The sequence below is a fragment of the Muscardinus avellanarius genome (genome assembly GCF_963383645.1).
Source record: "Muscardinus avellanarius genome assembly, chromosome: 1".
Lineage (NCBI taxonomy): Eukaryota > Metazoa > Chordata > Mammalia > Rodentia > Gliridae > Muscardinus > Muscardinus avellanarius.
Window position 1 is genome coordinate 134,973,648 of NC_137786.1, and position 121,896 is coordinate 135,095,543.

A 121,896-nucleotide genomic window follows, 5' to 3' on the forward strand; every position below is an offset into this window, starting at 1 on the left:
TTTTCATCACAATTTTCACTCACTTAGCTCTTCTTACTGTCCTTTAGGGCAAGAATTATCCATATTCTCAATTCAGCTATAAGTGGAGGCCTGGCTCACCTAACTCAGGAGTCCAGCTGAGGTCAGACTCCAGGGCTGTCTTCTTACCACTACACTGTCTTCTAACTTCTCCAACTGCCAATTTTGTATACTTGAGCAAATCATTTAAGGTTTGCTGTTGTTCCAATAATCTCATCTTTCAAATGGCAATAGTGAGAAGCTTCCTTGCTGTGTTGAGTGAGGGTCAAAAGGAAGAGTGAAGATAGTGTCTATAAAACACAGATCTCAGGCCCTGGCATAGCATGATTAATCCCTGGGACAAAGCTGCTCAAAGAGAGAGGAGCAAGAAAAGACATTGTGAAGGCTGTGTTAGGAGGACTCCTGTCCCCTCCCCTCAAAGGTCCACCAGTGGCAAACACTAGATGGTGGGAAGCCAGTGGGTAGAAGCAGGCCCCAGGGCAGCAAGCACACACCCCCACCTCATGTTGTCCCTTTTCCTAAGCATCTCTCAAGCCTGCCAGTTCAGCCAGTCCTGACATCATTCAGATTCTGAAAAGCAAAAGCCTCTGTAATTAAAGTTCTTACCTACTGGGGACCTTTGTCATCTTTGAGAATCTGATAAAAATGACAAGCCTTATTTTTTCCATAAAAAAAAATTCTCTTGTACCAGATCTCCACGCATGTTCTTAGAAGTTCAGAATAATCATCAGACCACCAAGGGGTCTGTCTGAGTCCAAGTTGATGAGCCTCTTTTCCATGTAATCAGGAAGCATCCTTATAATTTTGTAATTATTCTCACGGCTAAAATCACCACTCTTTTCCTTTCCTGTTTCTCTCCAGCTTCTCACGAGGCTCTCACACACACAGACGCACACACAGGGTCCACCCCCACCCCAACTTCCCTGGACACTGCCACTGGCCGGGGCAGCAGCTGAACCACTGGTTGCGATGGCAATGGCTGTTGCTAAGAGAGCCAGGAGACCAGGGTGGGGGAGGAGAGTGGGCAGCCCAGCAGGGCAGCACCCCCATGCATGTCTGAGCGCCTCAGGCTCTGGAAACGGTGTTCCCAGCTGGCTGCCATGGCAACGGCAGGCTTGGGAAACTATTCATCACAGCCTGGACAGGTTCCCCAGCCTGCGCGTGTGCTTTCTTTTCCCTAAGTGGCTAATTGAGGTGTGAAAGGGTCTGAGAGAGTGGGCAAAGGCGCACAAAGGGCAAAGGGTTGGCACTGAGCAGGCTCCCCCAGGAGGCTGAGAGGACAGGGATGGGGTCTGAGCCAACTCCCTAGCAGAGGGCCTGGCTACTGAAAAGCAACTCCAGGCATAGAGAAGCCCCTTCCTCAGCCAAAGACCTCTGCATGGTAGCTCCCCCTCCTTGTCCATGTGGCACTGTGAGAAGACCTATCAATTATGTTCCAGGTAAGCCTGTAGCCAGGTGGCACCTGGTCACTTCTAGCTCATTTTTCCAAAGCTGACCAGGAAAGGTCATGTGAGGGAAGACTGGAATTGTATTGTCACTGGGTCTAATGTAATGAAGGCCAAGGGGTAAAGTCAGAGGCAAAATTAAAGCCTTGCCACAGTCCCAAAGCCACCAGTTCACTTGTCTGGTAGATGCTAATCAACATTACCATGCTCTAAAAACAACCTCCTTATTGTCCTTATTGCCTTTTTTTTTTTTTTTTTGCATTGGGGATTGAACTCAGGAGCACTCTACCTCCAAGCTACACCCCCATCCCTTATTATTTTAAAATAGGGTCTTGACAAGTTTCTGAGAGTCTTGCTAAGATGCTGACACTGGTCTCATACCTGCAATCCTTCTGTCTCAGTCTCCCAAAATACTGGGCTTATGGGCATATGCCACCATATCCATCTTTCTTGTTGCCTTTTGTTAAGTGGTGGTTAAATGTTGTACCTATCTCAATGTAATCTTCAAAACAAATCCATATTTGTGTGTGCCTGTGTAAGTGTGCATGCAGGATAAAAATGGAACCCAAGGCCTCATACAAGCACATGCTATTCCGCTGAGCTATATACCACTAGTCCCTAAGCAAACTCTTAAGAGATTTTCCTCTTTTTACAGATGAGAAATTGAATCTTAGAAAGGTAAACCACTTGCCCAAGGTCATGCAGCCACAGAGTGGTCACGGTGAGATTTGCAGTGGCAACAGCTCACATATCTTTCCTCTCAGAGGTACACCCACAGGCATCAGAGAGGCCAAGGTCATGTGGGTGTGATCTCCCACATCTCACGAGAGCAAGCACCTAAGCTTTGAGATTCAGTGCCTCAGTGGTTGAGAAGCCCTCCCGAACTACATACTGAAACACTTGCTCTGAGAGAAGCAATCCCATTTTTTTTTTTTTGGTGGGGGGGCGTTACTGGGGATGGAACCCAAGGGCATTATTTTACCTCTGAACTATACCCCCAGCCCTTTTTTAAAATTTCTTATTTGGAAACAGGATCATCTTGCTCTGTTGTTGAGAGTCTCACTCTGTTACTAAGTCTTTACTTGAACCCGACATCCTCTTGTCTCAGCCTCCCGAGTACTAGGATTATGGGCATGCATCACTAAGTCCAGCTGCAGTCCAACTTCCTTTGAACCCAGGGTCTGTTGTGATGATCACTTTACAAAGTTGTTTTAAAACCACATGTTTAAGCTGAGCACAGTCTCGATGCATACCTGTAATCCCAGTCCTTGGGAAGCTAAGACAGGAGGATCACAGGTTCAAGGCCAGCTGCAACGACATAATGAGACTCACAGCAACTTGAAGAGATCCTGTTTCAAAACATAAAATAAAAATTTGGGCTGGGGATGCAGCTCAGAGGTAGAAGTCCCCAGGATTTGATCTCCAGAACAACAACAAAAAAGTTTATTCGTGGCCCAGAGGTCTAGTGGCCGAGTAATGACTCCAGAAAACTCCCCCAAGGAACAAAACTGTCTCTCAATGGGACACATTGAACTTTCCACTGCCAAGGCAGCCAGAGACCATTTCAAGGAGGCTGCTGCTCAGCTCTGCTCCCACACAGAAGCTTGGAAAGCAAAGAGAAGTAGTTGAGCCTGGCTAGAATAATTGAAAGGAAGGGAACTAGTCTTTAGTAGTTCCAGGAATCCTAGCACATCTATCTGTCCACCTTCACAGTAAAGCTTTCAGGTTGACATTATTACCACCCCATATTTGGAGTGAGAAATTCAGTCCAGAAATATCAGTTAGCTTGCATCAGGCTATGAAGGACTTACACCCAAACTTAACTAGTTCCAATCTCTATCCCATTTCTAATTCCATCCTATGACCTCCCACAGAAATTGGCTACTCCTCGTGGCCTATTAAAGCCAGAAATCACAAATTCAGCCTGATAGCTGGAGTCCAAGTAGTGCACCTTCTTCCTCGGGGCTTCCTCGCTCACACAACACATGGACATCTTTCATCCTCCAGCTATTTTTATTTCTCTTTCCCCATTCTTCTTACCCTCCTGGCTCAGTCCAAACAGGAAAGCAGGAGGAAGAGCCAGCAAGCCAGAAACCAGAACAAAGCTCTCAATCCATCTCTTTCTCTAACAACAGGCAGAAGAGAAGACAGTGGGCTCCTCACCCATTCTGAACGCCAAAGTGGCTGCACCAGGGAAGCCTGGAGATGGGGTCTCCCTCCCCAGCCTGCAGGATGTGGCCCTGTTGAACTTTCTGCCCTGGTCTGTGCTTTCTTGGGGGAGCTTTCACACCCACAACTTCTAACAAGATCATGGGGTGAGAAGGAGTCCGGAAAATGCGTGCCCGTAGTACCATTCACTCTCCCCAAATGACTTGCTCAGACTGAGTCTGTCCTTCAGGCTCCAAGTCAGAAGTAGACCTCGCTCAGCCTGACTTTAGGACCATTTCCCTTGCGGGGAGCAATGCTTAGGATCTAGTTACTAGTCATCAGAAGAGCTCAGAATTAAGAATCAGAAGGCCCATATTCCATTACCAGTTCTAACACCAACAAACTGGGTGATCTTAAGCAAGTTACTTAGCCTTTCTGAGACTCGGTTTCCTCTTTTGTAATAACTGGACCAACTAGTCCAATCCAATATTCAAATTTACTGCTTCTTCAAATCTATTCCATATTCCCCTGTCCTTAGCCAACTGCACCTCCCATCCCCAACAGTCCAATATTCCTGTCCTATCCAGACCCTGCCAAGACAGAAAGAGAACAAGGCTTCAGGTTTGTTGGTGTTATGACTTCTTTTCATTTCAGACAGGAAGTCGAATGTAAATTGCGCCCTGATCAGTACTAAAGCTCTGACGCTCAGGTCTCCTACACAATGGATTACATAAAAACAGCTCACCTCTTACTTCCCTCTCTCTTTGTTCCTGCTCTTTTCCAATCACTCAGTCAAGTAATATGTATTAAGTGGATGTGTCTGCAAGGCACAGCGCAGAAATGTAATCCAAAATGACAAGGTCCTTGTCCAAGAGGAACTTACAATTCCATGCGGATACAATACAGACAGGAGCATTAAAGGAAGCCTGCTGCCCTCATGCAGTGGGAGAGGATAAAGGATGTTTTAATGCCTTTAAAGTTTTAATGTTCCTTTTTTCCCACTTTAGTTGTTAATTTTATAGTGATATCATGTTTTTGGATCATCTTTTCTGACTTTTTATCCATGGAGAAAGCCAACCTGCTTTAAGACACTAGTACTCTGATCTGCAGACCCTCTACCCCTGCCCTCTTCTGCTGGGGCCTCCCCTTCAGACTCTGATAGATCAACCATCAGGTGATGAGAATTTTTTTTTTTTTTGTGTGTGTGTGTGTGTGTGTGTGATACTTGGGTGGAAACCAAGGGCATTCTACCTCCAAGTTACATATTCAGCCCTATTTTTTTTATTCTTTATTTTGAAACAGGATCTCACTAAGTTGCAGAGGGCCGCACTAAATAGCAATCCTCCTGTTTCAGCCTCCCAAGTACTGGGATTATAAGCATGCACCACCAGACCCAGCTGTGATAAGACATTTCTCAACCCAAGTTTCTGCATCTCTGCAGCCCAATGCAAGGGTCTAAAAGGCAGGGTCTATGTAAGTGAAGGATGGCCCTTTGAGTGAAGAGAGCTTATAGAGGTGGTGAAGATCTGCCTTCTTCCTCTCCTGATGCCCCCCAGGGCTTACTAGTCTTCTCTGTTCCTGAGTTCTTTATTTGAATTCCCTCACTAAGCCTTGGAGAGGGCAAATGCCACTTGCTGCCTCCTCTCTTCCTTTAATCCTGACACCTAAACCCTCCGCATCTTCTCCATCGATAACAACTTCTCTATAGTTCTTTATAATTTGCGAAGGGCATGCACTTATAGTTTCTCATCTAATCTCAACAATGCTGTGAGACAGGATTATTATTGCTCCTCCTTGACAGATAAGAATCTGAGGCTCAGAGATTTACTGAGTGGCCTCAGACCTCACAGTGGAGCCAGCTGTGCTGAGCTTAGACCTCACCAAGCTCTTTTGGCACTTTTTCTATTTCTAGCATAGTTCTCTATATGAAATAGGGGGAGGCATGCTACTACCGGTACATTCACCACTTCCTAAAATGTCCTGTCACCTAGTCCTTCAGAGGCTGGGACCCTGGGGAGGGGGTCCTCTGGGAGGCTCTATCTCAAGCTCTCACTCTGTCTCCTTAGGCTGCCCAAAAGCCCAAAATTTGACAAGATGAGATCTGAGTTCCATAAAAGAAGAAAAACAGAAGGTAAAAGGGAGCCACGGGACACCCAACTATCCCCTCTGAGGACCAGGTAAAGTAGCTGAGACCAACATTAGGTTCCTCTGAAGTAGAATCAAGGGTTAAATCACACAGTATGTGTGTGTGTGTGTGTGTGTGTGTGTGTGTGTGTGTGTGTAGGAGTTCATTAGGGTTGGATTCTTTTTTTCCTGGACAGAAATTTTACAAAAAGAAAAACATATAGAAAAAATTAGGACATTAGCCCAGGAGCCCCACATAAAAACTAGGAAACAGCTGGTTGTAAAAGAAAGCCAATGAGGTGACAGACGAAGGAGTCTCAGGACTGACCTGCTGTCATTGTCTAATGGAGGCTAGTAGGTAAGCAGGGGAGGGAGGTGTCAGGAGTTCTCCCTGGAGAAGAGGAGGTCTGCCAACACAGCTGCGGGGACCTCACATGAGTCTACAGTGCCAGAGAACAAACCTATCACCGATATGTGAGTTGGGGAAGGCACTGAGTCCATGAGTGCTCTTCAAGGAGAGGTGTACAGGGAGCTACTGGGGGTACTGGACAAGAGTCAGGAGCCATGGGAAAGGCAGGTGACAGCTCAACCCTCATGGACCCCACTCTTAGCTACCTCCCAGGGAAAGACAAATGCCAAAGAGTCTTCAGAGGAGACAGACAAAGAACAAAGACAGGTATAGGGTTGGAAAAAGGTGGGAGAGGCTGGGCCTCAAGGATATAGGGAAAGACTGGCAGGTGACCTGAAAGTGAGAAAAAAAGAGTACAGAAGGGTCCCTGATGCCAGATGATCAGGGGGAGGAAATGGAGAAATCATGGGGGCTGGGGAAGCAACAGGACAGTTTGGTGTTTGAGGACAGGGGACATAGCAGTCCCCCACTCATGACATTGGTGGTCCTATGCACTGGTGAAAGCAAGCACAGGGAGGGGTCAGAGCCTAAGTCTGCCACCCACGCCCAACCCTCCTTCCCTTCTGCTCTGTTCTTGCAGCCCCCTCCCCTGCTTGGCTTCTCCCCCTTCTTGCCCTCCAACTGCAGCTTTCTAGATATTTCTCAACTCTTTCTGTTCATTCACCTGCCATGACCAAGAGCTGAAAACTCCAGAAGCCAAGATTTTTATTTTACCTCTGTTCCTCAAGTGCTGGGCAGTGCCGGTAGAGTGACTTACAGTCTGCACACCACACTTTCTTCATTTATGAGCCTCCCATGAGAGTTATAAGGGGATAATCGAGCGGATGTAAAAGGATTGTAAAAGTACCAGAGGATAAGATGCTTTGGATCCAGAGTTTATCTCCTAGGATGACTCCTTAGTCACTCTATGTCCTTCACGGTACCACCTGCCCAAGGCGCAGTGGCTCCTCCGTGGGCCTCAACACACATCACTGCTCTAAAAAGACAAGGCTTTAGAGAGTGAGCCATACTTGGGTGAAAAGCAAGTGGGTTTACCTTCTAGAAAATCTGAACTATGGTCCAAGACAGGGCCCTAGAGTTAGAGACTTAAGAAGGTGTCTTCCGGAAGCAGATTTAGGTTTTATTTTTATTTTTATTTTTATTTTTTATTTATTTTATTTTATTTTATGGTACTGGAGATGGAGTCCAGGGGCATTCTACCTCTGAGCTACACCCCCAGACTATTTATTATTCTTTAATTTGAAACGGGGTCTCACTGAGTTGCAAAGGCCTCACTAAGTAGCTGAGGCTGTACGTGAATCAGGATCCTCCTGTCTCAGCCTCCCAAGTACTGGGATTGCAAGCGTGTGCCACCATGCCCGGCCAGATCTAAGTTCACATGGAAAATAATCTCAGTGAATTTCCAAGGAGCCACTGGATATGTATATGAGAGACAGACAGACAACGAGAATGAATATGGGAGAAAACAGAAAAGAAGCAAAAGGAAATCATGAAGGAAGGAAGACAAAGGACAAAAGAAGACCAAGGCATGTGGTTGTGTAGAGACAGGGAGAAGAGATGGGGAGAAATGAGGAACAGGAGAAAGATTCAGGAGAGAAGGAAGGAGGCCGAGAGGAACCGAGCCAGGCAGCCGGTGGAGCAGGCAGATGGAACAACAGAGACAGAGAACAGAGTCACAGAGTGGGCACGCAATGAGGCCTGGCAGCCAAGCCCTGTGGATTTCCATGGGAAGCAGATGCTTAGATGGGAGCAGCAGCTGATGGTCCCTGAGCACGTGTACCCTTGTTGACTCTAGGCCCAGTGCAGCCTCCTCGGCAACCAGCCTTAACCTGGAGGAACAAACTGGGTCCAGAGAGGCCCATGAATGACAGCTCTGCCCCTGTGGGGCCTCGGTTGTCTCACTATCTGTCTCCAGGCTCTGTCCCTTCTCTTTGTCTGCATCCGCAGACCTCGTGAATCCCAGGGATGCGATGAGCTGCCACCTCACTCTCAGAAGGAAGCAGGCTTAGCACTGTAGGGTAAATGTGAGCCACTGCACAGAGCGCTTAGCTCTTCCTGGGGTGGAAATATTTGTTGAATGTGCATACTCTCAGGAGGGCCTGGAAGGGGGGAGAAATGACTGACTGTGTGCCAGGAGCTAGTGCCAAAAAGCTAGAGTTGGTGGAGTGGGGATTGGTCCCCACTGCAAAGCAGGCAAGAGGAGGGGCTACACAGGCAAACAGCTGCCTTCCAGAACCCCCTTCTCCTATGGCTACCCACCATGGGCACCTGCAGCCCCTCTCTACCACCCAAGCCACCATACCACCACAGCCCCTTCTGAGCCAAAAGGAACTGAATAGACCCTGGATCAAAGAAATGCTAGGGCTTCCCTAGCCTCATTCTCTCCATCTGCTACCTACAGGCCACTGTTTCATCCCTGCTGCAGAGAGCAGCCTCTGTGGGACTCCACCCCAAGAATTTCCTTTATTAGGAAGGAAGGTCAGAAGGGCATGGAGAGAAGAGGTGCCTACCAGGACCTAGCCCTCTTCCCCAATTCAAGGCAAGGCTCTGCTTCCCCTCTCAATGCCCTCCAGAAATGGCATCCTCAGAGAACTGCAGTGAACCCCTCACCCCCAACATCAGGCAGATCCTGGTGAGGTCCCTCACTGGTCCTACTCCCAAGGTCAGAGGCTTTGACCAGTGGCCACAGAGCAGACAAGAGTTGCCAAACCCTGGGAGGGAAGGTAGCAGAAGGAGGGGGGGAAAAGGGCATGGAACACAGTATCGGAGTGCAGGCGCAATGTGAGTGAAAGACAGGTACCGCGGGAGCCAGATGGGCCAAGATGAAACAGAAGTTAAGTAGGAAGAGACGGATAAACAGCAGACACCAAGCAACCAGCCAAGCATATGCTTTGCAAGCAGGCAACACAAGCACCCAGTAGGGTTTGGGTGGGGGAGGGGACATGGGTCCACAGGGAGGGCGACAAGGGCTTCACTGGGGGCTGACTGCTGCCTGGTCAGAACTAGTGATCTAATCCTTCTCCGCGGAGCCTCAGAAAAATGGAGCTGTAGCTAGTGCTGGCAAGGAAAAGAGGCATTTGGCAGGGAGGGGAGGAGTGTTAGGCCAGTTGCCCAAGGGATTGGACTCAGTGGAAAAAATGCAGTCCCAGACTTGAAAGTCTGAATACCAGGTGCTATTTCCAAGACCCCAGAGCAGAGACCCTTAAAATGGAAGCAGATTCGGGAGAGGAGTGGAGGATTACAGCATGCAAACTCAGAAAGTCCTTGAGCCTGCAGGTGCCGGATTCCCACTAATGAAGCCCAGCTCGGCTGGAGCCCCAGTCTGGGTGATGTCATCCCTTAGAGCTCCAGGCAGGGGAGGGGTGGAACCAGGCTGCAGCTTTGCAGAGTTTGCAGGCTCCACCCCCAGACCAGTCTCTGCTTCTGGTCCCTCTTGGCCATGGCTTCCTGACAAGCCCTGCTAGGAGCCAGGTATTGCTGCAGAACTAGAAGGAGGAGGAGAAGGGTTGCCCAGAGTCACCCCTACAGAAAGCAGGCTCTGAACAGGACCGGCTTGCCTTACTTGGCTCCTTGTCAAGCCATCTATGTTCACTCCCACATTCATTTAAGGAAGCCCTGAGGTTTTGCTGGAGCCCAGTTTCCAGGTACTCCAGTTTCAGCCTCTTTCCTTCCCCCAGCATGCCCAGAAGCACTTAATTGTGCTACTGAGTACCAGGTGTACCACTGGAGTTTCTTGTTTGAATACTGCTGCAGGGAGTAATGACTGAGGAAAATAAGCAGCACCCCACTCTGTTAGTGCTGAGCTAACGAATAAAGGCTATGAGCTGATTCTGAGCCTGTTCTAAGCCCTAAAGCCAGCCCAACACTCCTGCAGAATGGTCCCTTCACCTCTCACATGTTTGTGCTGGACATACGCCAGCCCTGTGCCAGCTGCTGGTCTCTTTCCAAAGCTGCCATTGGCCCCAGCTTCCCGCCTCCCTCCCTCCTTCCCTAACCTTACTGGCCATGGTGACTTGAAGCATTACAATCTCTGGTCTGGGCAAAACTCTGTCTTCCCATGCCCATCTTAGCTGTCAAGGTGCTAGTGGGGATTGCCTTGGCAGCCCCATACTTCTGTGGAGTAGCACAGGTGTACAAACCAGCCCCAGCGCGGTCTGTGGAACACCACACCACAGGGTCTCTTGTCTGGACTCAGCTGCTTGGCACAACCCCAGTGCCCAGGAGCAAAGAGGAGCTTTCCCAGGTGCAAATCCTCAGAAGCCTGGAAGTCAGGCCCACATGTGCCCACGTACCCAGGGCAGATGCTCAGCTCAGTGCCAGGGTCCTCTTAGTCCTCACCCAGCTGTGGCTCTATCTCTGTGACATGTCTGAGGCAGACAAAAGTGAGGATGAGGAAAACACTAGCAGGGGGAAAGAAGTGCCCACCCTGGAGTGAAGTTTCTCCTTTGATTCATTAATCCTTGGACCAGGGGCCTCTTGGCAGCAGCACTAGGGTCAGTTCCTACCAGGAAAATGCTGCCCATAATCACCAGCTCACGAACTTTACACATGAAGCAAATTGCCCTAATAGTCCATTAGCGCGCATAGGACACTTTCCAGGCTGCTTTCTTGTTCATCAGATTTGGTTCCCATAACACTTCCTTGATGAAGATAAAGCAGTACTTTAATCTATTTTATGGATGAGGAAACTGAGGCACAATTTGAATATCTATTTATGGAAAGCCTCACAGAGCATGTGAAAGTAAATGAAAATCATGGCGCAAAAGAACTCATTATGAACCCAGCTCAGTCGGGCATGGTGGTGCACGCTTGTAATCCCAGCATTCGGGAAGCTGAGACTAGAGTATCGCGGTTTGCGGACAGACTCAGCTACTTAGTAAAGCCTTCCGCAACTTAGTGAGACCCTGTTTCAAAATAAAGAATAAAAAGAGCTGGGTGTGTTGGTGCAGGCTTGTAATTCCAGCATTCAGGAGGCTGAGACCGGAGGATCGCAGTTCGCAGACAGCCTCAAATACTTAGTGAGACCCTCTGCAACTCAGTGAGATCCTATTTCAAAATAAAGAATAAAAAATAGGGCTCAGAGGCTGAATGGCCCTGGATTCCATCCCTAGACCCGCAAAAAAAAAAAAAAAAAAAAAAAAAAAATGAACTCAGCTCAGCTGAGCACTCAGGCACCCAGATCCCCTAGTCTCACAAGCCCCTGGGTCACACTGTTTCAATACTAGCTCAAAATGAAGACACACACCAAAGTGAGTAGGGGCAGATGTTTCTACCCACAGATTGCTGCTTCTTCCATACAAGGAAAGAGAAAAGGAGTACAGGGCAACTGTGTGATGAAGTGGGCTGTTACCTGACCTGAGCCTGGAAGTATCTGGAGGATAGAGGAGCCTGGCCTGGATGGAGGGCACAGGGTGGTCAAGGTCTGGAGTGAAGGGGTGTGGCCATTTTGGAAGTGCAGACTGGGAAGGCTCTAGTTTCTCTATGCCCTGTGTATGAGTATAGGATGTGCATCTGTGTTTGGGTGCATAGGTACATGCACACATGCATTGTGTGTGCTTATAAGGCAAGTGTTTATGCATGAGTTTGAGATAACTGTTTATGTTAAGCTATAACATATATTGAAGGCTAACACAGAATAGAAAGTGTAAAGTAATCGGCATGACCCAAGAGACGAGAGACCCTGGAGGCTGGTCCAATTAGGGAAATTTAATTGCAGGCGAGGTTAGCTGCTGAGCTGTCTCATGCAGGAGAGCAGAAATGCTAGGAGGAAGTGAAAAATTTTTATATCAGGGAGAAAAAGGGAGGGGATAGAGCTTGGTTCCAGGAAAAGCTAGACTCAGTTGTGCACAAGTGGTAGGGGTTGGCCTTGGTGGTCAGGGTTAGAATGAGTAGTGGGGGGCTGACCTTCATGGTGAGAGTTGGAATGTTGCCCCTTGTGACTGTTTTCTTGTTTTTGGTAACTTCTCCTTAGACTGGGTCAGACTGCCCTAAGTTATCATGGCATAACCATGCTTGTGAGACCCACATAACTGTGGTTGTGAAACCCAATGGGCCCCTGCACCCTCTGGCCTAACAGAAAGGAAAATAAGGATGCGCTTGTGTAGAAATACGAGCAGGGCCTGTACACATTTTTCTGGGTAACTATAAGAGAAAACTGTGGATATACATCTAAATTTGTATGTTTGGATGAGCATGCATGATGTGCACAGAGATGGGGAAATACTTGTGGAAAGAATGGGCTTTATCAAGGCTTCCCAATAAGACTGTCCTCCTTGCAAAGGGACTCTGAAGGCCTCCTACATGGGGCAATCCAAGGAGTGTGCCCAGGTCCAGGCAGCTGTGGCAGAGCCTCGCCGCCTTGCAGCACCTCCTCTTTACTCTTCTATCCTCCCAGTTCCGCAGAGGACCCAGAGAAACCTCAGTCCTGGACAGATCAATTATGGCTAATAACATTTAAATTCTGGCCTGGAGGTGCTGAGAAGGGCCTGGGAAAGAAGAACAAAAAGATGGCATGGATTCCCTAGGAGGGGATCTGGAGTTAGCAGATCCTATGTTCTGAGCCAGAGGTGTCCAGCCCCATACCCCTAGAGGCTGAAGCCCAATCCTGGACTCAGACCCAGAGCCCATCCCATTTGTGATGAAGCCTTGGCTGGACCAGAAGGCTTCTGCTTTGAAGGCAACAGGAGCTGTCCACGTCCACACCCTCGAGAGCCCCACAGACCACCATACCATGGAGCAGGTTGATTCCCATTCTCTACCCTTCTAATAGCCTCCCAGCTGGTGCCCCAACCAGAAAACCAGTGAAGGCAGGTCTCCTTTGACTAGCGTGACTCTGGCTTTCTATAGCGCTCCTTCCCAGATGAGGGCCACGTGTCCCAGGGAAGCAGAGAGCCCTCGCACACACTCTCACAGAGCCAGCTGCATGGGGAGACCATCCACGGTGAGCAAGATAAGCCCCACTTCTCCTCCATCTCCAGGTGTTCTGGCTGTGCCGAGCCTTCCCCATGGGAACTGAGATTTATAAGGCTGTAACCTCTGCCAGAGCAAAGGCAGCGTCAGCTTTAATCACAGAATGGGGTGCTAAATCCTACGGAGACCTCCGCAGCCCTGGCCCCAGCAGTCAGCCTCAGCTGCAGAGAAAGAGTGATGAGAGGAGGGCGGGAGCTGGGGAAGGCAAGCCCAAGCAGCCAGGCCACTAGGCAGTTGGAAGTTCTCTCTGGGGCTCAGGGAGCCACACTGCAATACTGTACTGGGTTGGGCTTTCTTTCTCCCCCTTCACCCTCAGTAGAGGATGCACCTGTATGTCAACATGGCAGAGACTCAGGGCAAGGCTGTGCTGGAAGGGACCGCAGCTCTACTTCAGTGTTCCAGCCCTCCCCTTCAGCATTCACAACCAAGAAAGTTGGAACCGCAAAAGAGGGAAAGGACTTGGCCAAGGTGACAGAGCACATTTGGGGCCACATCAAAATTATAAGTTGCCAGGTACGTGCAAGGCTGAGACAGGAGGATCCCAGGTTTGAGGACAGCCTCTGCAACTTAGTGAAACCCTCAGCAATTTAACAAGGCTGTATTTCAGAGTAAAAAATAGAAAGGGTTGGGGGTATAGCTCAGAGACAGAATGCCTCTGGGTTCAATCCCCAGTATAAAAGAAAGAAAAAAAGGAGAGAAAGAAAGAAAGAAAAAAAGAAAGAAAGAAAGAAAAACTTATCAGGATTTTTGCAATTTTTTCCCACCCTTTGGTAAAACTTAAGAATTTTTCAAGCTGGGTGTGGTGGCTCATGCTTGTAATCCCAGTGCATGGGAGGCTGAGACAGGAGGATCGCAGGTTTGCAGCCAGCCTCAGCTACTTAGTAAGGCTCTCTGCAACTTAGTGAGACCTGTTTCAAAATGAAGAATAAAAAATAGGGCTGGGGGTGGAGCTTGGAGGTAGAATGCCCCTGGGTTCACTGGGTTCAATCCTCACTACCACAAAAAAAAAAAAAAGAATTTTTCAGAAGGTTTGACAATGCCCAGTCTCCCCTAATCTGCACTGGTAGAGCACTGTAATTAAAATGCAGCTGCATGGCTCCTACCAGGAAATGCAGGGTACATTCACCAGGGCTGCCATTCAACTCAAAGTCCATGCATGAGCTTCCTGGAACTCATAGTCCCTCAAATTGTGGGTGGGTTTTGAAGTGTCTGTGCTTCAGACATTTTTCTAAAGAGGGGTTTACAGCTTTAAATGATTTACAAAGAGATGTACATAGACAGTAGACAAGGTTGGGAATCACTGTTTGAAAGCAACAGAAATCTAGGCTTCAGAGAAATCAGAACTCAGCAATCAGTTTCTAGACATCTCAGCAGCATTTAGAGACCTAAAGAGATGGATTATTGTTTCCTAGATTTATAAGTATACATTTTGCAGTAGGAAAGAGCGAAGCCGTAAGATGTAAGTCCCTCAAGGGTGGAGTTCTTGTCTATCTGTTCCCTGTCTTAGAGCCTGAGCCAGTGCCTGGACATAAGAAGTACAAATACAAATTTGATTGATTTATTAATCTGCCTAGTACTTGTCATCCCATGATCACTCCTCCTTGGCCTCCAGCAATCAAAAGAATCAGTTATTAAGGATCCCCTCCTACAAGACTTGCAACAATTCACTTGTAATTCAATGTTGTACCTCAGGACCTTTTTTGTCAACTGTTAAAGAGCAACCACCTTGGGGGAAATCGAGGCAATGCAAGCAAACCCAGAGTCCAGACCTCCTGACACAGGCTATGTGGTGCTGCATGATGAGCTTGCGCATCTTTGGGTGCCCTTGCTTTAAAGACAGAGGGTGGGCCCCTGGGGAGCGGGGCAGATATGTTCAGCTTGTCTTAGGGTACCAGTGCCCTGCAAACAGAACTACATGACTGCTAAATGCATGGTCAGGGAATTTGCACCTCGGGGGTCTGCACCCTCAGATCTAAAAAGAGAAGAGTTCTAAATCAGACTAGGATCTGGCTGGACCTGGCTCCAGCTCCTCTGCCTCTGTATCGATTCCATTTGTCCCTCCCTCCCTCGCCCCACTTTGCAGCCTCTACAGCTCAACTGCTAAACCTACTGAGAATTATAAACCGGGACCCAGAGGAGGGGGGTTGTCCTGGGACAGAAAGAGCCCCTTTTTGAGAAGGCAAGAGAAGCTGGTTCTGAAGGCCCAGCCCGGCCAGCCCTCCTCCCCTTCCTCGGCCTCGCCCACGGTAGCTGGAACCTGCTGCGGAGAGATGAGCTGAGGCGGGTGGACAGCTGCTGCTTCTGTCTGGAGCTAAAAATAGCCTCCTCGCTGCCCATGTCCAGCGCTGGCTGGGCCAGAGCTCTGAAAAGGACTCAGAGGAAGAGGGGCCCAGGGGTGGGGCCAGAGGCGAGTGTCCCAAAATGGGCAAAGATCAGGTGAGACATGGGGCAGGGAAAGGACAGCTGTGGGGCCTACCTCTCAGCTGGGGTTTTCAGAAACTCCCTGAGGAAGGAGGTTGGATTCTCACCTCTGTGTTTCTGAGGGAGGCATGAGGCACAGAGAAGGTAGGCAGGCTGACCTGAGTCATGCCCAACATCCAACAGTGACGAAGGGCTCACCACGCGCCAGGAACCGTTTTAAGATGTAAAAGGACCCTGTGATGTAGGTGTCGGTGTTATTATTCCCTTTGACAGCTGAAGAAAGGAAGGCCAGAGACATTAACTCATCAAATTCACAGAGCCAGAAAGTGGGGGCTGGATTCTACTTCAAGCAGCCTGAATACAGGGCCTGGCCCCAAGCACAGCCTGGGCCATGGCCAAACCCCACCCAGACCAGGCACAGAGGGGCCAAGGACAAAGTATGTCCCTGAACCCTCACACTGGGGGCAGGACTGGATGAGAAAAGTCTCTTGGCCACAGGACCCACCTACTGAAGAGCCCATCATAGCCAACCATGATGATTCAGCCCTGCAATTTTAGTACTTGGGAGGCTGAGACAGGAGAATTGCAGGTTCGAGGACAACCTCAGCAACTTAACATTCTCAGCAACCTAGCTAGACCCTGTCTCAAAACAAAAATAAAAAGGGATAAGTAGCCATAATCCTTGCGCGTGGGAGGCTGAGACAGGAGGATCACACAGTTTCAAAGCCCGCCTCAGCTACTTAATGAGGCTCTCAGCAACTTAGTGAGACCCTGCTTCCAAATAAAATATAAAATAGGTCTGGGAGTATAGCCCAGAGATAGAAAGCCTCTGGGTTCTACCCCCAGTACCACCAAAAAAAGGGCGGTCTAAAGTAGAGGTATAATGCCCCTGGGTTTAACCCCCAGTACCAAAAGAAAAAAAAGAGCTCATTATAATTTTGGACTTGTGGCATATTCCTAGACTTGGCTCCTTAGCCCCTCGTCCACTTTTCAGGGAAATCCTCTTTAGCTGCCTGTTCACCCTTGCATGCCCTGACAAGGTGCAGGTGACATGATTCCCAGCCAGCTCCAGGGGTGCAGGGCCCACAGAGACACCAAGAAAAGGAACCTCTCCAGGCTCTTAAGAAACCAGGAGATATAAGAACTGGGCAGGAGGGCCAGCTAAGGACCTTTGTAACCTAAATTATTTAAGCGCTTAGTAAAGCGAATTTGGATTTCACAAAAATGGGATGAAGGTTGGGAGGACAGAAGGAAGGACACAAAGGGAAGGGAGAGTGGGAGAAAGAAAGCAGGTAGGGGGAAAGAGGAGAAAGAGAATGAGAGAAATAGCATCTCAACGACAGCTGCCAACCTGGCCTTTCCATCTCAACTAGCAGAGCCTCTGAGAGGAAGGCCCGTCCTGCTGAGCTGAAATGGAGACAAAGAGTTCAGGAGCAGGGACAGAGCCCTGCATCAGCAAGAGGTCGGGAAGGGAGCAAGGGATAGTGGTGGCCCCAGAACCATAGGATGCTCATACACACTGCGTTAGTCCTGTCTCCTCTAAGGAGCCTCTGTTGGGCTCGACTTGTTTAAGGGCAAAGCACAGACCATCCTCCCACAGAGCCACTAATGCAATTAACAAAACACATTCATAAATCTTGCATGGCGTCCGGAGCTGTCTCCTCTCCCTGAGCACAGGGGCCAACTCCGGAGATGCTGTGTAGGGCTGTCTGACCTCTCTAGCATCCAGGCCTTAAGAAGAAGTCTGTATAACCTTAGTAGGACAGCAAGACCATCCTCCCACTGCTCAGCCCCATTGCAAGGGGATAAGGAGACCAAGAAATACCAAGGAACTAGAAGATGCTGGGGGGTGATGAATTTGCACATGTGTTTGCAAAGGGCTGCCCAGAGGTTCATCCCTTCTTAGCTCAAAGAGGCAGCATTCTGCGAGGCCCACAGAATAACCTTTTAGAGGGTAGCTTTTCCTCAGGAGGACAGAGCAAGAGAGTGTAGGAGGTCGAGGGCACCTGAGCAGTGATGTGAGCATGACTACTTGGCGGCACGTTGGTGTTTGTGTTTGCATGTGTATGTGCATGTGTTCAGTCTGGAAAACTGGTGACTCACAAAAACAAGGAGCTTTCGATCTGAAAAGCTTCTATTCAGCTATTTTTATCTCCTCTTGTCTCTTGGCCTTTTTTTTTTTTTCCTCCTGCCTTTCTTAAACGTGAAGGGGTTTGGGGGAGGTGAATGCTGTGTGTATGCTAATTTAAAGCTGGGGCCCAGAAGTAGGCACCCCCTGAAGTGCAGAGATAAATACACATATGAGGTCTGTGGGTGAACAGTGGAGATGCACAATGTTCTACACATCCATCTGCATGCCATACACGCACACAGGCATGATGAGGCCAGAAAAGTCCCTGGAAGCGTATAGGCCACTAGCCTAAGCTCTCTGATGGGGCTGGTGTGTGGCTGTTCACTCACTATGCATGCTTCACATCTACACCTGCCTCCCTGCCTCTCCCATTGTTCATAGGAGCATGCCCTGCCCACCTCCCACCAACCCAGGTGAGCACACTTACACGAATGCGTGGCCATAGGCACCGTTCTAGGCCCTTGTCTTGGGAAAGAACCCTGATCCCCCCCATGTCCCCTCCCTTCTCTGCCCAGCCGCCTTCTTTTGCACCCAAAATTTGTAACACCTTGTCAGATAAGCCTTTCTCTGCTAATGATCAAAAGAGAACAAAAAGTTCCAGCTGCCATGCTGTGCTTCTCCAGGTTTCTCCCAGCCCACCCTGAAACTCTTCTTCCCAAACCAGCAGCCATTCAGCCATGTGGGGCCTAGAACTTCATGGAGAGACTGGGCAGGAGCCAAATGATGAGTTCCCCTCCTCTAGCTCAGAAAGAGGGAGAGGGGAGAGCAAACTCTGATGGCCACCTGCTTCAGCCACCAATGTGCTTGGGGTGACAGTCCTCTAGGCTGAGTGTAAGACTGCACTCTTCATGTTATCTGAATGCCTAACAGTACCTCGACCTGGACTCTGTGTTGTTGTGACTATACATGCATCCCAGTGTCGTTGCCCAAAAATACACGCAGCTTGTGGCCAGTACTCTCAATGACCCTGCATGCACAGGGCAGGCCTGCTCTGCTCTTTCCACAGGGGCCTGGATGCTGTGTACCATCAGCCAGTAGCAGTATATCCCTACATGTACACATTCTTAGCAGACTGAAGGAGAAGTCAGATGGGGAGCCATTATTACAGGCACCAAAGGCCCCAGCCCAAGGGAGCCCTGTGCTGCCCCTAAACCATGTCTTCTGCTGAAGGGCCAAATCAGCCAAGAGGAGGTGATGGTGTCTCATTTATCTGCTCCTGGTGTCCAGTGGGCACTGGGCATCCGGGCCTGGAGGCAGCCAGTTATCTGTCCACTCACTCCATTTTACTCCACACACATTTGGGGACTGAATGCTCTATGTGAGGCTTGTGCAGTTGTCATTGCAAAGGGCAGGCTAGAGTCCCTGCCCTACCCCAAGATAGGCTAGCAGGGAAGGAGACATCTGCACAATTAGCTGTGACAGTATGTGCCCCCTAGGCTGTGTGTGCACTTGGCTCAGGAGGAATAATTATCTCTTCTTACTGGGAACCAGGGGCTTTCACAGAGAATGGATATTTTTGCCCAAGCCTTCGGTAATGAATCAATTTCACCAGGTCTGGGAGGAACTTCTCAGATGGGGAATTGAGCTGCCTGTATGTGGGTGTTGGGAGATGTATAAGGCTCAGGAAAAAGAAATCAGAGCTTACCTGCAGACGGACCCGGACATAAGCCCTGACTTGACTAGTCTCTGGCTTTGTGGCTTTCAGCTCAAGGAGAAGTTTTGAATTATCTGCCTCTCTTCTTACCCCCCATGGAAAGCAAAAGCCTTTGACTTTCTTGAAAGATCTGTATAATCTTCTAAGTGGGTACCTTCAGAGCATCTGTAAAGTGGGGATACTAATAGGACCTGCCCTACAGGGATGTTCTGAAGATTAAATGAGAGACTTCATGAAAAGTTGGTAGCACAAAGCTAAGTCAGTATGCACTGTTAGTAGCTATTATTAGCCTATTCTATAGGCTCAGCAGTGATTCTCAAGGGATTTTGCCCCCCCAGAAGACATTTTCATCATACTTGGTAGAGGATAGAAGGGGGCTATTGCTTGCATATAGGGTATGGAGGCAAGAGGTGCTGCTAAGCATCCTACTATGCACAGGACACAGCCACAGCCACAGATAATCCACTCCAAAAAAAATAGTGCAGGGGGTCAAGAAAGCCTGGGCAAAGGAGTTTGATGTTTTCTAAAAGCCACTGAGGTGATGATGATTTTAAGGCAGGGAATGACATAGTATAAAAATCTAAGTTTTAGAAAGAATACCATCAAAGTTGTGACCTGACTGGAGAGCATGATCAGGAGGCACTGCAGACATGCAGTGAGAGAGTGGATCTGAGTGGCAGGGAGATCAGGAGGAGAGCATGGATTCTAGGGCCTTAGCAAGAGGAAAATGGAGAGGACTTGTTGAGAAGGAAGCGAGGAAGGGACAGTCACAGTGCAGTGGGGAGACTCAAGCTTGCACCGACCTGCTGGGCCCTGGGTGGGTGGTATGCTGCCTTTCAATAGCTTGTGAAGAGAAGACTCCACTTGAGAACATGTTCCCTCAGGGGCAGGGTTGGAGAAGCACCTCCTAGAATCTGGACTTGAGCCATACCCCTCCTTTCCATCAGCTCTGACTCAAGGGACCACTCTTCAAGAGACCCACTGCCACACCCACAGGGACCCAGAAGAGGGAGCATCCAGACACATCATTCTCTCTCCTTTCTCCTGCACAGTCTAATTAATAATAGTGTGTCCCGGAAGGAAGGAAGTCCTTCCAATGACCCTCAGCAGATAATTCCCAAGTCAAAGATAATGTCTCTGGGATCTTGGTGTACAAGACATGTCACATCTTTCCAGTAATGACAGTACCTGTGGCAGACCTTGGCAGAGAGGAAGAACTCGGGAAGTCCGAGGTAGACTTTACTAGCAGACTGATCCTCCTTACTAGCCCAAGTTCCCCTGAGAACCGAGCTCTAAAGGCAAGTTAGAAAAATGGAGGGAATCCCCAAGCAGTCAGAACATCAACAGATGAGCCTGTGATTATCCTGTCTTGTGCTCAGTCCTGGGGAAGATACTAGAGCAATTTAAGTTGTTGGTTCCTATTCTCATGTTTTATTTTTTTATTTTTATTTATTTTTTGTGTTGCTGGGGATGAAAATCCAGGGGCCTTCTACCTCTGGGCTATACTCCCAGACCTATTTTATATTTTATTTGGAAACAGGGTCTCACTAAGTTGCTGAGAGCCTCACTAAGTAGCTGAGGCTCGCTTCAAACCTGTGCGATCCTCCTATTTTAGCCTCCCAAGTACTGGGATCACAAGCATGTGCCACCATGTCCAGCCTCAATGTGTTTTAAATTTAGGAAAGCAAGACTAACCGACAGAGAATAATCAAAAGACAATGAAAGACAAAAGACAATTAAAGGAGACTGTGATGTAAGGAGTACTTAATAGAGATTAGACCAGCGTATGAGCCCAGTGGCTTGGCCTGAAGCAAATCTTTGCACATCCCGAGGCTCCCTCAAACTGGATGGGTATTCACAAATGACTTTCCATCCTGTTGACAATGGATGGTGGTGGCACTTCTGATTGGTGCTGAACGCCTGGCACTGTGTTAAGGACGATCCCCAGAGAGAGTGCAGGCTTAGCAGGAACACTGTGGTCTACTGGCAACTGGTGATGCCCAGAGAGTACCACAGGGATGTCCTGTCAATGTGTTTGCTGTTTATTGTTGATCTTGAGCAACTGGCTGGAGTTATTTCTAAGGACTGTTTCAGCTCTTAAATTCTGTGATTCTATGATCTAAATACTAAATTTCAGGGCACTGGCTGGAAGCACAATGAGGCAGAGATCTGTGTGGGCTGGAATATCAAGGAAGGCTTTAGGAGGGAGGCGTCACTTTAGTGAGGCCTTGTGATGGGGGAGTGTGAGTAGCTGTGCCAGAGGTGGGAGGACATTTATGTGCATGAGAATGGGGATGAGCTTGGGCTGTTCTTGGTACAGGAAGGAGGAGGTGCTAGGGCACCGTCTGTGATTGGAGCAGTTAAGATTAGATATGTGAGGCTGGTTATGGATAAAAACAAAAGCTAAGATTCATGGAGAACTTATCATGTGGTACGCCACAGAACGCAGATGATGTTCCATGCATTTTCTCCTCCAACTCACATCTCATCCCCAAGGTAAGTACTGAGCCCAATTGTACCTGCCCAAGTAAAAATAGAGCAGATCTGTGACTTGCTCAGGGCTGGTTCATGTTCTTACTGTCACAGGGATGACTTCTCTTCCCTCAGAAGTTGAGCAGTAAGGCCTTCCCACAGTGGCATCATGGTGGAGTCTGTGGGTTATGGAGTTCAGAAAGGGTAGAAACAGCTTCAGACTAAGGATGGAAGACTTTGCCCTGTTCAAGCAATCCTACCAACAGATCCAAGCCAGCCTAAGTGGCTCATTAGAGACTTTCTCCAAGTCTTAAATAATCTATCGGGAACAGTGAATTGTGTCCCAATACTCTGAGGTAATGCAGAGGGAGAGGAAGAATATGAAATCCCAGGGACTTGGGGAATGTGAGGGTGGGAATAGAGCCTATCGTGGTCTTACCATGAGCTCAGAGGCAGACAGCAGCTTAGCCCTGCCTTCACCCATGGCTGTAGCCGCTGGTTGTCTCCACGCTGTCCCTGCCTGGCACCTGGTGGTGCACTGGGGAACTTCTGTCCTTTCTCTGTCTTTTGCTAGCCCTCCCTCCTTCCTTTCTGGGTTCAGTGGCAGCTCCAGCCTCAGCATTCAGCTTGGACTCTCAGTTCAGTGCAACCCAGGAAAGTTCCTGCTTAGTGTCACTGGTACCTAAACAGCGGAAGGGACTGTGTCTTCTGCTTTGATCATTCTCTCGCCATCTTTGTCTCAGTCTACCAGTGGTACTGTGCCTGCCAACATGGCTCAGAAATCTAAGGATCAGATCAAGCCAACTGGAAATGACTCAACTGCCCCCACAACCTCTCTCTCTCCCCCTCTCCTAGCTCTCTTTCTTAGATGGTCCTACTTCTCCATCTGACCCCATGGAACTCTTGAGGAGGGACCAAGGCTGTAACACTGGACTGAAGATCCCAGAAACCACCAACTCTTCCTCTTCTACCACATTCCCCTTACTAAGTTCTCTTTTGATGTTCAGTATATGCTCATTGACAAAAGGTCTGATTTTGTAGCTTCTCCAATAGTACCTTCTCCTTTTGGGGCCACAGGGTCAGGATGGCCATCCTCACTGCCAGAAAATTCATCCTCATTTTCCAGCTTATGTTCTCAGACACATATATTCCTTTTCATTCCAGGGAGTAGCTGGACATGATGTTGCAATGACTCTACTACATAGCATCCTGCCTTCAACAAAATCAAGTGTCCATCTTAGATTTTCCAAAGCATGTGGGCACAGTGGCCCATGCCTGTAGTCACAGCTGTTCAGGAGGCTGAGGCAGGAAGATGGAAAGCTCAAGGTCAGCCTGTGCTACTTAGAGAGATCTTGCCTCAAAACAAAACACACACAAAAAAAACAACCTTAATGCTTAAAGTGTTTCTGAGTTCAATCCTTTGTACAAAAAAAATGGCCCTAAAGTATATACTTTCTAAAGTATAAGAAAGAACAAACATAGCTCCTTCTGAATGCTTCTGGCTACCTAGAAGAGGCCCTCTGGAACACTCCACAGACTTTAGTTGTGATAGACTTTGCTGCTGCTTCCCCACTGAGCCAGTAGCTGGGTCCCCTCAGCCAGGTGAGCCCACACCATCCTTGTTCCACCCAGACTGAAAACCTCTTCTCTCCTTGCTTCTTTCTCTTTGTAGGTATCTCTCTCCATTTACATGCATGGACACATATACATATCACTTCAGGTCCTATCTGGAGCTGTCACTGACAACTCTAGTTGTGATAGACAAGTTGGCTTGGTTATCAGAGACAGGAAACCCAATGATGCATTACTCTCTGCTAGGAGAGTGAGGAGATAAGAGGATAGAAGTAGGCAGCGTCTGCCAGCGTCATAGTGCAATGGAGAGGAACTGGAACCAGGGAAGTAATCACCTTTAGCTCCGGTCCATGCAGACCCAAGAGTCTTGTTGCTTCATGTCCACTCGATCATCTGACGTTTGATTAAAGGAGGGGGTGGAACACCTCCAAAGGGCATTGAGTTGGTCCCATGAGGTTCGCTACAACAAGCTAAGCCTTTTTCTAGTGCAGATAAAGCAGGCATGGCTCTTACCCCCAAGTGCTGCATCATGAGGACAAGCAATTGGGAAGGACTGGAGAGGTAAAAGCTGCTATAGAATGATTGGTAGCCATTCTGACGCCATCATGCTCCTGTTGTCTGGAGACTGAAGTCCCAGTTACATAAAGCTCCAGCTGACTTGGTATAAGGCATGACTAAGAAAACTTTCCAAACTTTCCAAGACAGTTGGTGATCCTCCACCCTCCGCCCATCAACTGGTGAGAACTACCCCCACAGAGAGGCGAGCAGAGATGAGGGCTCCTAAGCTCCCGTGGCCCTGACTCATCGAACACATAAACACTCCCCAACACTCTTTCCCAAAACAGTTCCCCTCCCACCCATCCACCCTCCTACCAGGGCTGGGTGACAAAAATGAACGCCCCAGAGATCGTGCCAAGTTCTGGGCCAGGCTTAGCCTAGGGAACATGAAATTCCCCATAGAATGAGAGGAGCAAACCTCCCACAAAAGTAAATGATGTCCATTGGAAGTAAAATTACCATTCAACCCTACCATGATTGCTAGATTCTTTTCCAAACAGCTTGGACTATTTTCCCCCCAAAAGAGCTCAAAGTTCTATAATCATAAACTATTAGAGCTTAATGGAATCTCAAAGCCCATTTCTGACCCCTCTCTCCTTTCCTATTTCCATGCACCTATCCATCCATTTATTATTTCTCTCTTCATTCGTCAAAGCTATTGCGTTTCCACTATGTGCCATCTACATCCAGGCACTGCAGACGGCAGGCAGAGTCTTTTCCTCCAGGAACTGTCATGGAGTGGGTGAGATAACAGGTGAAAAGACAGTTGTGGGAAGTGTGAGAAGCAGTATGGAAGACATGCATGGAGACTTGCTGGGAGAAATCATATTTGAGTTATGAAAAAGAAGGAATTCCTGCCAGTCATGGTGGTGCACACCTGTAATCCCAGTACTTGGGAGGTTGACATAGAAGGATCACAGGTTTTAGGACAGCCTCAGCAATTTAGTGAAACCCTCAGTGACTTAGGAAAACCATTAAAAATAACTCAGAAATAAAAAGGGCTGGGCTTGGAAATAGACCTGGGCTCAATCCCCAACACCAAAAAACTAAAAAATTAAGAAGGAATTCCTTTTTGTTCAATAGGAGGTCTGCTCAGCATGTACCATGGCTAAAGTACGTGTTAGGCACCCTCCATGAAGATGCTTGGTAATGATAAATGGAGTTTAATACATGACAAAGGACATAAAGTAAAGGTACAGATGGCAAGGCTATACTATGAAACACCAGAGAATGCTCCCATGAGTAGAATCCATGCATTCTCAAGGAGGGTTTTAAGAAAAGGGGAGGGGAAATTCCTAGGTGAGAAGGTCAGAAAAAACTTCACAGAAGTAGAATTTGAATTTGCTATGAGGATGGTAAGGTTTGATAATACAGATGGGGTGAGGAAGGTGTTCCAAGCCAAAATAAAGATACTAGCAAAGTTAAACTGGGTGCAGTAGTGCACATCTGTTTTCCTACTACTTAAAGGGCTGAGAGAGGAAGACTGTAGGTCCAAGATCAGCCTTGCAACTTAGCAAGACCCCCTTTGTTTTGTTTTGTTTGTTATTGTTGTTTGGGGACAAGCTAAGGATTAAACCCAGTGGCATTCTACCTCCAGGCTACACCGCTAGCCCTTTCTATTTTTCATTTTGTTTTTGTTTTTGTTGGGTTTTTGTTTGTTTTGTTTTGTTTGTTTGTTTGTTTGTTTGTTTTTGTGGTGGTACTGGGGGTGGAACCTAGGGGCTTTTCTACCTCCAGGCTATACTCCCAGACTTATTTTATACTTTATTTGGAAACGGTCTCACTAAATTGCTGAGAACCTCACTCAGTAGCTAAGGCTGGCTTTGAACCTGTGTGATCCTCCTGTCTCAGCCACCCAAGCGCTGGAATTACAAGCATGCGCCACCATGCCCGGCTCTATTTTTCATTTTGAAACGGGGTCTCACTAAGTTGCTGAGAGTCTAAGTTGCTGAGGTTGGCCTCGAACCTGCAGTCCTCCTTTCTCAGCCTCTCAAGTACTGGGATTACAGGCATGTGTGACTGTGCTTACCTGCAAGACATTGTTTCAAAATAAAAAATAAAAGGGTCCAGGGTGTAGCTCTGAAGTGCAGAGCCAGAATGCCCTTGCGTTTAATCCCTAATACCACCACAGTCACACAAAAAAAGTTAGCACCAGTAATATATCAGAATATATAGGCATGGTGTGGTGGCACACTCTTGTAATCCCAGTACTTGGGAGGCTGAGACAGGAGGATCTCAGGTTCAAGGACAGCCTCAGCAAGTAGTGAGACTCTCAGCAACCTATTTAGATTCTGGGTTTTTGTTTGTTTGTTTGTTTGTTTGTTTTTGTGGTACTGGGGTTCCTGGAAGCCCTTCTATCTCCGGGCTACACTCCCAGACCTATTTTTACATTTTTTTATTTGGAAACAGGGTCTCCTAAGCCAGCGCGCGCGGCTGGCTTCGAACCTGCGCGATCCTCCTGTCTCTGTCTCCCAAGCACGGGGATTACAAGCGTTTTAAAAATAAAAATAAAATAGGTCTGTGGGTGTAGCTTGGAGGTAGAATGCCACTGGGCTCAATCCCCAGTTTTTTAAAAACAAAGAATATACTATTTTGATTTTTTGCTTAAAGCACACAGCGAAAGTAGTGGCAGACACAGCTTAAACAGGTCGATGCCTTATAGACAACTCTTAAAAGTTGCTGAGCATATAGCAGTGCATACTTGGAAGGCCAAGAAGGAAGATTGCAAGTCTGAGGCCAGCATGGACAACTTAGTGAAACCCAATCTCAAAGTAATTTTTTTTTTAAAAAGGACTGAGGATGTAGCTCAAAGGTAGAGTATTTGCATAGAATATATGAGGTCCTAGAGTCACAGGGTTTAGTAGGTCTTCTGAATTCAACTCCAGCACTCTTTGGACAAGTAACACAAGAGTTTCGCCTCTCTGGAGTGCTCAAATCCTCCTCCATGTTAGAGGAGCACTGCGGGGACTCTGCCATCCCCTCAGGGTCTCTCCATGCAAAGCAGGTGGACACCTGGCTAGCAATCCATGCTGGTCTACCTTCCTGAATTTTTGAATGAATACATAAATCCTGTTAAAGAGGGTAGTAAAATCTCCCTGGCATACTGAATTAGATATCATGTTGGACCTTCTTGGTTCCGTTTAAAATATTTGAAATTCCCATACCACTCTTCCTTCTTCCTCTCCCCTACCCAGAGACTTTGACTAGTGACCTTGAGAGTTTCCCTTTTACTCTTTTATGTATGTGCCCAGCTGGGACTCTTATCCACGTGGGAACCTCTGCTTGTGACTGTGAGTTTTATTAGAATACTGGGACACTTAACACAGAATTCCCTCTGAGTAAGAACTCAACCAAACATTTCAAGGGTGCCTTTGGCATTACAGGGCTGGTTTGGGAGGGGGCTGGGGAGGAATAGGGAATTGCAGTAGTAGGGATTGACCACAAGGTGGTGCAGTGAGGCTGAGGAAATGGAGGCCCTGGGTAGAAGGGGATCCCACAGCACTCTGCAGTGAGTGCAGGCTGGCTTGACCTTTCCTAAGAAAGCTATGATAGGGGCTTGTTAGAGGGATTCTGCAACGAGGGGGACGCAGTTGCAGAACAGACGCAGCATTTACTCATTGCTCTTCTCCTTTCCTTTTTGTAAGTTGTCTTGTATCCTTGCTGTAGGAAACCATGCCTTAGATGAGAGAGTGAGCTGAGAGACTCTGCTCCTGACACAGGAAGTCTGCGTGAGCCTTGAGGTTGGAGCCATTGCTTAGCAGGGCCTAAGATGCTTTTTCCTTAGTCATTTAATGAGCTCCTTGGAAACAAAAGCAGTCCTAGAGGGAAGCCACACCCTGGACATTTTTTTCCCTGCTGCCCCAGAATTGGATATTTTAAGGGGCTATCCTGAAACAGAGTTTGGATGCTTCTCAGAAGCACAGGAAATCTTCCTTTCTGTTTTTCATCCAAAACCCATCCCACACATAGACCATGCAAATAAAAATTTTCTCCCACTTCAGTTCATATCTGTCGTTAAATACACATTCCTACAAATGTCCTTTTCCAGACACTTCTCGATAGTTTTCTGCAAAATGCTGCTGAAAACATACATCTATGCACAAATGCACACATCCCCATCACCATCTCAGCCACGCATTCCACAGGAGCCACTTCACCCTCTCCACATTGCCTCACACAAGGATTCTTCACAAAGAGTTATGGACGCATTTATCTCATACACGCATATGCCAGAAGAGACACAGTGCAATAGAGACACGCATATGCAATAAAGACACAGTGTAATGCAGAGATAAAAATAACAGTCTTGTGCAGCTTTAGGGCGGAACACCATTTGACCTTGGAGTGGGAAGTCATTTCCCTCTTGAGCATGCTGGTTCTGAGCTCAGCCTGCAAAGGAAGAGAAGGAGGAAGAAGAGAAATGGAAAAGAGGTTCTCAAAGAGTCAAAATCCTCAACCTCTCCTGCCCAGCAAGCGAACAAAATAATAAGAATGAGGGTGGCTTTGACTTGGAATTTTCTGTGAGGTCAGGAGAGTGAGAGGAAGACACACCCAGGAGAAGCTGGTCTCAGGAGAGGCTGGGAAGCCTTGCCTCAGACCTTCACACTTGGTCTTTGCAGGGTGAACAGGGGTCAGAATGTTTGTTGGTGTAAGAAAGAGAAGATGTTTGTGTGGGGGACTGAGAGAAATTTTAAAAAGTGAGGAACAGGGAAGGAAGGAGAAAAAGGCAAACATAGAAGTGGACATTCTTCTCAAGAAAGGGGTACAAAGGAAAGAGTAAGCCATGGAAGGCAGAAGCAAAGGACTGTAAAGGAGTAGTTGCTTACTTAATAGCAGCAGGGAGAGAGGATGGAAACAGAGGAAGTGAAAGAGAAGGAAAGGAGGGCAGACTCAGGGAGAAGCACTGCGCCAGGCCTGATGTGCAGCTGAGCTGGCCTGTCTGGGAGTGCAGCCGGGCCTGCAGGGAAGCCACCAGCTCATCTGTTACTTACAAGCACAAGCGCCCCCTCAATCCTGATTAACAGGAATTAAGTGGCATATGGCTAATCCTCCCTGCCAGAGGTATTAATACTTTTCATACAGTGCAGAGGGAGCCAAGCAGCCTCCTTATTCAGCCCAGAGGTTTCCCAGCTTGGCATCCGTGGGGGTGGGCTCTAGCCACGGGCACCTGCTGCAGGAGGGGCTCCCCCCTGAAGGAGGAGGAGGGGAGGCAGAAGAGATCTTTCTCTAAGTCTCTGAAGCACTCCTAATCCTCCACAAGTGTGCCCTGAATGCTTTCTTCTTGCCAAATACATCTGTGTCTGTTGTTTTATTTAAATAGTCACAGAAAATCTATGAGAGACAGGAAGTTGTATGCTATCATTTTTTTTTTGCGGGTCTGGAGATGGAATCCAGGGGCATCCAACCTCCAAGCTACACCCCCTGCCCTATTTTTTATTCTTTATTTTGAAACCAGGTCTCACTGAGTTGCAGAGGGTTTCACTAAGTACCTGAGGCTGTCCGCGAACCACGATCTTCTGATCTCAGCCTCCCAAATGCTGGGATTACAAGTGTGTGCCACCACGCCCGGCTCTACAAATTGCTTTCTTTTTTTTTTTTTTTTTTTTTTTTAAGGGGAGTAAAAGGTTTATTGGAAGCAGCAGGGAATAGGGCAAGGGTGGCTGAACACCCCCAAAGGGTCTGGAACTCGGGGTCCAGCAGCTGCCTTCAGGACAATACTTGAGAGTAGCCCAAGCCGAATTGCCTTCAGGTGCAGGCTGGACAAAATGCTTTCTTAATCTCACAAAATTTCCTTTTGTTACAAAAAAACTTTAGACCAGCACACTCTTTTTATCCATCTATTGTTCTTACATCTAAGCAAACAACAACAACAACAAAAAAAAAAACCATACCATTTTATAATGTTGTTCCTATACCAGCAATTTAAAAACCCATTTTAAAGACTTAAGCATTACTTTAAACACTATGAAGTTAAGAGCATTTTAAAGCATTGCATTTTGCATTTCCCAACTTCATAATTGAATTATAGATTACTACAGAAATCCATAGCACATAAGCATCACTAGTGTCTTAAAACATTAATTCTGCCAAAGGAAAAAAAAACTTTAAAAGCAAAGTATATTGTATTTAATCACATTTCAGAGGTCTAATTGCACAGCTTTATAGGAGCTTACATTTTAGCTAAGACTGGTTGAAATAAAAAACTTTGAGCAATAACTTTAGTGACGCCAGCAAAAAGGAAAAAAGAAGAGTTGGTTTCCTAACATTATATCTTTTTAACAGAGAAGCTGAAATCTCTAGTTTAACTGAGAATGAGAGAATTGGAGGTCATACTGGAAGCTGCAGGCTGAGTATTAGATTAAAAAAAATAGTTTTGGGCTGGCCTGACATGCCCCTCCCCTAGCTAAGCTTTTGGACCTTGGGCCGAGAAAGAAGGGCAACGCCTTAAATCTGGCCTCCATCTGACATCTCACTTTGATCACCAAATGCTTTTTGGTCTTAACTTAGGTGGTGGGAGTTGGAAGGAATCACTGGGGACCCCAGTCCCCTCCAGAACTGGGGGCACCCAATCCATTTAATGGTCCCCCTTTGCACCGTGAGCCAGGCATTGGAGGGCCCTTTTTGGCCTCCTGGTTGAGGGCATTTACACCAGAGATGCCTTTGCTTTCCACCCCTAAAACAGATTTGAGCCCAGGCTTTTGTGCTCAGCCAGAATTCTTTCATGGCTGAGGACTTCCGGGAAGATGACAACGGAGAAAAGCGGGGCTTATGAGCCTCGCTAACAACCAATCTCTATTACCACAAAATCAGTGCCTTTCATAGCCAGAAAACACCATCAGCAGAGAAACAAAAAATGTAATTACAAGGGACAGAGAAAAAGAGGGCTGGAAAAACGAGACACCAGAAAGAAACCAGACCATAGTGCTGCAGCCAGAGCCGTGTTGCGAAGCGGCGGGCGCCATTTTCCCTTGCAGCACCAGGCTCCAGAGAGGAGAGGAACTCATAACAGAGCTCAGAACCAGAGAGGAGATAAGCCGGCCTCACGCCCGAGGATGTGGCAGCAGTGCCTTACTGCCGGCAGCAGCGGCGAGCTCACCGGACAGCACCAGAACAACGCACTCAACAGCCCACCAGGCTCCAGAGAGGAGCAGCGGACAGCGAGCCGAGGTGAGCCGCTGCAGATCAACCGGGAGGAATTTGGCAGATTTCTCGGTGCAGGGAGCATCTAAAACTCCCAGAGGCTGGGCTCAGCACACCCTGCAGGGAATCAGAGTGGAGCTCAAAAACAGAAAAGAAATACGCCAGCCTCATGGCTGAGGGCGTGGCAGTGGCGCCATATTGCCATTGGCGACAGCAGCAGCGAATTCACCGAGTCCACTACAGCTCCATCTGCGCACTCAACAACAGTGAGTCAAATTGTGGCCCCTAGAGGAGAAATTCCAGTACTGTACTCCCAGGGACTTGACCCAGTGGGGGAGTGACGGTGGCAGAAATATCACACCATAGGAGAACGCCCAACCTGGCACCCTGCATGGTCTAAAGCAGCCTCGATTGACTCCCAGGGTCTGAGATTCTGCGATACAAACCAGAAAAGGAGTAGTGGGGACTGAGATACTACAGACTCGAGATCCAGAGCACCTTAAGTGAAGTCGTAGTGACCCAAGGGAAGAAACCAGAGAAGGTACAAACTTTTGAAATCATGGGAAAGAGGAATAACAATGGAGCAATGAATGCCCACAACCCCACAACATCAGAACCTGATAAAACAGAAATTCAGAGATTTCTAGAAGATCAAATCAGGAAAATAACTGGAGAAATAATAGAGGTGTTTTGAAAAGAATTCAGAGAGAGCCAAAAAGAGATAAAGGATGCAATTAATGAAGTAAAGTCCTCAATTCAAAGTACAAACAACTGATTAGACCACATGGAGAATAGAATCTCACTCTTAGAAGATGATCACTCCAAAAATGAATGCATAGTTTCTAATTTAGAAAAAAAAATCCAACAGCAGGAATCTGACATTGAAGAAATATGGGCCCATTTTAAGAGAGCTAACCTAAGAATAATTGGAATAGAGGAGGGAAAAGAAGGTGAAACCAAAGGGATTAACAATCTCTTCAAGGAAGTAATAGCAGAAAATTTTCCAGACATAGAGCAAGAGGTCGATACACAGGTCCAGGAAACTTATAGAACCCCCATTAGAGAGGATCAGAGAAGAGGATCCCCATGCCACATAATTGTCAAAATGACCAATGTGGAAGCCAAGCAGAGAATCTTAAAGGCAACAAAAACAAAGGCCAAGTGACATTCAGAGGCAAACCAATTAGAATCACTCCACACTTTCCAAACCAAGTCATGAGAGCCAGAAGGGCTTGGAGTAACATATTCCAAACTCTGAAAGAAAACAACTTCCAGCCAAAAATTTTCTACCCAGCAAAACTTTCTATCAAATTAGATGGGGAAATAAGAAGCTTCCATGACAAACAGAAACTGAAGGAATTTATGTCTTCAAAACAAGCGCTAGAGAAAATACTCAAAGAGATTAACTACAAAGAAGAAATAGGTAACACACACCAGAACCAGAGAAACAAGATTTTCCATCCAACAGACAACCAAGATTGGTTATCTGTGGAGATTCATTATTTATGTTAGTCTTTTACCTATCTCTAAATTGTATTGTTTGCTTTTATTGTTGTTAATTTTTAGGATTTCTAGTTGGAATATTAATATACCTTCAGATATAGCATTTGGAAATATTTTATCCCATTCTATCAGTAACTCTTAACTCTGTTTACATTGTCTTTGGATATACAATATTTTTTTTTATTTTTTAGGGAGTTTGTTTACCCTTTTTTTGCCTGTGCCATTGAAATCATATCCAAGAAATCACTGCCAATTTCAGTGTTGTGAGGTTTTATGACCCAGATTTTCTTCTAAAAGTTTATACTATTAAGATTTATATTTAGGTCTTTTATCTATTTTGAGTTAATATTTGTATATGGGATTAGGTAAGGGTCCAATATTATTCTTTTTCATGTAATTATTATTTTTCAACAATATTTAGTTAAAAGGTTAGTATTTCCTCCACCAAATGTTTGTGGAAACCTTGTCAAAAATACCTTGACAATATATGGAAGAATTTATCTCTAGGCTTTTATTTAACTCCAGTGGTTTATATATCTGCCTTTAGAACAGTACTACACTGTTTCAATTATTGTAGCTTTATATGGTTTGAAATCAGAAAATATACACCTTCTAGCTTTGTTCTTCTTCGAGATTGTTTTGGGTATCTAGAGTCCATATTCCATATCAGGATAGATTTTTTTCTGAAAAATAAATAAATAAATGTATGATAGTTTCACCTAAAAAAAAAGAAAAATATATTCTCTGGTAAGAAAGAAAGCAAAAAGAAATATTGAAATGTTATCCTTAAGTCATCAAAAGCTTGGTATCAGACAAATAAAACTGTTATGTGAGATTATCATCGTTAATATTGGATAAATTGCTATAAAACTAGATGTCAACCACTAAGCCAAGCATGGGAAGGAGGGATGAGGAGGGAACAGGATGGGGATCTGGTAGGGGCTAATTGGGCGATGTGTGCATCTATGTCTACAAAAGTATTTTCTTTATACCACTATGATGTATGAATACAGTGCACCAAAAAAAAAGTCCATAAAAAAAAAGAAGAATTCTTTCATGGCTTTTGCCCATCTTTCCCTTTTCAAGACTCTATTAAGCTGAATTCGCAGCCTGCAGTAGTAGACTTTGTCTGAGGATGGCCTCCCCTTCTACCAGGTAAAGAATTAAGAATGCCAGTGTACCAGTATTGGGAATGGCCTAGGAAGATTCGAGAAAGCTATGATTATTAATATATTTCAAAAATTGGGTGAGGGGCAAATCTGTGCAAGGACTTGGTTTTTGCCTAAAAGCAGGCAACTATTCCAATGTAAATTAACCTAGCTAAAAGTAATTAACAAGTCAATAGGAGAGGAGAACTAGGCCTTTCTCTATCTAAAGACAGATCTACATGATAATCTGGGGAGGATGGAGCAGGGTTTGACCTTGCCCTTCATGAAAGGAGACACCTTGCCACACCTGGCTGTGGGAGGTACCTTAAAGAGTTAAGGGGAGGTACCTTACAGGGACATTCACTATGTCAGGAGTATGTGAACAAGATGGAGGTCATGGTATAAAAAGGTAGAGTCCACGTGTGAGCCCTTTGGTGTATTCATTCGAGTCACCCTCCGTGCCACTCTGGCATGGGGCTGTAATTTCTATTTTCTGTATATCTGTCTTTCTAATAAACTTCTTTAAATCTTCAGCAACTGTCCAAGCTATGTATATTTATCCTTAGCTCAGGACAAGAACCCGTGGGTTGTTTTATTTTTTCTTTCTGTTTTTGGTAGTTTGGGGTTTGTTGTGGTTTGAGGGAAATTGTGTCCAGGACTCTAACAGGGGTCCCCGTGAACAGTTTCCCCACAAACATATTCTCCCAAACCGCAACAGCCAGCACCTACTGATTGAGTTGGTGATGTCACTCTAAACTCAGCCCATAAAAAAATTTAAAAAAAAACATGTATGGACAGATTGTATGGACAGATCAAATTCTTAACTCTCCCTCCCCACACTACTGTAGCCCAGGCTGCCACAGTTGTCTCAACCCTGCAATCATTAAAGAAATCTGGGTGGTCTTAGAGGTTAAAGAACAGCTGAAGATAAGCTACTTCTATCTAGCGTTCCTCCTTTTTACAAAATAGATCTAGTTGCCAAATGGTATTATAATTTAGACTTCTCTGAGGGGGCCATGTGTCTCCATCCAACAGCGCATACTGTGGCCCTACTTGGGTGCAGAAAAAAAAGAGATCTTTCTTCCTTAGCATTTTGGTGTCAATTTTTTTTTCCAATTTTGGAGGACCCATGCTAGTGGAGATCCGGCTTCCACTTTGGATTGATGGATCCCATCTGAGAAAGGGTGGGGTTTTTTTTTGTTTTTTTTTTTTTTTTTTGGTGGTACTGGGGTTCCTGGAAGCCCTTCTACCTCCGGGCTACACTCCCAGACCTATTTTTACATTTTTATTTGGAAACAGGGTCTCCTAAACCAGCGCGTGTGGCTGGCTTCGAACCTGCGCGATCCTCCTGTCTCTGCCTCCCAAGCGCGGGGATTACAAGCATGCGCCACCACGCCCGGCCAAAGGGTGGGGTTTTAGTGGCCTGTCTGGAGAAGGTCACTCCCCCCTTCCCAGAGCTTCCCAATCTAAAACCAATTACCTTAGCATTTAAGATATTGCTGGAATCCCATCTAAGACAGAGGTATTTTGTGCTCAGAAGGTTGCCCTTCTTTCCTGAACCCTGTGTGCATGTGGACCTCATGAGGGTGGCCTCACTTCCCACCAGTTTGCTGCCCACCAGGAGAGTATTAAATGGGAAGCGGCTTTGCTACCCTTTCCTCCTGCTCCATATTCCCCTGTCTGATTGAGCTGTGTGGCCTTTCTCTGTTCGGATGAGGTTCTCTGCATTCCCTAAAGCTAGTGGCCCAGCTGGGGGTGTCCAGCTGGGATGCCTGTGTGCATGGAGCAGTGAGAATGGCCTCACAATATACCAAAGGGCATTGCAGGCTTGAAGTTTGGCCAGCCACTCTCCCTCCTGCCCTGCTTGTTGTCCCTTCTCCCCTGCCTTTCCCTTCTCTCTCTCAATGAGGTTTTCTAGCTGAAAATATTGCCGTTTTTTAAAAAAATCTTATTAATTTGCTTCCCTGAAAATATTCTCCAATTTTGGTATGCCTAAGAATTCCAAGCTGCCAGGAGGTCACGTGAGGCCTCCTTCTGAACTTTCTTCCCTGAGGGCTTTCTTATGCAAATGGAGCTGTATCTGCCTCTTGAATGCCGGACAATGCCTACTGGGTGCGGCCATTCACTGAACAGGCATGCCTGGCTTGTTATCTGGCTGAAACTACTGACTAGGTTTTTTTCTTGAGCTCTCAGAGAAGCTTACCCATTCAGGTTTCTAGTAGCTGCTGGGAGTTTGGGGCTGCTGAGGCCTGCGAACTGCCATAGTTCACAGACACACAGGGTGCATGTGGCTGCAGTTGTTAATGGCAATGCTTCCTACAGGCTGCCGCTAAAAGCAAGCTAGCTTATCTCCCTAGAACCTGTTTCCAACTACCAAAAAAAAAACTCACTCCCATTTTAGAAATGGGTACTGGCTGAAGTCTCCTTTCTGGGGAGCTTCTGAAAGGTGGGCTATGGACATTTCTTTTTATATTTAACTTTGTATAGGGCTTTTAAAAGAGTGTCCCATCTTTGATGTGAGCAGAGTAGACAGGCAGTCATTGGGCCTATCAAGCCTACCTTATTTAATGGGGAATTTTCCCCTCCACTGGAGATTCTGCCATAGCTAGTCCATGGAAGGGGGTCTCTACGGTTCCAGAGAGCTGGTTGGCACCGGCAATCCAGTCATCCACCAGGATCTGGTCCCATTTTGGGGAGGGTTACTGACCTTCAAGATGCAGTGGCTTCCAGGCCACCGTTTGCTAGAGTCGCCTTTGGCTCAAAAGATAGCCCCACGTTGGGCACCAAAGATGTTAGGGTTTTGAGAGATGTTGTGGTGAAAGATGCATGTTATCGTTTGGGGGTGACTGTCCTCAGGGACCTTTGTTAGACCCCTGGGAATAATTCCCCCTCCAAAAAACACAAAAAACCACGGGTTCTTGTCCTGAGCTAAGGATAGATATGCAATAGTTCAGACTCTTGCTGAAGATTTAAAGGAGTTTATTAAAAAGATAGAAATACAGCCGGGCATGGTGGCACATGCTTGTAATCCCCGTGCTTGGGAGGCTGAGACAGGAGGATCACATGGGTTCGAAGCCAGCCTCAGCTACTTAGTGAGGCTTTCAGCAACTTAGTGAGACCCTGTTTCCAAATAAAATATAAAAAAGGTCTGGGAGTATAGCCTGGAGGTAGAAAGCCTCTGGATTCCACCCCCAGTATCACCAAAAAAAAAAAAAAGATAGAAATACAGAAGACAGTTACAGTCTCATGTTACCCCAGGTTTTTTGTTTTTCTTTTTGTTTTTGGTGTTACTGGGGTTCTTGGAAGCCCTTCTACCTCCGGGCTATACTCCCAGACCTATTTTTATATTTTTTATTTGGAAACAAGGTCTCTTAAGCCAGCATGGCTGGCTTCAAACCTGTGCAATCCTCCTGTCTCCACCTGCCAAGCACGGGGATTACAAGCGTGTGCCACCATGCCCAGCTGTCTTCTGTATTTTTTTGCTCCCTGACAATGCGGTGAGATGTTTCCTCTGTCAAGCACTTCTGTCATGAGTTTCTGTCTTTTACAAGAAGCCAAAATCAATAAGACCACTTGATCTTGGATTGGAGCCTTCAGAATTGTGAACAAAAATAAATCTTTCCTTTTTATAAGCTCATGTCTTCTGTATTTCATGTTACCCCAGGCTAACATGAGAGGGTGCTTCAAATGAAATCACCGAAGTACAAAACATGGAACAGACTTTTTATACACATGACCTCCATCTTGTTTCACATAATTCTGACATAGTAAAAAATCCCTGTAAAGCTCCTCCCCATAGTTTCCCACCGAACTGAGTTTATGCCCATTTATCTCCTTTCATGAAGGTCGACCCCTTCCTCCCATCCTAGATAGATTATCCAATTATTATGTAAACCTGCCTTTAGAATGAGGAAGTCCTAGTTCCCCTTTCCTATAGACTTGCTAATTACCTTAGCTAGGTTAATTTACATCAGAATAGTTGCCTGCTTCTTGGCAAAAACCAAGTCCTGCCCCTCATCCAATTTTTGAAATATATTTATTAATAATCAGAACGTTCTCCAATCTTCCTAGGCCATTCCCAATACTGGTACATGTATGTTGAAGGTCCCCCAAGGATCATGTGTTAAGGACTTGGTTTCCAGGGTGTTCCTATTGGGAAATGCCCTGGACTTTTAGAAGGTGGGTCCTTATGGTAGGTGTTATGGGTAGATATAGAATATTCCCTGAAGAGCTGATGAATTAATGTCTGGGTTGGTATAAAAGAAGGCTTGTAATCTCATCAGTGTGTAAATCCATTGATGGATTTGCTGGGTGGTGCCCTAGACAGGTGGGGTATGCCTGGAGAAAGTTGGTCCTCGGGGGTTTCGCCTTGGGACTGTTCTTTTGTCTTTAAATCTTGCATCCAGCCTGCATAATATGAGAGCAGAATCCATGTTCTCTCCCTCTCTGCTTCCTGACACCATCCCCTGAGATCAGCAGACCCTGGTCTCACATGAACTGAACTCAAAATCTACATATACACATATATATTCTTCCTTCTTCCTTGTTTCATGGTCAGTTGTTATGGAATTTAGCAGTGACTATGTTGCCTGGGACAGGAGGTCCTTACATCATTGTGGGTGTACTTTCAAAGGGGATTATGGGACCTCAGACCTTTCCTCTTTCTCTTTGCTCCCTGAAAATGAGGTGAGAGGTTTCCTCTGTCAAGCGCTTCTGTCATAAGTTTCTGCCCTTTTCAGAAGCCCAAACCAATAAGACCACTTGATCTTTGATTGGAGCCTTCAGAATTGTGAACAAAAATAAACCTTTCCTTTTTATAAGCTCATTGACTTGGGTATTTTGTTACAGTGATAGAGAAATGACTGATATAAATACAGTGTGCACAACAGGCAAAAAGCTAATGATTTCAGACACTCTTCACTCTACTGTTAGGTCATCAACTTAAATTTACAAGATGTTTCTTCCCTTGAAAAGTTAATGGTACAGAAGAAAGACAGTTGTATGCTATATACATACATGCATGAAAAGTATATAAAATGATTGATGTTATTTTAGAGATACCATAAAAATTACTCTGAATCATAGAGTAAGTGACTGAATTCTGTCCAAGGCAGGTCAAGATAGCATCAGGTTAGGTTAGCTTGGATCTATGCCCTTCCCTAGTAGAAACACTTAATTCCTTTTCGCATCCTACATACTCATCGATAACTCAGCCTGACATTCAAGCCTTCTTTCACAATACTATCCTTTTAAGTATTACCATTAAATGCTTAAACTATACGTTTGTGTGGAGGAACAAGATTGAATACAAGGGCATTTTACTTCCAAGCTATACCCCCAGCCCTTTTTCTTTTTCTGTTTTATTTTTTGAAATAGTCTTGCTAGGTTGCTGAGAGTCTTGTTATGTGGCTAAGACTGTCCTTGGAGCCATGATCCTTCTTTCTCAGCCTCCTACAAACTGGGATTACAGGGGTGTGTCACCATACCTGGCTTCTGCTTTGAATTTTAAAGTTTAAATTCAATTGATCTCTATTTTCTTTCCAATACTCTAACTTCTTTCAACCCTAAGTTGTTCATGTATTTTACTTTTATTTTTATAACCCCCAAAAATTAGTTTCTGCTGTTGTTGTTGTTGTTGTTATTATTATTATTGTTGTTGTTGTTGTTGTTGTTATTGTTGTTGTACTGGGTATTGAACCTAGAGATTTTCTACCTCTGAGCTACAATCTCAATTCTATTTTATTTTTTTAGTTTGAAACAGGGTTTCACTGACTTGCTGAGGGCCTAAGTTGCTGAGAGCCTTACCAAATTTCTGAGGCTGGTCTTGAAACTGCCTGTCTCAGCTTCCTAAGTACCGGGACCACAAGCTTACACCATCATGTGCTTCTAGAATGCCTTATTATCATCATTATTATTATGTATCATCATTTTAGAGCCAGTGTTTCCCTAGATATGTCCATCTGATTACTATATATTTTGCCCACTGTTGCCTTTTTCATCTCACTGCTTTCTTTCAGGTAGTTTCCTCTTTTTTATAAACACTTTTCTAGGTGGGCATATTGGCACATGCTTGTAATTCCAGCATTTGGGAGGCTGAAACAGGAGGATCATGGTTTGCAGACAACATCAGATACTTAGTGAGGCCCTTTGCAACTCAGTGAGACCCTGTTTCAAAAATAAAAAGACTAAACGATAGGGATAAAAGTGTAGCTTGGAGGAACAATGCCCCTGGGTTCCATTCTCAGTACTGGGGGGGGGGGACCACAGTTTTTGCTTAAAACACAAACAAAAACAGATGCTGGCGAGGATGTGGAGAAGTGGGAACTCTAAGACATTGTTGGTGGGATTGCAAATTAGTGCAACCACTTTGGAAAACAGTATAGAGAATCCTCAGAAGAATGGGAACAAATCTACCATTTGATCCAGCAATACCACTTCTGGGTATCTACCCAAAAGATAGGAAACCAAACTACCAAACTAATGCATTTGTATCTATGTTCATAGCTGCACATTTCACCATAGCCAAACTACGAAACCAGCCAACATGTCCATCAACAGATGAATGGATTACAAAACTGTGGGATATGTATACAATGGAATTTTACTCAGCCATAAAAAAAACTCAATTACATCATTTTCAGGGAAATGGATGGAACTGGAGGACATTATGCTAAGTGAGATTAGTCAGTCACAAAAAATAAGAAATCAGATGCTTTCCCTAATATGTGAGAGCTAGGGAGAAATGGGTCATAGGAGGAACTCTAGATGAAAAAGGAAATCCTATAGAGGAGCAAACAAGACAACCTAAAGGAGGAGAAAAGAGGGGGAAAGAGGAAAATCTCCAAAACACACAATGTACTTAAACATATTGAAATCAACCACTAAGCTAAGGGAAGGAGGGATGGGGAGGAAATAGGGTGGGAATTGGGTAGGGGTTAAATCAGTGATGTGTACATATATGTACACACAAGTTTTTACGCCAATATAATATATGAATATAATGCAACAATAAAAAATTTTTTTTTAAGATTAAAAAAAAACAAAAAACTTTTTTAGTATTTCTTTTGCCTGATAAAGAGGTGTTCAACTCTCAAGTAATTTTGCTTTATTCTTCAATCCTGTAGAATCCTGGACCTTTAGATGTAACTGAAATTTTTCTCTTAGTCTTTGGGCTCTATTATTTTACTATTATGTCTAGGAACAACATAACATGGCTAGGTATGATAAGCAAAATGAACTATATCTTTATACTTGTGTATTATTCATGGTATTACAGAAAGGAAGACCAATGAGATGTTTATAGACATGAGAAAGAATTTATTAGGGGACTTTCGGGAAGATGGCGACCGAGAAAAGCAGGGCTTAAGAGCCCCGCTAACAACCAATCTCCATTACCACAAAATCAGCACCTTTCATAGCCAGAAAACACCATCACCAGTGAAACAAAAAATCACCAGGCTCCAAAGAGAAAGTGGACTGAGAACAGAGCCACAGAGGAGATAACCGGCCTCACGCCTGAGGATGCAGCAGACGCGGCAGCAGCGCCATACTGCCGGCGGCACCAGTGAATTCACGGGATGGCTACAGCAAGCCAAGGTGAGCCACTGCGGAACAGCCAGGCGGGATTTCTCCGCGCAGAGAGCATCTAAAGCTCCCAGTGGCTGAGCTCAGCACACGCTGCAGGGATTCAGAGTGGAAATCAAAACCAAGAAGAAAAACACCAGCCCCACAGCCGAGGGCGTAGCAGCGGTGCCATATTGCCACCGGCAGCAGCAGCACCGAATTCAGCGAGGCCAGTACAGCTACATCTGCGTACTCAAGAACAGTGAGTCAAATTGCGGGCCACAAAGGAGAAATCCCAGTACTGTACTCCCTGGGACTTGACCCAGTGGGGGAGGGGCGGTGGCAGAGATATTGCACCATAGGAGAACGTGCAACCTGGCACCCCCCACAGTCTAAAGCAGCCTCTATCGACTCTCTGGGTCGAAGATTCTGTGATAAAACCCAGTAAAGGAGTAGTGGGGTCTGAGATACTACTGACTCGAGATCCAGAACACCTTAAGTGAAGTCATAGTGACCCAAGGGAAGAACCCAGAGAGGCACAAACATCTGAAATCATGGGAAAGGGGAATAATACTGGAGCAATAAATGCCCACAACCCCACAACATCAGAACCCGATAAAACTGAAAATCAGAGATTTCTAGAAGATCAAATCAGGAAAATAACTGTAGAAATAATAGAGGTGCTTCGAAAAGAACTCAGAGAGAGCCAAAAAGAGATAAAGGATGCAATTAATGAAGTAAAGGCCTCAATTCAAAGCACAAACAACCGATTAGAACACATGGAGAACAGAATCTCGCTCTTAGAAGATGAGCAATCCAAAAATGAATGCATAGTTTCTAATCTAGAAAAAAAATATCCGACAGCAGGAATCTGATATTGAAGAAATATGGGCCCATTTTAAGAGAGCTAACCTAAGAATAATTGAAATAGAGGAGGGAAAAGAAAGTGATACCAAAGGGATCAACAATCTCTTCAAGGAAGTAATAGCAGAAAATTTTCCAGACATAGAGCAAGAGGTCGATACACAGGTCCAGGAAACTTATAGAACTCCCTTTAGACAGGATTGGAGAAGAGGATCCCCACGCCACATAATTGTCAAAATGACCAATGTGGAAGCCAAGCAGAGAATCTTAAAGGCAACAAAAGCAAAGGGCCAAGTGACATTCAGAGGCAAACCAATTAGAATCACTCCAGACTTCCCAAACCAAGTCATGAGAGCCAGAAGGGCTTGGAGTAACATATTCCAAACTCTGAAATTAGATGAAGAAATAAGAAGCTTCCATGACAAACAGAAACTGAAGGAATTTATGTCTTCAAAACCAGCACTAGAGAAAATACTCAAAGAGATTAACTACAAAGAAGAAATAGGTAACACACTCCAGAACTAGAGAAACAAGATTTTCCATCCAACAGACAACCAAGATTGGTTATCTGTGGAGATTCATTATTTATGTTAGTCTTTTACCTATCTCTAAAGGGTATTGTTTGCCTTTATTGTTGTTAATTTTTAGGATTTCTAGTTGGAATATTAATATACCTTCAGATATAGCATTTGGAAATATTTTATCCCATTCTATTAGTAACTCTTAACTCTGTTTACATTGTCTTTGGATATACAATTTTTTTTTATTTTTTAGGGAGTTTGTATACTCTTCTGTTGCCTGTGCCATTGAAATCATATCCAAGAAATCACTGCCAATTTCAATGTTGTGAGGTTTTATGACCCAGATTTTCTCCTAGAAGTTTATAGTCTTAAGATTTATATTTAGGTCTATTATCTATTTTGAGTTAATATTTGTATATGGGATTAGGTAAGGGTCCAATTTTATTCTTTTCCATGTAATTATTATTTTTCAACAATATTTAGTTAAAAGATTAATATTTCCACCACCAAATGTTCGTGGAAACCTTGTCAAAAATAACTTGACAATATAGGGAAGAATTTAGCTCTAGGCTTTTATTTAACTCCAATGGTTTATATATCTGTCTTTAGAATAGTACTACACTGTTTCAATTATTGTAGCTTTATATGGTTTGAAATCAGAAAATATATATCTTCTAGTTTTGTTCTTTTTCAAGATCGTTTTGGGTACCTATAGTCCATATTCCATATTAGGATAGATTTTTTTCTGAAAAATAAATATATAAATATATGATAGTTTCATCTAAAAATAGAAAAAAAATATTCTCTAGTAAGAAAGAAAGCAAAAATAAATATTGAAATGTTATCTTTAAGTCATCAAAAGCTTGGTATCAGACAAATGAAACTGTTATGTGAGATTATCATTTTTAATTTTGGATTATTGCCATAATACTAGATTTCAACTACTAAGCCAAGCATGGGAGGGAGGGATAGGGAGAGAATGGGGTGGGGATTGGGTGGGGGCTGACTGGGAAAAGTGTGCGTGTATGTCTACAAAAGTATGTATCCTACTATGATGTATGAATACAGTACACCAATAAAAAAAAAGAATTTATTAGGGATATTTGCTCCCATGATTGCAAAGGTTGTGCAGTCCCAAAACCAGCTGTCTGCAAGCTGGAGACCTTGGATTCCTTGTTGCATGTGTAAGACCAAGTCCAGAGGTCTCAGAACCAGAAAAGTCTAAGATATAACTGTTAGTCTGAAGCCAAAAGTCCTGAAACCCTGGGGTTGGGGGTAGAAGGCCTCTAGGTAAGTCCTGGAGTCCAATGTTCAGTGAACCTGGAGTTCTGACTACTGCAGTATCAGACCAAGTTCTATTCTAGATCAATTCACCTCGGAGTTTTCTCTCTTTGGCACAGTCAATTGGGCAGTGTCTACCCACACAGAAGGCAAAATTTCCCCATCTAATTCACTAAAACTTACACAATAATAGTCTGTTGGGAACACTTCACAAACACACCCAAAATAATTCTTTGCCAGGTTTCCAAGTGTTCCTGTTAAATTGATACCTAAAATTAACCATTGTTCCTGGAATATCTTATTTGGGATAGCTTCTTAAAACTATTGATTTGAGTCTTTCATCAATTCTGGACAATTCTGAGCTATCATTTCTTTGATTTCTGCCTTTATTTATATCCTTTGTCTTGTTTTATTCTACTATAGCTTTTATTCTATATTGCAAATCTCAACATTTTTTCATATTTTCTTTACCTCCCTCTGCTCATTCTGGATAATTGTCTAAGATCTATGTTTCATTTCACTAGTTTTCCTTCATTCTGCTATTTAATCCTTCCATTGAGAGATATGAATTTGCACATACCCATTTCATTTCTTAAAGTTCTATGTGGCTCTTTTTATCATTTGCCTGTTTTTTTCAGTGCCCTTTTTTGTTTGTTTGTTTGTTTGTTTGTTTGTTTCTTAGTCCTCTTATCTGCCTGTAATTAGTAAGACTTTTTTATTGTCTCTTCTGGATTATTTTATTATCTCCTGATTCAGGAGTGCTGATGCTCCCTTTGTTGTGAATGCCAACTTTGCCCCATGGTGAATTGTCCCTCTTGTGATTTGTAGGCTTGCAGTTAGTTTGTCTTCGTAGGGGGGTTGCTCTATTTTGTGTGGCCCTTTGTGTTCTCAGGATGTTCTAAGAAATTGTACATTCACTGCTGCTGATTGCTCCAGGGGATTCAACAGTGAGAGACTAGGTTTTCCATTAATCCCTGGGCTTGGGGACATCTTCTAGAACATGAACCCTCCACACCAACATGTGACACAGGCCTGGGGACTTGAGTTTCTCACAGGAAATGTTTGTTTGTTTTCTTACTCAGAGCCTAGGGAAGAAACTGATGCCCTTTTTAACCGGTACCTTCACCTAAGGAAGCAAGATTTTGATAATCCTGTTCCACGCAGGTCCCAGGAGCTGTCTCCTTATTCTGTGGATGTGATCTTTGCTCTGCCAGGTCTTGGCTCATTCTTCCCCTTCCTTCTCCCCCCTCCTCTTCCTCCTATTATCATGATTCTGACTTGCAAACTTATTGTTTTTATTTTAAGTTCCTTCCAGTTTCTGTCACTTGGGAATCTTTATTTCCTGTAAACTATGCATTTTAATTTCTCTTTCTCTGAATTTCTCTGTGTCTGTGAAAGAGAAGTAGACATCAACACTGGCTCCTTCTGAGAGTTGTTTTTAATGATGAGGGTTTGATTCTTTTTCCAGTCTCCCTCACTGAAATATGGGCTCATTGAGGCAAGAAACCATGGCCACTTTACCTTTGGTCCTGAGTTCCTAACTCAGTACCACACAAGTAGCACAATGTCTGTTAAATAATGAAAGGTAGTTGGCCGGGCGTGGTGGCTCATGCTTGTAATCCCTGCGCTTGGGAGGCAGAGACAGGAGGATCGCACAGGTTCAAAGCCAGCCGCGCTCACTGGCTTAGGAGACCCTGTTTCCAAATAAAAATATAAAAATGGGTCTGGGAGTGTAGCCCGGAGGTAGAAGGGCTTCCAGGAACCCCAGTACCACCCAAAATAATAAAATAATAATAATAATAATAATAATAAGTAGTTATCAAAGATTACCCTCTATTCAGAGTATGGTGGCATGGACCTGTAATCCTAGTACCTGGGAGGCTGAGACAAGAAGATCATAGGTTCAAGGCCAGCCTCAGCAACTTAATGAAATCCTGTTTCAAAACAAAAAAATAAAAAGTGCCCAGGGTGTAGCTCAGAAATAGAATGCCCCTGGACTCAATCCCCATTATCAAAAAAGAAAAAAAAAAAAGCTATCCTCCAAGTATTTCTTCATTTTCAAGGAAAAAAAATTCCTTCATCATTCTAAGCATGGAGATATATTTTTATTCTTAAAATTCGGTATAGGAGTTTTGCATAGCACATGTCTATAGTTTGACAGCTATGTGAATGTGTTTCTCTTTAATTAATATGCTAACATTTGTGGAGCAAGACAGTGTAAGAAGCCATTGGGGTACAAAGGACAAGGTTCACACTGAGTTTGTGATCTCATGAAGATGATGTGGAAATAATAACTCCTGCATGATATCATAGAGAACATTCTATTTATCATAATTTTATTCACTGAGAGGACCATGTGTGTTTGGGAGAAAAGATATAAATAGGCCTGTCTGGGAAGCACCTAAGACTCCGGAGAGCTTGAGAATGGAAAAAGGCAGGTAAGGCTCTCATTTTGCTGGTTGAGCCAGAAGAAGAAGGAAGAAAGTGTATGGGCAGAGGCAGCAAGAGAACAGAGATCACGTTCTGATGTCAGAAGGCTGGGGCTATTCTGGAACCTGTGTATCATGTGGTTAGAATTATAATGAGATATTGGGAGAATCTATAATTATGGTGTGATATTTAACAAAAATTTACCAGAAATTGATAGCTAAAGCAAAGATATTGAAGTTTTGAGTAGCATAACAAATAAATTCAACTGAACAGATATGTATTTAGAGTTCTATACCCAATCATTAGAGAATGCATTTTAATTTTATGCCAAGACATCCTGCTGCCTCGGCATCTATGTGTTGAGACCCCACTCCACATAGTTAATCGGCAAAAAAAAAAAAAGCCCCGAGAAGGAGGTATCGTCTCTGGCCAAAGTACCCCCCACTTTTAGATACCCTTCACTATTATTCCTTTTAACTTTCTACACGAATTGCTCCAGTGATGTGAAATCAGGACTATAAAAAGAAACTGAGTCCATGGAAATAAACTCTCTAATAATTTGTCTAAACGTCCTTGGCTCTGCTCAACAATAATGAGAAACTGGCCAGAATTCAGGTACTGTGATAAGCATTCCAGCTGCAGCAATTACAAAGGGTCTCCGACCCTCACTCCAATCACTAACTTAGGTTAAGCCATTAACTCCGGTAAGGTAGCTCAGTTCAAGGTAACTGTTTACCCTGGAGATCCTGCCTAGAGACAGAGAAGATAAAACCTTGTGTGTGACTTCGAAGCATTTTAGTTGATATACAACTTAGCTGCCCAAATACAATAGACCCAAGGAAAAAGACTGTTGACTTTTACCTCAGTATGAGCATTCCTGGAGACAGAGAGACTGGCCGCATAGTTAGAAATGGATATGACAAAATAAAGGACAGATGTTCTAAATATATATGTATGAAGAAAAGGAAATACCGTGTAAGAGTAAGAAAAGCATTTTTGCATGAAGAAGAGCTTATCATAAGAAAGTCCCAACTGGGAAAGAAAGGAATTAGAAAGTTAGAAGCAGGTTGCAGAGGGTTTGTGACAGGGAAATGGATTATTAAAGATGAGTAGGCTTTTAATAGGTTTGTTGTCTAAAGAAGAGTGTTCAGCAGTTAAGGAAATACATCTGACAATTAAAACCAAGAACTTTGTGGTATTTTGTCTGCCAAACTGTGTTGTGAGTATGCTTAAGCTTTCAGATTTAGAAGATAAGATGCCAACACCTGAAGAAACTCTATCGCATCCATCTGAATCACCACATCTCCCCACACTTGCTATATGAACTGAGCCCAAAAGATGGAAAGTTCCAAGAAAGTTAAAGAAGATCCCTCGAGAAGCCCCCGAGCCTTGGGCATGCCTGTTTTTCCTGGGAGATCGGCCCCTGAAACTGCTTATCTGCAAGACCTTGGAGAGGATTGGGAGTTAATCTCTCGAAGATCAACAGCCAGCTGAAGGACTAGTTTTATTACATTTGTTTACATGTCATTCATTATTATTTCACAGTGATTGCATTCACCCCCTCTTCTCTTTATCATTAACTTTACTGGTGAAGGGTATAAATTTTTGGGTTTTCTGTAATAAAGTGTCATTGGCTCAAGAAGCCTTTGTCCATCTCAGGTTCTTTCTAAAGCGTCGTACCTAAAAACTTAAGGAATTCATAGAGGGGAAAGAACTGCTGCAGATAAGATTCTGCAGAACTCCACCTGCCTTTTGCCCCATCTTTCTGAGGATTTGACCGGGAGCGGACAATAACGACCCGACTGAGATTAGTTGGCAACAATTTTAAGTACAAATGGCACATTTAAGTTTAACTATAGCCTAGTGTGGTGATACATGCTTGAAATTCCAGTACTTGGGAGGCTGGGATAGGAGGATTGCAGATTTCGGGCCAACCTTTGGTAACTTAGTGAGACCTCGTTTCAAAGTAAAATATAAAGTTAAGTCAGGGAGTCCAGAGTGCTGACACATGCTTGCAATCCCAGTACTTGGGGCTGAGAGAGGAGGACTGCAGGTTTGTTGTCAGCCTCAGGTACTTAAGTGAGGTCCTCTGCAACTTGGTGAGACCATGTTTTAAAATAAAGAAAAAAATAGGGCTGGGGGTATAGCTCAAAAGTAGAATGCCCTTGGGTTAGATCCCCAGTACCAAAAAGAAAAAATAATTCTGAGGATGTAGGTCAGAGGTAGAACACTCTTAAATGCAATTCTAAGTACCACAAGAAAAAAAAAATAGGAAGCAAAAAAAAAGAAAGAAAGAAAATCAACCATTACTAAGCCATAAAGTCAATCTTAATAAATACAGAGGCACTAATTTATTCAGAACTTGTTCTCTGACCACAACAGTTGGTGATAACAAAGTAGCCCATGGCTATGTTTCCTATGTATTGAGAACCTAATTAAGCCAACTTCTAAATAATGAATTGTCAAATAGGGATCATAAAAGAAATTATAAAATACTTAAGAACAAGTGACAATGAAGACCATATCTATTAAGACAACGTGGGATGCAGCTAAGGCTGACTGTCCTATTAATGGATTATAGCCTCATACATTAGCAAAGAAAGACCATTGCAAACAGTGTTCAAATCTGGAGGTCTAAAACAGGGAACATAGAAATACAATGCATTGTAATCTACTGTAAAATAGATGCACACATAGTGTATTCAGAAAGACAGAGGAGGGCCACCTAAGTCATTTTGGAGGGGGAAATGGGGGTCAGGAAATTCTTCCATGAGGACGGGATGCTTGAAGCTACTCCTAGAGGACATAGTGGAGTTAGAAAATCTGCCAGAGTAAGCAGAAGGAAATTCAGGCAGAAAAAAAGCACACAGGCCACTTCAGTGACTTTTGAAAGTCTGACAAGCTTGAGAACTTCCATTCACTCAGTGCAACTAGATTCAAGGGGACGGATGAGGATGTAATACACACTGCTGAAGTCATGACGCTCCTGAACATAGAATTTTTTTCAGCCATGTCTTCTTCAGTCATACCAAAGAATTTTAATTATACTCTGAAGGTCATAAGGACCCACTTAAGAATTTTAAGCAGGACAACCTAAGCAATGTTCCTTCTGCAGGATAAAGGAGTCTTAAAATCACTCATGCCAAAGATACTTATTGAGCACCTATCATTGGCCTAGGCCCTTTCCCAGTCACAAATTTTATTTGTTTGATTGTGCTAGGGATTGCACTCAGGGGCACTGTACCTCTAAGCTACACCCCAGCCCTATTTTATTTTATTTTTTTTAAATTTGGAAACAGGGTCTTGCTATGCTGTGGAAGGCCTTGCTATATTGCTGAAGCTGGCTTCAAACCTGCAATTGTTCTGTTTTCAGTCTCATGTACTGAGAATACAGATATGTGCCACCATGCTTAGCTCCAATTGCAATTTTTAAAGCTAAATACAAGAAAATTTTCCTGAAGCTCTTAAAGGTCCAGATGGAAAATGAAGTTTGTATTAGTCCAGGAACAGTGGCCACTGCCTTCCTGTGGGGAGAATCTTGTATCTTTTTAAATTAATTAATTAATTAATTTTTGGTACTGGGGATTGAACCCAGGGACATTCTACCTCTGAGCTATACCCTCAGCTCTATTTTTTATTCTTTATTCTGAAACAAGGTCTCACTAAGTTGTGGAGGGCCTTACTAAGTAGCTGAAGCTCTCTGAAAACCACAATCCTCCTGTCTCAGCCCCCCAAGTATTGGGATTACAAGCGTGCACTATCATGCCTGGCAAGAATCTTGTATCTTAAAGCTTGGCAGCATTCCCTATTTCCTTCTGATGGCCTGTCCTGGTCAGTATCTAGTGATGGACAGCGTAATTCAAGGGAACAATGCCTGCCTGCGAAACAAAATATTGCCTGAAAAGAATGAATGGACTGAGAGGCGACTGTGGAGTGTAAAAGATGAGGAAGCCTGATGGTCTTAGGGGACGGGTGATTCGAGTTCTCCATCCTTTAAAGAGCTGAGTGGCAGTCCCCGACCCCATGGAGGTTTCTGCTGAGAATCTTGAGTGCTTTGAGGATTCTGATAACACCCAAGAGGATATATCCACTCCTCTTAATCCTAAATTTTGTGGGAATATGTCATGGGACTAAAGAGATGCTAAGAGTCTTATCCAGAGTCAAAAAGGGCTTCTTGTGGTATAATTCTCACTGTGTTAGGTACCTGGAAAAATGGAACCAAATCCCCACTATTTCCAGTCCTAGAGCAGGATATTTAAACCTCTGCAGTGGCAACCACAGAAAAGAAGTCTCCTCTTCCCTGGAAAGAATGGGGTGTTACAGATTACCAAGCCCAAACCCTGGGCTTAGAGCTCTCTGGAAGAACTTGCTCCATCCCAAAGCCCTGGAATACAGGGTTGGCTCTAGTAGAGGTTCTGCATAAGGTACAAGATCTCTGTAGCAGAGGGAGGGTAACAGTGGAAGAAGACCCAGTTTCTTTCTAGTGCCACCAGGAAGTAAACACTCCATGGTGAAATTTGTGTGAAGACAAAATTACCTAAAATTGGAAGCCTGAGATAAAAATAACTCCAATCTGTAAACAAAGTAGTTGCAGCATCCAAGAGGCACATGCCTGGAGCATAGAGGGCTGCAGTTACTTGCTTTGTACCAGTTAGGAGCTGCCCCACTTTCACCTCACCTGGAAGTGGTCTCACCTTGACCTCAGGAGCAGAGGGTGCTGCTCCAAAGCTCCCCTCCCTGGTGACTCAGGCTCCACAAGTAACCTTGAGGCTCATCAAAGGGGGTCCAGATCTAAGACACAGGCTAGGAAAACAGTTTCTCACCTTCTCCCCAGTCCAGTGGAAGTAGTTAATAGGTCAGTGGTGAAAAGAAAAAAAGAAAAAGTTGGTCTGTTTTATATCATCCCAGGTGCCTTCTGCAGGATGTCTGGGAACTGTTGTTTACTAGCTGTCTAGGACACCCTTTCTGTGGTATTCATAGGGGCCCAGCCAAGACCTGCTTTCTTCGTGTCCTTAAAGAAAGAGCCTGATATTGGTAGCTTGGGCGTGTACTTCACTGGGACTTGGGGTTTGTAATCTTAGTGACTTCAGACCTGGGGAAGCAAATTCTGTTATCAGAGGGCATCCATTCTGCATAGTAATGCCTACTATTGGTTGTGGGTTTTTTTTGGTTTTGTTTTGTTTTGTTTTGTTTTTGTGATACTAGGAATTGAACCTACGGGCATTCTACCTCTAAGCTACACTCTCAGCCCTTTGTTTTTATTTTCATTGGAAATGAGGTCTTGCTAGTTTGCTAAGAGTCTTGCTAGCCTCAAACCTGTGATCTTCCTGTCTAGCCTTCCATGTACTGAGATTAGAGATACATACCACACAATGCCTAGTAGTTTTTTTTGTTGATTAGTTGATTGGTTTTTGGTGATCCTGGGGATTGAATCCTGGGACATTCTACCACTGAGCTGCATCCTCAGCCTTTTTTCTTTTTTCTTTTTTGAGAGGTTCTAGCAGATTATAGCAGCTATTTGTATGTCCTTGACCAAAGTATGGCCCTCCTCTATCATGGTATTCTCTCTGGCCCAAGGCAGGTTTAGGAGGGAGCCCTGACCCTGGGCAAGTTCTGTAGAGAAATGCACTAGTGGAACAATTTTGGGTCCGAGATTTCCCTCAGGTTTTTGGTTATCGTACTGGGAATCAAACCCAGAGACATTCTGCCTCTGTAATACATACAGCCCCAGACGGACCTTTTAAAATTGTTGTTTATTTTGAAACAGAGCCTCACTAGGTTGCTGAGAGTCTTGCTAGGTTGCTGAGGCTAGTCTTAAATCTGTAATTCTCCTGTATCATCCTCCCAAGTACTGTAGAGGAATGCACTAATGGAAAATTTGGGGTCAGAGATTCCCCTCAGTCAAAGGTCCCACTTCTTTCAAGCTGTGAGGACTGACTTCAGGTGCTTGTTTAGGTGTATAATGGTATAGTAAAGGAACAAAAGCCATGATCAAAGCCATGATCACGTGATGTTTTGTATTGAGAATGGGGGGATTAAACTCAGGAGCACTCTACCTCTGAGAAACACTCCTAGTCATTTTTACTTTTGTTTTTTATTATTATGAAACAGGGTCTCACTAAGTCGCAAATGCTAGCCTCAAACCTTGCCATCCTCTTGTCTCCCAAGTACTGGGATCACAGGTGCGACCCACCATACCCAGAGATAGTGTGACTTTTTTGTTTTTGTGGTACTGGAGATAGAACCCAGGGGTCTTCTACCTCTGGCTTCACTCCCAGACCTATTTTATATTTTATTTGGAAATATGGTCTCATGAGGTTGCTGAGAGCCTCAGTAGCTGAGGCTGGCTTCAAACCTGTATGATCCTCCTGTCCTAGCCTCCCAAGTACTGGGATTACAAGCGTGTGCCACCACACCCGGCTATGTGACTTTTAAAAAGCCTGTAGTCTCACCAAGAGAATAAACAAGCACATATTGAGGCAAAACTCCATCTTTTGCTTCTAATTCCCTCTTTCCCTCTGATTCCCCTACCTGCAGAAGGAGAATTTTTTTTCCCTTGGTGTTACTGGGGACATAACCCTCCAAGCTATACCCCAGCTTTATTTTATTCTTTTATTTTCAAATAGGCCTCACTAAGTTCCTGAGGCTGGCTGCAAACCTGTGATCACCCAGTCTCAGCCTCCCAAGTACTGGGATTACAGGCATACGCCAGTGCTCCTGGGGAGGGTTCTTTTCTTTGTCAAGGATCCACAGGAATATTGCAACTATTTTGCCTGACCTGAATCATAGTAGTGGAAAACAGAAGGGGCACAGGCAATACATATATATTAAGCATCCAATATATTTCAGTTGTTAACATCACATAATTCATCCCTCTCATTAATATTATCCCAATTCCACGGACAAGGAATCCAGGTTTAGAGAAATTAAGTCACTTTCCCAAGGTTACAAAAAATGAGATCCCTTCATTCTGCTAAGATGCCAGTATTGCAGGAAACCTCTCCTTTGCCACTTGATTTGTCCTTTGTGCTTGTATCGAACAGCATTGCAAATGCTTTTGTTTAAGCTCAGCACAAGCATATTTAATTCCCTGAGCTCTTTTAGAAAATCCACCTCCCTCTAGTAAGCCACACATTAGAAGTAAGCATACTCAGATGGGTAATTCTGAGACAGAGGCACAGAATCCACAGCCCCACCCTCTAAATGCTTCCAGAGCTTTGCCTCTGGCCTCACTGAGCTCTGGTTCCCTTCTGATCAGGGTCAGAGCTCTTGAAGTAACAATGAATTTCTGAGGAACAGACCAATTCACAACCACATGTGTTACCCTGCCCTGCTGCATCTCTGGTTAATGCTGCTATTCCGGAAATATGTCTCAGTCATCAGTAATGACATTCGAACTCCATCTGTGGAGGAAAATCAATGTTTTACAATGAAGCACCTGCCACCCTCTCTCCTAGGAACCTCTGCCCTTTATAGAATATTCATGAAGTCTTTCTTTGTAATCTCTGTCTGAGTTTCAAAAGATTCCCTGAAAGAGAAGATCATTTAACAGAAAGAACCATTTCATAATGCAAATACAGGGAATTTAGCAGAAGAAAAGAGGCACTGGTTTCTGAAAACTGTACCCTGTCCACAGTCAGACACTCTCATGTTTTCTTTCTTTCTTTCTTTTTTGTCTTTTTGCAGTACTGGGGATGGATCCCATGGGCATTCTACATCCAGGCGACACCCCCAGTCCTATTTTTTTATTCTTTAATTTGAAACAGGGTTTCATTGAGTTGCAAAGGGCCTCACTAAGTAGCTGAGGCTGTCCGTGAAATACGGTCCTCCTGTCTTAACCTCCCAAATACTGGGATTACAAGGGTGTGCCACCATGCCCAGCTTTCATCTCACATTTTCTAAGTAACTAAAGTGGGTTTCCCAGGTAAATATGCCTGACCATGTGACCAGGAGCTGAAAGGAATAATAGAGGGGAAAAAAAGAGCAGCAGAAAAAAAAATCACTGCTGGGCCTAAGCAGAACCCCCGACACCGGTACTAGGAAAGTCTGGGGTATTCTAATTCCGAGCTATACCCCAACCCCTATTTTTTATTTTTAAAATTTGAAACAGGGTTTCACTAAGTTGTAGGGGGCCTGGCTAATTTGCTGAGGTTGGCTGGGAACCTGTACTCCTCCAGTCTCGGGCTCCCAAAGTACTGGAATTACAGGTATTTAACACTGCACCTGACTGACCTTTTTCCTCTCTTTGATTTCTCTATAAAGGGGGAGAGGTCAACATTTTAAAATTACTTTTACAGATGTTAACTTATGACTTTATATAACTTGGTAGTACATGACCCGAGATAGAAGGTTTTGGAAAGGAAAGACAATAGATTCATAAATTTTTATTTTCTTTATAAAATTTAAGGAATGCAATTAATTCACACTTGCAAAGGTTTGAACAGTTATAAATACATATGAAGAAAATCATAGTGATGGAAGTTGAAGCATATCCTTGGCAACAACCTCACTGTATTTAATGTTTCTTGGCACTTATGTATCTAAATTTGGTATATGATATATTACATATTATATCTACTTCTCAAAAACCCCAAAATACTAAAAAATGTAGGATGAAGTCCATATGTCAACCACTGAAAAATATTGGTTGTTGGAAACTCTGGCATATTTTATTAATAACTAAACTCAGAATTCTCTTGTTACCACGTTGTTTCTGGAGACATTGGGGATACTTTTTTCATCAGATACAAAGCAAACTTTTTCAAGGTTTTCCCACAGTATTAAGTGATGCTTCAAATCCTCCTGCTTTCTTTGGTACAATTTCCTGTTCATTTAATACTTCTCTTCATCTGCTTGTCTTCACAAGACACTGCTCCACTTTTCTTCCTTAGACTTACTATCTACAAATATTTAGAATTTAGAGTAAAGATTTGTCGTGTTCTTGGATATACCATTTTACTTTTGATCTACTACAGAAGCGAATTATATTTATTTTAACAAGATACTGCTTTTATGTACTGCATAGTGTATGCATTATGAATTTTTAAAAAAGATTTCAGCCTTTTTTCCTTCCATCGGATTTGGAATGTGGGGGGGGGGCAAAAATGTGAAAGCAGTAATGTTTTCAAGGCAATTGGCCTACATCCTTATTTGTAAAATAAGAAACACGCATTTTCCAAATTTGAATGAATTATTCTTTCTCAGATCTGTTGTGACAGACTAATTCTTTAGTTATAGAGATGTACCCCGCCCCACTCCTGAACACACTTCTTTACCCTCCTCCTACCAAGTTCTTTGAAAGTGATCCCACGGGCCAGGTCTAGAGCATCGCTGCATCCATAGCAACCAGACTCCAGCTTCTATGGTCACCATGGAGCCGGCTCTACGGGGTCGGTGGTCGCTATGGTAACTGGAGGCGGACCGCAGGGTCCCGGCAGGCTGGGCGCATGCGCGCGGAGTCGGCGAGCAGCGCCGCGCGCCGCGGGCCCCTCAGCTCCCCTCGACATGGCGCTGAGGCGGCGGCCGCGACTCCTTCTCTGGGCCGGGTTGTCTGACTTTTTCCTGCTGTTGCTTTTCAGGGGTGAGTTTGCGCGTTTCTGCCGCTGGGAGGATGTGGTCAGGGGGCGATGGAAGCCAGCGGGCCGCAGCGGATGGGTCGGTCCCGGCGCCGTGGTGGTCCCCGCGCGGGGTCCTGGGTCGCGGGGCGGAGGGATGGCGCGAACCCGCCCGGGGTCGGGTCCCGCGGGGCCGAGGGAGGCCGGGGCGGCCGGGCGGGGCTGGGGACGACCCCGGCGGGAGGGCTGGGTTGGAGCCGTGGCCCCCCGCGGGCAGGGGGCTGGTCCGGGCCGAGGCGCAGTTCTCCGGGACCAGGGCTGGTTCGGGCCACGCCGGCTTCTGGAGGGAGCCCGCAGCGTCTGCCTGCGCTCGTGGGCTCGGGGACCCGCTGGAAGCTGAGCAGCGCGGCGCCCACGGCTGGACAGCGAGCTTCGTCGCGAAGTACCAGCGAGGCAGAACTCCCAGGCCTGTCCTGCTGCTTGGTCCCAGTCTCTGGTGTTTTGTTTAGTTGTCTTTAGCCGCCAACAAAGAAACTGATTTGGGCAAATCCATCTATCCTTTCGCAGAGCTAAACCCCACTGATACTGTCTTTTTTTTTTTTTTTTTTTAAATCCAGTCTGGTCCAGGAGATGGTTACCCTGAAATAGCGTCTGGACAGTTTCGATCAGGACGCTTTGATAAACTTTTAAGGGGGTTTATTTTCTTTACCGCTGTTTGCTATTCTCTTGAGATCCGTGTTTCATTGGTCTGTTGAACCGAATCACTAATAGCTTTCATTTAGTGAGTATACTTCCCCCACACCCCAGCCCCTCACGGTACACTGAAGCTGTTATTTCATTTAGTCTTTAGAACAATTGTGTGGGATGGGTTTTATTAACCTATTTGCAGAGCCTAATTGAGTCTGTTTCCCAAGGCTGCCTTCAGAGTTAGTAATGCCAAACTCTTGCTTACCGAAAGTACCACCAATACTTCTTGCCCAGTGGCCAGCCGCTGTAACCAAACCGTCAAACCTTAATGTTTCCAGAAAATACAAATTAAAACACGAAGGGACTGTTGGGAGTGGGTGTGGGCAGACTTAAGAAAACAAAGAATTCTTGTGTTTGATGCTCATTTTGGTAGAATGCTCAGGATGATGGTAGTAAAAAGTGAGGGTCTGGAAACAGCTCTGTGAGAAATAAGTCTAGCCATGTAGTGGGTGCCTGTATACTTTGAAAGTTATTTCCATAATCCAATGAAGTTGGGAGATAAAAGTGACCAAAAGCTAACCAGGGAACAAGGGTGTCAGGAATGTCCAGCTCCCACTGTGTTGGTCCCAGGGACACTGTCCTATTCATTGCCTGGAACAACTCCCTATTGTTGAAAAGGTTTGTTCACATGAAAGTTTGCAATTCTTATTGCAGAAACATTTAGTAGTTTCCTTCAGGAATGAGTTTCAGCGGGATAGTTTGTTAATAAAACCAGAAAATGCCAAGAGCATCATATACCCTTAACTTCCTAAAAAGCTAGTTTTGTGGTTTTTAAAAATATATATTAAAGGCTGGGATTTACCTGCAGACCATAGGAGGAATCAAATTTTGTAAACCAGGACTGATGACAAGGAATACCTTTGAAGGGATGTAGCTATCTTTTGTTTTAGTAGAGGCTTTATATTCCATTATTTTTTATATTATTTAAGCAAACCCTAAAACGATTTTTCACAGGTCTTGACAACTGGGTCTTTTTATTCATTAGAATTATTCTATCTTTATTTTTGTGTTACTGGGGATTGAATTTAGGGGCATTCTACCTCTGAGATACACCCTAAGTCCTATTTTTTTCTTCTTTATTTGAAAAAGGGTCTCACTGAGTTGCGGAGGGCCTCACTAAATAGCTGAGGCTGGCAATGAAACCGCAATCTTCCTGTCTCAGCCTTTCAAGTACTGGGATTAAAAGCATGTGCCACCACACCCAGCTATAAGATTATTTTTATCAGTTGCTATTTACTATAGTGTTTTCATTTTAAAAATGTTCCTGACATAATAGCAAACATTTTTAATAGGCTCTGTTATAAAAAGTTAATGTGAATTAATTCACTTACTCTTGATAACTCTTAAGTTTGTAACTATTATTTTGCCCATTCTGTGAATACAGGAATAGAAGTATGAAGAGCCAAACTAACTTGCCCTGGGTGATAGCCCTTGCATTTTAAGTTTGGAGACTCCCCATTTGTGTCAGTCCAGTTTTTGATTACTTGTATTATTCCACTTGACAGTGGAATTTTTATTATGGATCAGTGTAACCAAATTATCAAGTTTTCAAAGCTATGTCATTTGTGTATAAAATATCCCTTTGTTGTGTTGATGACAGGTACTATTCAACTTTACAAATATTATGCCACATGTCTCTTTTGATTGATTATGTGGTAATTATTGATAGGTTTCCCAGTCTTTTTATGTCCCAGAGAGAAGTGTTTCATTTAGAATTAAAACAACAGTTTGCATTTTGAGATAAGACAGTTTGTTTACTGAAATGTAACAAAATCTGAAAAATCAAAATTTCCAGGACATTTTTGAGAAAATGCTCTAATTCTTCCATTTGCATTGGTTTGGGCTTCTGAAACATTGTTTTAGAATAGCTTGTCCTTTTGTGTCGTTTTAACTCCTTTTAATTATCTGGCAGATATAATCATTGTCAGACTTGTATGTGATTTAAGAAAAACAAAGAACACCTGTCCTGAAAGTATGCAGTGCTTCAAATCAGCTGCTCATTCCCAAATGACTTGTTGATGGGCATTTGCTCTTGAGTGCTGCAGCCTGGGAAGACTGAATGGATAGCTGCTAGAGATACTTAACCATACCTAATTGAAGTATTACACCCAGGCAGAATTATCAGCCACATACACCATAAGCTCTATGGGTCTTGCTTTTAAGGCAGCCCGATAAGGGTAGGTTAAAATCAATTCTTTTGAAAGAAACTAGACTTTTATCAGACATACTTGTTGAGGTGGTCACATAATGTAACAGAAGAAGCTATGGATTTAAGGTACATTCAACTAGCAGCTGTTAGAGATGCCATATTAGCAAATTCCTTCTCCATACATTCTTTGAATTTTTTGGAAGCACAAGTGGGACAAAGAAGAGAAAATATGTGTGAATGAAGTTAGGATATCTAGAGTCTGCTGAAAGATACCTTAGTTGTGAAGTTGGATTGTCTTTTAAGATGGGTTTAAAATCAGGTAGTATGAATGTGATGGTGTTGAGGGTTGAATGCAAATTTAAATCTTTATGTGCACTCTTTGGATTCTAGCAATATATGCAAATATCTTCACTGGAGTAAGAGATTATGAAAAGAAAGTTTGGGTAAGCACATTCTTTTACACTCACTTTAGCAAGAACAGTATCCTCTGTGGTACTCTATATGGAGAGCTAAAGCCTTAATTTTCTGCCTCTTTGCTACTCTTCATCTCACACAAAAAGCTTCCTGAGAATTAGCCCTTGTTTTTTTTTTTTTGTTTTGATTTGTTTTTTTGTTTTTTTGTGGGACTGGGGATTGAACCCAGGGGCATTCTACCTCCGAGCGACAGCCCTAGCCCCATTTTTTATTCTCTGTTTTGAAAAAGGGTCTCACTAAGTTGTAGAGGGCCTCACTAAGTAGCTGAGGCTGTCCTCAAATCTGCGATCCTCCTGTCTCACCCTCCCAAATGCTGGGATTACAAGCATGTGCCACCTCGCTTGGCTGACCTTGTTTTTGATGTTCCTAGAATGCTGTAGGGGTTTTCTTTTTGTATTGGTTTGTTTTCTTTGTATGTGTTATATGTTGTATCTTATATTTCCCATGAGTAGTTCATATGTATAGCAAGAATTGGAGTGCTATTTGTGTAGAAAAATCAAACTATTTAGAACAATTAAGACCATATGAACCTCTTCCTTATATGGTCTTTTATTTACTGAGTACCCAAGGCTTCTGTGGTTTAGCCTTCTTCCCCACAAATTATTGCTAAAATCATTTTCTACACATCCATGCTGTCTATTGTGCCTGACAACCTCAGCTCACAGTGATCCTTCTTACCTCAAATAAACATATATCTTATTCTGTAGCTCAGTACAACAGACATTTTTTAAAAAAATATCTTCATGCACTGTTCGCCATGCTAGAGGTGCAAAATGAATAAAGCACCCAGTCCTTGAAGAGCCAAGGTGACTGCTTACTGAATTACATTGGGCTTTAGTTGTTGGGTGTGAGTGCATTGTATCTTCTCAATAATATTAAAAAGTTTTTTGTATCTTTCCAGAGCTGACCCTAGTAAATACTGTTTGTCTCTGTCACTTGAAAGTTAGTTAATGGTTCTTAAACATTCTCTAGTGTCTAGGCTTTTTTTTTGGTTGGTGGGGGGGACTGGAATTGAGCCCAGGAACATTCTACTTCTTTCTAACTTCTGTACCCAGCCTTTTTAAAAAAACAGGGTCTTACTAAGTTGCTGAAACTGTCCCTGTACCTGTGATACACCTGTCTCAGCTTCCCAGGTACTGGAATTATGGATATATGCCATCATGCCTGGCTGTCTAGGCATTTTTTTTTATGTATTTTACCTATGGCCTCAGGAACTTTTGGAACATCTCAGTTTTTACTACAGTAGTTGTGGAAGAGTAGTCATTTTTCGACTTAATTTCAAAATCTTTCTGCCATCTACTCTCTGTAGTTACAAGGTTAAGAAAAACAAAGAAATACCTATCATATAATTTAAGTGACACAACTGCAGGTCCTACTAGTTATATGGTAAGTTTACCATTACATAAAATATCACAGAAAAGCCTAGAAGAAAATGTTATTAGATTCTGAGTGATAGGTATTAAGACTATTTTCTGTTTTTATTTTTTCTTTTTGGTCTGATTCTATTATACTTTTGTCTGTTTCTCAAGTTTTTTTAAAAAAATGTGAGGATGTTTAGCCAGGCATGGTGGCGCACGCTTGTAATCCCTGCACTTTGGGAGGCTGAGACCGGAGGATCGTGCAGGTTCAAAGCCAGCCTCAGCTATTAGTGAGGCTTTCAGCAACTTAGTGAGACCCTGTTTCCAAATAAAATATAAAATAGGTCTGGGAGAATAGCCCGGAGGTAGAAAGCCTCTGGGTTCTACCCCCAGTACCACACCAAAAAAAGAAAAAAAAAAAAGTGAGGATGTTTATTGTATATGGAAAATTTGCATTTTGGTTTCTAATAGATACAGTAGTGGAATTTTAAATTTGGCACTAGTAATGGGAAAGCTTAATTTGTTTAGTTTAGTGTGATAGCATGTGGATTGTGCCTTTTTTAAGCTCCTAAATGTCAGCCACATTGGATGAAGGCCTGACTTGAAGTTCAATTGTTGGATCATGTTTTCTTTTTATTCTTTTAAGAGATTAGTTTTTGGCTTTTGGATGGCAGAGCCAAATGTGGGATCCTCAACAAATGGTTAACTGGAAGACTGAAAGCTGCTGAGAATACGTGCCTCCCACGTTATGAACAAACATAACCCGAGTAATTGCTTTGGTTCCTTCTTCAGAGTTTTTCAATGGTTACTGAGCACTTTCTCTGTGCCAGCCAGGCAACACCTGGAAGATCTTTGTTTTCTTCCTCTTTGGAGATAAGAATACAAATCAAATTGACTTATATTGAAAGTCATCTCTAAAAGGTGTTTCCTGAAGGGAGCTCTTAGCTCATGTACCCCAGTGGTTTCTTCCTGCCCACCATAGACTTCTTATTGGATGTCTTTCTCCAAGGAGAGTATTTCATGTTTTTAGAATGAAGTGCAGCTGTCTGGAGGCTTATAGAATTAGAGAGAGTGCAGCAAATCCTGACAGCTGCCTTTTGCCTTTTTTTGGGGTGGGTGGGTAGGGGCTATCTTTTCCTACAAAGCATCATTATCAGAGTTCTGAAACTTGTTTTTTTTTTTTTTTTTTTTGGTATCAGGGATTGGGATTGAACCCACAAGTATTCTTCCTCTGAGTTACACCTCCAGTCCTATTTTATTTTTTATTTTGAAACAAGGTCTCACTAAGTTACTGAGACCTTGCTGAATTGCAGAGGCTGTCCTCAAACCTGCAATCCTGTCTCAACCTCCCACCTTCTGGGATTACAGCCGTGTGCTGCCACAGTGGGCCAGAGTTCTGAAATTCCTAATAAGCCAATCCATACTTACCTCCCTGGCAGTGGGTAAAACAGGAATTTAAGATAATAATTCCCTCAACCAACCAAAAGGAACATAAAATTTAGTAGTTAATCAACTAAGCAACATTTGGATAAATATTTTATATTTTTAGAAGTGGGACTACTTATCTTCTCACTGAATTTCAAGAAGGAGCTGGTCTTCTAAGGATAATTTTAATGTTTTACAGAAGCACAGATTTGTGGACATGGAGGCGTTGAGAGCCAGAAAAGTGGAGAAAATAATATGAGTTAAGATATGGACTTGGGAATTCATATATTGTATTTGGGAACAGTGATTTATTATGATAAATAAGAACAGCTACAATTTATTGAAGCCATGTGCCATGTGCTGATTGTTTTACCTGGTATCTTGGTGAGCTCATGCTACTTAGCTCATGGTAATAGAACACCACAATATGAGTGCCTTAAACAACAGATGCTGTTTCTCATAGTTCTGGAGGCTGGGATGTCAAATATCAAGATGCTAGTAGATGTAGTTCCTGGTGAGGGCAACCAGTAAGTTGTCTTGTTTGCAGACAGCTGCGTTATCTTCACTTTGTGAAGGGAGAGAGATCTCTGAGAACTTTTCTTATAAGGGTCACAGACTTTATAATGGTGGCCCCACCCTAATAACCTCAACTAAACCTAATTATCTTCCAAAGGCTTCACCTCCTAATAACATCACATTGGGGGTAGGATTTCAGCAGGACTTTTGGGGTACACGATTTAATCCATAGCATCTGTGCTATCTTAATTGGTTTCAGCAATCAGTTTTAGAGGCTGCATTTTGCAGATGTGAAACCTGAGATTTGGGCAGGCTAATTACGTGGCCCAAGATCACACCCAGTACATAGAGAAGCCACATCGTCCATTTCAGAGAACATTGCTCGTAACTAGATTGTTGTGAAGCACTTTAAGTAACAGGGTAAGAAAGTTGTACGTTATTGTATACAAGCTAGAAATTCATTTGTCAGTGTGAAGCAGGGAAGTTAAATGGTCAAAATGAAGTGAAAAGGTCAGTTAGGAAATTGTTAGGGTAGTTCCAAGTAATATTTTTTAATGTAGGCCTTTTGCCGGGCGTGGTGGCGCACGCTTGTAATCCTCGCACTTGGGAGGCAGAGACAGGAGGATCATGCAGGTTCGAAGCCAGCCTTGCTGGCTTAAGAGACCCTGTTTCCAAATAAAATATAAAATAGGTCTGGGAGTGTAGCCTGGAGGTAGAAGGGTTCCATCCCCAGTACCACCAAAAAAATAAAATAAAATAATGTAGGCCTCTTGATAGACCATTTTCTGTTTATATAGTAGTCTCCAGTTTAGTCATGGGAAATATGTTCCAGGACACCCAGTGGATTACTGAAACTGTAGTTAATACTGAACTTTTTATATATTATGTTTGAAACTGTAGTTAATACTGAACTTTTTATATATTATGTTTTTTCTCCCCTGAATATACATACACACATTTAATACCTTTTCCATCTTAACTAAGCACTTAAATGCACTGTGGCTGAAACTTTTGCAGTTTGAGGTAAAACAAAGCTAGTATGCATTTCTTAGTCTTTACAATGTCACGGTTAGAAGATTCATTCTTACTATAAATCTCAAATGATTTTTTTTTCCTTATTAAGTGTAGAACTTTGTCCTTTTCACCTAAAGGTAATACTTTCTGGCTTCTCTCTGGTAGATTTGAAATGCCAGCTTCATTGCTTTTGTACTACTGTAGGGCCATAACTAAGTGAAATAAGGATTATCTGAACATAAACAATGAGATACTGTGACGGAGGATCTGGTAACTGTGATGCCTTCTAAGTGACTTAGGGGTTGTAGCTTATATGACATAGATATGCCAGACAAAGGGATGATTCATTCCTAAGCAGGACTTAGCTGAAAAGCATTGAGATTTCATCTTGCCATTAAGAATGATATGTAATTTCAAACTTATAAATTGTTTATTTCTGGAATTTTTTATTTACTATTTCAACCCTCCTCCCACTCCCTTCTGGCCCCTCTCTCTCATGCTGGGGAACAAACTCAGGTCCTAGAGCATGGTAGGCAAATATCTACCTCTGATCTATATCCCCAGCCCCTCTGTTTTGGATATTTTAGACTGCAGTTAACCTTAGGTAACTAAAACTGCAGATAAAGAGAGGACTACTGAATCTGAAAATATGCTTGTTTTAATTGTGCTTTTGAAATATATATTTACTGGATATATAATTTTAGATTGACAGTCACTTTGCCATAGAACTTGGACTATTTATGCCTTCTGGTTTCTGTTACGACCATTGTAGAGTCTGTAGCCAGTCATATCTTCAGACTTTCCTAGGTTGCCTGTCCTGCTGTTTCTCTCCAACTTTAAAGATCCCTTTTTTATAGTTGGATTCTGAAATGTTACTGCAGTGTGTCTAAGGCGAATTTCTTTTTGTTATCCTATTTGTGTTGTACGTAGTGTATCTGTGAATGTATTTCTTTCTTGTGAATTCTCAGGTATTATCTATTCAAATATTGCCTAGCTTCAGTTTCTTATTTATTCTCCTCTGGGACTGTCATTAAACATACTTAGTTACTTTGTCCTCCAAGACTGTTTATCTTTCTGTCATAATTGTATGTTCTTGCTCTTTGTGCTGTTTGGGGTTCTTCATTCATCTTTGTCTTATGGCTATTTCTGCTTCTGAGTATATTGAATCTATTACTTAAGCAATGCATAGAGGTTTTTTTCCTCTACTGATTATATTGATACTTTCTAAAATTTTACTTGATACTTTTTGCCTTTTTTTTTGTTTGCTTAGTTTTTTTATTCCTTAAAAATTTTAAACATTTTGTACGTAGCTATTTTAAATTCCATTTCTGATATTTCAAATCTGTGAAGTCTTAGGCATCTAAATCTATTATTGGTTGTTTCCCACAACTCTTACATATGGTGATTTGTTTGCTTATAATCTGATATGTGGTTTATTTTAGTCTGTGAAAACTAGGCCTAACCCAAGGATGCTTTTTTTTAGAGAGCATATGCTTCCAACAAGTGCTGGGTTGCCGTGCTCTGTGAAGACTATGGTCTCTTCAGTCTCTCTGGCATAATTTAAAAATGTCAGGCTCTGCTTCCCTATCTTTCTTCTGATCTGTGGGTCCAGTCTCCACATTGAAGTGTTTAAATGAGCATTTTTCCCTGAGGGAATCTTTCCCCCACCCCCTTACTGCTTTCTGGTTCAGGCCACAGCTATTTTGGTTTGTTCTGTTAAGATTGTTTTACTTCCTGTAAGCCAAGAGATGCAATAAAAGCCTGGTGTGTGCATGTGCGTGTGTGTATGTGTATGTGTATGTATATATGGGAGATGTAAGCCTATAATCCCATCTATTTGGGAGGCCGAGACTGGAGAATTGCAAGGTCAAGACCAGCCTTGGCAATTTAGTAAGACTCTATCCCAAAATAAAAAAATAAAAATAAAAAAGGCTACAGATGTATCTCATTGATAAGAGCCTTTACTACCTGGGCAGGAGAAGCCATATTTTATGCACGCTCTAGTTGTTATAGTTCGAAAGCACCTTATAGTATCCACCCCATTATACTTCTGGAAACAGGAATCTCAGTTTAATCTGTTTTACCTTTTTATAAGAGCCATATACCCTTCTTTACCTGTTTACATTATGAAGGTAATGTTTTTGTTTTTCAAGAATAAAGTAAAATTAAAATATTTGATATTTTTTAAAGTAAACACCCCTAGGAGGTTCTGATATTCCCAGAGAGAGAATTGGTTGTTATGACTTTGGCAGAGAATCAGCATTTTAAGGATGGGGCTTTGTTATTTCAAAGATATACCCAATCCTGCAATCATAATCTCTTTGTCCTTGGATCAGTTTGACTGAGAAGCAACCATCCATCTCTTGAGATACAGGAACCTAAAATTTGGAGAATTATAGCTGTCCGTGTGAGACGGCCACCCAAAATGGCAGCTGCTCTGCTGTAGCAGCTGTAGGTTAAGACATTTAAAAGTGAAATGCAGGGGTAACCTTGAGCTTTCAGTGGAGAGCTGAGATTCCAGTTTTTATAGGATGAAATGCTGGCTTACTGAAAGATTCAGTCTTGTGTATTGTGAGGACAAAAACTGCCCACTGCAAGGCTTCATTGTTTGCAGGCTTTAGATACTTTTCTGGGTGAAGGGAGGAGCACAGCATCGTGGGTGTTAGGTATGCTGGATTCACTTCCCAGCTTTGCATGTGATTCATATTTGGGACCTTGGGGAAATAATATTGACTTTAGTACAAATCATTTGAAAGTAATTTAAACTCCACCTCTTTGCCACCAAAAACATGCACATTCCTTTTTTTTTTGTTATTAGACAACCCACCTGATCTGTGTGCGTTTTAGATCCAAAGAAGTAATTTTATAAGCATATAAGAAAATTTTTAACTGATTAAATTGGTTCATATTTGTTCATTACAATTGTATTTGAGGATTTTGAAAACCTGCTTAATAGAAAGCTCTTCCTGTTCTTAGATGTATTTCAGGTCCAGGTGTAGTGGGTTCAAAGCCCCCTTCTACTCTGAGAAGTTGGCAAAGTTTACATTTTACAGCCTCAGTGGTTTTATTTTATTTTTTATATTACCTCTACAGTCTTAGGCACTCTTATCTAGTGCTTCAAGAGTTTCTGTGTATATTTATCATGAAGAAAAAATGGATAGCTAATAGGTCAGGTTGGCATTCTTAGATCTGATTTTTTTAGCATCAGGTATGAAAATGTCACTCAGACTATATTTGGTCTAGATTTTAAATCCACTAATAATAAAGAATGAAACTGGAACCTTACCTGTGAGTTTCTAGAGCAGTTGCTCAGAAAGAACAACTATGTCCATGTCTTTTATGGAGAAACATGCGCTTGTGTTTGGACACTTCATAAGAAAAGATGAAAGCTATGGTTCCTTCCTCCAAAAGTACGTTTTTGCACATATGCAAAAAGTTTTCATATACTCTTTTGGGATTTATAACCCCCAGGAGACCATTTGTGCATATCAGGTTGAGAAGCTATACTGGGCCCAAGAATCCTTTGAAGGACACACATTCTTTGGACATCTTCTGAAACAAATGCTAGCCACATGTAGAGTTTGGGAGTGGTATACAAAAATAGGAGTTTATTATTCTGTTATTTCTTCTTTCCATTAATTTTGTTGAAGCCAGACTTTTCCATTAGACCATTTTGTAAATGTTGTCAGATAGTGTCAAACATCTTGTCCTAGTCTTTGTACATTTTCAGTTTAAATTACTCTGTAGCGTACCGCATTGAGACTTAGACTTAAGTTGAAAACAAACAGGGTGTTGCTAAATTGTCAGGAATCTCCCTAAATTGCTGAGGCTGGCCCCACACCTAAGATCCTCTGTCTCAGCCTCCCTAGTATTAGGATTATAGGTGTGTGCCACTTCATGTGGCTTGCCTCTGGTTCATTTATAACAGATCTCTCTGATTCTTTTTTCTACCACTCTTTCTCTAACTTAGGCACTACTACTGAGAAGATGTCTCAACATTGAATGAGGAATGTGGACCTCATTGAAGCCAGAACAAATATTTTCTCCTATTATTACCCTGTGGCTAGTATCCCACATACTGTTTGCAAATTACAGCAAAACATTCCTCAGAATGAGTTCAGAGTCAGGTAACTTTCTTGAGGAGGAGTATGTTTTGTGTTTTGTCTTTCTTTAAACTCACAGGTTTTACTTTCTGTGCTTTTCTTGTCAAGTACATTTCCGACGTGCAAAGTAAATAAAATCTGTTAAAATCTTGGTTACTTCTCTTATGTGTGAGCATCACCTTTTAGCTCACACCTTTTTAAAGTTCTTCTAATGAAACCTCGAGGAAGAAAATTAGCTGGAGTATAGAGTCCAATTTTTTTTTTTTTTTTTTTAGGGGGGAGAATCTGGGGATTGAACTCAAGGACATTCTACCTTTGAGCTATACTCCCAACCCTATTTTTTATTTTGGAGCAGAATCTCACTATGTTGCTGAGAGCCTCATCAAGATACTGAGGCTGTCCAAAAACCTGCAATCCTCCTGTCTTATCCTCCCAAGTACTGGGATTACAGGTGTCTGCCACCAGGCCAAGCTCCTGGATTTGGTTTTCTGTATTATAGAGATGGGGCCTTTCCTTGAATGCCCATGTCCATTCTTCCCAAGGACGTGCTGGAGAGATGGACTTGGATTCTAGAGAAATAAAAAAAAATTTTTTTTTACAAGATTATGGCTGTGTGAAAAGGAGAAAATTGATCATAAGACTATTGTGATTTATTTTCTGTTGAGGCATCACAAGATTCATTGCAGGCTCTTGGGCTCTGTAGCGTCATTTCTTCTCTGTCTTGTCTGAATAACCATGTGCATTGCCACTTCTCTTTTTTGTTGTTGTTACTTGTCTGAATAACCTTGTGCATTGCCACTTTCCTTCTTTTGTTACTGTGGCTCCTCTTGTAAGGCATCTGTTCATCTCCAGTTCTTTCCCCAATATTCAGTTTCCTGGACTTCTGTGTAAAGCCCTTTTATAGGCCTATACACAGAAGCAATCGCTTCCTCTTCTGAATTCCTGTTTATTAGGAAGGAGCTTAATCTAGACCTAGGTTTGAATCTCAGCTCTGGTTTAGACTCTTGAAAGTGACTTCCTTATTGGTAAAAGAGGAGTAATAATGTATACTTTGTAGGGTTGTTTTGTAAAGCACAATTACATAAAGTGTCTACCAGAGTTTCTAAATAAATAGTAACACAAATTAACAGTAATAAATAGAATAAAACTAAATGATTCATATGAAGTACTTAGCAGGATGCCTGGTATAATAGTGAACTTTCAGTGTTTTGTTTTTCATCAGTACTGGTAGAGATTTACTACTACTCTTGTTGCTGCTGCTACATTAGACCTGTTACTACTATGATATAATTTACTTGATTCTGAATTATTCAGAGGCAGATTTAAAGTGAAGCTCATCAAACAGGCTTAGGGCCTCTCACTTGTAGAGGAACCCTTATAAAGCCCTGGATATCACTCTAGTAGTGTGTCCTCACATTTGCAAGATACTTTAGCTATGATCCCTCAAGGCTTCTTTTCTTCTACCCTGCCTTTCCTTCTGTAGTACTTCTCTTTGTGTTGAGTAGCGTTGGAAGGGCCACAGCCCAGAAAAGGGGAGGTCTGGGAGCACATATAGTTTGGGTTAGTAGGATTGCTTTATGTGGTTCATAGCATTCCTATGTGTAGTTGTTACTACTGGTTGTCTCAGTATTGGAATGGCTTCTAGGAATATTCTGATGTTGAATCACCTAGTATTGTGACATGAAGTCACAGGGCTCACTATTTGGCCATTCTATAATGTCATAGTTGAAAAACTAGTAAGGAGCTTCCTTGTGTCAAATAGTATTTCAGATTAGTTAATCTGAATGAAAACTTGAAATGCCAAATCTTAAAATGTGAAACTTTATTATTATTATTATTATTATTATTATTATTATTATTATTATTTTTTGCAGTACTGGAGATGGAACCCAGGGGCATTCTACCTCAAAATTACAACCCCAGCCCTAGTTTTTATTCTTTATTTTGAAACAGGGTCTCACTAAGTTGTAGAGGGCCTCACCAAGTAGCTGAGGCTGTCTGCAAACCACAATCCTCCTGTCTCAGCCTCCCAAATGCTGGGATTACAAGTGTGTGCCGCCATGCCCAGCACAATGTGAAACTTTGTATTTATTTATTTATTTATTTATTTATTTATTTATTTATTTATTTATTGGTAGTACTGGGGTTCCTGGAAACCCTCCTACCTCTGGGCTACACTCCCAAACCTATATTTTATATTTTTATTTGGAAACAGTGTCTCTTAAGCTAGCGAGGCTGGCCTCGAATCAGCAAGATCCTCCTGTCTCTGCCTCCCAAGCGCAGGGATTATGAGCGTGTGCCACCATGCCTGGCAAAGTTTAGATAGAGGTTTTTTAAGTTTAACAGCAGTCCTTATAACTGTGTGATTTTTAATAACAATGGTGCATGGTGGCACATGCTTGAAATCTCAATACTTGGAAGGCTGAGACAGGAGGATTGCAGGCTTGCGATTCTCAGTAGGTTGCAGCCCCAACAATTTAGACCCTGTTTCAAAATAAAAAATAAAATAGGGCTGGGAGTATAGCTTAAGGGTAGAACACCCCTGGGTTCTGTCCCCAGCAACAAAGAAAAAAAAAAGGAAGAAAAGAATTTTGCATTGTCCATGATATTACCAATAAAGAATCATGAAATAGGAACTCTCCTAAACTATTAATAAATATTAAATTGATATCACATTGATTTAACTTAATAATTAATATTAATTATTGATTGGTCATACTTAGAAGGTCTTGATTCTCTTATTTCACAGTATTACCAAATCATAGAAATATGTTGAGGGATCAAAGATCCTGAAACATGTGGAAAAGATTATAGAATACCAAGGAATACAAAAACACTATGATTTTTCTAGATTTTGGGTTATTTGTATAGCTGACTTTTTTGTTTGTTTGTTTGTTTGTTTGTTTGTTTTGCAGTACTGGGGATTGAATCCAGAGTCATTTTACCTCTGAGCTATACTCCCAGCCCTATTTTTTATTTATAGTTTTTGCAGTACTGGGGATGGATGGAACGTAGGGATATTCTACCTCCGAGCTACACCCCCAGCCTATTTTTTATTCTATACTTTGAAACAGGGTCTCACTGAGTTGCAAAAGGCCTCACTAAGTGGCTGGGGCTGGCCATAAACTCTGGATCTTTCTGTCTCAGCCTCTCAAGTACTGGGAATACAAGCGTGTGCCACCATGTCCAGTCTGTAGCCAACTTTTAAAATTTGTAATTTTCTGTGATTCCTGTTTCTTCTCTCTCTCTCTCTCTCTCTCTCTCCTCTCTCCTCCTCCTCCTCCTCTTGTTGTTGCTGTGAATTAAATCCAGAAGCATTCTACCTGTGAACCACATTCCCAGTTCTATTTATTTATTTATTTATTTATTTATTTATTTATTTATTTGGTGGTACTGGGGTTTCTGGAAGCCCTTCTACCTCCGGGCTACACTCCCAGACCTATTTTTACATTTTCATTTGTAAACAGGGTCTCCTAAGCCAGCGCGCGCGGCTGGCTTCGCACCTGCGCGATCCTCCTGTCTCCGCCTCCCCAGCGCGGGGATGACAAGCGTGCGCCACCACGCCCGGCTCTTTTTTATTTTTTATTTTGAAATAAGGTCTTGCTGAGTTGCTGAGGATCTCTCTAAGTTGCTGAGTCAGGTCTCAAACCTGTGATCCTCCTCTCTCAGCCTCCAAAGTCTACGCATGCGCAACTGCACCTAACTACTTGTTCTTAATATTCACTTTGTACTTAATTTTTTATTCAAAAATTTATATTTGTTAGTGTAAATTAGATATGCCTCAGGCTCCATTCTGACTATACTAGAGTCATCTTTAAATTTTATCCTTTGGTGTTATATTGATCAACTAATTTAAATCTTTAATGGCAATATATTTTTCCTGTGTATGTATCTTGACTCTTTAAACAGTTTGTAACTTGGGGACTAAAACTTTGCCTACTGTATAGCCTTGCATAATGTTTGAAACATAATAAGCATGCAGATGTTTATTGATGAGAGAACAGTGTAGCATAAGGTGAGTTTCTCTTTTTTAGTTTTGAAGGGGCAGGTGCTTTACTGCCTCTTTTGAGTGGGCCAGCAAGTTTTTGTGTATATGTGGTGCTGGGGCTAAGGCCTTGTACATGCTAGGCAAGATCTATACCACTGAACTACATCCCCACCCCTGAGAAGTATTTATGTTTAAACAAATATCCTTAAAGATCGGAAGCCACAGACTACTTTTGTTTTTTAATCTTTTTTTTGGGGGGGGGTGGTACTGGGGGTGGAACCCAGAGGCTTTCTATTTCTAGGCTATACTCCCAGACCTACTTTATATTTTATTTGGAAACAGGGTCTCACTAATTGCTGAGAGCCTCACTAAGTAGCTGAAGCTGGCTTCGAACCTGTGCGATCCTCCTGTCTCAGCCTCCCAAGCACAAGGATTACAAGTGTGCGTCACCATACCTGGCTATGTTTCTTAATCTTTATATTAAAATAATTTGGAGTCAGAAGACCTAGGTTCCGCTTTAATCTCTGATACTTTATACTTTGGAGGTTATAGTTGTCTCCTAACATCTGAGTCCTGTTCTCTGAGCCTGTAGAGAGGAAATTATTCATGCTCACTGTATGAGATTGTTACAAGGACCAAATGAGATTGTGTGTGAAAGTGGCGTTGTAAATTATAAAATGTTATACAAATGTAAAAAATTATCATCTCTGCTTTGTTCTATTTACTCTGGGTCCTGAAGTTTCATTTGGTGATTCTGGTCTCCAAAATTTTTATTACAGTCCTTACTTAGAGGAACCTTCTCTTATAAAAGTTTTCCTTATGTCTTATTTTGATGAGATAGCAGGTTTTAAAATTTATTTTTTTTAATGTTGAAGAAACATTTTATCTAAAGTACAGATTGTTGTCTCAAGTTTTTCTAGAAAAAAAAAATCTAGTTTTAAGTTTCATGAGTAAAGAAGAAAAATTTCTCTTTCATATTCTTGGATTTAAAAAGTTCAGTGATTATTTGTAGAAAAGATTAAAACTCTTATGCCTGGGGAAAATTTTCATGCCTGAACTAGCAAATATTGAATAATAAGAGGTTTTAGTGGAAATTCCAGCATATTTTTAAGTAAAGGAACTGCCAGTATAAATGATTGAGTTTACATTAAAAACAAACATTTATTAAATAAATAACTATTAGGAATGGATGAGTTCAGGACAAGAAAATTCTGGGTGAATAGATAGGCCTTTATGTTCCATAGGCTGTTTCCATCTGAGAGTGTTTATATTGTCTTTCCCAAAACATTCTTAGTGAAATGAAATGACAGAAGTTTCACATCCTGAGATAATTGTGCCATGTCATATTAGAATGAAGGGCTTATTTTTCTTTTATATATTGGGAAATATTAGGAGAGAATATGAAAGAAAAAGAAAATACTCTGTAATTCAACACAGTACTTCTGTTTAACAAACAAAGATCCTTATTTTTTTTTCTTCAAAAAATGTTGAAACAGACTACATGCATGGGCATTGAATCAAAGCAGTATAGGCATTACATCCTGGCCTCATCCTTCTCTCTTGGGTTATGGTCATACTCATTTAAAAGTACTAGTTGAAATCATCAGAGTCTAGAAAAACTAATTATTGCTTAACAGCTAGAGGTACCCATTGGAAATCAAAATCTTGGACTCTGCTTTGTTATAGACCTAGCAAGATAAAACAGTACAATTTTTTTTCTTCTTATCATAACGATTGTTCAGGTTGGATTTTTATGCAAGAAGGAACTATCTGATAAGCCAAATCTAGTTAGTACCTAGGATGATGGTCAGGAGACCCAGTTTTTGCCATTGATTTACACTATGATCCTAGCAAGTCATTTAATCCTTTTGTGTTAAGTTTTCTATTCTGATACAAATACATGTCCCTTTCAACTTGTATACATATTAGGTTATACCGTTTTAGAGCTGAAAGATACTATAAGACAGGATTTCTCAACCTCAATACTGTTGTCATTTTAGGCTGGATAATCCTGTGTTATGGAGTATCGTCCTGTGCTCTGTAGAATGTTTAGCAGCATTCCTGTCCTGTACCTATCAGTAGCAGTGCCCCAGTTGTGACAAACAAAAGTGACATCAGACACTTCCAGATGCCCTGTTGGTGTCGTGTCTCAGCTGAGAACTACTACTGTGAGATATTATTCAACTAGAGACAGCTGAGGCCTAGGGAAGTCCAGTAGCCACCTTTGTACCTCATAAATATTAACTGGTGGAGCTGGGTCTGGAGTACACTGCATGTGTGTGTGTGTAGTTTTTTGTTTTTTGCTGATGTTGAACTCAAGGCCTTGCACCTATCAGGCAATAATTCAACTTTACTAATATACTCCCAGCCTGATTCTCCAGTTTTTACCTAAAATTAATACATCTTACCTCCATACTCTATACTTGAAATTTTTGACACCAACAAATATTGGCAATACTACACTGACAGTTGGTAATGCATCATTGTTAACTGTTAACTGTTTCATTTAACAATGATACATCACCTACTTGCTTCCACTTCTCTACCTACCAGATCTCCTCCTATTCATTCAAAAAAACTCATTTCCTCAGCCCTTAAATGTTTTCAGAATTCTTGAGTAACACTTATGAGGAATTGGAATGGATGGTTTGGGAAGTTTCCATTTGTTATCAGCCATACAGGTAAGTTCAAGTTGGATGTGATGTGTGGGATATTGACAATTAGTGCATTCCACTTGGATGAAGATATTAAAGAATATATCTCTGGGCCAGTTGTGGTGTTGTGCAGTCCTAGTACTTGAGAAGGCTGAGACAAGAGGATCACAAATATAAAGCCAGCCTCAGCAAGTTAGAGAGGATTTCAGCAACTTAGGGAGAACCTAGTTACAAATAAAAATTAAAATAGGGCAAGTGATGTAGCTCAGAGGTAGAATGCCCCTGAGTAATAGTGTGTCTCTGGAATCTAGTACCCATTTGCCCAGTAAAATCAGTGTGCAGCCTTAGGTTTATGAACTTTCTTGTTCTTCCATTCTTAATTCATATACTTCCCAGTTGCTGTTTTTTTTTTTTTTTTTTTTTTTTTGGTGGTGTTACTGGGTTTTCTGGAAGCCCTTCTACCTCCGGGCTACATTCCCAGACCTATTTTTATATTTTTATTTGGAAACAGGGTCTCCTAAGCCAGCGCGCGTGGCTGGCTTTGAACCTGTGCGATCCTCCTGTCTTTGCCTCCCAAGCACGGGGATTACAAGTGTGCGCCACCACGCCCAGCAGTTGCTGGTTTTTAATAAAGGCAAAATCTACATATACAGAATGTAATACTAAATTTTGTTTTATTGTTTAATTCCATATCTGATGTTTTATTATCATATCCTGTGTGTGTGTGTGTGTGTGTGTGTGTGTGTGTGTGTGTGTGTTTTACTGGATATGGAACCCAGGGGCCTTCTACTTCTGAGCTGCACCCCAGCCCAATTTTATTCTTTTTATTTTGAAATAGGGTTTCACTAAGTTGCAGAGGGCCTCACTAAGTTGTTGAGGCTGGTGAAGAACCTATGATCCTCCTGTTTCAGCCTCCCAAGTACTTGGATTACAAGTGTGCACCACCACACCCAGCTCCTGGATTTTTGATGTACTGAAATTCAGGAGTGGCATGGAAACATAAAGAGAAAGAATATATATATATATAACTAGATAAGTAAGAACAAGTTGAGAAAAATTAGTTTTCAGAAAAGAAAGACTGTCAGGCAGGAAACTTTACCTTAAGGAAAGGCTTTGCTCTAAAGTCAGGTTATATAGTCTGAACATCTGAATTCTGGAGAGCTTTCAAGCTCTTTGCTGAGAATGTCTCTAGATTTCAATGTGGTCTGGTTAGCAGAATTTTTTCTTTGATATCTGTGTAAAAAAACCATTTATCTTTGAAAATTCCCAACTACTGCAGTGTTGAAAACCTCAAGTGCTTTACTTTGAAGGTACTTAAAAAAAATCTATTGAAATCTTTGGATTTAGGTATAATTGGGTTGTTACATAATATGATTTGGAACATGTATGAATGTACATTATGAAAGAGCTTGAAGTCTCAGACTCTGGGATTTACAGACTAAGATAAAGTGTAGATTAAGGGTAATTAGACATTTAGAGTAATTATTTGTTGGGATTACATTGACTTGTTATTTTTCTGTTCCTCCTCTCATTAAGTATATCATAAACTATCTTATGCCAAATTACTGGCTAGCTAAGACTCTTACAGGTTTTATTTTCATTGGTCATCAGTATTCTTAGTGATGTTTTCCACTAGAAATGAGATGAAACTAACAGCAAGACACTGGATTCACCTAGTACTGAAAGGCAGTTAAAAGTGGTCATCTGAATTACAGCTTTGGTGGTCAGTGGAGTGGAGGGGGCAAAGAACATTTGTCACATACGACTTAGAGTAAACTAAGTGTGGGGTTAAGGGTGCATTGTACAGACAAATGTGTATAATGATAGAAACATTTTGTGAGGCAAAGGAAGAAGAGAATCACTCCCATATTGTAGTTGAGGACACTTTTTTTTAACTGTAAGAAAAATTTATGGACACTATAAATTTGGTAACTTTAAAAGTTTTTTTTACACACACACACACACACACACACACACACACACACACACACGCCGGGTATGGTGGTGCATGCTTGCAATCCCAGCACTTGGGAGGCTAAAACAGGAGGATTGTGCAGGTTCGAAGCCAGCCTCAGCTACTTAGTGAGGCTCTCAGCAACTTAGTGAGACCCTGTTTCCAAATAAAATATATTAAAAAAGGTCGGGGGTGTAGCCTGGAGGTAGATGGCCCCTGATTTCTATCCCCAGTACCACACACACACACACACACACACACACACACACACACACACAACCATATATATAATTAATCAAACTATCCTAGGGCAATGTTGCAACAACTTAATGTTTTATATATTTACTTCAAGTTATTTTCCTATGTATTTAAAAATAATAGAATTTATATACTAACATAATTAGTGTATGCTGCTTTTTTATTCCTTTGCTCAAAATTTTTTAGGGGCTGCCAACTGCTATTAGTCTAAAGCCCAAAGTTTTGAATTTCTTACTGTCTGATAGGTTTTCTCTCTTCCTAGGTGCCCTTTTTGGTCTCTAGCTTAGCTTCCTTGGCTTGATTTTATTTTGTCAGACATGCTCAATGATATTGCACATGCTACTCATTGTATGTGATATGTTCTTTGGCCTCCCCTTTTGTGTGTTTCTGGGGGGGGGCACTTGGGATTGAACCCAGGGGCATTTCTATTTCTGAGGGACATCCCCAGCCTTGTTTTACCTTTATTTTGAAACAAGGACTCCCTAGGTTGATGAGAATCTTGCTTTTTGCGGAGGTTGTCCTTGACTGCAGTCTTCCTGTCTCAGCCTTCCAAATACTAGGATTACAAGTATATGCCACCATGCCTGGCTCTATTACACATTTTATAGTACTTTTGAATTCATAGTTAATTAGGGTAGAATTGGATGTTGTTTATTATGTATGTATTACTAGTATATATATATATATATATATATATATATATATATATATATATATATATATTTTTTTTTTTTTTGCAGTGCCAGGAATGGAACCAAAGACCTTGAACATAGTAGCCAGGCAATGAATTATACCCAGCCCTAGAATACCTTTAGAATTCATGTTCTATGAAGTTAGAAATTACTTATTGTACCTCTTAGCCCCCAGTACAATACATGTATATGTTCAGTATTTGTTGAATACTGACCCTGTTTCAAAATAAAATAGGACTGGGGGTGTAGCTCAGGTAAAATGCCCCTGGGTTCAATCTCTAGTACCATATACACACACACTGAAAACAAAAAATAAATCCTAATCAATCATTTGAAAATGTAGCCAAGAGTCTGGGTTGTTAAGACATGGCTTATACACCATCAGTTTATGAAAGTGATGATCAACTATAGATGCAGTGAGTCCAAATTTTTATTAAAAATACCAAATGCACCAGGCATGGTGGTGCTCTTCTATAATCTCAGTACTTAGAAGGACGAGACAGGAGGATCACAGGGTTGCAACCAGACTCAGCAATTTAGCAAGACCCTCAGCAACTTAGTAAGGTCCTGTTTCCAAATAAAAAATAAAATAGGGCTAGAGGTGTATTTTGGAGATTGAATGCCCCTGGGTTTAAATTTCAGGAACGAACAAACGAACAAACAAATGTCTAGTGATGTGCACGCATATTAATATTTGAGGCACACTGGGTTAAGTTGTTTTATAATGTGTAGATGGGGTGGTTGCAAGTCCAGGAGACCTGAGTCTTGGTCTTAGACTTTATATACCCAGTTTATTGGCTTATTGCTCCTATTTCTTTCTTTTTTCTTTCTTTTTTATGATACTGGGGATTGAAGGCAGGGGCATTTTACCTCTGGGCTACACCCCCATCACTACTATTCTTTATTTTTAAACAGAGTCTCACTGTGTTGCCGAGGGCATCACCAGTAGCTGAGGCTGGCCGCAAACCTGGGATCCTCCTGTCTCAGTCTCCCAAGTACTGGGTTACAAGCATATATCACCATGTCTTTGTACAGCTCCTATTTCTGAAAAATAAAATTACCCAGTACTTTCTTGTCTCTTTATTTTTATTTAAGGCTCTCCTGGATCTATTCAGCACCTCCTTATCTCCTCCCATGGGGTTGTATCAACAACTTTGGGAATCCAAGACTTTGACCATGATGTTTAAGGTGTTAGATCTATTGAGTTTCTTCCTCACATAGTAAAAAAGTAGCCCCTATTTAGTATACATGGTCATGTAGCAAGTTAATTACATTACCATAACTCATTTCGATTTTTTGTTTTCATTTAATTTGCCTGATTTTGTATTTTACATTAGAACAAAACTTTCAAGCTAGTCATCTTGTGCCAATGGAAAAAATAAGTTTTTCATTTTGTATTTGTGTATGCAGAGACACTTAGAAGATATTCCAAAAGAGTATTTTTCCATTTAGATCTAGACTGTTCTGTTACAAAACCTAATTTTAGCAAGTAAGGAAATAAGGCTAGTTTGTTCTCTCTTCCTACTGAACATTTTGCCTGTCACGTTTGTTCAACAGACCCAATGCTGACAATTTTCTTACTTAAATTTAACTAAATTTTTAAAAGTAGATTTAACAGTAAATGAATCATCTTTTCTTTGCTGAGCTTAACTAGAACCATAAACATTGGCCCTTAGAAGATATTTACACAATGAACTGATATCAGTAGAGTTCTGAATTTAGCATAAATAGGAAAGGCCCTGCATTCTCTGGTCATGTTCTTGGTCTGTTACTTCTTCCTTAAAGGTCTGAGGATTGGTGAGGTACCTTTGTGTTTTTTTTTTTTTTAATTACTTTTATTTTATTTTTTTAATTATTTTTTTATTTTTTATTTTTATTTTTTTATTGGTGCACTGTATTCATACATCATAGTGGGATACAAACTTTTGTAGACATACATGCACACATCGCCCAGTCAGCCCCCACCCGATCCCCACCCCATTCTCTCCCCATCCCTCCTTCCCATGCTTGGCTTAGTGGTTGACATCTAGTATTATAGCAATTTATCCAAACTTAAAAATGATAATCTCACATAACAGTTTCATTTGTCTGATACCAACCTTTTGATGACTTAAAGGTAACATTTCAATATTTCTTTTTGCTTTCTTTCTTACCAGAGAATATTTTTTTTCTATTTTTTAGGTGAAACTATCATATATTTATATATTTATTTTTCAGAAAAAAAATCTATCCTAATATGGAATATGGATTCTAGATACCCAAAACGATCTTGAAAAAGAACAAAGCTGGAAGATATATATTTTCTGATTTCAAACCATATAAAGCTACAATAATTGAAACAGTGTAGTACTGTTCTAAAGGCAGATATATAAACCATTGGAGTTAAATACAAGCCTAGAGCTAAATTCTTCCCTGTATTATCAAGTTATTTTTGACAAGGTTTCCACGAACATTTGGTGGTGGAAATAATAATCTTTTAACTAAATATTGTTGAAAAATAATAATTACATGGAAAAGAATAAAATTGGACCCTTACCTAATCCCATATACAAGTATTAACTCAAAATAGATAAAAGACCTAAATATAAATCTTAAGACTATAAACTTTTAGAAGAAAATCTGGGTCATAAAACCTCACAACATTGAAATTGGCAGTGATTTCTTGGATATGATTTCAATGGCACAGGCAAAAAAAGGGTAAACAAACTCCCTAAAAAATAAAAAAAATATTGTATATCCAAAGACAATGTAAACAGAGTTAAGAGTTACTGATAGAATGGGATAAAATATTTCCAAATGCTATATCTGAAGGTATATTAATATTCCAACTAGAAATCCTAAAAATTGACAACAATAAAGGCAAACAATACAATTTGGAGATAGGTAAAAGACTAACATAAATAATGAATCTCCACAGATAACCAATCTTAGTTTCCGTTGGATGGAAACTCTTGTTTCTCTGGTTCTGGTGTGTGTTACCTATTTCTTCTTTGTAGTTAATCTCTTTGAGTATTTTCTCTAGCACTGGTTTTGAAGACATAAATTCCTTCAGTTTCTGTTTGTCATGGAAGCTTCTTATTTCCCCATCTAATTTGATAGAAAGTTTTGCTGGGTAGGAAATTTTTGGCTGGAAGTTGTTTTCTTTCAGAGTTTGGAATATGTTACTCTTAGCCCTTCTGGCTCTCATGACTTGGTTTGGGAAATCTGGAGTGATTCTAATTGGTTTGCCTCTGAATGTCACTTGGCCCTTTGTTTTTGTTGCCTTTAAGATTCTCTGCTTGGCTTCCACATTGGTCATTTTGACATTTATGTGGCGTGGGGATCCTCTTCTCCGATCCTGTCTAAAGGGAGTTCTATAAGTTTCCTGGATCTGTGTATCAACCTCTTGCTCTATGTTTGGAAAATTTTCTGCTATTACTTCCTTGAAGAGATTGTTGATCCCTTTGGTATCACTTTCTTTTCCCTCCTCTATTCCAATTATTTTTAGGTTAGCTCTCTTAAAATGGGCCCATATTTCTTCAATGTCAGATTCCTGCTGTTGGATATTTTTTTCTAGATTAGAAACTATGCGTTCATTTTTGGAATGATCATCTTCTAAGAGTGAGGTTCTGTTCTCCATGTGGTCTAATCGGTTGTTTGTGCTTTGAATTGAAGCCTTTACTTCATTAATTGCATCCTTTATCTCTTTTTGGCTCTCTCTGAGTTCTTTTCGAAGCACTCTATTATTTCTACAGTTATTTTCCTGATTTGATCTTCTAGAAATCTCTGATTTTCTGTTTTATCGGGTTCTGATGTTGTGGGGTTGTGGGCATTCATTGCTCCAGTGTTATTTCTCTTTCCCATGATTTCGGAAGTTTGTGCCTTCTCTGGGTTCTTCCCTTGGGTCACTATGACTTCACTTAAGGTGTTCTGGGTCTCGAGTCTGTAGTATCTCAGACCCCACTACTCTTTTACTGGGTTGTATCACAGAATCTCCGACCCAGAGAGTCGATAGAGGCTGCTTTAGACTGTGGGGGGTGCCAGGTTGCACGTTCTCCTATGGTGTGATATCTCTGCTACCGCCACTCCCCCACTGGGTCAAGTCCCAGGGAGTACAGTACTGGGATTTCTCCTCTGTGGCCCGCAATTTGACTTACTGTTCTTGAGTACGCAGATGTAGCTGTACTGGCCTCGGTGAATTCGCTGCTGCTGCCGCCGGTGGCAATATGGCGCCGCTGTTACGCCTTCGGCCGTGAGGCTGGCTTATTTCTTCTTGGTTTTGAGTTCCACTCTGAGTCCCTGCAGCGTGTGCTTAGCTCAGCCACTGGGAGCTTTAAATGTTCCCTGCGCTGCAAAATCCCGCCTGGCTGTTCCGCAGCGGCTTACCTCAGCTTGCTGTAGCTGTCCGGTGAACTCGCCGCTGCCGCCGGCAGTATGGAGCTGCTGCTGCGTCCTCAGGCGTGAGGCCAGTGTATCTCCTCTGTGGCTCTGAGCTCTGTTCTCAGTCCGCTTTCTCTCTGGAGCCTGGTGATTTTTTTGTTTCTCTGGTGATGGTGTTTTCTGGCTATGAAAGGCGCTGATTTTGTGGTAATGGAGATTGGTTGTTAGCGGGGCTCTTAAGCCCCGCTTTTCTCGGTCGCCATCTTCCCGGAAGTCCGGTGAGGTACCTTTGTATGCTGAGACAAACATTGAGGCAAGAGCACTCAGAGTAAGTATGTAACAGCATTATATTATATAAAGCTGTTTATTTAAGGTTCTTCTCAAATCCAGGGGCAGTTGTTGGGGCAGATGTTTTCTTGGACTCTAATCACTTGCCTTTTCACTCGGGCAGGCAGTGTTTTTGAAGTCTCATGCTTGTTACCCAAAAGCTAGTTGCATTTTACCCACCCTAGTCTTTCTTTCTTCAATCAAGGAATGGTTTTTTTGTTTGCAGCTATCTGTGTTTTGAGCTGACTTCTTTTATGTATTGTGATATGCAGTTGATCACTGATGAACACATTTGGATTCTTCTTGCCCTTGGTAGGTAATGGTCAGAATTATTCTACTTGTGCTACCAGTGGTTAAGGGTCTTCTCAGTTTGTGGTTTCTCATAATTCATCAAGTTTAGTCTGTTTAAATTGGTTTATTATGAAGTGTTTGCTGGATGCCCACATTGTGCTTCACACTTTGTAGAACTGTTTGGGGGTTACCTAGAGAGAGTCCATTGTGGTGTCTTGGGATTTGGGGACAGGGCTGGCTGGATCATAGTCACTGATCCCATGGCATCCCTTTGTTTATACCATAGAAAAGACTTCTCATTATCCTCTCCACTCCCATGCCTTGAGTCCATCTGAGTAGCCTGGGGTGAGAAGGAACACCTTAAGAGTGGCATGGACAGCAAGGTGTGGTGGCACAAGTTTGCAGTTCCACTGCTAGAGAGGCAGAGACTGGAGGATCATAGGTTTGAGGCCAGCTTCAGCACCTTAAGCCCTCCACAACTTAGTGAGACCCTGAACCAAAATAAAAAATAAAATAGGGCTAGGGGTGTAGCTCAGAGGTAGAATGTACCTGGATTCTATCCCCAGTGCCCCGTCCCCCAAAGAGAGAGGCATGAAATTTGTGAGTATCTTAACTTCCTTTTATCCTCCTTCCTGTTAGTTTGAACTGAGAAACGGTTTCTAAGATGGTATTATCTTATGTAAGTATTACACAAGTTGGCATTTTGTGGAAATAGTCCTTACTCTCTGTGGTCGATGGTCTACATTTCAGGTTATTTTGCCTCTAAAATTTAATCTCTGCTTTTCACGTTGCTCTGCATCATGCATTCAGGAACAGAGTGCGCTGACATCTTCACTTTAGACTCAGTAAAATTCTCAGGTGCCTCTAAACCATTCGATGGACCTCTGGAACATTAGGGTATACTGTAATGTCTTTTGCAGGGATGTCTTTCATCTTATTGGTACTTAGCTGTATTGGCTTTGAGGGGCAGGCTGACTTCTGGTGGTACAGTCAGCTTTTATTTTCCACTAATGGGGAAGGGAGGCATTATAGGATGTGGGAAATCTAAACTGCAAAGAATTAAAATAATTTAAAACTGTTTTTCTTTAAATAACATTTGCTGTATTTCTCACTGAATAATGCTTATCTTCAGTTAATGTTTTCTTTATTTCTTTTTGCCACTTTATAAGTCTTATAAATCATGGGAAGTAGATTTAAGGAGTGATCTTAGGGGTTTTTAAATTAAAATCTATTCTTATGCCAGGTGTAGTGGTACATGTTTATAATCCCAATACTTGGAGTTTGAGACAGTAGGATTACAGGTTTGAGGCCAGCTTCAGCAATTTAGTGAGACCCTGTTCCAAAATAAAATATAAAATTGCAGTTTTGTACTAGGGGTATAGGTCAGGGGTGGAATACCTCTGGACTCAATACTTAGTACCCCCCCCCACACAAAAATCTATTCTTTTTTTTTTTTTTTTTTTTGCGGGTCTGGGGATGGAACCCAGCAGCATTCGACCTTCGAGCTACACCCCCTGGCCTAATTTTTATTTTATTTTGAAACCGGGTCTCACTGAGTTGCAGAGGGCCTCACTAAGTAGCTGAGGCTGTTCGTGAACTGCTATCCTCCGGTCTCAGCCTCCTGAATGCTGGAATTACAAGCGTGTACCACCACGCCTGGCTAAAAAATCTATTCTTAATTTGCTTATTCCGTGTATATGCTTTCTTTTGTAGTGTAGGTTGATACTGAATTCATGCCATTGTTAAAGATTCTACCCTTGAGTTCTTGAAAATTTAGTGCTTATAAATTGGGAAGACTATGTTAGTTTTAAAGTCATTTCAGCCTTTGAAAACCTCCAAACTTTATGTAGCACACGGGAAACATGGCCTTTTCCACATAGTTTGGATCAGATTCATCCCCTGTACCTAGTCAGGGTTCCAGAGTGCCTGCTGTACACGTAGGGCATTGTGCTGAAGTGTCTTAGGCTCTGCCCTCCAGGGAGAGGTAGCCATTCCTTTTGCTGCATCTATACCATGGACCACGGGTCACATATGTGCACAAATATTAGTTTAAAGATGAGCTGCTTCTTAAGGAAGAAGTGGACACAAAAGTTAGAGAGGAACACTAAGCAATTCAAAATTAACTAAAATCTTCTGTTTTGAAAAAGATGTCTTAGAGGGGAAAAAAAAAACGTGCTCTTGGAAGAAAGCATGATAATCCAAACCAGATGTTCATGTGAGACATTTGGGATTTGCAAGATTAGCTTTAATGATTTGGGGAAGATAGTAAAAATATTTCTACCTCTGCAGGATTTTACTTTTCCTCTTATCTAAAGTTAAAATCTGAACCTTACCTAGAGTAAGTCTCTGAGGCTTAAGTGGCTGGGCAAGTATGCCAAATAAGTGTTCTCTTTGTCTTTGAGTGAGCTCTCTTCCTTATCTGTTGACCTTACTTAAACAAGAATAGCTGAAGTGCATCATGCCCCAACACTGTCAAAGTGCAAGGAACTGTAAATTAGACATAGAGTAAGGTTTTATCTTTTATCATTCAGGGGCTTGATTTTTATGGTTACACTCAGCTTCCTGATTTTAGAGCTAGTTTGCAAGGTTGAGCTCCCACTTGCTGCTCTTTGTGAAGGAAAGCTTAGCAAGCACTATTCTTCCCTCGATATTTTCCCACTAACATTTGCACTGATATCCACCATTGGAGACAGATCTTTGGGTTGAGGCAGAGTCTCCAGAAAGTCCTCATTCATTCATTCATTCATTCATTTTTGTGGTACTGGGGATTGAACCCAGAGGCATTCTATTCCTGAACTATACCCCCAGCCCTATTTTTTTTTTTTTTTTTTTTTTACTTTTTATATTGAAACAGGGTCTCACTAGGCTGTAGAAGGCTTCACTAAGTTGCTGAGGTTGACCACAAACCTATGATCTGATCCTCCTGTTTCAGTTTCCCAAGTCCTGGTATTACAGGCCTATACTACTACACCTGGCTGAAAGCCCCTATTTATTGATTTATTTTTTTATTTTTTATTTTTTTGGTGGTACTGGGGTTCCTGGAAGCCCTTCTAGCTCCGGGCTACACTCCCAGACCTATTTTTACATTTTTATTCGGAAACAGGGTCTCCTAAGCCAGCGCGCGCGGCTGGCTTCGAACCTGCACAATCCTCCTGTCTCTGCCTCCCAAGCGCGGGGATTACAAGCGTGTGCCACCACGCCCAGCAAAGCCCCTATTTAAATACATGTAAGTTGCATTGGAGAAGAGTAAGATGGGTACATGTAGATGAAGTATTCGGGAAAACACTAAACATGTGGCTATTGGCCTGAGAAAGGTAGGCTGAGGAACAGGTTTGAATTATGTCAGCAATTTTGTTGAAGTCTATTTCCATTTTATTAACTTACTCTCTCCCTCCTCACTACTTAGAAGTAGATTTGAGAGTACTCATATAATGTGTACATATATGTCTCACTTTTCTCCGATGGCATTGGAGGAAAAGACAGCATTTATTATCTCTAATTAATTATACTGCTTCTATAGGTTAAATTCTGTTATACTTGATCTATATATGTTTATTTACAGATTTCTACTCTTTGCTTATATTTCTAACTACATCATTTTATGCTCTGCCCAATGAAGATTTTCCAGCAATATCATCCAAAACATACTTATAAGTCCAAGTTTGCTAGTTTTTAAATTTGCCTCTTTTTGTTTGTGTGTGATACTGGGGGTTGAACTTAGGGTCATTCTACCTCTAAGCTACAGCCCCAGACTCTCTCTCTCTCTCTCTCTCTATATATATATATATATATATATATATATATATATATATATATTTTTTTTTTTTTTTTTTTTTTAATTTTGAAACAAGGTCTCACTAAGTTGTGGAGGACTTAACTAAATTGCTGAGGCTGATCGTGAACCTGTGATCCTCCAGTCTCAGCCTCTCAAGTACTGGGATTATAGGAGGGGTATGTCAACATATCTAGTTTGCTTCTACCTTTAATGTTGGGCCTCTTTGATAAAAGTTAAATTCCATATAGGAAGTGATTGTGGTGATTGTGTGTGTGTGTGTGTACTTTTTTTTTTTTTTTTTTTGGTACTGGTGATTGAACCCTGAGGCATTCTATCTCCAAACAACACCCCCGGTCTGATTTTATTTCTCATATGGAAACAGGGTCTCACTAGGTTGCTGAGAGCCTCATTAAGTTGCCGAGACTGACTCTGAACTTGCAATTTTCCTGTCTGAGCCTTCCAACTACTTGTGTCATGACTGGTTTTATAATTTTATTGAGATATTAGCTCAATTAATGTAAAGGTAGAAATATGGCCTTATTATCCTAAAGGGCTTCATTAAAACTATTAGATATATTGTTCAAGTCTTATATTTCTGATTAGAAAAGTACTTTGAGGTGAACTTCTCTTTCTCCTTTTTTAAATCAGTAATTTTCTATCTTTGGATCTTTGATGAAATGGTCACATTTTTCTGATCCGAGCAGGTTTCTATCATTTTTCTGTTCTGCAGGGCCTTGTGTCTTCTAAAGAGTGACTGCTTTGTGCATAACATATAGTGTTCTTTGCTGCTTTCCACCCACAGAGCCTTTCTTGCTGAGGAGGAGGTGTGATGTAGGAAAATTATGAAAGCTTTTCAAACCCGCTTGAGTTGATGGCCCAGATGGTGAGGAAAACCCTTTGGGGAGCTAAAAATTAAATAGATAATAGCAGATTAAAAAAAATCCTTAGTTCTCATTCTCTTTAAGACCACTTTATAGTTCCCATTCTTTTATTTATGTGTCTGAATTAATTTACCCACTGAGAGGGAGCTCCTTGAGAGCAGTCTTGGGTTTGTACACCATAGAAACCACCACATCTATGAAGTGGTTTGCTAACATGATAATGATGATGGCTGACATCATCTGAATGCTTTGTGTCGGGTACTGGACTTCATGTTTTATATCCCATTTAATTCTTACAATCTTAAGAGGAAAGCATTTATAATTATTTTTATTTTATGGATGAGAACACAGATCAAGATCCAAGTCACAAACACCTGGTAAGCATGGATTTAGACTTAAATCCCAGGCATTCTCGAGTTTTACCTCTTAACTACTGTAATGTATTGTTTACTAATTAAATACTTAGTTTTTATCTACTTTTATTGCAGCGTTATAATTATATGTCATAGTGAGATTCAAAGTAAAACAAACATGCATGCACACACACATCACTTGGTGAATTTCCCTTCATTTCCACCCTGTTCCCCTTCATCCCTCCCCATATATATAAATGAGTTTGGTAGTAACACCTTAATGTATGGGCATACCCTTATTTAACCTGTTCCCAAGCCTCGTTTTCCCCTCCCTCCCTTCATCCCTTAATCCCCTTCCACTATTCTACTGGTTTTTCCCTTCATTTGACCAAAGTCTCTTTTGCTTTCTATTTTTATTCTAGCTTCTGCATATGAAAGAAACCATATGACCCTTTGAGGCACTAACTGATCTCACTTGGCATGAAATTCTCTAATTCCATCCATTTTCCTGCACATGACATAGTTTTGTTCTTTATATCTGAGTAAAATTCCATTGTGTATATATAATACATTTTTAATCTGTTCCTTTGTTGACAGACACCTAGGTTGTTTTCATAATTTAGCTATTGTAAAGTTTTCTGCTGCAAACATGGGTATGTATGTATCACTATATTAATCTAACTTTAATTCTTTTGGAAAGATACTGAAGAGTGTTATGATTGGGTCATATGGTGGTTCTATTTCTAGTTTTTTGAGGAACCTCCATACTGTTCTCCATAAGGGTTGTACTAATGCACAGTCCCATCAACAATGTATAAATGTTCTTGTTTTCCCCATATTCTCACCAGCATTGATTATTATTTCTATTCTTGATGATTGCCATTCTAACTGAAGTGAGATGAAACCTCAGTGTTTTGATTTGCATTTCCCTGCCTGCTAAAGATGTTGAAAAGTTTTCCATATATTTCTTTTTCTTTTTTTTTTTTTTTATAAATGTCTGTTTAGTTCATTTGACTATTTATTGATTGGGTTTTTGTGGGAGTGTTGCTGTTGTTATTATTTGAGTTCTTTATCCTGGATATTAATCTTCTGTCAGAAGAGTATCTGGCAAAGATCTTTTTCCATCTGTAGGTTTTCCACACTCTTAATATTTCTTTATTTGGGGCATTTTAAAAAAGAGTTGAGGTATAGTTGACATATGATAAAATGTACATATTTTAAATATCTAATTTGATAATAAACCCTTGAAACCACCACTACAATCAAGATAGTGAACATGTCCACCATCCCAAGATATGCTCTTTGTTACTAAGTTGTCACTGCTTTGAGGCACTCTCAGTAGACAGAACTAGGAGATGTATGTATTTATACTAACTCATGTATATATACATTATGTTTATTCATATTATTAAAATAAAATGTTAGTTTATACTGGTATCTCTAACTCTAATCCAGCACAACAGGGTTAATTTTAGCCTTGCCCCCTTATGTATTCATAATTTCTTCTGATTGTGAGAAACTCAGCTGTCATTATCTACAATATATTCATAGTTATTTGCTCAACCTCAGCTTTGTATGTGCAAAGTATTTTCAGAGTTGCTAACTCATACTATTGTAAGAAAAACTTACCAACCAGAGCAGTGTTCACATAAACTACTTCTCTTGGTACCCTTATAATATCCAGTTAAAGCACTATTTTCCATAGTTGTTTATATCAACTCTTTTCCCCTTACTCTCTCAGGTGAGGTTATGTCATTTCTAACATAGTTTCTTTTGTCATTGTCTGCCTTCCATCCTGGTTCCCCGGACCTCTTGACTAATTTATTTATTTATTTTTGTGGTACTGGAGATGGAACCCAGGGGCATTCTACTTCAGAGCTATACACCTCCAGCCCTATTTTATTCTTTCAGTTTGAAACAGAGTCTCACTAAGTTGCATATGACCTTACTAAGTTGCTGAGGCTGGCCGTGAACCTGAAATCTTCCTGTCTCAGCCTCCCAGTGCTGGGATTACAAGCATGTGCTACCATGCCCAACATCCTTTCTAATTAAAAATCTTCATATAATAAAGTTTATTCTTTTTAATGTACATTCCAAACAGTTTAGACAAATGCTAAGAGTCATGTATTCACCATCACAGTATTATACCCTAGAAATTCCACTGGGGAGCCCTTTTATAATCAATCCCTATCCCTGGTTTTTAAAATGAAGTATTTATTAAGATAAATTATTTCCTAGATCCTGATACTGTATTTTGCTTCTTTTCTTTTCTTTTTTTTTTTCTGTGGGTCTGGATATGGAACCCAGGGACATTCAACCTCCGAGCTATACCCCCTCCCCTATTTTTTATTCCTTATTTTGAAACAGGGTCCACTAAGTTGTGGAGAGCTTCATAAGGAGCCGAGGCTGGCTGTGAACTGCAATTCTCCTATCTCAGCCTCCTGAATGCTGTGATTGCAAGTGTGCACCACCATGCCCAGCTCTGTATTTTGTTTCTAAAATCAATAATGCTGAAATAATTTTTTCACAATGGCTTTGATATAAAAATATGTAGATTAGACAGGGCTCAATTCACTGAAACCAATAGCAAGGAAATTGAGCTAAGAATATTATTGCTTTGTTTTTATTTCATCCTAGAATGATAGTTCTCAGTATAGCTTCTCAGTGTATACTTTCTTCTCAACATAGGCATCTTTGATTTTTCTTCCATAGTAGAACAGTTGAAGACCAGTGAATAGTAATTAACCAGTTCAAAGGAAACAAAGGTCACTTGCTAGAAGGACTGTCCAAAGCCTGCCACTATTAATATTTTAAAAATCACTTGTACTGTAGTGATATAACCTAGCTGACTGTGATGTCTGTATCACACATACAGAAGCGTGCGCACACACACACACACACATACACACACACACATTTTATGGTGGTACTGGGAATTGAACACAGGGCTTTGCACATGATGCGATACACCACCACAGAGCTAGATTGTAGACTATATCTAGCCCTTTTAATTTTTTTATTTTGAGGCAGGTCTTGTTAAGTTGTCCAGGATGGCCTTGAACTTGCCGTGATCCTTGCCCCAGGCTCCTGAGTAGCTGGGATTATAGGCATATACCACCATGCCTGGAATAATTACATTTTATTTTCTACCTTTTCTTTGGAACACTTTTGTCATTATTACCTTTTATTGTGTTTATAAGTATATTCATTTATTCAGTAATCTTTATATATTTTGTTGTTGCCTGTCTGTAATCCCAGTACATGGGAGGATGAAACAGAAAGATCACAGGTTTGAGTCCAGTTTTAACAACTTAATGAGACCCTTGGCATGTTAGTGAGACTCTGTTTCAAAATTTAAAAAGTGCTAGGGGGTGTAGCTAGGAGGTAAAATGCCCTTGGGTTCAATCTCCAAGTACCAAAAGAAAAAAAACTATATATTTAATTCTGACTGAATATGTGGCATTAAACTGTAGACTTCACTCTTATATTGGATTGTGTCCTTCTGTCTCCTTAAACTACTTTTATATAAGATTAAAATAATTTATTTTTAAATATTAGTTGTATTTATAATTATATTTATATATATCGACTCCATGTAGTCTTATATTTATATAAATTATAGTAGAATGATAGATTTTTCTTCTAAGAATTGCCATAAACCAGAGTATTAACATATCAACATTCTCTAGAACTAGAATGATTAGGGAATAGATAGATGTATACTTTTTCATGTCTTAATTGAAAGCATAAGTGGTTTGAATATTTTATTCCTCATTGAGATAAGAAAATACCAGGTAAACTGCTTTTCATGTAAGTGTATGACTCAGTGGTCATCAGTAGATAGAGGTTTCCCTACCCTGTATAATCTTTGGAAGTTTATCATTTATTTTTCTATCTCAGGTGGGACTACACTGAAACCAATGTGAATATTATGAGACTTAACTTTTTTGTTGTTGTTGTTTTGGGGATTGAATCCAGGGTCACTTTACCACTGAGCTACACCCCTATCCCTTTTAATTTTTTGTTTTGAAACAGGGTCTTGCTAAATTACTGAGGCTGACCTTGAACTTGCAATCCTCCTGTCTCAGCCTCCCAAGTACTGAGATTATAGGTGTACATCACTGTGCCCTCTGAGATTGAACTTTTTTTGTAAAGTCTACTCCATTTTTTCTCTAAATATCTTAATTACCATTGGAAAAGTTTGTAGCATATTTATTTTTCTTTTAACATTTTAAGTCCAAAGTCCTTGTTTTGCAGTTCAAATATATTTCTTCAAGTTGCAATGTTGTGTAATAAAACAAAAAAATCATCCCTGTTTTCTGAACAGTGGTGGTCTTTGGTGGGTGGAATTACCTTACCCTTTTCATTTGAAGGTTTCCCTGAAGTGGCTCATTCATTCAGATTCTACAGTAGTCTCCTGTACTGCCTTTCAAGATAATAGCTAAGGCTATTTTCATGTTCCTCTTGAGGGCGCAAAGACATATTGGGCCCTAGAGAGGCTATGCTGGATGGAAAATGACTGCAGTGCATCTGTAGTTGGAATACAGATTTAATTTTGAATTATTCTCTGTAGCACATGAGAGCACACACTCCTCTCTTGGAATTTTGATACCAGATTCTGTAATCAGATGCAAATAGTGTTTTCAGAACTGGGCTCACACAGAGCTCACACAATGCCAAGGTCTTATGCTCAGGGCAAGTGTTAAGGATAATGTATTTGCAGATGAGGCATTTCACAGAACAAGAATGTGCCTTGACACATGTTCTTCGTATAGTCATACACATTTGTGATGCCTCAGTACCTCTAAATGGATCTCATGGAAACAGACAGGAGAATTTTATGTGTTTATCTTTGCATTAGAGTCCAGAATGTTTTACACTTGGTATGGCTAGTCTGCAGTTAGAAAAAGTGACATTGCCAGTTTCATGCAATGCTGACTCCATCCACAAAGTATTTGTTATATTCGGTTACTTATTTCAGTGTAGTGCTAATAAGCTCGTGGCAAATGCTGGGGGGGTGCTATACAGTACAGAAAAATGGCTTTTTCTGAACCATTAAAAATTGGGAAATCCTAGCACCATTGCAGTGGAAGTGATGCCATTATTCTGAGTCATTCTTTTCTTTCTTCCAACTTTTACCTTCTGTCTTCTTGCCTGACACTGCCCCCTTGGTCTTATCTGTGGCAGCTTCCTTTCTTGCCCCTTCTCTGACCCCAGCCCCTGGTTTAGGAAGTTTTATCCATATTTTTTACTTGGTGGTTTGATGCTGAAAGATTGTACATAACCCAGCCAGCCCCTTTTCTCATTTTGGTTTTCTCCCATAGTTTGCATTAACACGACAGTAATTTCTTCCTTATAATAATCCTAGACTTCTATTGTGTAAAGCTGTATTTTAAAGGTGGGAGAGTGCATGAGTAATAATCCTTCCAGGGCAAATTATTTCTTTAAGCTCTTCTATTCAAGATGAATGCTAGACATAATCTTATTCTGTTAATATGTGACTGGATTAATCAGACTCATGCTTAGAAAATCTTTGATGATTTGGGTTTGGAGACAGTAGAGCCAATCACATTGAATACATAATAGAATCAAATACTTTGATTATATGATAGTGTGCTCAAAGAAATAACATATATTCTGATGTCTTCATGATAGCTTAACATTGAAATATTACATGACTGCTCCGCCGACTGCATTTAGAGTTGCTGCTGAGTGTATGTGCAGTGGAATGACAGGTTTTTCTTCTATGCAGTGCCATAGCCAGAATATTAGTATGTCAACATTCTCCAGGAACGGAATGATTAGGGGATAGATAGATATTTAGTTTAAGGACTGGCTCATGTGATTATGAAGGCTGATGAGTTCAGAATCTATGTTGTGTGGACCAGCAACCAGGTATAGAAGTCCAAAGGGCCTGTGCTGGAGAATCACTGTTTTATTCAGGCCTTCAGCTGATTGGGTGAGACCCACCTACCCAATGGAGGGCAGTCTGATTCACCCACAGTTCATCAATTTAATGTTAATTTCATCCAAACACACACTCCAAGTTGACATATAGAATCCCAGCCACATTTGTTTGGGCCTTTTTGTCCCTTATTTTTAAGGTTCTGTTTCATTACATAACCACTTGGTTTAACCAAGATCACAATGGACAAGTATAACTAGGACTTTAGCTGGCTTTGTTCTTGTCAGAACCCATTTTTGACCAATTTATGATAAATTATCTGCTGTTTGTATAGGTAAATGGGTCTGGAAAATAATGGATTCTTTCTTCCATTTTGCTCTTAAGTTTCTTAAAAAATTGGTTAAGGAATTGAGACATTTTTGAAAAGATGCTGTTTTATATTATTTTTTACAAAAGATCTTGCTAAGCAAGCATTCAGAATTGTTTTCTGAAGAAAAAATGTGTAGCTACTGTCCACTGGAAAGCCTGTGTTGCTGCTTTATATTTAGACTTGAGCCCCAGTGGGCCAGTGCAGTGCATAGTGACGTTTGCTTGACGTACACCCACAGTGCCAGAGTCCTAGGCTGGGGAAATTTCTTTTGAGCAGGAGACAAACTGGACAGAATGCCAGAAGGCTAAATATAACTCTTTAGAGAGCCAGACATACATAAACTAGTTGTTAGGAAACAACACATCTGACTAGAGCGAAAACATTTTCTAACAGATTTCCACCTTGATTTAACTAAATTAATTTTTCATGGAAAGCTAAGACAGCTATTGATTTTCCTTTGTTTGTTGTTAAATAATAGTAGCCATTGTTAAAGATAGAAGCCCCTTAACCTCCCATGATTCTCAGCATTTTGTTCTTAGGTTAATAGGTCTCTTCTACTTTTCACGTGAGTTTTATTTCCAAAATGAAAGACTAGTGGCTTACTCAACAAGACCTTGATATATATGAATGTGGATTGAATCGTCACCTTTGGAATTTAGTTTTTGATGGGTCTTTAGAATACTTTAGCCAGTGTACTAAAACTCTGAGAAAAATCAGTCAAAATAAGCTAACGTCTTTTGAATAAGGAAGTTTGTAGGCTGAGGCCAATATTTCTTCCACATCTATTATGGCTCAAGTATATTTTTATTATAATAATGTATATTATTGGTTCTTTTTACTTGAGGTTCTAGAATCATTTAATAGCCACCAGTAGCTCTTCAGAATAGTAAAGGGAAATAGGCATCATCCTGGTATTCAACAGTAGGGCACTGTTTCTGAGCACAACTTATGATTTTGGGTTTGGCCCTCCCACAATAACAAACTTAGCAGGGCTCCCCAAATAGGGTTGGACGTAAGAATCACCAGGGTTTCTTGGCAAAAAATAAAGACCTAGATCTTTCTCAGCCTGTTGATTTGGAATTCAGGGCATGTGCGCTCTGTGGACTGGGAAAGGGAATTGGGAAATGGTATCTTAAGCAAAGCTGTTATCATTATAAACTTGTCTAGTATCAGATCTCTAGATCCTGGCATAATTTCCGGAATATCTCTCAAAACTGAAGCAGGAAACTGCAGTTGTTTTCCACAGCTGCTAAAATGATTTCATATTAGGAAAGGGAAGGGGGAAACAAAGAAAACAGTAGCTCCAGAGAAGAATCTGAGGAGCTATGTGAACCAGGAAGGCCTCTGTGAATGCCAGCGCCTCTGTATTTCCTCTCCTGACTTACCATTCTTATCTGCCGGTTCTTTCCACTCTCCCTTAACTCAGGGCCACATCTTCACTTGAAGGAAGAGGTGGTTGGTTGAGGAGGAAAGTACCACATGCACATCATGTAAAGGCTTTTTTTTTTCCCACTTCCTTGACAAACTCATCTAAGAAAGGGTTTCAGTAAAACAATATGCTATCAGTTTAGGCTTCAGGGTCTGACTCATGTCTTCCTTTTAGTGTCAGATATTCTTTATACATAGTGATTGCTGTCTCATTTGATTCTAGATAGATTTTACTTTAAGTTTCATCTTATAAGAAAGATTGTGAAATAAAGCAGGAAATAAGGACTAGGAATCAAAATTCCTGGCTTCTGGTTTTGACTTTTCACTCGTAGCCACTAATCTCTCTAGAATCTGATCCTTTACATGGGAAGCAAGTGTAGTTAATCCTTGCTTATGTCCATGGAGTTCCAGGAGGCTGAACTGAGTGTTTAGAACATGCTGTGAGACAGCCTGGATGGTATTCAGAAGAAGATACAGCTTGTGAGAGTCCTAGCAGGACTGTGTGCTTCTCCTTACATCATCAGTTTTCAGAGTGTTGTTGGGAGAAAGCACTGTTTCCTTTGTACTTTTCTTTACATTAGGTATCTATCTTGCAGGCTGGCTGACAGTCCTGTTGAGGGAAAAGTGCTCCAATAGGCTCAGTTCTCTTTAGCAGAACAGTCAGCTGACCTTTATGAAGCAGCACTTGTTACCTGTCAAAATAATGCTTTCTGTAAATTTACAAGCATGACTTCTCCCTCTGTGACTGTTCTCTCTCTCTGCAAGCTACTGATCTGCTCATTATATGTGGAAATTTATACATTGGATAGCTGGCAGGTTCTCCCAACATTTCTTCCCTTGCCCACCTTGTCTTCCTAGAGAAAGCAGATATTTTCCTTGTAGAACAGTGCCCAGAATGGTGGGATGCTAGTAATTCCTGGGCCTACTTGAGGGTACCAAGATGTAAAAATTGACCCAAAGTCCTGTGGCTTTCTAGGCTGTATTTGCTTTGCTCATGCTCCCTAACCAACTGAGGAAAGGCTGTTGTTCAAAGACTGTGACTCATATAGATGAATGGCCCCAGTGTGTTCCATCTCTGCCACCATTGCTTCTGCCGAGCCAGCACTGCAATACCCTGCAGATTCATTTATATGCATGATGACACCATAATATTTTTCTGAGAACTGAGAGGAAAACCTCCTTACTGGGAAGAGCCTGTGTTCTTTATTTTAGGGTAGTCCACATTTCTGTATGTTTAAGCAAGATCTAGAGCTGGCTGGCTTCTCTCCACAGAAGTATATCTTTCCTGAGGTCCTTTATTAGTGTAGTTCAAATGTGAGCACACAGATGGGGAGAGGACATTGCTGGGAAAGTCGGAGAACTAAACAGATAGAGATGATTCAGGAAATCCAAGAGAGAGCTTGGAGCTCGGACAGCAAAGTCATTTTCTTGGTCAGGTCTTCCTCTACAGAAACCCTAAGCCAGATACCACTATTTATGGCATGAGGCATGCATTTGGGATTAATCTGTATTTACTGTGTATACTCTTTCTGAATACAGATTTTGTCTCTTGTCCAAATCCCATTGGTGATACACCTAGCAGTTTAATACCTGGTTTCACCTTAAGGGTATCAGTAACCTCTCTTGCTTAGTACTTGATATGAAAGTGATGCAGATAAGCTGACACTGATACTTTGTAGCATAGCTTTCCCTTTGGATCATCTCAGTGTCATTTAGCATTTGGAAAGTAGTTAGATTATAGAGGAAGGAGTTTTCAAACTTTTAAATTACCTCTTGCCACATTCTTCATTAAGTGTACAAACAGAAAAACTAACCAGAATGTTTAGTTAATCTCTCATGGAGTCACCAGGAAAAGAAGAATTATAGACATTAGAGTGTAATGGAAGAGTATTGGATCTGGAGTCTGTGAACACAGTTTGAAGTACTAGCTCTACCTGTGGACTAGAAGTGGCCCTCTTGGTTACATCATAGCTTGTTAGTTGGACATGATACCACCTGCCCTATCTTGAAGGCTGATCCTAAGGAATATATCTAACTCATCTTCATTTCCTTCCTAACCCCTGGAACTGACATCTCTGATGGCCCTGGTTTCACGAATGAGGAATTTTGCCATTGCAGTAAGCCATTTGAAATTGGAAATTGGAAATATAGAATTAGTTTAACATATTTTAAGCAAATGAGCCCAATTGAGAATGGAGTGACAACTTCTACTCCTGATTACCTTAAGAAAGACATAGAGGCCAGGTGTGCATGGTGACACATACCTGTAAACCTAGTACTTGGGAGGCTCACACAGGAGGACAACAGGTTCAAGGTCAGTCACAGCAGTTTGGAGGTATCCTCAGGAGCTTAGCAAGACCCTGTTTCAAAATAAAAAAAAATAAAACAGAGCCAGGTGTGGTGGTGCATGCTTGTAATCCTTGCAGTTGGGAGGCGGAGACAGGAGGAGTGTGCAGGTTCAAAGCCAGCCTTGCTGGCTTAAGAGAGACCCTGTTTTCAAATTAAAAAAATATAAAAAAAGGTCTGGGAGTATAGCCCGGAGGTAGAGGGTTTCCCAGGAACCCCAGCACCACCAAAATAAATAAATAAGTAAATAAATAAGTAAATAAATAAGTAAAGCAAGCAAGCAAGCAAGCAAGCTGGGAATATGGCCCAAAGGTAGAATGCCCCTGGGTTCAACCCCTAGCATCAGAAACAAAGACATATAAAGAAGAAAAATAAGAGAGTAAGTAAGGCTAGCTGGTATTAGCTGGTCTTTTTATAATCACTCCTGGCCCCTTAGAGTTCTCCCCCTTTCTTTGTAGTACTGGGGATTGAACCCAGGAGCTTTCTTCTACCTTTGAGCTCTAGCCCTATTTTTTTTTTTTTGTTTGTTTGTTTGTTTTGAAACAGGGTCTTGCTAAGTTGCCACATGTTGTTGGCCTTGAATCTGAGATCTCCCCGTCTCAGTCTTCCAAGTTCAGGAATTACAGGTGCGTGCCACTGCACTTGGCTTCCAGATGACTCCTTTCTAGGTCCTCTCTGCACTGTAGATCTAAACTGACATGTCTTTCTTGTTGGGGACCAGGTGCCTCTAGGCAGAAAGCACTTACTGACTCCCACAGAGAATCACACAGTGGTATTTTTGTCTTCAAAAATAAAAGTCAGTATTTTGGGTGTTGTTTACAGCCAAAATAAAGGTGGGGGGGGGAGAAAGAAAAAAGTTTCCCTCCTGTGTTTTAGCCTTGGCCTCACAGAGGCTGGTAAATTTGTGTGTGTGTGTGTGTGTGTGTGTGTGTGTGTGTGTGTGTGTGTGTTGCTGTGGATTGTACTCACACATGCTAAGCAAGCACTACCACCCCCAGTCTATTTTTATGATTATTAATCAGCCTAAGGACACAGCCTGAGGTCCAGTTTTCTCCTTGATATAGCTAGAGATGTCATTCTCTGTGGCTTTTTATAAATCCTTTGTCATCTCACTTACTTGTGGAGACAGCCCTCTCAGGAGTGGGCCCCTTTGTCTGCATTCTCAGAACTCATCCATTCTCTCTTTAGAGAGGATGATATATCATTGAACAAAAGGCCAATAGCTTTTGTCATCTGTGAATTCAAGCATATTTTGATACTCAGAAATTTAAAATTTCTAGATTTGGTAGAAATTCAGGAAGTATTATTATTATTATTATTATTATTATTATTATTATTATTTTACTTAATTTCCTCTGTATACATCCTTATAAAGATACTAGTCAGTTATGTTGAATTCAGGCCTAACCTTAACGCCTCTTTTAACCTTTATTGCCTCTTTCAAAGTCACTGGAAGTCTGGATTTAGCATATGAATTGGGGGGCATGGTATAATTTTGTCCTTAACTCCCTCTTTTAGGTTCTGCTGCCCTTCTGTTTATTAGCCTGTCTTTCCTTTACTTGTTTCCAACTCACATGGGATTTTTTTGGGGATACATGTGTGATTAAATGTGAAGCTTGCTATTCTCTGGTTATTGGTCCCTAGATAGTATAATAGTGATGATAGAAATAGCCCTTCTAAAATGTTTAATCTATTTATCTTCAATTGTTGGTGAAAGAAGAGTGAAGATTTTCTAATATTTTACTGTTGGAAAAATGGAGGGGTACAAAATCACACTGAAAGTCAAAAAGTATTAAACATTGGACCTAGATTTCTTGATAGTATTTCATAGCTTTGGCATATAAAAGAGCTTTAAAGATGGAATTATAATGTTGAGCATTCCTCTGCACTGGGTTGGGTTTTCTGGTTTGCAAACGCATCTCTTAATTATCTTTAAAGCACTTAAGTCCCAGAAAGTCATGTAAGCTAAGAATGGCAGTTTGCTGTTTACAGTGAGAATGAATGCTCCAGTGTCAAAAGAAACACTAACGCGTTGCATATGTGTATTGAAATGTTGTACTCTACACCACACATATGTTACTATATGTCACTAAAAATAAAAATATATTTAAAGAAAGCAGAAACACTGACAGATCAGACAGTGAGTCAGTCCTTACTCTTCATCCAGTCTTGTCATACACAGGCTGTAGTCTTATCATGCATGGCCTTTGCCATTTACAAACACTGCCTCGCTGTGTCTCTCCTCTCCACTTATAACCAGTAACTTCTCCAAAAGGAAGGGCATAAAGATGAATTAGAACAGCAGAAAAAGAAAGGAGCGACAATGCCAGCTTACAGTGACACCAGGAAATGGTGGGCTTCAAAGCCCCAGGGTCATCTCTTCACAGAAACACCAAGAAAACACCCATTAGCTCTATGATCCAGTTTAGTTTGGGTTCTCAAATCAGTCAGATATTACGGCAATCAAACAGATATCCATTTAAGAAGAAGCCATCTTTCCCATTACTTGGGAGGCTGAGATAGGAAGTTTATAAGTTCAAGGCCAGTTATAAGTTCAAGGCCAGATAACTTAGCAAAATCCCATTTTAAACATTTTACTTTAAAAGAAAGGCAGGAGTAGTTCAGAGGTAGAATGCTCCTGGGCTTAATCCCTAGTATTAAAAAAAGATGAAGAGAAAGAAAAGAAAGAAAGAAGAAAGAAAGAAAGAAAGAAAGAAAGAAAAGAAAGGAAGGAAAAGGGAAGAAGGAAGCAAGCAAGCAGCAGCCATTGTTAAGCCTTTTGAAAAGGTTTGTGGTGTTTTTCATTTTCTTGCCCTACTTGCTCTCTGGTGGGGCAGCTCTCTTGGTTTTGAGTAGTTGGCAGCTGTTTCCCAGTTTCTCTGTTTGAACCAGAGTGTGCAAAGCAGATGGTATTTACAAATTATTATGAATAATGTTCTAACCTGTCTGGGGTGTAGCTAATGGACCAGTGCAGGGTGCATATCTGTCTTGTTAACCAGAAAAGCAGTCAGGAAGGAACAGTGGACACTGCTTCTAAGAGTTACAAAATGGCTATAAACCACAAAGGCCTAAAGAGATTGGCTAGAAATATAGAGAAGGCATGTAGGAGCTATGAGAGATTCTTTAGGACATGAGGATAGAGAAAGCCAATCTCACATCCAGGCAAGACATATACTCGGAGAACACCTGAGACTACTTTAAAATTCCATCTCAGGTTGATTGTTGGGTGGAGAGCAAGTCTACCGCCCTGAACAAAGCCTATCTGCAGATATTCAGAGAGGGAGGGAGGGAGGGAGGGAGGGGGGATATCTTGGCATTCAAGATTCAAGGCAATCTTTGTTAAAATATTAGTTAAAATAGATTTAAAGAACCTTATTGATCACAATTGAAAAGGAATGGTCTTTACAAAAGAATGTCTGGATAATTTTTTTATAAAAGTTGTATATGGCAAATCTTGGGGCAGGAGAAGAATCCGATTTCCAGAGTTGTTATAATCATCAAATGGCAGGTTTCTCAACAGCAGAAAAGTCACAGAGTATACAAAAAAATAGGAAAACATGTATTAACTAAATCAGTTGATAGAAATTGCTCCAAAAGAAACATGAACATTGGTTTTATTAGACAAATATCTTAAATTATGTGCTTCAAATATACTTAAAAACCGTTGGGCATGGTGGCACACATCTGTAATTCCAGCATTAGGGAGGCCGAGACAGGAGTATTGTGGTTTGTGGATAGCCTCAGCTACTTAGTGAGGCCCTTTGCAACTTAGTGAGACCTTGTTTCAAAATAAAGAATAAAAAATAGGGCTGGAGGTGTAGCTCAGAGGTATAATACTTTTGGATTCCATCCCCAGTACCACAAAAACAAACAAAAGCAAACTATATATGTGTTGGTATCAGTTCAAATTATTGTAATCTTCATGATAACCAGAACGAAAATATGTCACTATAAAAATCAGCTGAACACAGAAAGAGACAGTGATTAAAGAAACAAGTAATACAAAAAATTATTGACCTACAGAAACAAATAGAAAAATGACAGAATTTTTTCCTTATATGTAGTTACTTTAAATGCAAATGGACTAAACACTATGAGAAAAAGGGATTTATTCCAGAAATGCAAGGATAGTTTAACATATAATCAATTAAAGTATTATACTATATTCATAAAATAAAAGGGAAAACACATAATAATCTCAATGCAGAAAAAGCGTATGACCAAATGTAATATTCTTTCATGTTAAGGAAAAAAAAAAAAACTCAGAAAGAAATAGAAGGAGCTCCCTCAACTATATAAAGGCCAAAGAGGAAAAACTTGCAGGTAACATTATATTTAATAGTGAAAGACTGAAAGTGTTTTTTCCCTACGATCAGGAACAAGACAAGGATGTTGTTTTCACCACTTATGTGTTAGCTTTCTGTTGCTGTGAAAAATACCCGAGAAAAGAGGGAAGATTTATTTTGGCTCATTGTTTCAGAGGTTTCAGTCCACGGTCATATGATTTCATTGCTTTGGACTTTTGGTGAGGTAGAACATCCTGGTGGAGAGGGTATGGTAGAGCAAAGATACTTATTTCACACTGTTGTGTTGAGAGAGAGACAGAGGTAGGGATCAGGGAGAAGATATAATCTACCAGGGAATGCCTCCATGTGCCTACTCTCTTCAACTAGGACCCACCTTCTACAGTTCCCACCACCTCCCAGAAGTCCATTCAGCTATGAATTCATCAGTGGATTAATCATCACTCTTTAGCTCAGAGCCCTCATAATTTAGTAACTTCTCAGAAGTCCTACCTCTAAGCCGGGTGTAGTGGTGGATGCTTGTAATCCCAGCATTTGGGAGGCTGAAATAGGATCGAGGTTCGTGGACAGCTTCAGCTACTTAATGAGGCCCTTTGCAACTCGGTGAGACCCTGTTTCACAATAAAGAATAAAAAACAGGGCTGGGAGTGAAGCTTAGAGGTAGAATGCCCCTGGGTTCCATCCTCAGTCGAAAAAAAAAAAAAAAAAAAGCCCTACCTCTGAACATTTCTGCACTGGGGACCAAGCATTCAACACATGTGCTTTGGGGAAGACAGTCCAGATCGAAGCCATAGCAACTTCTGTGTAGCATTAGATTTCTGGCTAGAGTGGCTCACAGGAAAAGGAATGGCATCTAAATTAGAAAGGAAGAGGTAAAATTCTCTGTGGATGACATTGTCTTGATTGTAGAAAATAATATATACACAGAGATAAGCAAATTCAGCAAAGATGTAGTATATGAGTCCAACACACAGTACTTCTGGTTTCCAGTCTGGCATGTAAGGAGCTTGAAGAACTCACTATATCCTAACAAGGAAAAGCTTAATAATCTGCAAATTATCAACTCTTCTTAGATAGTTTAGAAAATTGATGTCACACAACAAAATATTGCCCAAAGTTGGAGAGATGAGCAGACATACAGAATCCTAATCTTCCAGAGCAGAAACCTAGGAACAGAAACTTCCATAAGAACTAGTACCAGAATAGAAAAACCTGCACTATTTCATTCATTCATTCATTCATTCATTCATTCATTCATTCAGTACTGGGGATTGAACCCAGGGACATTCTACCCCAAGCTACACCCCTAACCCTATTTTTTTTATTCTTTATTTTGAAACAAGGTTTCACTAAGTTGTGAGGCTGGCTGTGAACCTACAATCCTCTTGTCTCAAACTAAATGACAATTTTTTGGATATTCAGTGTGGAGTAAAAACTCCATGGGTGGGGGGACAGTTTTTGGAGGCTTCTGAAAATTTTAAGTTTTACCTCCAGGAGCCTTACAAAGTTCTTTCAGTGAAGAATGGAGAAAAATCCCCTTCCAGCACATGGAGAGGAATACCATTTTGAAATAATCTAAAATATTCTGTTCTTAACAAGGACTGCCCACAGATAAACTATCTTTGCATAGCCTAACAATGGCTACCCATAGATAAACTACTTTTGTGGAACCTAACCTTCTGGAATTTTAACAGCCTGACTTGGGATGGGAAATCCCTATGTCCAGTCTCCTTTCAACATCCTGTCCAACCTAAGGGGAGTGGGAACTGGGAAACACTTGTGAAAATTGCAGCCCGTCTGGCACCATGGTGCATGCCTGTAATCACAGTATTTGAAAGGCTGAGCTAGGAGGATGGCAAGTTGGAGGTAAGCCTGGGTGATTTAGCAGGACCCTTGTCTCAAAAAGTGAAAAAGAGCTGATTATGTAGCTCAGAAATAGAGGGTTCCTGGATTCTTTCCCCAGTACTGGGGGTGAGAGTGGGTGGGGATTAATTGCCTAAGAGCCCAGGCCACTAAGACTGAGAAATAATCATAGAACTATAAAACTCTTCCCCTTCCCACTCATATTACCATCACTTCATTAAAAGCTTACCTACTACAGCTCCCTTTACTCTGCATATCGTGTCTGCCATTAAAAAAAAAAAAAATTACAAGGTATACAAAAGGGCCAAATACAGTTTGAGAAGCCTGAGCAACTATCCGAACTCTGATGTGGCAGAAATGCTAGAATTTTCAGACCAGGAATTTAAAACAAATATGATAAATATGCTAAAGGTTCTAATGGAAAAAGTAGACAAAACATATGATGGGCAATGCAAGTAGAGAGATGGAAGTTATAGGAAAGAGTAAAAAAGAGATGCTAGAGACTAAAAACCTGTAATAGAAATGAAAAGTGCATTTGATGGACCCTTGTAGACAATACAACTGTGGCAAGAATCTCTGAGATTGAGGATATGTCAATAGGAATTTTCCAAACCAAAAGGACAGAGGAAGAAAACTTAAAAAAGAAAAAAAGGGAAAAAGAACAAAATATCTAAGAACTGTGGAACAACTATAAAAGGTATAACATATGTGTAATACCAGAAATAGAAGAAGGGAACAAAAGGAACATTTGAAGTAGTCATGCCTGATGAGGATTTTCCTTTTTTAAAATTTTTATGTGGAGGATTTTCTAAAGTTAATGTCAGATACCAAACCACTGGTCCAGGAAGCTCAGTGAACACCAAGCAGGATAAATGCCAAAAAAAATCTAAACCAAGGCCATCATATTCAAACTATAGAAAGAGAAAATTTTCAGAAGACAGAAGGCAAAAGTACCTTGCTGCAGCCGGGCGTGGTGGTGCAGGCTTGTAATCCCAGCATTTGGGAGGCTGAGACCAGAGGATCACGGTTTGTGGACAGCCTCAGCTACTTAGTGAGGCCCTTGCAATTTAGTGAGACCCTGTTTCAAAAATAAAGAATAAAAAATAGGCAGGGGGTTTAGCTTGAAGGTTGAATGCCCCTGGGTTCCATCCCCAGACCCTTGCCTATACAAGAGGGAGGTTATAAATCACATCAGACTTTTCTTCAAAAACCATGCAAGCAGCTGTGTGTGGTGGGGCATGCTTGCACGCTTGTTACTCCAGCATTCAGGAGGTTGAGATAAGAGTATCGTGGTTTGTGGACAGCCTCAGGTACTATTTAGTGAGGCCCTTTGAAACTCAGTGAGACCCTGTTTCAAAATAAAGAATAAAAAATAGGGTCGGGGGTGTAGCTCAGAGGTAGAATGCCCCTGGGTTTCATCCCCAGTACTGCAAAAACAAAACAAAACAAAACAAAACAAAACAAAACAAAACAACAAACTAGCAAGCAAGAAGATGGAGTGTTTCCAGCTCAGAGCATTACTTTAAAACTACTATGAATGTATGTTTATAAGTTCTTGAATGCATATGAGTTTCCTCTTTGGGATAAATGCCTAAGAGTATTATTGCCTGGTCATATGGTAGTTGTATGCTCAATTTTTAAAGAAACTGACTAATGGTTTCCCAGAGTGTCTGTATCAATAGTTCATTGCAAGAAAGCCTTCTCTTGAGGCTTTTGTGGGATTTTTTTTCATGCATGGTTTTTTAACTTAGAGGAATGTACTGGACATTTTCTTTCTTTCCCTCCCTACCTCTCTCTTTCCCTCCCTCCCTCCCTCCCTCCCTCCCTCCCTCCTTCCCTCCCTCCCTCCTTTCTTCCATCCATCCGTCCATCCATCCATCCATCCTTTAATATTGGGCATTGAACCCAGCTTTGTTTATTTTTTTGTTTTGAAATAGGATCTTGTCAAGTTACTATACTCTGGCTCGAACTCATGATCCTCTTGTCTCAGCCTCCCAGGTTCTGGGATTACCGGTGAGCTCCATCACACTGATTTGTACTGGACAGTTCTGTACTGTCTTTTCAACTTTCTGTTAATCTATAGTTATTTCAACATTAAAACTTAAAAGTATTTTTTTTTTTTTTTTTTCGGTCTGGGGATGGAACCCAGGGGCATTCGACCTCCGAGCTATACCCCCTGCCCAATTTTTTATTCTTTATTTTGAAACCAGGTCTCACTGAGTTGCAGAGGCCTCACTAAGTAGCTGAGGCCGTCCACGAACCACAATCCTCCGGTCTCAGCTTCTGGAATGCTGGGATTACAAGCGTGCACTACCACGCCCGGCAAAAGTACTTCATTTCTAAAACAATGTGATATCTGGGATTTGGATCCCAGAGGACACAGTTAAATAAAAAAAAAAAAACAGTAACAGTTTTCTTTTCAAATGCTAATATTTAAGTATCCTAGAAAGATGTGCTTTGAAAGTATTTAAACTTATATAAAAAATAGATGTGTATATATATATATATACATATATATATATATATATACATATATATATATATATATAATCTGTAGGTTTTCCTGAGTCCTTTTAGTTGGATACACAAGTAAAAAAAAAATGAACTTATATAATTGCATTTATGGTCAGTGTATAATGAAGATCCTTTTGTGATCATGGATGATTCGCAGTGACCTGTGTGCTTTGGATATTTTTATTCAGCTTTAATGTTGTGAGGTTTTGCTTTTGCACTTTCTAATGACCATCAGCACTAGGCAGAGAGTATATATCCAGCTGAAGTTCATGTATCTGAGTATCACTGTGAGTCTCACCATGATGATGTACAGTGTGTGTATATATATATATATATATATATATATATATATATATATATATATATACATACATATATATATATGTTTAGTGAAAAGAGAGAATCTCTGCTGATCACATGACTTTTTCTTCACCAAATGTAATTGTATTCTTACTTCAGGAAGACATACTTGCAGTTGAGTGGGAGAAGTGGTGTTCCACCCCTTTTCTGTACTCTGTCTTCTCTGTAAACTCTGTATGAGTGATCTAACTTTTCTGTATCATTGCCATCATTTTGGTATTGTCACTGCTTTTTTTTTTTTTTTTTTTTTTGGTGGTACTGGGGTTCCTGGAAACCCTTACTCCTCCGGGCAACACTCCCAGACCTATTTTTATACTTTTAAATTTGGAAACAGGGTCTCTTAAGGCAGTGCAGCTGGCTTCGAACCTGCACGGTCCTCCTATCTCTGCCTCCCAAGCGCGGGATTACAAGCATGCGCTACCACACCTGCTTGTCACTGCTATTTATTTATTTATTTATTTATTTATTTATTTATTTATTTATTATTTTTGCAGACCTGGGGATAGAACTCGGGGGCATTCTACCTCTGAGCTACACCCCCAGCCCTATATTTTATTCATTTATTTTGAAACAGGGTTTTACTGAGTTGCAGAGGGCCTCACTAAGTAGCCAAGGCTGTGTGCAAACCGTGATTCTCCTTTCTCAGCCTCCCAAATTACTACTTTTTAAAAAGAAGTTTTATTTCTGGCAAAATATACATAAAGTTTTCTCCATTATTTATTTTTATGGTGCTGAGGATTAAACCCAGACCATCACACATGCTAGCTAGGCAAGTGCTCTTTTCCACCACAGTATCACATCCCCCACCCAAAAATTTACCCCCCGTTTTTTGCATCACTGGGGATTGACCCCATGGGCATTCCACCTCTAAGCTATACTCCCCAGCCCTGTCTTTTATTCTTGATTTTGAAACAGGGCCTTACTGAGTTGCAGAGGGCCTCACTAAATAGCTGAGGCTGTTCATGAATTTGCAATCTTCCTGTCTCAGCCTCCCAAGTACTGGGATTACAAGCATGTGTCACCATGCCCAGCTAAAATTTACCCTAAAAAGTGTACATTTCAGTGGCATTAAGTACAATCGTAATACTGTGCAGCCACCCACACTCTTCCATTTCTAGAACTTTTTCATCATCCCAAACTGTACCTATTAAACAGTACCCCTAGTAACCTCTCATCTACTTTCTTTCTATGAATTTGCCTAGTTTACTTTATATAAGTAAAACTATACAATATTTGTCTTTTTATGTTTGGCATTTCATTTTTCATAGTGTCTTCAAGGTTCATCCATGTTGCAGCATGTGTTGGTTGTTTTTGCCTTTTACCTTTTTAAGGCTAAATAACACTATTGTATATATATGCCATTTTTATTTATTCATTCATCTATAGTTGTTTTTTTCTACCTTTTGGTTGTTGTGAATAATGCCACTATGAACATTATGTAACGTGTATCTGTTTGAGTCCCTGCTTTCAAGTTCTTTGGATATATAGGAGGATCATTTTGGGACATATGATAATCCTATGATTAATTTAAGGAACTCCCAAATTATTTCACAGTAGCTGCACCATTTTACATTCCCACCAGCAGTGCACAAGGATTATGTTCACATCCTCAATAACACTTGTTATTTTCTTAAAAGGCCCCCATGGGTCTGAAGCAGTTTTGATTTTATTTCTTTGTAGTTTGGGTTTTATTTATCTGAAGGTTAATGATGTTAAACAGTTGAACATCTTTTCATTGGCTACTTGTATATCTTCTTTGATGAAATATCCTTCTGTTTTATTTTTTCTCTCTCTTTTTTCTTTTTGGTGGTACTGGGGATTGAATCCAGAGGCATCCTACTTCTGATAGGTGTGTACTGAGTAGCTGAGAATAGGCGTGTACCACACTACCTATATTAAAATTTTGATGAAGTCTAATTTACCTATTTTTCTTTTCTTGTCTCTGCCTTGATATCACATCAAATAAAAGATTGCCAGGTCAAAAATATGAACATTTTCTTCTATGTTTTCTATAGTTTTAGCTCTTACAGTTAGGTCTTTGATCCATTTTGAGTTAATGTTTAAATGTGGTTTAAGAGCTCACCTTCATCATATTTTATGTGGATATTCCGTTTTCCCAGCATCATTTATTTAAAGGAATGATGCAGCTGTGCTTGGCGATGTAAGTCTGTAATTCCAGTGCTTGGGGGGTTGAGATAGGAGGATCATAGGTTTGAGTATGATAACTTAGTGAGACCCTGTTTCAAAATGAAGCATAATAATAATAAAGAAAGGGCCGGAGGTATATAGCTTAGAGGTAAAACACCTTTGGTTTGATCTGCAGCACTACCAAAAAAAAAAAAAAAAAAAAAAAAAGATATTTTTTCATTGAATGATTAAATACTTGAAAATCATGTGAGGGTTTATTTGTGGGCTTTCTGGTCTATTCTGTTGGTCTGTATGTCTATCTTTATACTGATTCCACATTGTCTTGATTGTTGTAGCTCTGTATTAAGTTTGCAGTCAGGCATTAAAGATAGCATAAAGATGAATAAACATAGTACCCGTTGTTTAACACTGAAACGCAAGCTCCATGAAAGCACAGACTTATGTTTTATTTATGCCATCTCTAAAATATAGACCAATATAATCACATAAGTGCTAAATAAGAATTGTTCAATGAATGGATCCTTTGAAAACACTAAGTCCAGTGGACAGGACAAAGCTGACATGAAATTAAGTAGGAACAACACTTGGCAGATTTGTAATTTTCCTTCCAAAAACACTTTGCACAGTCTTAAATTATGTCATCTCAGTGTGAGTATTCTGTTAGCACTAGGTCTCAGTGTGTGCCCAATTAAACTTCAGCAGCCATCACATCAGGCTCCTAGATCCATTTCCTACCTGGTTGTCAGAATCGCACCCCTGGGCACCAGATAGTACTTGAGGTGAGTTACTTATGTTGTCTTCAAGTGTGTTGTTTGTGGTTTCTAGTCCTCATAGCACTATTCTTTTACATGGTTATGACTACATTTTAAAGTGGGATTGTAGACTGATGTGGGTAAGGAGTTCAAGAAAATTTATAAAGTTAAGAGTTATTTGGGAATAAAATGAAAATTCTGGGAGAGAGCAAAGCATTCACTTCTTCGATTCCATTTTTACCAGTTTTTCCTTAATGCTTTTCTTTTTTCTAGTGCAATGGAATAAAGAAGCGATTATTTCCACTATTTGGGGCTATTTAGCTTCTTTTTTGCATTTTTATTGGTGTGTGTAATTACACATCACAGTGAGGTTCAACATGATTCCCATGTATGCACATGGCACTTGGTACTTGGGTTTCTTTTAGGTTGTTAGAAACACGTTGGTTTAGTGTGCCTTAGAGGTTTATTGTAAAGGTATCTGTTGGCCACCAAGAAAACTGAGATATGCAGACACCATTGCTACTTTAGTGGCCACTGAATCTGTTATGGTCTCTAGTCCACTTGCTGTTGTCCAATCTAATATTTCCACCATTTTGATGAATCCACTTCTTTCTCCTTGTGAGCTGCTTCTACTTGGTTTCTCTTGTGACTGTAGGCTCTCTAACTCATTTTTTTCTCTTGGCTTCATACTTGTTAGGGAAGGGATCTAATTGGGCTCTGCTTCAGTATCCAATGGGCAGTGGTCTCATGAATCACCTCTAAGACCCTTTTGGTAGTGTTTAGATCAGACACTGATCGCTGGTCACGGTCACTGATCCCTGGCCAGAGTTTTGGTGTGTTTTCTAAATCATAGTGATCAAACTGAGAGGAACTGTTTGTGGTCATTCTCCTTATTAGGAGCCTGGTGGCTTTGGCAGATACTCAGAGCATCATGTTATTCTCCATTAATGGGCCACTGTGAGCTTTTAGACTAAAGGAGAAGTAGGAGGTGCTGCACATGCATGGGATGTATTTCAGTCCTCTAGAAATAGCTCATGATTACCCCAATTAAAATAAAATTATCCTCAGTTGCCCTGCTTTTATAGCCCTTTGTAGAAGTGTTTTGGAAACTAGTAGCAACTCAGGTATATTATATTTCTGATTTTGTTTCTTTTTATTAGATTCTTTAAGGCTTTTGCTACAATGAGAGTGAAGTCTTAGTAAGAAAGGATCCAAGTGTATACTTAGCATGGATACATGTAGCTGGACCATTAAATAAGATATAGAAAGGAAGAGAATGGATTATTGTGGCCAGCAGGCCAATGTACAAGGAATTAGAAGGTAGCTTGGATACCAAGTCTTTATGCATTTTCTTCAGCCAGCATAGTAAGCTAACATCCAGAGACCTTAATAGGAGTTTTCTATATGTAGGCTTTTTTGTTTTTTAAGGAATGCAAACTTTTTAGAGGCCAGGTACCTGAACAATGGCATTTTTAGGTGGTGGTATACCTTCTTGATCTTCTAAGATTAGATGAGAAATTCTGAGACCATATAATTATCATATGTTGATTTCATCAATAGTACAAACATAGCTCCATGAAAATCATTGTACTATTAGCTTTCTCATTTCACTAAAGACTGGTACAAAGTTCTGCATGGACTGGAAGCACTAGGCTAGATGAGAATGTGGTGAGGTGGCCTCTTAGCTGGTTAATAGCTATGCCCAGAGAGGGTTGATGCCATCCTGAAGGGGAGGTTTTATAAGGATTTGGACTATGTGGTGTGGTCCCCAAGAGCTCCTTTGCAGGCCTTGAAGTCTAGAGGAGGGGTGTGTGTGTGTGTGTGTGTGTGTGTGTGTGTGTGTGTTGGGAGGGAGGGAGGGAGAATGGCAAGAGAAGGCTGAGCAAGTCTGGATGAGAGATGGCAATGGGATAGATGCTGGCTCTGAGCAAGAAGGAAATGCTTAGAGAAAGTCTTTCTTTGTCTTGGGACTAAGAAGAAGAGTGAATTTGCAGAACTCTTCTTTCTGTTGGTCTCTTCCAGAGAAGGTCAGACTGAAAGGGAAAGCAGTTGACTTGTATGTATCTAAGATACTTTGTTTTGGAATGCATTTTTCAGTCCTCTGTGGTTACTGACTGGTAGCATAGAAAGAAGCATTAATCCTGACATCATGAGATCCAAGTGTTTTCTGGTATCATAGAGATCCTCCCTCCCTCCCTGCCTTCCTCCCTGCCTCCTTCCCTGCCTCCCTCTCTCCTTTTCCTCTTTCTTCCTTCCTTTCTTTCTTTCTTTCTTTCTTTTTTTCTTTCTTTCTTTCTTTCTTTTTTGTACTGGAGGTGGAACCCAGGGGCATTCTATCTCTGAGCAATATCCCCAGCCCAATTTTTTATTCTTGGTGAAACAGGGTCTCACTGAGTTGCAAAGGGGCCTCACTAAGTAGCTAAGGCCGTCTGCGAACCACAATCCTCCTGTCTCAGCCTTTCAAATGCTGGGATTACACGCATGCACCACCACGCTGGTGAGATGCTGTTTCTGAAGTTGCTTTTCTTTTTCCTTTCAGGCTGCTTGGTCGGTGCAGTGAATCTAAAATCAAGCAACCGAAACCCAGTGGTACAGGAATTTGAAAGTAAGAACAAGGAAACATTGTGAGGTGAACGGGTGCCCTCTAGAGGACATTTGATGGTCTTGCAGTCAATTCAGGACACTCCTGTATCAATCCTGAAGATGTTCAGGGTGGATGCTCAGTGGTGTGCCTGTCTCTCCTGTGTGGATGAACAGTGCACTACACACATGGTTTATCTTGGCTACCATCTGCTTCCTGCCTGGATTTGTGCTTACATGACAAAGAAGTTTCTTATATAAAGCACGGTCAGGAGGGTAGTTTCTGTAAAATCTTTCCTAATGTCTTGTTTTTTTTTTTTGGCAAAACTTTAAATCTCCTGGAGCCTGAAGGTGGTTCAGTTTATAATCTACATGAAAGGGCTCTCTTCACTAGAGGGGCTCACAGGGTTGGGCATACAAGTGAACCCAGAGTGTTCTACATCTATTCAACATCCTTTTTCCACTTTGTTCACTAGGCGTGGAACTGTCATGTATTATTATGGATTCACAGACAATTGAACCCAGGATTGAATGGAAGAAAATAAAAAATGACCAAACCTCTTATGTGTTTTTTGACAACAAAATTCAAGGTATGTAGTCTTTCCTGTCTATTGACCTTTCCTTTGTCCACAGGAATGCATTTCCCTTGAACTGCTAACCTGTATCTCGAGCCAAGACTGTTTTGATTTTTAAAATTTATTACTATGAAAAATTTTAAACATAGGCAAAAGTGATGAGAATAGTGTATCCATCCTCCCAGTACCCATCACTCAGCTTCACCAATATTACTTCATTAGTTAGGACTTTATGCACAACCCATCTTTTGAAGAATCAAAGTGAATGTTCTCCTTGGCCATCTTCTGTCATGACTCATGAGAGGAGTGACACAGGTGAGTCCTTCAGAAGGCTAGTCCAGCAGTACAGAGTGCACAGGTATTCACTGAGCCACTTTTTCCTGGCTTGGTGCTAGGGGTGTCCCAGGAGGAAAGAGTAGAGAGTACTTGCTAGACAGGCAAGCACAACCTTATCCCAGGGCCAGCACTGGGTAAGCATGAGATGGCACAGTGTGGATGTGGTATTGATGGAGAATGGTGGTCCAGCAGGCGGCACCTGGCAGTGGGGTGGGACAGTGGGTCAGGCAAGATGGAGAGGGGAGGTATGGAGAAAGGTTTATTGGGGCAGATTGAATGCCGCTTGTGAAGATACAGATGCCAAAGACAACATGGCTGCTAGGAGGAGCTGCAAGTTCCCCACTGCAGCTGAGGCTTGGGCAGGGGGAGAGGGAGGAGATGAGGTTGGACATGTTTGTGGCTAGGTAAGCACAGTGAATGCTAGGTGAGCAGGGACAGTGGGCAGTACCTAAGAGCACACCAGATGCTCGGAGCAGAAGCACTGTGGCCACATCTGGGCTTTAGAAAAGTGAAGTATCTGCTTTGCAGAGGAAAGGTTGGAGATGGGAAAAACTCAGAACCACAGGTACCATGTCAGAGTTCTTTCACAGAACCCGAAAGGAGCTGACAGTGCCTGAGCTGAAGTGTTGACAGTGGAGGCTAAAGACTAAGCTCTGTGTGTGTGTGTGTGTGTGTGTGTGTGTGTGTGTGTGTGTGTGTGTGAGAGAGAGAGAGAGAGAGAGAGAGAGAGAGAGAGAGAGAGAAATGACACACAATAGAGGGACACTGCCTTCTTTAGGCAGGAGGGAAGGAAAAAACAGGAAATTAGTGCAGGGATGGTCCGAGTTTATGGAGAAGCTGAAAGTTGAGCAAAAATTTGTGGAAACAAACTCAAGTATGGTTTCTGTTTATGTTCTCAATATCATCCAAAACTTTAATCTCTTAAAAGTATTATTCTCTTCCCACTCTCATGAGACTCTCCTGACCCCTTATTTTTTAAAAAGATTGAAATGTTATTCTCTGGAAAAAATTTTCTTTGCCCACTTAGGTTGCCTCTGGCAAACTACATACAGTTTAGATCATCAGGGAAACCAAGTGAGACATTCTTTTAAAGAAGTTTCTCTTCTGGGAATTAAACATCACATCTCTTAGCCATAGGGATGATGAGTGCAAAGGAAAGGGTTCCCCTTGCAGGGTGTGAGGGCTGCAGGGAAGACACATGTTGGCTAGTCTCTTTTCCTGCCACAAGGCAGGACTGTATCAAAAGCTCCCTGCTAGATGTCGCCCCTTAGTGTGTTCAATTCAGTGTTTGTTAGTATAGTTACATATCTGTGCAACCATCACCACTAATTCCAGAACATTTTCATCAGCCCCCAGAGAAATCCCATACTCATCAGCAATCAGTACCCCCTTTACTCCCAGCAGCCCATAACCCACTTTCTGTCTCTGGATTTTCCTATTCGGGACCCTTCATATAAATGGAAGTTTTCAGTGTTTTTTTGTCTGGCTTCTTTGACTTAGCATAATATTTTCACAATTCATCTATGTTGTAGCATGTTTTAGTATCTCACTCCTGTTTATAGCCGAATGATATTTCATTATAAGTATATCACATTATTTTATCTATCACTTGGTATACACGAGTTATTTTCATGTGTTGATTATTAGTGCTGCTTATGGACATTCATGTACCATTTTTTTGGTTTGAACAGAAGTTTTTGTTTCTGTGGAATAATAACAGATACATCTTTAGGATCACATGGTAGTTGCATGTTTAGTTTTGTTAAAGCTAACTAACTTTCCCAAAGTGGCTTTATTATTTTACATTTCCCACAGCAATGTACTTCCCACATCTTTACCAACACATATTATTCTCTGACTTTTTTATTCTAGCAGTCTTAGAGGCATAAAGTGGTATTTCAGTATGGTATTGATTTACATTTTTTGATGACAGATGCATGTGCATATTGGCCATTTCTGTGTTTTTCTTGGAGAAATATCTACTCATATCTTACATTTATTTTTAACTTGTTATTTGTCTACTTGTTGTAAGTTGTTCATCCATTTCAGGTTCCAGACCTTTGTTGGGTGATTTGCATCTACTCTCTTTTTCCCATTCTGTGGATCTTTTTACCTGCTTTGAAGTGCAAACATTAATTTAATTATAATTTTTTGTAGTACTGGGAATGGAACCTAGAGACATTCTACCTCTGAGCTACACCACCTGCCCTATTTTTTATTTTGAAACAGGGTCTCACTGAGTTGCAAAGAGCCTCACTAAGTAGCTGAGGCTGTCCGTGAACCACGATCCTCTGGTTTCAGCCTCCCAAATGCTGGGATTACAAGTGTGTGCCACCACACCTGACTACAAACATTAATTTTGATGAAGTCCAGTATAACTATTTTTTGTGCTTATGCTTTTGGTATCATTTCCAAAAAACTGTTGCCTAACCCAAAGTCATGAAGATTTAGGCCTATGTTTTCCCAAGAGGGTTTTTTTTTTTTTTTTTTTTTTTTTATGGTACTAGGGATGGTAAGGGCATTCTACCTCTGAGCCATACTTCCAGCCCTATTTATTCTTCTTATTTGAAACAGGGTCTCACTAAGTTGCTGAGGCTGGCCATGAACCTGCAATCCTCCTGTTTCAAACTCCCAAGCATGCACCACCACACCTGGATCCCAAAGTTTTAAAGTTAACTCTTACATTTGTGGTGAGATTGAGGTTCAACTTCCTTCTTTTACATATGGCTATCCAATTGTCTCCTTAGCATTTGCAGAAAGCTAGTTTTTAATGCCAGTTATTTATTTATTAATGGAGAATCCCTCCTGGGAATGGTGAGATTCCCAGGTTCCTGGCTTTGGCAACAGTTTAGATACACTTGAGTGCAGCTTACACAACAGCTATTGTTTGTAGCATTCAAAGTACAAAAAGGATCAACTCATAGTTCCTAGCCTCAGGTGTTCATTTCTGTTACTTGGAAAAGAAACAGAAAACAGTCAGGATCTTCTTAATGAGGCATTGAATTCTGGCCCCAGAAACCAAGCTTTTCAAAAGGCAGGGATATCTCTAGGGATTTTTAGTGCTCTGTGCCTTCTTTTCTATAGGAGACCTGACAGACCGTGCAGAACTCTTGGGGAAAAGTTCCCTGAAGATCTGGAATGTGACCCGCAGAGACTCAGCCCTCTATCGCTGTGAGGTTGTTGCTCGGAGTGACCGCAAAGAAATTGACGAGATCTCCATTGAGTTAATTGTGCAAGGTAGGAACTCACTTGAAGTAAAGCGTACTCACCTGTCATTCCTCCTGAGTCTCTAGCTGTAGAATAAAAATCACTTCTTATTTCCATTCCTTTCTTCTAGAGCTGCATTTCTAAGGATATTATGTGACTTGGGGCAGGTGGGGATGCCGATGCAGCTGCAATTGCCTGGGTTGGGGTGGGAGGTGAGAAGGAAGTGAAGCTTCTGCCATTCCTTCGCTAGCTACAGGCCATGTGGGGGTACTGTGTCTCTTCCACAGCTTTCGCCTGAAGGTGGGAGGAATTAGAAACACATTAGAGATGGGACTTGGCGTGTGATGGCTGGAGAGCAGGACACGGTACGGCCAAGCTGCAGATGTGACCATGGGGACTGTAGCCAAGGATCTCCTTGGCTGGCTTCCTTGCCTTTGGGGCCAAGTTGCTTAAGGGGCTCCTTGCCTTTGGATCTAATTTATTAAAGTGCTGGATACCGCCATGTTGCTAAGCTTTTAAACGTCAACACATGTTTTTCCTGCAGTGAAGCCAGTAACCCCTGTCTGCAGAGTGCCCAAGGCTGTCCCTGTGGGCAAGGCAGCCATGCTATACTGCCAGGAGAGCGAGGGCAACCCCCGGCCCTACTACCGTTGGTACCGCAATGACATGCCGCTGCCAACAGACTCCAGAGCCAACCCCAGATTTCGAAATTCCTCTTTTCTCTTAAACTCTGAGACAGGCACTCTGGTAAGATCTCTTCTAAGAGGTGAGATGGAGATGTCTTTGATGAGTCAAGGAATGCTTTTTGTGGAAAGAACAGTTATTAGAAGAGATAGTGAAACTACTTTTTAAAGCAGGTGCTAAAAATTCAGCATGTTGGAGATTCTACAGGAACAATGACCCTCCCCTCATTTACAAACAAGTCCTAAAGAGCTAAAATAAAGAAACCTGTAGATTTAAGAGACTAAGGAAGGGCTATTAAACAAATGTTATGGGTGCACATTATTTGAGTCCTGACTTGGATAATTAGCTGTACAAATCACTGGGAGATAATCCAGGAAATTTAATTACTGTCTGGATATTTCATGATATTAAACAGTTGTTAATTGCTTTAGGCTTGAAAATAGTATTGTGGTTATAGGTTTTAGAAGTCTCTCTTCTAGAGAGGTACATACTATTTATGGATAAAATGTTTCAAAATAACTGGGTGGTGGGAGGTACATGAAGGAGAGAATACAGACTGTGGCACCAGCATGTCACTCTAGGCTTCTGCTGCTTATAGTTCTTGTGGGTAAGGGGCTTGGTCTGTGGAATAGCCAACCTTATGTGGTAATCAGGCAGATTATAATAGGATCCTTGGTATTTGTTTTGCCAAAGTGTTGCCTAAGGAACAGTCATTGTCAGGAGTTTCTTCACCAAATAAAAGTAAAGCACAGAAGCTAAGCATGAGGCAGGAGGATCTCAAGCTCAAGGACTGCCACAGCAACATAGCAAGGCCCTTAGCAACCTTGTAAGACCCTATTTCCAAACAAAAAGTAAAAAAAAAAAGAAAAGAAAAAGTTAAGCACAGCCTCCCATTGTGGATGTTGCCTGGCTTTGGCATCTGCACATGCTGCTGGGAGTTCGTAGGTGACAGTGTCAGGAGAGCATGTCAGGGAGGAAGCTGGACAGTGCCTAGGAAGCCACAGGGAAACCAACTAGGCTTTGGAGGCTTTGGAGGGTTGGGGTTAGGGTTGTTCCCATCCCTCCGAGGTCCACCCTTACGACTGCTCTTACTTCTCACCCCCTGAAACAGGTTTTCAGTGCTGTTCACAAGGAGGACTCTGGGCAGTATTACTGCATCGCTTCCAATGATGCAGGCTCAGCCAGGTGTGAAGAGCAAGAGATGGAAGTCTGTGAGTTACTTTTTGTAAAGATTTCATCTAAAGACCAGGAAATGAACAGAATGTTTAAAACTGAGCATTATTCCATCAACACAGGCAACTGTTCTGCTGAGGGTCAGACTTCTGTAGCTGTCTGGATCCACCAGAATCTACTGGGGAAGTTGAAGGGAAGGGTGAGAAAGTGCTGAGTCTCGTTGAGAGGGTCCCTGAAACAAACCCGCCAGGCTCTTTTGGTGCTGGAAGCATGGCCAGACCAGCTGTGTAACTTTCACAAAGGGTCATTAATTCTTTTGGTGATAATCACCAAAATAGAGGTTGTATAAGGCTTTCCTCCAGAAATTTTTTTCAGTTGCAACTATTTTGCAGGATTCTGAATGGTAATTTCTTGCCCCAGTAAATTAACTCTGTTTTGTGATGATGTCATCTCTAGGGTACTGGGAGGTATTGGGAGGAAGAGGGAATGAAGTGTGTGTCTGAAGGACTTGGGGAGTTGAACCTTTCCATTTTATGTGTTTGCAGTCTCGGAGCATTGTTTTCCAAACTTGCCTGATGATTAGAACCTTTTGGACCACTGTTCCACATAGAGATCCCAGAACCCATCCTTCATGCTAGAAATGTTTGTGTGTAAAACAAGTATTCCTCTGAGGTGATTCCTCTCAGAGCTCTGTCAAATTTGGAAATTTTGCTCTAGGGCCATTTTCTCCTGGAGGAAGAATCCTGAGTTGATAAGTTCCCTGTGTATTTTTCTCTGTACTTTTATTTGCATAAATGAAGCAGCCACCATGCCCCCATATTGAAGGTGCCCAAGTGCCTTTGTCCAGTAGTTTTTAATATGAAAAAGGAACATGGGTTTCTTCTCAGAGGGCTTGTAAATAGGAAGCCAAGTGGCTAGTGGAAAGTCATGTTCTCAGTATTTTCTACTTTTATGGCTTGAGCCGAATCTTCTCCCACCCTCCAAATAACCTATAGCAAAGGAAGACTATAGAAATTGGGAACGTTTTTCCCTTAGGGGGCCTGCTTCCTAATTCTACATATAATGTAACAATTTCCTTCATTAATAATGTTCCCAGGCATTTAGCTAGAGAATTTCTAACCCTTCTTATAAATGCTAAGCCCCTCTAAATTCAGTATTCAGGATAACTGAATTTTAACTGTCAAAGTCTCAGTACTTTATATGTGACACCAGGGGTTATGATGTCTTGTATTTCTTAGGCTAGAAAGATTTAAAATATCCTCAATTTGCTTTTCTGGCTGGGGTAGGCCAAAGGAGGTGGGGTGGGGAAGGTATAGCACAGGTCAGGGATCTTTTAAAAAGAACAGAGAGTATGTGTCATCTCTTCCTGCACACCTCCTTTTCTGCAGATGACCTGAACATTGCCGGAATTATTGGGGGTGTTCTGGTTGTCCTTGCCGTCCTAGCCCTGATAACACTGGGCATCTGCTGTGCATATAGACGTGGCTACTTCATCAACAACAAAGAGGATGGAGAAAGGTAAGCTTGCCTTATGTGAACAAAGCAAAGCTTAGGCCAGCATTAACAAGGGAACCACAACACTCAACTGTCCTCTTCTGTTCACAGTTACAAGAGCTCAGGGAGACCCGATGGAGTTAACTACATCAGGACAAATGAGGAGGTAAAGAAGGAACAGAAAACGCAGCATTAGGAAGCCTGGTGGTCTAGGTGCACCCAGGGGGAAACGGCTTCCAGCTTGGAAGTGGAGTGGGCCTTGTAGGAAGATATGAGTACTGCAGATTAAGTTCCTCAGCTCCTCAGCTCTTCATAGTAATGTACACGTAACAGTGGATTCACACCTGGCAAGTCCTGTGGGCCTTATGGTTAAGCATGACTGTTTCATTCATTACTAGTTTTGCCAGTAGTTTCCTCTAGGAATTTGTTTAGCCCTTGCATGTTTTCCCTTTCCCACTAGCCCCCAGCTTGGTGCTAACTTTGTGCTGGTTTTGCAGGGTGACTTCAGACATAAGTCATCATTTGTGATCTGAGGCCTGGTGATGTGACGGAGAGCGAGCACATGCGAATACCTCTACTAGAAACTCCTGTCAAGGACAGCCAGAGCCGAGTGCACACTCGGACAGAGCTAGACACTCCTGCAGAAGCCAAAGTTGACCGCTACTCCTTTCTTACTCTTTTAACAAGCCACACGAATCAAAGACTCTTCCATAAGATGGGCACAGTAGCCACCAGGTAAAGAAACTTAGCAAGTTCAGAGAGCTAGCCCAGTTCTCACGTGGGTGTTAGGGTGATCGTGAAGGCTTGCCCACATCAGCTCTCCTGGGCCAGGCGCCATGGACCCATATTTACCACTGGCTGTTCATCACTCAGGATGAGTGCTGGCCACATGAGAGGTGACCACGCAGCAGCAGCCACACAAGCATGGCATGAAGCCTGCGGCCAGTCATCAGTGAGCCCAGAGAAGGGTTTGCATGCAGTGCCTCAACACATGGGCCCTCATACCCACCACACTGCCTCACCTTAAGGCATTGGTGATCAGTGCTGGTGTCCATCCTGGAGAATCTTTGTGGATCTGTATTTTATAAAGAGAACCCAGATCAGGAAGGTAGCTGGCTAGATGGAAGAGGGCTCTTCTTACCCAAGGACCCCTGCTTGTCTAAGAGGGTGTCAGGATTTAAGGAAAACCTTCATCTTAAGCTAAGTCTGAAATGGTACTGAAAGATGCTTTTTTATGGGTCTTGATTATTTTATAAAATTTTACATTCTAAATTTTCTAAAGATGTATTTTGATTACTGAAAAATTTCTATTTAAACTGTAAATATATTGTCATACAGTGTTTAAAACCTATTTTTTTTAAGAGTTCAATTTATGGTAGAATTTCTAAGCTACTAAGTGTTAAATTGGAAAATATCAATAGTTAAAAAGAGTCATTTGCCCAAGGAATCTTCTCAAGAATGCTTCCTGGAACATTCCTTTGTCCACATATTTTTTAGCATTTTTCATGAGGAAAAAGTATGCCGTATGTACATCAGACCAGACGTTGCTTAGGTAACCTTTAGAAATTCCCAGTTTAGCAATGTCAACATCTGTTTGTGCCTCTCCAAAAGAAACCTAGGGAACTCAGGTTAGCTTCAAACTGCCTCTTCCTGAGATAACTCCAACTGCCTATGTCTAAATACTGCCAGAAGACCCTAGGCATCACGTACAGGCCATGTGGGTCTTCTCTGGGGGCTGAGTCAGATGCCACTGCTCTAAATTGGTTTTGACCACTTATAGGTGCTGGCGAGAATGCCTGCTTCTACCCGCACAGCCCTGACACGGCTCTCTTGCCCAGTTGGCTTCAGTAGTGTTGCTCACATGCTGTCTGGCTCTTGGGCTTCTAAGGTGAGCACCAGGAAAACTGATGCCTTCCAAGTAGCATCCCAACCTTCCAGACCTCCTTTTGGTTATAGCTGGTTCACAAAACAAAGTAGCCACTGCTGTTTGTTTTTTAAGTTCATTTTAATTATTTGTGTAGTTCATAAGACTGTCCAGGGCCAAAGGCAATTTTGAAATCAAGTGTGCCAAATACATTAACAGTAAAAAAGAAAATGAATCCCATTGTTCCTCTCTGCCATGAAGAAAAGTGCCCTGACACTGCAGATTCTCTGCTTCAAATAATAAACCATTACGTGGTGGCAGCCAGTCCGGCCTTTTGAAGGATGTGAGGAAGTACAGCCAAGGTCAAAGCCTGGTGGCAAGGAAAGTAAAATGCCCGCATCAGAGGCAGTTTTCCCACTTTTATTTTATTTTTTATCTTCTTGAGACACTGCTCACTTTGTGGGGCATTAGAAATGTCCCAGAGCCTTTGTTCTTCAAGAGATGTTTAGCGTCAGATACAGTGCCATGCTAGACTCATGATGTGAAGTGGCTTGAAACGAGGAGCTTCTCAGAGGAGCACCTAATTCCACATGTGCCTGGAGGGTGGCTGTTTTTGTAGCATGTAGTCACCTTGTGATGCAGCTTTTAGTGTCTTAATTTTTTATACTCTGACAGTTTGTTTTTAATGGAATACTTGAGACATGTTGACGTTTCTTTTGTTATGTGAACTCCTAGGCTGTGGGGTATTTG

General features: G+C 41.6%; 1 protein-coding gene across 2 annotated transcripts; it reads left to right on the plus strand.

The window, feature by feature from the left end:
- Positions 1-55,875: 55,875 nt before the first annotated feature.
- Positions 55,876-119,815, plus strand: JAM3 (junctional adhesion molecule 3; the record flags this gene model as incomplete). Of its 2 annotated transcripts, XM_080719756.1 has the most annotated exons (9): positions 55,876-55,951; positions 111,773-111,838; positions 112,290-112,403; positions 115,809-115,961; positions 116,476-116,678; positions 117,727-117,826; positions 119,177-119,306; positions 119,394-119,448; positions 119,780-119,815. In XM_080719756.1, 9 exons carry the CDS (start codon positions 55,876-55,878, stop codon positions 119,813-119,815), a joined length of 933 nt encoding a protein of 310 aa, XP_080575882.1. The 2 variants fall into 2 exon arrangements, with proteins under 2 accessions (XP_080575882.1, XP_080575883.1); XM_080719757.1 differs by lacking the exon at positions 115,809-115,961.
- Positions 119,816-121,896: the final 2,081 nt, after the last annotated feature.